Source organism: Podarcis muralis, chromosome 12 (genome assembly GCF_964188315.1).
Source record: "Podarcis muralis chromosome 12, rPodMur119.hap1.1, whole genome shotgun sequence".
Taxonomy (NCBI): domain Eukaryota; kingdom Metazoa; phylum Chordata; class Lepidosauria; order Squamata; family Lacertidae; genus Podarcis; species Podarcis muralis.
In genome coordinates, this window is record NC_135666.1 from 3,358,074 (window position 1) to 3,461,374 (window position 103,301).

The 103,301-nt window shown below is 49.3% G+C and overlaps 3 protein-coding genes and 1 long non-coding RNA gene across 7 annotated transcripts; 1 reads left to right on the forward strand and 3 right to left on the reverse strand.

Annotated features, from left to right (window-relative positions):
• Positions 1-1,122: 1,122 nt before the first annotated feature.
• On the reverse strand, positions 1,123-35,554 carry LOC114607688 (uncharacterized). Its single transcript, XM_077916269.1, has 12 exons — positions 35,403-35,554; positions 26,836-27,234; positions 24,021-24,147; positions 22,758-22,862; positions 20,782-20,895; positions 18,811-19,726; positions 14,426-14,561; positions 9,323-9,715; positions 6,544-6,670; positions 4,520-4,615; positions 2,886-2,999; positions 1,123-2,330 (listed from the first exon to the last, which is right to left on the reverse strand). The coding sequence occupies exons 1-12, from the start codon at positions 35,424-35,426 to the stop codon at positions 1,405-1,407; spliced, it is 3,477 nt and encodes a 1,158-aa protein (XP_077772395.1). The 5' UTR covers positions 35,427-35,554; the 3' UTR covers positions 1,123-1,404.
• An 11,855-nt stretch (positions 35,555-47,409) lies between these two features.
• Positions 47,410-62,268, reverse strand: LOC114607118 (uncharacterized). Its single transcript, XM_077936621.1, has 4 exons — positions 62,056-62,268; positions 55,394-55,514; positions 53,424-53,537; positions 47,410-49,754 (listed from the first exon to the last, which is right to left on the reverse strand). Exons 1-4 carry the CDS (start codon positions 62,077-62,079, stop codon positions 48,418-48,420), a joined length of 1,596 nt encoding a protein of 531 aa, XP_077792747.1. The 5' UTR covers positions 62,080-62,268; the 3' UTR covers positions 47,410-48,417.
• Positions 62,269-66,624: 4,356 nt separating this feature from the next.
• Positions 66,625-100,105, reverse strand: DHX30 (DExH-box helicase 30). Of its 4 annotated transcripts, XM_077936624.1 has the most exons (20): positions 90,903-91,095; positions 88,887-88,904; positions 88,235-88,365; positions 87,349-87,459; positions 84,873-85,231; positions 82,636-82,759; positions 81,225-81,374; positions 77,742-77,894; positions 74,370-75,191; positions 73,087-73,165; positions 72,799-72,903; positions 72,364-72,539; positions 72,040-72,246; positions 70,855-70,936; positions 70,364-70,557; positions 70,117-70,276; positions 68,874-69,031; positions 68,167-68,274; positions 67,916-68,051; positions 66,625-66,962 (listed from the first exon to the last, which is right to left on the reverse strand). In XM_077936624.1, the coding sequence occupies exons 1-20, from the start codon at positions 91,078-91,080 to the stop codon at positions 66,727-66,729; spliced, it is 3,687 nt and encodes a 1,228-aa protein (XP_077792750.1). In that variant the 5' UTR covers positions 91,081-91,095; the 3' UTR covers positions 66,625-66,726. The 4 variants fall into 4 exon arrangements, with proteins under 4 accessions (XP_077792750.1, XP_077792751.1, XP_077792748.1 ...); XM_077936625.1 differs by lacking the exon at positions 88,887-88,904; XM_077936622.1 differs by lacking the exons at positions 66,625-66,962; positions 90,903-91,095 and adding exons at positions 96,129-96,183; positions 99,964-100,105 and having other exon boundaries at positions 67,952-68,274.
• LOC144329281 (uncharacterized) lies at positions 91,109-96,658 on the forward strand. Its single transcript, XR_013394756.1, has 2 exons — positions 91,109-91,419; positions 95,752-96,658. It is a non-coding gene; the product is annotated as an uncharacterized LOC144329281 (long non-coding RNA).
• Positions 100,106-103,301: the final 3,196 nt, after the last annotated feature.

Genomic DNA, 103,301 nt, shown 5'->3' on the forward strand with positions numbered 1-103,301 from the left:
ACGAAGAGATGGACATGACTAAACGACTAAACAACAACAACCGTATTGGCCCGAATATAAGCCACACCTTTTTTCCAATTTCAGACCCTGAAAAGTTAAAGTGCAGTTTATATTCGCAACTTTTTACCATATGCTGCTGAAAACAGCTGGGGAGCTTATATTCGGGCCAATATGGTACTACCTAATTGGGTTTCTGAAGCCTTACTGCTAATAGTTTTGAAACTGGCTTATTGTTTTCATATTTCATAAACAGCTTTTTAAAGTAACTTCTCAGTAACATGGGCAGCTGCCTGATATAGTCATACCTTGGGTTGAAGTAGCTTCAGGATAAGTATTTTTGGGTTGCGCGCTGCGGCGATCAGGAAGTAACGGAGCATGTTACTTCCGGGTTTCGCCGCTCGCGCATGCACATATGGTCAAAATGACGTCACGCGTGTGCGCAGAAGCGGCGAATCGCAACCCGCGCACACGCGGACGCGGGTTGCGTTTGCTTCTGGATGTGAATGGGGCTCCAGAATGGATCCCATTCGCATCCAGAGGTACCACTGTACAGGGTCAGACTACTGGCCCACACTGACCAACAGCAACAATCCAAGGATTCAGATGGGGTCCTTTGTAAATAAACCTGGCGAATCCACCGCAGACTCAACCGGGGACCTTCCGCAACGAAAGCAGAAGCTCTACCGCTGAGCAACGACCTGTGTTACATTTTATTGTCTCAAGTTGCTAGCCATTATGAATTTAAAAATTAAATTAAAAGTGAGGCATTACCTCCACCCACCCACCCACCACAATGAAACAAACCTCCCTGGCAGATTCGTTAACTACGAACTGCTACAGAAGAGGGAGCAAGCTTGTCTTCTCCTGCTCTGGAGGGTAGGACTCGAACCCATGGCTTCCCGTTTTTGCTGCGAAACAACCGCAAAACTTTTGAGGGGATCCCAGATTTTGGGGTTCGTCATTAACGAAGCCCTCCCCAGCCCCCTTTGCAGCTGCAGAGTTGGGAGAAAGATCAAGGATTCAGAACCGAGTCCCACAAAACCTTTTTAGAAAAGGCACGGAGCTGAAGGCGCCAACCCTCTAAGGAATTGTTTGAAGCAAGACACCGAGACGGCCATCAAGTGGGTTTGGGAACGACACTTTAACATCAAGACTTAGCAAATGAAACAAGGAGGACCAGTTTCGTTTCTTCGGCCTCGGCCAACGTCGAGAAAGTCGGCAGAAATCTCAATTTCCCCCCCTTTCGAAGAAACAAAATTGGTAACAGAACCCTCTCCGAGCCGCAGGCTTCGTTTTCCGTCTCCAGCTCTGGCGACATCAACGGTTCAGTTCCCAACTGCTTCCCCAGCCTGCATCCCACTAAGTCCCAGCACTGGGCGCCCTGGCAGTGCCCAAAGCGGGCGTTTAAGGGGGGAACCGCTCCTGCCTGAGGCGAGGGGCACCGCCGGCCTCCGCCCGCGTCTTCGCCCTGCCCCACTGGCTCCGGAGAGGCCTCTGTCCCGAAGGGCCGTCCAGCCAGGGATCTCCGCCTTCGTGGAGCCGCTGGTGCCCGACGAGGTGTTGCTTGCGGGTGAAGCTCTTCTGGCAAAGCGGGCACTGGTACGGCCGCTCGCCGGTGTGCAGCCGCCCGTGAGTGGCGAGGTGCTCCTTGCGGATGAAGGTCTTGCCGCACTCGCCGCAGGCGTACGGCCGCTCGCCCGTGTGGATCATCTGGTGGCGCAGGAAATTGGAGTGGTGGTTGAAGCTGCGCCCGCACTCGCCGCAGATATAGGAGCCCGCCTTCGCCGCCAGGCCTGCCGCGTCCGCCGCGTGGCTCCGCTGGTGCAGACGGAGATTTATCTTCAGGCGGAAGCTTTTGTTGCACTCGGAGCACGTGTGGGGCCGCTCGCCCGAGTGCCACAGCCGGTGCTTGCTGAGGCTCGCCTGGTGAGGGAAGCAGCGCCCGCACTCGGGGCAGGGGTATGCCTCGCACCCCGGCCGCAGGCTCGAGGCGGGGCTCCCTTCGGGGGAGGCTCGAGGGTGCGTCCGCTGGTGCAGGGCGCGCTGCTCCTCGTACAGGAAGCTCTTCCCGCAGTCGGCACAGACGTACGGGGCCTCGCCGGGGAGGGCCCCCTCGGGCACGATGATTGTGGTGAAGTCCGCAAAGTCGTTCCCGCACGCGGCCGGCTCCTCCAGGCTGCCTCCGGAAGTCTGCCCGTCCACGCATGCCAGGCCCTCCTCGGGGATGTGGAAGACAGCCTGGTCCAAGGCCTCTGGCAATGCGCTGTACTGCGCCAGGTCAACAGGCTTCACCTCTGGCCTGGCAGGCACCTGGGCAAAGAGGGTGGCATCTGTAGGGAGAGGGAAACCAGGTCAGAGGCGGAACGAGTTTGGGAAAACAAATTTTCCAGCTGTTACTGGGATGGTGATGACGGGGTGTGGGGTGAATTCATTTCCCCCAACTTTGCAGCAACAAAAGAATGTAAGAACCTATGGCCTGCCTAGTCCAGCGTTCTGTTCTCGCAGTAGCCAACCAGATGCAAGCAGGATTCGAACACAAGACCCGTCTCGTCCTGCGGTTTCCAGCCACTTGGATTCAGACACAATGCCACCTCTGACTGTGGAGGCAGAGCAAAGTGATCCTGGCTAGTAGCCATCGATAGCATTCTATACAAGTTAATCAAAGTGGTTTCCAGCACTCCTTGGTCAATGTTTTTTGTCCAGGTCTTACATAGCTGCGGTCCATATTTTTAATTAGCATCTATTTGCTCCTGCCGCCTCTAGCCAGCTGATGCACTAAGCCTGCACAGGACGCTGATCAGCCACAGGGATATTTTGCCAAGAGGGGACAAGGTGGGTCTGGGTTCCCCTCTTCAGAGGCACACTGGCCCCCATTGGGAACTCACCTGGGCTTTCATCCGGGGGCGCCCCGCTTTCTCCCGAATCCCACTCGCCCACTACCGAAGGAACAATTTCCCGCTGGACAAGAGAGACAGTGTCATTTCTGGGTGCAGGGAATTCTGCATGCAAAGAGGGGGAAAGGGCATTAATTGATTTCCCCATCCCCATATGTCGCGTTTTGTTTTGTTTTGCTCAAAGCAACTTACAATATTTTAAACCAGCCTTCCTCGGCCCTCCAGATGTTTTGAGACTACAATTCCCATCATCCCTGACCACTGGTCCTGCTAGTTAGGGATCATGGGAGTTGTAGGCCAAAAACATCTGGAGGGCCGAGTTTGAGGAAGCCTGTATTAAACGAAAAACAAAAAGAGCCAACATTTTTTTAAAAAAAGAATATAAACTACAATTCTGCTTAAAAATAGATTCAACATCCCACACACAAAAAAAGACAATAGGGAATTGAAAGCCAATGACCTGATGAAAAAGGAATGTTTTTGCCTGGAGCCTAAAGATCTGTAATGATGGCGCTAGGCGACACTCCCTGGGAGAGCATTTCACAAATGGGGAGCTACCACTGAAAAGGCCCCGTTCTTGTTTTTCCACCCTCCAGACCTCTCATTGAGCGATCACAGGAAGGAGGGCCTCAGATGACAATGAACTTTATCCCAGGATAAATCTTCCTTGAAGCATGGGAAGTCCTATTAAAATTTGGCAGACTATTCAGATTATTTGATATGTATATGTATTATGTATAATGTATATGTATATGTATAATCTGGAATAGCCAAATGCAATTCTGGTTTTAAACACAGTATAAGGAGTCTCTATAGGAGTACATTGTATTTTAAAATGGGGTTTCAGAGTTTTTAGGGGTTTTTGAATGTCTTATGTAGATTTTTCAATTTCATTGTTCTGTATGGGACAATGACAATAAAGATATCGTATCGTAATGTGATTTGATTGCATTGTTAAAGTGAAAAATTTAATAAAAATGATTAAAAAAAACAACAACCCGAAAACAAAATCCAGTAGGAATACAAACATTCCAAGGAAGACACTATATTTTATCCAGAGCATAAAGGTAAAGGGACCCCTGGCCATTAGGTCCAGTCATGGCCGACTCTGGGGTTGCGGCGCTCATCTCGCTTTATTGGCCGAGGGAGCCGGCGTACAGCTTCCGGGTCATGTGGCCAGCATGACGAAGCCGCTTCTGGCGAACCGGAGCAGCGCACGGAAACGCCGTTTACCTTCCCGCCGGAGCAGTACCTATTTATCTACTTGCACTTTGACGTGCTTTCGAACTGCTAGGTTGGCAGGAGCAGGGACCGAGCAACAGGAGCTCACCCCATCGCGGGGATTCGAACCGCCGACCTTCTGATCAGCATGTCCTAGGCTCTGTGGTTTAACCCACAGCGCCACCCGCGTCCCTTAGAGCATATTGGTTTCTAATTCTTATTACCTCCAAAAGAAATTCTGCCACAGCCAGGGAAATATCATTTGTTTATCTTCAAGAAGACAGTTGAGATAGGAAGCTCCAGAACCTCCAGGTAAATTGACCAATAAGGGTTTAATCGATTGGTTCCATGATCTCCCCCTTCCCAGCTCACGGAGGGAAGAAATCCCAACTCTCTTAACCCACCTGGGCCGATGCTTCTAGGAGCCTCTTCGTCCTCAGCTGCCTGCTCCTGCCCCCCTTCGATCCGGGTTAGCAGGTCGGGCTTGGCAATGGCGTAATCTGAGGAGAAGAAGAAGAAGAGGAGGAGGAGTTTGGATTTGATATCCCGCCTTTCACTCCCCTTCAGGAGTCTCAAAGCGGCTAACATTCTCCTTTCCCTTCCTCTCCCACAACAAACACTCTGTGAGGTTAGTGGGGCTGAGAGACTTCAAAGAAGTGTGACTGGCCCAAGGTCACCCAGCAGCTGCAGGTGGAGGAGCGGAGACGCGAACCCGGTTCACCAGATTACGAGTCTACCGCTCTTAACCACTACACCACACTGGCTCTTCCTCTCATAAGGGGTGATATGATAGCCATGTTCAAATATATAAAAGGATGTCATATAGAGGAGGGAGAAAGGTTGTTTTCTGCTGCTCCAGAGAAGCGGACACGGAGCAGTGGATCCAAACTAAGAAAGAAGATTCCACCTAAACATTAGGAAGAACTTCCTGACAGTAAGAGCTGTTTGACAGTGGAATTTGCTGCCAAGGAGTGTGGTGGAGTCTCCTTCTTTGGAGGTCTTTAAGCAGAGGCTTGACAACCATATGTCAGGAGTGCTCTGATGGCGTTTCCTGCTTCGCAGGGGGTTGGACTCGATGGCCCTTGGGGTTTCTTCCAACTCTATGATTCTATGATTCATACCGGAGGAAGGGAAGAAAGGCAAGACCAAAGAATTACCATATTTTTCGCTCCATAAGACGCACCTGACTATAAGATGCACCTAGTTTTTAGAGGAAAGGGGGAAAGCCTTGTTTTTTGAGGATCAGCTCAAAGTTGTTGAGCTTACTTTGCAAGGGGGGGGGGGAATCCTGTTTTTATGGGGCTCAACTCACAGTTCTGCAGCTTCTTTAGGAAAGGAAAGGGAGCCGTTTCTACAGTTTCCAGACAGATAATCTAATCAGCCAGTCACATGTCGCTGGGGAAACAAACGGCCTCCGTCTGCAGAACATTCAACCATGGAGGCCTGGGCAAGGGAGCCAGCGACCAACCACACATTTGCTCCATAAGACACACAGACATTTCCCCTTACTTTTTAGGAGGAAAAAAGTGCATCTTATGGAGCGAAAAATACGGTACTTATCCCGTGACGGTCCTCAGAGAGAACGGGGCACCCTAAGGTTTCTAAGGGTTATGGATTCCTTCTCAAATCAAGTTTCTAGCCCTCATGTTTACCGACAAAACCTGGCAGGATCCGGAGAATTTGCAGTGACCCAAGCAAGGGCTAGTGTTGGCTACTAGCCGTAATGGCTCCGCTCTGCTGCCGCAGTCTGTGGGAAACCTACAAGCAGGATTCGAACACAAGAGCCCTCTCGCCTCCTGCGGTTCCCAGCAACTGATATTCCAAAGGATTTCTGCCTACGGCCGTGCAAGAAGAGCGTAGCCATCATGGATGGGAGCCATCGACAGCCTGCGCCTCCCCCGCGAATTTGTCAAATCCCAACTTTGGAAAAATATATATTAACAAAGCTGTATTCGACGGATGAAAGCACATGATGTTTGACATGGCTGAGAATAGTGGACCCAGGGACAAAGAATTATGAAGCGTTTAAATCGAGATGTGGAATATATGGAAACAATGAGGAGAAGCAGGACTAAGATGTGGAGATTTGCTTCAGAGATCCAGACCGTGGGGAGCTCCGAAAAATTAATAAATATAATTTGGACTATAATTTGGTCTTTTTTTATTTTAGTTTTTTATTTTAATTGAAGTATTATGGTTGGATATATTCATTGGAATTTTTTTTATTGGAAAATCAATAAAAATGATTTTTTTAAAAAGAGAATTTGTCAAATCCTCTTGTACAGCCCTCCCAAGTTGGTGGCCATTTCTGACTCCTGTGGCAGGGAGTTCCACAGTTTAACTAGGAGCTGCGTGAAGAAGGATTTCTTCTTTTTTTTTCTGCCCTGAATCTTACGACAACCGGCTTTGTTGCTTTTGGGTTCTTTACCCAGTGAGACCAGAGACTCGTAGTTCCCCTTCATGACGTTCTTGTAGAGCTCCCTCTGGTCTTCGTCCAGGTTCCCCCATTCTTCCTCCGAGAAGCAAACAGAGACCTCGTCGAAGGTCACCGGCACCTGGGAGGGCATGTAAAACGAACAAATGAATAAATAAATGGGGGCATCTTCATTATACACCTTTAGGCGCCAGGCAAATATGTTCTTCTTTAAACAGGCCTTTGGTTGATCTGAGGGACATCCTATGCCCTTTTAAAATGTGGGGTTTTTTTGTGAGGGGGGGGACTATTGGTTTGTTGTTTTTATTCTTATTATGCATTTTGTGGTTTTATATCTTGATTTTATTCTGTGAACCCCAGGTATAAGGCGGTATATAAATTTAAGAAATAAAACAACCAGCCACGGCCTGGTTGAAAGAGGAATGAAGGGGCAAGATAAGCCTCCCTGAGGAGAGCTGTCACCGTGGGTGAGTTGTGAGTGTTCAGCGAAGATAAGAGTCCGGGAATCCAGCCATATTTAAAGGTAAAGGTACCCCTGCCCGTACGGGCCAGTCTTGACAGACTCTAGGATTGTGCGCTCATCTCACTCAAGAGGCCGGGGGCCAGCGCTGTCCGGAGACACTTCCGGGTCACGTGGCCAGCGTGACAAAGCTGCTCTGGCGAGCCAGCGCAGCACACGGAAACGCCGTTTACCTTCCCACTGGTAAGCGGTCCCTATTTATCTACTTGCACCCGGGAGTGCTTTCGAACTGCTAGGTTGGCAGGCGCTGGGACCGAACAACAGGAGCGCACCCCGCCGCGGGGATTCGAACCGCCGACCTTTCGATCGGCAAGTCCTAGGCGCTGAGGTTTTACCCACAGCGCCACCTGCGTCCCTCCCCAGCCATATTTACAAAGGATTTATTGCCTCTTTGAAGCTGTTTACAGAGCAGTTCAAAAGTACAACTCAATCATGGTCGGATAGTTGTCCCGACTGTTTTGCTTTCGTTTTTTGGCCACCAGAGCCCCCTCCAAAGCCCAGCCCCCCTCCTTCCTCTCTGACGAGAGGTACTTGGCCCCGGAAGTTCCTCCTCCCTCTCAGATTCACTCCCCTCTGACCCCCCTTCTTCTCCTCTCTCGTCCGAAGACGAACAGCTGCTTATTAAAGGAACTTTCTCCCCTCCCCCCTTCTCTGGCTCCAGTTCCCTGACAAGAGCATTTTCCAAACGGGGAGCCACTGCAGAAAAGGCCCTGTTCTTGTGTTGCCACCCTCTGGACCTCTCAGGGAGAGGGCCTCTAATGACAATCACAGGGTCCAGTTTGGTTCAAATGGAGCAGGTTCATTCGAACCACACTGGCTCTCTCGTGCTAACCCAATAAGGCAGTTTACTTGGGGAACTCCCCGCAGCAGGAAACACTGAGGTCCAGCTCTGAGGGCCTCATGGCGGTTCCCTCACTGTGAGAAGCAAGGTTACATGGAGCCAGGCAGAGGGCCTTCTCGGTAGTGGTGTCCGCCCTTTGGAATGCCCTCCCATCAGATGTCAAAGAAATAAACAACTACCTGACTTTTAGAAGACATCTGAAGGCAGCCGTGTTTAGGGAAGTTTTTAATATTTGATGTTTTATTCTGCTTTTAATCTGTTGGGAGCTGCCCAGAGTGGTTGGGGAAACCCAGCAGAATGGGTGGGGTATAAATATTATTATTATTATTATTATCATCATCATCATCATCATCATCATCATCATCATCATCCCTGTGATAACCTGGCAATACCCACTGCAATCTTATTCCACCAGTGGACGCTCGGGTTGCGAATGTGATTGCAATTCGGCGCTTCTGCGCATGCGCGACCGCCGAAACCTGGAAGTAACCCGTTCCGGTACTTCCAGGTTTCACAGCGTCCGTAACCTGAAAAAACGCAACCTGAAGCGCCTGTAACCCGAGGTATGACTGTACAGTGGTACCTCTGGTTACATACTTAATTCATTCTGGAGGTCCATTCTTAACCTGAAACTGTTCTTAACCTAGAATCATAGAGTTGGAATAGACCCCAAGGGCCATCGAGTCCAACCCCCTGCCAAGCAGGAAACACCATCAGAGCACTCCTGACATATGGTTGTCAAGCCTCTGCTTAAAGACCTCCAAAGAAGGAGACTCCACCACACTCCTTGGCAGCAAATTCCACTGTCAAACAGCTCTTACTGTCAGGAAGTTCTTCCTAATGTTTAGGTGGAATCTTCTTTCTTGTAGTTTGGATCCATTGCTCCGTGTCCGCTTCTCTGGAGCAGCAGAAAACAACCTTTCTCCCTCCTCTATGTGACATCCTTTTATATATTTGAACATGGCTATCATATCCCCCCTTAACCTCCTCTTCTCCAGGCTAAACATGCCCAGCTCCCTTAGCCGTTCCTCATAAGGCATCGTTTCCAGGCCTTGGACCATTTTGGTTGCCCTCATCTGGACACGTTCCAGTTGGTCAGTGTCCTTCTTGAACTGAAGCACCACTTTAGTTAATGGGGCCTCCCGCTGCTGCAGCGATTTCTGTTCTCATCCTGAAGCAAAGTTCTTAACCCAAGGTACTATTTCTGGGTTAGTGGAGTCTGTAACCTGAAGTGTATGTAACCCGAGGTATGATCGTATTTGGATGGGAGCCACCCAGAGTGGCTGTGGAAACCCGGCCAGATGGGCGGGGTATAAATAAATAAACCATTATTATATCACCAGAAGCCTCTGGCTATACATAGCTCTTCCCCTGGATGAAGCTCTACCTCTGTGCAAATCCCCGCTGCTTACCTTGGGGGTTTCCCCCCTGGACCCTGGGGGCAGGCGGAGGATCCAGAAGTTTCGGTTCTTGAGCAGGTTCTCCATGTTCTCCAGCCTCCTCTGGAGCTGCCCGTATTCCTGGATGAGGATCCCCAGTGCGTCCAGGTGGTGGCTGAACTCCGCCATGGCTTTCTCCGTCCCGGAAAGCTTCTTCTCGGCCAGACCCGCCCTCCGCTCCAGCGCCAGCAGCCGCCCAGCGTGGACGTCCACCTTCCTCTCCACCGCTTGCATGGCGGCCACCACCGTCCAGAGGGAGATCTCAGTGGCCGGCCGGCCGGCGGCATCGCCGCAGCTCCGCTTGGGGAGGAAGCAAGGGTGCACCGGGGTGGGCTGAAGGGGTCCCCTGCCCCATTCCAAGCCCTGCTGGCAAAGACAGGAAGGGAAGATACTCAGAGGCAGCGGCAGGATCATAGCTGTCAACCGTCCCTTATTTGGCGGGAAACTCCCTTATCCCAGCGCCGTTTCCCCCTGCTGTCCCAGATTGATGATGTCCCTTAAATTTCCCGGGTTTCATGCTCGCCCGGCTCGGGAGGGAAGCAGCGGCTCGGGGTCCTCCGCCGCGAGAGAGAGCGTGCACACGAGCTGCAACGTCTCCGTCTCTCCCTTTTCCCCCTCAGGGGCGTGTCGTGAGAAGACGGGTGGCAGCAGGCGGGCAGGCAGCCCCTCTCTTGCAAAACTTCCGCCGCGCTGCCAGGGGAAGCCGGAGGCGGCAGCGGCTGAGGAGGTGGCCTGAGGGAGATGGAAGAGGAGGGGATGGGGAGGGACGCAGAAGGGCGGTGCTTCAGCGGCTGCGGTGGCGCCGCAACCACCTCATGCCGGGCTGGCAGGCGGCGTGGGCGAGAGTCTCTCTCCCTCCCTCCCTCTCTCTCAGGCGGGGAAGGGCCGATGGAACTCCTCGCTCCAAGACGACGGCAGCCCTGACGTGCTGCTTAGCATCCCCTCCAACCAGCGCAGCATCTTAATGTAGTGATTTCCCCTTCTGCATCCCTTTCATAACTCTAGTTTTATAAATCATGTGTCCATCCATAGTTCAAATTTTTACTACAAGTTTTCTGTCAATCCTACCAATGTATGTAACTCTTTACAATAGCTTTTCAACTAAATTATAAACTTTCCCCATTCTTTATTAAAGAGGTCCTCTTCCTGGTTTCTAATTCTGCCTGTAAGCTTTGCCATCTCGACGTCGTTCATCAGTTTTGTCTGCCCCTCTTCTTTGGTGGGAGTTGTAGACCCTTAGGATCATCTAGTCCAACCCCCTGCAAAACACAGTCAGTCGCAGCAAAAGCAGCATGGCTCCATCAGTGGCGGATTTCTGCATAAACTAAGCAAAAACCCCTTATTTTGGCTGCTGATCCCTTATTTTCGAGACTGCCGGTCCCTTATTTTCAAATCTGTAAGTTGACAGCTATGGGCAGAATCAAACGACAGTTACGTAATGGAGGAAAAAACTGAATAATATTATAATTTTAGAATACCTAACTGTGAAGATACGTAGAATGAAAGGTCAGAGAGAAAGAGGAGGATTGGTTTGAGAAGATACTGAATAATTTGAGTAGGTTTGAACAATCTGGGGCAATTAAAATGTTAAAAGTTATGAAGACTGGAAGAAAATTTAAGGAATATTTAGCCAAATATTATAATACAACCTAAGCTGAAATACTTGCAAGTACCAAACTGGCCTAGGATTAAAATATGTTGAATTGCATAATACTATGGCTTGAGAAACTATGAAAAGGAAGGAAGATAGTAATTTGAATAAGTTGATTTTATTAGAAAGTGGATATTGGAAAATTACTACAATGAGACTGAATGAAACTCAGGGAGGATTCGAGGAAGTCACTTAACCATGGAAATCAAATTGGATTTTTAATAGTAAGATGTTTTATATGTTTGTTATTCTTTTTTAATATGCTTTTTCTTTTGTGTGTGTTTGTCATAAGTTTGGAAAATTATTAAAAAATGGAAAAAATGTTAAAAGTTAAATAAACCTTGCGGAAGGAGGAGTGTTAAGGTTTATAGAAGTGTACATATGGTTAATTTGAATATGTTATTATTGAATATTATTGGCTATGTATTATGTATATTATTGAATATTGTATACTCAATGTATCAGCCGCCTGGGGGGGTTTCACTGTTTGTGTTTTGGTGGTTGGTAAAAAATGTTATATATACACACACACACACACACACACACACACACACACAAATGACAGTTACAAAAAGGGCACCAAGGGTGTCAGAACTTTCCTCTCTCTTTTAAATCTTTTTCTATTCCCTTTTCTCTATCTCTTCCTTCCCTTTTTCCTCTCTCTCTTTTGCCTTTAAATTAACGCTTTATTTCGGAAAAAAGAAAAGATGTTGGATAATAATCTTAGTATTTTTCTTTACAAACCCTAATAAAAAAAATATTTTTAAAAAAGAAGAGTTCAGGCTTTTAAGAATTCGAATATCTAAAGGGCTGTCACGTGGAAGAAGGAGCAAGCTGGTTTTCTTCTGCTTTGTGTGGGGGACCTAGAGCAGTGGAGCCAATTCAAAATCTTTAAGGTCCCACATGGAACTGTGGAACTCCCTGCCCATTGAAATCAGGCAACTGTTTGGTCTAGGCAGGCCTATCCACACATGTGCAATGTTGACAGTGCCTATAATCTACTTTTTAGCTTTTTGCTGATTTTCATTATCATTCGTTTGAATGTTTTAAATAGCAGTTTTTTAAACTGTTATTCACTGAAATGTCAATGTTTTATTGTTTCTTTGAGCAGTTACAATCAAGTGGTATATAAACCTTGCGAAATAAATACTGTAAATAAAAACCAGCTGTTAGTTTTTGTTGCTACACTTATGAACGAGAGCCCGTTTCTAATTGCAGGAGAGGAGACAAAATTTGTTCTGGTGGTTCCCTTTTGAAAAGCGCATTTTCTCTGGCAATATAACCCTACGGTCACAGCTACTCAGGAGCCACATCCAAAGAGTTCAATGGGGCTTACTCCCAGGTAAGTGTGTCTATAGGATACCAGATTAAGTGACCTCTAAATTATACTGTCTGAGGGATGTGGGTGGCACTGTGGGTTAAACCACAGAGTCTAGGACTTGCTGATCAGAAGGTCAGTGGTTCGAATCCCCGTGCAGGGTGAGCTCCCGTTGCTCGGTCCCTGCTCCTGCCAACCTAGCAGTTTAAAAGCACGTCAAAGTGCAAGTAGATAAATAGGTACCACTCCAGCGGGAAGGTAAATGGCGTTTCCGTGCGCTGCTCTGGTTCGCCAGAAGCGGCTTAGTCCTGCTGGCCACATGACCCGGAAGCTGTACGCCGGTTCCCTCGGCCAGTGAAGCGAGATGAGCGCCACAACCCCAGAGTCGGCCATGACTGGACCTAACGGTCAGGGGTCCCTTTACCTTAAATTATACTGTTGGTTGTGTATATAGCAAAACTCAGTGTTTGTACTGTGTATTTTGGATCCACGGACTGGAATAAAGCGTTCTCTGTGTGTGTGAAAGCCACTGTGGTTCGGTGGTTACAGTGCTGGAATATGACCTGTGAGACCAGGGTTCGAATCTCTCCTCAGCTATGACGCTGACCTTGGACAGACCGCCTCTTCTCCAAGCCTACCTCCCAGGATTGTTGTGAGGATAAACTATATTATTATTGTTGTTGTTGTTGTTGTTATTGTTGTTGTTGTTGTTGTTGTTGTTGTTGTTGTTGTTGTTATTATTATTATTATTTCCCCAGCCACTCTGGGCAGCTTCCAAACTGGGGAGGAGGAGAATTATGCATGCCACCATGGAAGAATTGCCTTGGAAGACGTAAATGTAGAATTTGCACAATTTGCAGCGCTTGAGTGTCTGCTCTTTCCGTGCCAAGGAGAAGGATGGAGAGAAAACGAGTGCCCCCCCAAAGGAGCCCCCACTCGCAGCCCCTGCCAGGAGCCGCCAGCAGCCACCCAAGTCACCAACCATCCGGCGCTTTGTGCATGCTCCGCAGAAAGCACAAAAACAACCCCCAGCTTCTGGGAGCCCCTACACCAGGCACCCCCAAACTCGGCCCTCCAGCTGTTTTGGGACTACAACTCCCATCATCCCTAGCTAACAGGACCAGCGGTCAGGGATGATGGGACTTGTAGTCCCAAATCAGCTGGAGGGCATAGCTGTCAACTTTTCCCTTTTCTTGCAGGGAATCCTATTCGGAATAAGGTAATTTGTTCGGGGAAGTTTTTAATATTTAATGCTGTATTGTTTTTAACACTTGATTGGGAGCCGTCCAGAGTGGCTGGGGAAACTCAGCCAGATGGGCGGGGTATAAATAAATTATATTATTATTATTATTATTATTATTATTATTATTAATTATTATTAATTATTATTAATTATTATTATTATTATTATTTCCCTTGAAAAAAGGGAAACGTTGACAGCTGTGCTGGAGGGCAGAGTTTGGGGACGCCTGCCCTACACCAAGGAAATGGAGAGAGGGGTGGTGGCAACGCAGGGAAGACCTCCTCTCCCGGATCGTCCCCCCCAAACGCGTGCGCCTCTGGGGTCGTGCAGAGCGCGCGCGCCCCTGCCCCTTGCAATCCAGGAATGGAGGGCGGGGCGCGGGATTTCCCCGCAAACCTTGAGCCCCGGAGCCTTTTTTTCCTCCCCCCCCCCCCAAAAAAAAATCCCGCAATCCGCTTATTTGCAAGGAAAATTAACCCCTTCCTCCCCGCCCTACCTGCGCAGAAGGATCCCATTCAGCGGCCATCGCAAGCGGGCAGGTGGGCTGGATCCGTCCGGAGAAGCCGCCGGAAAGAAGGAAGGAAGGAGGGAAGCCCCGGAATCAGAAGGCGGAGGAAGGCGGAGAGGGGTCCGCCGTCCGCCGGGGGTAGAAGGGAAGAGGAGGAGCCGCGCACCCGCAGCACAGACAGGCGGGATGAAGCCAGACGGCGCCCGGTCGCCTCCATCCATCCATCCATCCTCCTGCCGGAGGCAGCGCAGACGCAGTCCCCACCTGGGTCGGGAAGGGGATCAGCCAGCCCCAGTGGCCCCGGGAGGCGGAAGCACTCTGCACATGCTCGGGAGAGGTGCGCCCTGGCTTTCTACCCGGACACTGAGGTTCCCCTCGGGACTGCCGCAGCTCCGCAGGCAGGAGCCGAAGGCGCAGACCAGCTCCCCCGGGCACAGGACGGCTTGGGGGCAGCTCTGCTCTGTGCAGTCCCATGCCCCATTCACACAGACGCTGAAACACGGGTCAGGGGCAAGGAAATGTGAGTGAACCAGTGGAGGCGGTGAGTGTCTGGAGGCGGTTGAAGGATGGATGGCAGCTAACAGATTGAGGTTGAATCCTGACAAGACAGCAGTACTGGTTTTGGGGGACAGGGGGCGGGCAGGTGTGGGGGATTCCCTGGTCCTGAATGGGGTAACTGTGCCCCTGAAGGACCAGGTGCGCAGCCTGGGAGTCATTCTGGACTCACAGCTGTCCATGGAGGCGCAGGTCAATTCTGTGTCCAGGGCAGCTATTTATCAGCTCCATCTGGTACGCAGGATGAGACCCTTCCTGCCTGCAGACTGTCTCACCAGAGTGATGCATCCAACAAAACATTAAAATACAGTAATGCATCAAACATTAAAAGCTTCCCTGAACAGGCCTGCCTTCAGGTGTCTTCTAAAAGTCTGGTAGTTGTTGTTCTCTTTGACATCTGGTGGGAGGGTGTTCCACAGGGCGGGAGCCACCACCAAGAAGGCCCTCTGCCACCTTCCGAGGGAGTCTGCTCAACAGCTCTTACCTTATCTTCCTAATGTCTGGTCACAATCTCCTTCCTTGTCACTTGAATCTGTTGGTTTGGGTCCTTTCTCTGGAGCAGCAGGAAGCAAGCTTGCTCCATCTTCCATGGGACAGGCCTTCAGGTATTTGGCTATCATGTCACCCTCCGGACTTCCTTTCTCCAGGCTGGACATACCCAAACTTGCAGCTTTGCTCCATGTCCAGAGGCGGGAAGAAAACCCACAGAAATCCTACAAATGCTTACCTGCATCTTCTGCTCTCCTTCCCCAACAGGTTAGGACCACCCCAAAGCTGAGCACACCCTATTCTTTGAGACAGATTCTGGTCAAGCCTGGTAAATGGTTCCAGGTGGGTCAGATCCTGCCTCATCAGTTCAGATTTGAGGAGAACATGTGAAAACAGGGAAATGCCCCACTCCAAAGAGAAGCATTGCAGGGGAAACTTATTAAATGGAGAGCAGCTGGCAGCAAAGTTTGCACTTTATCCCCCAAAGGGGGGGGGGGACTATTTCTGCAAATACTGCCCTTAAAAGACAATCATGCCAGCCCACTGATTCCCAAAGTGAGTGGTACTGCTCCTGAGAGACTGGGATTATGTGGGGGGATGCTAAGAGACAGGGACGCACCTGAAGTGTAAATGACTAGCAGGCTTTGAAAAGCTGGTATCACTGGATCCAGTTCATCAATTTTGTTGACTTAATTAAACTATATAGTTGCAATTGAATGTGAAATCCTTACCATTCTGAATTTTGTTGTGTTATCTTCCTTAGTGGGTCGTGCAAACAGCTATTCGGAATAATGCTTTTTATAGGGTGCCAGGCACAGGGGGTGAGTTCATCCAACCAATCTGGTGCCCTCCAGATGTTTAGGACTACACCTCCCATCAGCCCCAGCCAGAAAGTCCTGGACATGTCATGCTCTTCCAAGATGCATTTTCTTACATTCTTATTCTTTTGCACTTTTGGGAGGCTGCTTGTCCCCCGCTGCTCACAAATGAAATCATCGCTCCCCTTGTAAGTCAAAGATGCTGCTTTAAGTGTTGTTAACATTTTTGCAGGGGTTTTTTTTTGGGGGGGGGGGGCTTTTTGGCAGGAACTAGGGCTGGGCGATAGGAATGTGGGTGGTGCTGTGGGTTAAACCACAAAGCCTAGGACTTGCCAATCAGAAGGTTGGCGGTTCGAATCCCCACAACGGGGTGAGCTCCCATTGCTCGGTCCCTCCTCCTTCCAACCTAGCAGTTCGAAAGCACGTCAAAGTGCAAGTAGATAAATAGGTACCACTCCGGCGGAAAGGTAAATGACGTTTCCGTGCGCTGCTCTGGTTCGCCAGAAGCGGCTTAGTCATGCTGGACACATGACCCGGAAGCTGTATGCCGGCTCCCTTGGCCAATAAAGTGAGATGAGCGCTGCAACCCCAGAGTCGGCCACGACTGGACCTAATGGTCAGGGGTCCCTTTACCTTTACCTTTAGGGCTGGGCGATATCTGGTTTTCAACATTGCGATATATCACCAGCTAAACATTATGAGATACTGATACATATTGCACAATGTCTGAAATAAGGATGGAGCTATGTAGAGGCCTTGGCTGGCTTCACGGTTTCCGCCACATTCCGATTTCTGCATAGCACACAAACACATCACGATTTGTGATATATTGCCAAGTCAAAAATTATGAAACCGATATCATGATACGGTCTTCAAACTGGTTTTAGACGATATAGGGAAAAGGTAAAGGACCCCTGGATGGTAAAGTCCAGCCAAAGGCGACTAGGGGGTTGTGGCGCTCATCACTCCCTCAGGCCAAGGGAGCCGGCGTTTGTCCACAGGCAGCTTTCCGGGTCATGTGGCCAGCATGACTAAACCACTTCTGGTGCAACAGGACACCATGACGGAAACCAGAGCTCACGGAAACGCCATTTACCTTCCCGCCGTAGCGGTACCTATTTATCTACTTGCACTGGTGTGCTTTTGAACTGCTAGGTGGGCAGGAGCAGGGACAGAGCAACAGGAGCTCACCCCGTCGCAGGGATTCGAACCGCCAACCTTCTGATCGGCAAGCCCAAGAGGCTCAGTGGTTTAGACCACAGCCCAAGCTGTTTGCATTTGCATTCTTTTGAATTTGCATCATTGTATTTTGACGTTATCTGTTTATTCTTGGGAGCCTTTTTGGTTGAAAGGCGGGATATAAATAAACGGGAAAATAAACTAACGTAGCCTTTCATGTATGATGGACTTCCACAGTGTTAGCGTGATGTTAAAGTGCACCCAAGTTACTTGGTACGAGACCAGCCTACTCTTATCTTGGCCTCCCGCCTCAGACCCTATTGGAGGCCTCCTACGCATGCCAGGACCTCAGAATTAATGCTGTCTCTGCATCCTTGCTGAGGGCACTTGGAACTGCCGACACTCTGAGAATAAAATTCACCTGCGCCTGACCTGCTTTGGCAAGGCTTCATTTCCCGCAGCTACCCAGAGACGAGAGGGGCTTCGGAAGAGAGACACACTGTATTGACATATTTTGCAAAAGAAGGTGTTACAAAAAACCCCAAGAAAACGCAGCCACAGACAAAACACCCGACGTCACACGGAGGAATAGCTGGCTTGTTACAGTCACCTCAGCTGACATTTAGCTTAACGACACTGAAATTCATATATATATATGTATGTATATATATAATTCAACCAATATTTACAAAGATGCCTTCTGTAAAAAATATAATAATAATAATAATAATAATAATAATAATAATAATAATAATAATAATAATATAACAGCAATATAACAGCAAGACAACAGGGGACGGCAGTTCTCCAGATACCTTTGGGGTGAGAGAGGGAGAACTGGGAGACAGTTATGGGACAGGCGGCAAGTCCTGCGGGAACTTCATACGGCAAAACAACAGTACATGAGCTCTTGGCGTTGGGTTATAACAACCAGAATCCTGGTCGAAGCTGCTCTTGGACTCGTACAAACAGCCTTGGAGTGTGACCGGATGCAGTTTGAGAAATTAAAACAAAGACAACCTCAAAAACCCACACACCTTTACTGACAACAATTAACTGGGAAAGGATGGTTTCGACTGGGCTCCACGAAGGTGCTTAACGGGGCAGGGTGCCCAATGGGGAGTAGGTTGGGGCGCAGGCAGGAAGCTCGCCCCTAGACTATTTGATGAAGTGTGGCCTGGCCTCCGGCGGGTCCACCTTCCCGGCTCCGGAAGCTCATCGTGTGGTGTGTGCGTGAGAGAGAGAGAGGGAGGAAGAACACAAACATCAGCCTCAAGGAGGGCTCACACAGTGACGAGACGGAAGAATGTCTTTGAGATTCTGGGTCCCTGTGGGCAAGGAGGGAGAAGCGGTGAATACTCAGCTGCCTCATCTTCACAGGAAAAACCGCAGAGAGCCAGTTCTCCACAAACGGCGGGAGCGCGGCAGGAAAGACTGCCTAAGTGCCGTTATCTGTGACCCACCCAGGCGGAAGCAGGGCTCCGAGTACGATGTCCCGGCCTTGCGCTCACCCCCAGCACAGCGCAGGAAAGGTAAGCGATGCTCTGATGGTCCATGAGAGGGAGCCCCTCCGCCACGTCCCGGCATGCCCTGGGACACTTGGGGGGCAAACCGGGAGGGAGGGGGGCAGCTGTTCTTCAGCATGCGGGGCACAGCCGACGCCGGCCAGAAGCAGAGGGCTTTGGGGACGGGGCCGTCGCTAGGGTTGCTCTTGCTTCAAGGCCACCAGGCCGGCCTGCGCCCCCAGCCCCAGGTGGTGTGCCGCAGGGTTGCGGGTGTGGATTTTCTGGTGGCAGTTCAGGGACTCCTTGTAGCGGAAGTTCTTCCCGCAGGTGGCGCACTGGTAGGGCGTCTCCCCGGTGTGGACGCGCCAATGCTTGAGGAGGTGGTCCCGGCGGATGAAGCTCTTCCCGCACTCGGTGCACTGGTAGGGCCTCTCGCCCGTGTGGATGCGCTGGTGCCGGACGGCCTTGGAGAGGTCCCGGAAGTCCTTGCCGCAGTAGGTGCACGTCAGCGGCCCGTCGCCCTTCCCTGTGTGCAGCTTCTGGTGGAGAAGAAGGCTCACCTCCAGTTTGAAGCTCTCCTTGCACTGGGTGCAGGTGTAGGGGCGCTCCACCATGTGGTTCCCGGGGCGCTTCCCGGCGCTGGGCTTGAGGGCGGGGCTCCTCTGGGGCTCGGGGCGTTTCGGGGGCTTGGGGCGCGCCGGCGTCGGGACCCTCTGGAGAGGTAAGGGGCTCAGCTTCAGCTTCAGGCCCCCTCCTCCTCCTCCTCCGGGGTCCATCGCCGGATAGCTCCCTCCTCCGTCGTGGGTCTTCTGGTGAGTGGTGAAGAGCTGCTTGTCCAGGAAGCCCTCCCCACACTCGCAGCAGATGTAGGGCCCAGTGTGGGCCTCGGCCTCCAGCGCAGAGGAGGGGTCCTCTTTCCTCAACTCAGTCACGCAGCGGGACGACCGCCTCAGGCTGCTCCCAGGGGTCTTCCTTGCAGGCGCCACTGAAATGGGGTGGCTCTCGCAGAGCAGTTCCTCGCCCGGGCCCTGGAAGACTTCCGTCCACTTCCGGGGGAACATGCCGGGGAGCTCCAAGCTTTCGGGGTCTTCTTCCAGGAGCTGCGGAGTACCTGGCCAAAGGAGGGAAAGAGGCAAGTTGGCGGCATATGAAATCAGACAGGGGTCCCCTTGGTTGAATCAACAAACATTAGGCAACATTAAAATCACAGATCACGCCCCAGTAGAAGTTGCCCTTAAAATGGGAGAAGGAACACAAACCACCCCTTCATGGTCCTTCAGTCCCATCCTAACCACAAATAAACAGATTAGAGTCTCACAAAAACTCTACAAAAATCTACTTCGAAGAAAATGATGCAGACAATCTAACCCCCCCCCCCCCCCCGTTATGGGACACAATGAGAGCATCCCTTAAAAAACAAACCTCAAAAATTAGCAAAATGAAATCAGACATTTTGATATTTCATCTCCCACTGGAAATGTTTCTGATTCATCAAGAGCTTTTAGAGGATTAATTTGATTTGGTTCTTGGACATTTCATCTGTCTGTATTTTTATCATTTTACAATTTAATGATGTTTCAAACTGCAAGGGGGGGTTGTTTTGTTTGTTATCATGTTATGCAGTTTTGTGATTTATAGCGTAAACCACCCTGTGATGTTCAGATGAAGGGGGATATAATAATAATAATAATAATAATAATAATAATAATAATAATAATAATGGATAGTGCAGCACGAAGGTGCCAACTGTCAAGGGCACTTCCAAAGGAATGCACTTTGTCAGAGGGTTAACTCTTTATTGTCAAAGAAACCCACTCCTATGAGAAATGGCCAGTTCTCCATCAATCACCCCTTGCCTTGCCAACAAAATAATAATAATAATAATAATAATAATAATAATAATAATAATAATAATAATTTATTTATACCCTGCCCATATGGCTGAGTTTCCCCAGCCACTCTGAGCGGCTCCCGACAGATTAAAAACAGCACAGACAGCTCCAAATATCTCAAGCACATAAGCCCAAGTCTCAAGGGCAGCCCCATTCCACCAGTCAAGGATTCTGGGCTCTGCACGGCCCTGTCCTCCCCTGGCAATGTTCTCCTTCCCCTCCCAGCCTTGTGCAGGAGGGAGAGGATCCCCCTACTTAGGCCGCTCCAACTCACTCATGGCGGGATCCCCTGGGATTTCGCTCTCCTCCAAGTCGCCCATGCTTTTGACCAGGGACATTTCCTCCGGCTCCATCCAGGAGCTGTCGTTGAGGGCGGAAATCGGAGAGCCTGTTTCGGAGAGGAGGGAAGAAGGTACATCAGCCATTCACCACCAGCGACACATTTAGGACAGGTCTGCAAAAGGCCACCCGAGCCGAGATGATGCAAGGACGAGCTACACTGTCCACCCCCTCCTCTAGCACTGATGTTCAGACTCCTCCTGTCTGCCTCCTTCATTGATTCTAGGGTTGTGTGCATTCAGCAGATCCATACAAGCACAGGACCATGTTGCTCTGAAGCTAGAATGCCATCATTTGAGAATTTCCACTTTCTTTGGGACAGGGGAGCATGAGGAGGAAAACACCCAGAGAGTTCCTAGTCCTAATGGCTGTAAACAGTGACTTGAAAGTGCGTGGCCAGCAGGACATTTGGTGTAAGCTGCTCTTTTGGTAAAGGGACCCCTGACCATTAGGTCCAGTCGTAACTGACTCTGGGGCTGTGGTGCTCATCTTGCTTTATTGGCCGAGGGAGCCGGTGTACAGCTTCCGGCTCATGTGGCCAGCATGACTAAGCCGCTTCTGGCAAACCAGAACAGTGCACGGAAACGCCGTTTACCTTCCCGCCGGAGTGGTACCTATTTATCTACTTGCACTTTGATGTGCTTTCGAACTGCTAGGCTGGCAGGAGCAGGGACTGAACAACAGGAGCTCACCCTGTTGCAGGGATTCGAACCGCCGACCTTCTGATTGGCAAGTCCTAGGCTCTGTGGTTTAACCCACAGCGCCACCCGCGTCCCTGCTCTTTTGGTAGTTTTAATATAATTTGGTATGTCTTCTGATTTGCAAGTAAACTGATACTTATTTCTTTACAGTTAGCTGATGAGAAGTAACGGGATATTCTTACGATAATTGGAACCAAAGGGTCTGTTGGTTGTGTGGGAGGGAGGGGTTTAGTTTTTGTTCAGTAAGTTAGTTCATTTGTTAGAGTGGTCCTGTGTTTGGTTGCTGAACGAGAAATATAACAGTGCAATGCAACTGTATAGACATACTTTATTCAACGGATGACTTCCTCTGCTTATGTATTTACTTTTTCTTGAAAACCAAATAAAAATTACTTCAAAAGAAAAGAAGAAAAGTGTGTCGCCAGTTTGTGGTGGAGTTATGAAAGCAGGAGCGTGCCGTGAGGGCAAAGTAACACCTGCTTTATCCGTGCAACTGAGCTGGGAGGCAGAATTCAACTTCAGAATTCAAGGAACGTAACTCTTACAACAAACTTGCCAATAAAGTTCTGTATAGTAAAAGCTCTGGTTTTCCCAGTAGTGACATGTGGAAGTGAGAGCTGGACCATAAAGAAGGCTGTTTGCCGAAGAATGGATGCTTTTGAATTCTGGTGCTGGAGGAGACTCTTGAGAGTCCCATGGACTACAAGAAGATCAAACCTCTCCATTCGGAAGGAAATCAGCCCTGAGTGCTCACTGGAAGGACAGATCCTGAAGCTGAGGCTCCAAGACTTCGGCCACCTCATGAGAAGAGATGACTCCCTGGAAAAGACCCTGATGTTGGGAAAGATGGAGGACACAAGGAGAAGGGGACGACAGAGGACGAGATGGTGGGACAGTGTTCTCGAAGCTACCAGCATGAGTTTGACTAAACTGCGGGAGGCAGTAGAAGACAGGAGTGCCTGGCGTGCTCTGGTCCAGGGGGTCACGAAGAGGCGGACACGACTAAACGACTAAACAACAACAACTCTCACAAAGCCAACACCATGTGGGAAGAGCAACGGTTCTGAAGTGTCCTTGTCAAGGTTTTCGGAGCTTTTTGCTGTTTGCCTCAAGCTGTAAATTGTCCCCTTCAGCATCAGGGGTAGACCTGAGCTGCTCTCCCTGCACAGCACAGAGGGGTGGGCTGGGGGTTGCCAACTCTGCGACTCACCCAGGGTGGTCTCCTTCAGGGCTTCTCTTTCCTCGACGTCCCCCCGACCAGCGACATCTGCTTGCTCGATCCGAGAGAGCAGCTCAGGTTTGGAGATGGCAGTGTCTGTGCGTGGCAGGGGAAAAAACTTATTAGCAGCATCAAGCCTCTCATTTGCTCCAGAGCCCTCCTTTTATTTAAATTTCCCTTGGGAATGGCGCAGGGGCAGGGCGGTGGTGCTCTGGGACTCCCATGAACATACTCAATGACTGGTATGTAAACCTAGAGGGAATCCTAAGGGTCATCTAGTCCAGTGTTTCCCAACCTTGTGCCTCCAGATGTTTTTGGCCTACAACTCCCATCATCCCTGACTAGCAAGACCAGTGGCAAGGGATGATGGGAATTGTAGGCCAAAAACAGCTGGAGGCACAAGGTTGGGAAACACTGAATTCTAGTCCACCCCACTATAATGCAGGAATCAAAGCTAAAGAATCCCCGACAGATGGCCATCCAACCTCAGTTTGGAAACCTGCAAGGATAGTCTGTTCCATCACAGAACAGCTCTTATCTTTGGAAAGTTCTTCCTAACGTTTGGCCAGAATCTCCTTTCTTAGTTTTTTTAATCCATTGGTTCAGGTCCTACCCCCCTGGAGCAGCAGAGAACAAGCTGCGTCTTCCATGTGAAAGTCCTTCAGATATTTGGAGATGGCTCTCATGTCACTTCTCAGTCTCCTCTTACCCAGGCTAAACATATCAACTCCCTCAATTGCTCTTCATAAGGCTTGGTTTCCAGGCCGCCCTCCTCTGCACATGTTCCACTGATCATCCTACCTGAAGGAATTTCCTGGCAGGACAGACTACCCAATGACCAGCTGAGCTCTGGGCATTCTCGTGCTGCGCAGAGCTTGGCTAACCTGCAGACCTGATAAGGAACTCCTTGCTGGGCCCATATAACCCCTCAGCAGATCACCTGTTTGCCTGCAGAAGGTCCAACGTCTGGCATCTCTGGGTAGGACTTGAGAACAACTCCTATCTGAAACCCTGGAGAGCTACTACGAGCCAGAAGAGGCAAAACTGAGCAAGATGAACCCATGGCCTGAATCAGCATCTAGCAGCTTCCCATGTCTGGTACAAGTGATCTGCACCTGCATCACTCTGAAGCCTGGTCAGATGTCGGCTGAGAATTGATGCTGTGTCCACTTAGCAAGGCCCTGGGCCATGGTGGATGAAGGCTCAGGTGTGCAGAGAGCTCTGTCTGGCCACGCCATGTGGACCCTTCCTTACCCATAGAGACCACAGCCTTGTAGTTGCATTTCATGATGTGCCGGTAGAGGTCCTTCTGCCCTTCATCCAAGCTGCGCCACTCTTGCTCGGAGAAACTGCAGGAGGCTTCGTCAAACAGCAAAGGGACCTGCAACCGCGTCAAAGAGAGGGAGAAGTCACTTCCTCTTAGGTAGAGCAGCTGCCTTGCCTGCAAAAACGTCCCGGGTTCAGTCCTTGCCTGAAACCATAGAGAGCCACTGCCTGTCAGTGCAGACAGTACTGAGCTAGATAAACCAACGGACTAACTTGGTATAAGGCAGTTTCCTGTCTTTCTAATCCTCTGCCAGGTCCCCTGATGGAAATCTCAGATCCTGGTCATATATTTCGCTTCCAACCATTTTTACACATTTTATGGGCAACTGAAATTACAGATAATAATAATAATAATAATAATAATAATAATAATAATAATAATAATTAATGCTATTTAACCCCACCCTCCACGGCCAGAGATGGGCTCAGGACGGCTAACACCAATAAAATAAAATCACAGTAAAAACATAATAGGGGGGAAAAACTCAATTTAAAATACAGGTTAAAATGCAATTTAAAATGCAGCCTCATTTTAAAATAGCTGATAAATCAAGACCATAAGGGGAGGGAAACAAAAGGGTCAGACAGTGTCCAGACCAAAGGTCAGGCAGAACAACTCTGTCTTGCAGGCCCTGTCTCTTGTGACAGAGTGTTTCACCACGTCGGGGTCAGTGCTGAAAAGGCCCTGGCCCTAGTTGAGACCAATCTAACCTCCTTGAGGCCCGGGACCTCCAAAGTGTTGTTATTTGTGGACCTTAAAGTCCTCCGCGGGGCATACCAGGAGAGGTGGTCCCGTAGGTGCATGGGTCCTAGGCCACATAGGGCTTTAAAGGTCAAAACCAGCACCTTAAACCTGACCCTGTACTCCACCGGGAGCCAGTGCAGCTGGTAAAGCACTGGATGAATGTCATCCCTTAAGGAGTCTCGTCGCGGCATTCTGCACCCGCTGGAGTTTCTGGGTCAGCTTCAAGGGCAGCCCTGCATAGAGCGAGTTAAAATAATCAAGACTGGAGGTAACCTTTTCCCAACCACGCCTGACTCCCTCCTTCCTTTGTCTTCTTCCAAGTCAGCTGGTGTCAATTCTACCGACTTTTTGATGCCAGTTGAAAACAGTTTTTTCTTCTTCTCAGAAGCTGTTAATTGATTATTTTGAGTTCAAACTTCTCGTGTTGCAGCTTTTACTGCCATTTTGCACCTGCAAGGAACTACGTTAACCCAGGAAGCAATACTGTAAGGAGGACCCCCATTTTAAAACAAAACAAAACCTTCAAACACCTGGCCCAGCACCCTGTTCTCACTTTGGCCAACTCTCTCTTCCTGTGGTTTCTAGCAACTGGTCTTCAGAAACACTGCTGCCTCAAATTGTGGCGCCTCCTCCTCTATAAATCTGTCTTCCAAAGCCATCCAAGTTGGGGCCATCACTGCCTCCTACGGGAAGGAGTCCCATATTTTAAATACGTGCTGTGTGAATGACTTTCTTTTATCTGAATCTTCCCACATTCAGCTTCTGTAGTGTGTTGGGAAATCTTAGCAAGTTAAAACCTTGGCTCATGCCAAGGAAGAGCATTGTGGGAGAGCTGGAGAATTCTGGGAATGTGTATCTGCTTCTTTAGTTGCAGACTTTCTGTCTCAAAGAATGTTTTCAAAGTTATCTTTTCCATCTGCAGGAAGGAGGTTCCTAGCTGATTTGTAGTCTTGACACCTGGCTATCTTAGATGCTGTTTCTGTGTGAACCGGGTCATCAAGCCAACTCACAACTCAAAGAATCTGGTCTGGCTCTGGGAATGCTTCTAATCTTCAAGGCCTTTTGATAAACAGGATTCAGCTGTCAGAGGCTCCTAACAAGTCTGAGTTATTGTTCTTCTATCTAACCACTGGTGAATTGCTAATTAATCTAAAGAACTGATTGGCTTTTGAGTTTTGAATCCAAGTGGGTTCAAAGGGGATAAAACCTTAGGAAACCCACCTGCAATTCGCAGCCCATCTTGCCAAACTGGCAGCCTGCCTCACCTAACCTACTTTGCCATGCGAGACCATTGTCATGCAGAGAGGGCTTGCCCTGATGCCGGGAGGGTGTTTTGAACTGTTCTGTTTCACACTTTCGTTCTCATTGTGAGTATGTTTTGTAGCAAGTGATATTAAATAATGTTTTTATTTATTTTTTTGGGGGGGATTTGTAAGAGACGTGCCAACTTTTATGTTTGAATAATCTTGTTTTTTAATAAATCCTGGAAAAAGGACTTTTCCCTGTTTTTGTCTTTTGTGCCTTTCTGCCGGGGAAGCTAACCCAGTACCTGACCACTTAGCCACCTGCCAGAGCCTGTTGGATTTCTGTCTGTGCCACAGTAAAGTGACAAGGGCGGGGCAGCCCGGTAACGCTGAAGAGTAATCTCCTTCCTTATGTTACTTTTCGGGGCTGTTCTGAGATAAGGAAGTGGCGGCAGCATACTACTGTTTCTGGTTTTTTGGGTGTGTTCTGAAAAAGCTTCTGCGCACCCCTCTCTCTCTCAGCCGGGTCTTGCCGGACTTGGAGGGCAGGTGGGGGAGTGGGCGCGAATGCTACAGCTTCCTTGAATGCCCAAGAGAGTTCCGGTGTTAGGAGAGAGGAAGAAAACCCCACCCCATCCTACAAATAGCAAGGACTGCTAGAATACTGCCTGCAAAGCAGTAATTTGTGGATATGAGAAATCCCCCCTCTCTTACATGGCTAGGCACAGGCCCTAACCCTGCCCAGCCTACTTACCTTGGGGATTTCCCCCCTGGATCCTGGGGGCAGGCGGAGGATCCAGAAGTTGCGGTTCTTGAGCAGGTTCTCCATGTTCTCCAGCCTCCTCTGGAGCTGCCCGTACTCTTGAATGAGGGTCCCCAGGGCAGCCCACTTGCTCTCCAGCTGGTTCCCGAATTCGACGGCGGTCTTTTCGCAGCCGTCCAGCTTCGTCTCAGCCATCCCCATCCTCCCCTCCAGGCTCATGAGCTGCGCTGCGTAAGAGTCCACTTTGCTCTCCACCGCTTGGATTTCAGCCACAACCGTCAGGGAGAGCTCAGCCGCTTCGGGGAGCACGTCCCCCATGGGCGTTTGCTCAGGGGCGCTGAGGGGCTGGGCAGCAGCCATGGGCTGGGGCTCCACCTCCCACTGAAGATCCTATTGGAGAGGGGAGACATGCAAACAACATTACGTTCCTGGGTGGTCTGGAACAGAGCAACGTTCTGCAGCCATTGTCTCTGGCCGTTCCTCTTGAGGAAGGCTCTCTAGGAACAGGTAAAGGGACCCCTGACCGTTGGGTCCCGTTGTGAACGCCTCTGGGGTTGCGGTGGTCATCTTGCTTTCTTGGCCGAGGGAGCCGGCGTACAGCTTCCAGATCATGTGGCCAGCATGACTGAGCCGCTTCTGGCGAACCAGAGCAGTGCACGGAAACGCTGTTTACCTTCCCGCCGGAGCGGTACCTATTTATCTACTTGCACTGGCCTGCTTTCGAACTGCTAGGTGGGCAGGAGCAGGGACCCAGCAACGGGAGCTCACCCCGTCGTGGGGATTCAAACCGGCGACCTTCCGATCGGCAAGCCCAAGAGGCTCTGTGGTTTAGACCACAGTGCCACCCGCGTCCCCTAGGAACAGTTAGCCAAAACTTAAAATGAAGGAGGAAGTAAGTTCTGTGTCAAAAAAAGGTCAGAAAGTGGACGTATTTGCATATTCTGCATACTTCCACTCCTGCTGGACAATAAGGAGGGACCTGCTGGCCACTGACCGCCCACTTGAGTTCAGGAAGGCTTTCCCTGCCCACCTTTGGAATCTAATTGCCTTCAGTTCATCATCTTCATTTTATCCCAAAAGCATGAGGATTGTGAACTTGGGAGAATGAATTCTGCACCAGATGCCAAATAGTCCAAATGCCAGCAGTCACTGAGCAACAAAACAACCAATGAACTGTGTACTGCAGGCGGAGATCAATGGAGAGGGATCCTTATGGGAAAGAAACCATGGCTGCTATTACGTGGTCCGAGCAGTACACTCTGAGTTATACGGAAACAAGGTGGCTTACAAGTTTCAGGGCTGCTGACCACTGCTCCATCTCTAATAAATTCTTCACTCATCAGTTATGCTGCATTTCTCTGCTTAAACACCAGCCCTTCTCTAACCATGTGATATTCCTAACCATACAATATTAATAGTATTTACTTCTCCTTATCCTTAGCATTCGTATGATGCCTGGTTCAGGTTTACATGTGTCTTTTCTACTATCAGCACTTGCTTTTTGTGGGACTGGGACAGCTCTGGGTTTACACCAGGGGTGGGGCACTGAATCTGGCCAGATCCTTCCTCCTCGGATGGGACAACTTGGACAGGTGAGCAGGACAGACCATTAGGGGAAATGGCTTTGTAGACCAAAGCTTTCCCATCCCCGACTTAAGCCAATGACCCTGCCACTACTGTATCTAGTTGATCATTCAAGCACAAGTCCTTTCTATCAGCCATCAACCGGAATGCTTCATTCATTAAGCTACCTATTGCAGCTCCAGGAGGAAACCTTTGAAGCTGCAGTGGGCCTGGAACAGCTCTGTGCACTGGAAAAGGCAGCATGAAAAGGACAAACAGCGCTGAGGTTCATCGTGGAGGAGAATACGAGACAGAACGTTCTGCATCCAGATGCAGTTCACCTCCTCAAGGAGTACAGAGAACATTTGCGGACATTTTGCTTCCAAGAGTACAAGGCAGAAGAAAGTTCAAAGGAAGGCAAAAGCAACAGAGATGAAGGGATGACTTCCATGTGCAAATTTTGCAAGACAAGGTGCCTCCCTTTAGAAAGACAACGGGCTTGCCGATCTGAAGGTTGGCAGTTCGAATCCCCGCGACAGGGTGAGCTCCCGTTGCTCGGTCCCTGCTCCTGCCAACCTAGCAGTTCGAAAGCAGGCCAGTGCAAGTATATAAATAGTTACCGCTCCGGCACAAAGGTAAACGGCATTTCCATGCGCTGCTCTGGTTCACCAGAAGCAGGCTAGTCATGCTGGCCACATGACCCGGAAAAACTGTCTGCGGACAAACGCCGGCTCCCTCGGCCAGTACAGTGAGATGAGCAACGCAACCCCAGAGTTGTCCGCGACTAGACTTAACTTTCAGGGGTCCCTTTACCTTTACCTTACAAGACTTTTATTGCAGCACCAATCATTTAGGACACATCAGTTCAGCTTGTCGTGTGATAGCTGAATTTGCACATAATAAGTTCATAAACCCTCTTCCAAAAGGGAGTGTAACAGACTGCTCAGGCGATCTGTGGAACTCTACTGCAGGATGAGAGGTTTGCCAAGAGTATAAATGCAACTGTAAGTACAGACACCTCTTTTTCCAAGAGCAGAACCCCAGCAGCTCCTTTGTATGAAGCTCTCATGGAAAGCTGGGACAGGCCTTCAATGGCATTGCTTTAGGGGGAATCCCATCTAATGAAGGTGACTCACCAAGCCACAAGCTGACTTCAATTTTGGGCCAAGCCTTTGATGTCTCCTCTTCTGCCCCTGCCCCTGCCCCCACGAATCCCCATGGTCCAATGAGGTATATTAAATTTACAAAGAAAGGGCACATAGGGAGGATCAATTCACAGATATGGAAGATTAATGACCCAGCCAGAATGAGTCATGCCTTACTTGTGTACAGACTAGACTTAGTGCCCTACAGGGTTTTTGGTTGGGGGGGGGGGGGCTAGCCTTTTCACTATCACTGGTCCACTGCCCATGCTGACTGGAGCTGGTGAGAATGGACAATTCAAAGCTTGAGAAAACCTTGGCTTGGGTACTGCAATGCAGTCCAGGGTGCAGCAGCTCAGGGGTTGAATGGAAGATGCCAACCACTTCACTGGTTCCCAGCTGGTTTCCAGGCCCAATTTAAAGCGCTGGTTTGGACCTTGAAAGTTCTTAACATGCCCAGGACATCTCAAGCACTGCCTGCTCCCACAGAAGCCTGCCACAGTGTCAGCTCCTCTTCTGAAAGTCTGAAGTACAGTGGGTGGGATCTCTGTGGTGGCACTAAAAATGTGGCACTCTATCCCTAAAGATGTTTGCCTCACTCCTTCCTTCTTGACCGCTAAAGGCGAGGCCAAGGTAGTCCTCAGAGGGCTTTGGGATGCTTTGCCAGTGCTGCATGATAAATGAAGGCTGCTTCCATTAAATCTATTGTTCGCTGTACTTCTTTTACTGATTGATTGATTGATTGATTGATTGACTGACTGACTGATTGATTGATCAATCTATAGCCCACCTTTCCCCCCCAAGAAGCTCAAGGTGGCATACACAGTTTTACCTACCCCCCCCCCTCTACCACAACAGCCCTGTGCGGTAGGTTAGGCTGAAGGGCAGGGACTGGCAGGGACTGGTCCCCAAGGTCACATCCAGTGAGCTTCATGGTCAAGTGGGGATTCGAACCCTGGTTTCTTCCCAGGTCCTAGTTCGACACTTAAACCACGACACAACACTGGCTCTCTTAAGTTTGGATGGTTTATCCATGATTTGTGGTGGGTTCTGTTGCCGTTGTTTATTGTGCAAGCTGCCTTGGAGACCTTAAATCAAAGGCAGGCAAAAAATGTTTTAATAAAACGAGCAAAATAAGTGATCTGTATCAAAATACTGAGGGGTGCCCTTTTGCTTAAGAGCAAAGGAAGGACTTTGTGGGACCACCTTGTCCCAGCAAGCGAGAAATGGCAAAGGAAAAAAGGAGGCCCCACCATTAACAGGAAGCGAGGAAGTCACTAGGGCAAGAGGATCCATTGCACAAGCAATTCCCAAAATGTCTTTGGAAAATGAGCAGCATTTTGTTCTTTTTTTAAAAGAAGGTTTATAAGAATTCTACAGGACAGTGATCTCTCTGGGTGGATTACAAAATTAAAAATACAATCCAAAAATACAGATTTCACAGCAAAGCATCAATCACCGCAAATATAAAAAGTATGTATTCAACCCAGCATAAAATAGTCAAACCATTTAAAACCAACAGATTCTAAAACAACAAAGACATAAAAATTATCCTAACTAGAAGCCAACTGGGTCCCTCCAGGCTTTTTTTGAAGGATATATCTCTGATCATGCATCCATCCATCTTCTGTGGAAGGAGACCCATGCACTAGGGAACACCACCGAGAAGGCCCAAGTTAGGGGCAGACAAGCAGGGCCTCCAAAGCTGATCTTGAGATACGGGCTGGTTCACGTGGGTGAAGATGGCTATGAATTTCTAGGATCAGAACACACACCTCTCCCCCCAAAAAAAAGATTACAGGGGAGGACTTGACAGGCTTTCTTCCATGATATTTTACAGTTTAGTCCATCTGAAAGATAGTATTCTCCTGTATGAACGTTCCCAGGCTTTGAGATCTTTGGGGGGAGGCCCTTTTCTCAGTACTGGAAAAGGGCCTTCTCAGTGGTGGCTCCCAGACTTCGGAACTCCCTTCCTAAAGAAGGAAGACTGGTTCCCTCCCTTCACCAACAGGTGAAGACTGTTTTATTCCGACCGGCTTCTGGGAACTGTTGTTGCTTTTTTAAACAAGGAAATGGCTTTTAATAGCACTGTTCTTTTTTATTATCTGTACTTTTATATATTGCTTTTCTATTACTTTTAAATTATAGTCATACCTTGGAAGTCAAACAGAATCCATTCCGGAAGTCTGTTCGACTTCCAAAACATTCAAAAACCAAAATGCAGCTTCCGATTGGCTAAAGGTACGGCAGATAATCAGAAGTCACGGAAGCCCCGTCGGATGTTCGGCTTCCAAAAACAGTTCACAAACCGGAACAGTCACTTCCAGGTTTGCAGCACTCAGGAGCCAAAACGTTCGAAAACTAAGCTGTCCAAAAACCAAGAGACGACTGTATTATCTTTTATGTTTTTTTCACTTTTTTAAAATTTCTGCGTTGTTCTGGTCTGGGGAAAAGGAAGGATATAAATAAATATAACAGCAACAACCCTTTAAACAATGCAGTCCAAATCTCTGCTGCCAAAAAACCCTGTAATTAAGGAACATGTAACCATTTCCAGAGACCTTGGACTGTGCGCAAGACTTGGGACTGAACCACCTGTGCAGACTTGCAGCACTATGCATCACGCCTTTATGCTAGGAGCAAAGGAACGCATCTTTTATTCCTCGATGACAGCATCACCACATCTTTAGGCTCTAGGGCATGGATTGAAGGCTCATGATGCAGCAACCTTGCAGATGCGAAACAGAGGCAGCTCTAAGCACTGCCTGAATGGGAGATTATCTGGGAGCACTCTGTTATGCCACAATGAACTTGTGGAAGAAATGTTAAGAATCAAAATATACCCCTTGTAACTCATTCATCTTCTTCCTTGGTTATTTCTTAACACGCTGCCATATATACTGTATTTTGCTTTGTACCAATACCTCTTTTTTGTACCGTTTCTTGTTGTTCTTAATTAAAAATATCTTTTTAAAAAAGAAGACGAAGCAAACATAATTCACCCCTGCACCTTGGTGAGAGCAACAGAAAGCATTTTTCCCCCTCCTGGGTCAATTCTACCCTCCAAAGCTCCATAACAAGGTCCTAGCTGAAAATTAACTAGCATCACAACTATCTGTCCTTAAAAACTGCCCCTCTCCCTCTTTCCATGGGGAGGTCAGGCAGGCAGGCTGCATAATAAACACAGCACCCCTTCCATGCTAAATTGGGCTCCGTGCTCCTGCCTCTCTTTGCCCTGAAAGCCTCTCTACAAAAGGTAGAAGTCAAAATTAGAAACAGAACTGTTAGAACCCAATACTAAAAATTTGTCAAGAATGTACAACTTGCTGTTGAAATGGAATACTCAAGATGAAATGGTGAAATCTAATATGATTAAATGGGCACAGGACATTGGGCATGACATTGAATTTGCAGACTGGGAGCAGTTATGGACCACTGGTGTTAAATTTACGGCATGTAATGCCTTAAAAGAAAACATTATGAAAATGATCTACAGGTGGTACATGACTCCTGCTAAGTTAGCAAAGATCTATCATTTGCCCAATAACAAGTGTTGGAAGTGCAGTGAAACGGAGGGAACCTTCTATCACCTTTGGTGGACCTGCCCGAAGATTAAGGCTTTCTGGGAAATGATCTATAATGAAATAAAAAAAGTTCTGAAGAGAACGTTTGTTAAAAAACCAGAGGCCTTTCTCTTGGGTATGGTGGGCCAAATGGTGCCAAAGAAGGATAGGACATTTTTTATGTACGCCACCACAGCAGCAAGAATTCTTCTAGCAAAGTATTGGAAGACGCAAGATTTACCCACGTTGGAAGAATGGCAGACGAAGGTGATCGACTATATGGGACTGGCAGAGATGACTGGCAGAATTCGAGACCGGGGGAAAGAGGCGGTGGATGAAGACTGGAACAAATTCAAAGTTTATCTTAAAAACTGTTGTAATTTAGAAAATTAGGGGCTCAGAGTTATAAGAGATAAAGAACTACAGTTGTATTAATAATTAACTGAAGTTAAATACATGAAATATATTTAAGTTATGATCAGAGGGTTGCTAAAAAATCTTGAAACAAGAATGCAGGAAAGGGGTGGTATGGGGAAGTCATGTTTTTGTTTGTTTATGTCTATGTTTTTGTTTTGTTTATTCTTTATTTATGGAAAACTAATAAAAATTTATTATAAAAAAAAAAAAAAAAGAAAGCCTCTCTACAAAAGGCAGCAAGAGCCCTATTTGCAGAGGCCAGAAACAATTTGAGGATGGGTTAACGCAGGGGAAGAGATGACAGCTACCTGATTTGCTTTCATTGATGGGAGGAATTAACTGCCTCAGCCCTAGGGATGCAAGACACTTCCTCCACGGAGGAGTCCCTATCAGATCTGGGGCACCTGTTTTCCTAGGAGGGAGAGGAAAAGCTAGCCCCCTTTGCTGCTGTCCCCATCAACACCCCCTTGCCCAAAATAAACTACACATCCGTTTTGGGGCCTAATCCTTAGCTTCAGGAGGTAGTTGTAACATATATTTGTTTTCCTCCCTCTCCACCACCATCATCTCCTGGCAGTGTTTGCTTCTCACCTCTCAGATCCACCCTCCACAAAATGAACCCCCATAAAAAGAACTCCCCCACATCCATTTTGGGGGCTGATCCACAGCTTCAGGAGGTAGTTTTGACATGTATTTGTTCCCCTCTCTCTCCAGCATCACCACCATCTCCTGACAGCCTTTACTTCTCCCCTCTCAGATCCTCCCTAAATGAACCTCCCTTTAAAAAAACCACTGCACCCCACAACTGTTTTGGAGCCTGATCTGCAGCTCTAGGGGGCGGTTTTGACATATGTGTGTGTGCATCTCTGTCCCGGAGCCTCACCCTCATTTCTGGGCAGCCTTTGCCTCTTCCCTCCCAGATCATCAAAAAGATCAACCCCTCGCCAAAAAGCACCCCCCCCAAAAAAAACACCCCTCCACCTCACACCCGTTCTGGGGGCCTAAGCTGCAGGTCCAGGAGTTGATTCTGACATGTGGATGTTTTCATCTCTCCCCCTGAGCATCACCATCCTCTCCTGGCAGCCTTTGCCCCTCCCCCCTCCCCAAAAAAGCACCCCCCCAAAAAAACCCCCACCCCTCTATCTCACACCCGTTTTGGGGGCCTAAACTGCAGGTCCAGGACGTGCTTCTGACATGTGGATGTGTTCCTCTTCTTCCTGAGCATCATCATCATCTCCTGGCAGCCTTTACCCCTTCCCCCCCTCCCCAAAACAGCACACCCCACCCCAAAAAACAACCCCTCCACCTCACACCCATTTTGGGGGCCTAAGCTGCAGGTCCAGGAGTTGATTCTGACATGTGTATGTTCTCATCTCTCTCCCTGAGCATCACCATCTCCTGGCAGCCTTTGCCCCTTCCCTCCCAGATCACCCCCAAAAAGATCAACCCCCCCAAAAAAAAATCCCCCACCCTTTTGGGGGCCTGACGTGCATCTCCAGGAGGCGGTTTTTGACATGTACGTGTGTACGTTATTTCAACCCAACATACGTGTCTTCCATCCCCCCCCTCCATCTTCAGCATCCTCAGCCCCTGATAGCACTTTGCCTCTCTCCCCCCCCCCGCTCCCCACACCACAAAAAGACACCCCCCCTGGACCCACAACTGCAGCAGCCACAAGAGCCCCCCCTCCAGCCAAGGGGGGGGGTCTCCAAAGGAAGGGGTCCCTCCTCAGGCCCCCCCTCACGGCATCCATTCCCCCCCCCCCTTCACCACCCATGACAACCTCCCTCAGCAGCAGACTCCATTTTGGGAGCCCCCCCCCCTCCGCCCAACCGTCACCTCTCCCCCCCCCCCTTCCAGGTCCCTCGCTCACCTGGGCGGGGCTCCACTCGGCCATGGCCCGGCGCTGTCGTCGCCGCTTCGGAGGGGCGAGGAGGGCCGGGAGAGCGAGAGGGAGGAGCGGGGCGGGCAAGACGGACGGCGGCGGCGCCGGGGAAGCTCCAGGAAGCGGAGCGAGCGCCGGGAGAGAGCGCCGCCCAGGGGCCGAGGAGGAGAAGGCAGGCGCCGCAGCGACACCTGCCGGCCGGAGGCCGTGGGCGACGCTGCGGGGAGGCAGGCGGGCGAAGAGCCGGGCGGGGCAGACTTGGTTGTTAATAATAATACATAATAATAATACATAATTTATTAATTTTATTGAGTACAAATTAGAAAAAAATACAAATACACAAAAAAAGGAAAATACATGTAACCAAGAGAAAATCAGAAAACATTTTACCTCTTCTCATATTTACAATTATTTACCCCTCTACAAAACAATATTCACAATAAAGAAAAGAAATGAAAGGTAAAATATAAAAGAAAAGAACAAGAAGAAGATGAAGAAAAGGAAGAAATAAGATCAAGAATGAGAATTTTAAAAGTAGATAAATATTCACTATACACAGCCATTTCCAATTTATGTTTATGTTCAATTATGTATTTTCATCATATACTTATCTATCTTAATTAAAATATTTTTAAAAGACTCTGATCAAGGTCATAATAATAATAATAATTTTTATTTATACCCCGCCCTCCCCAGCCAATACTGGGCTCTGGGCGGCTAACAACCAATAATAAAAACATGTTGATTAAAATACAATTTAAAATATAAGATTTTTGGTTACTTACATGAAACTTAATAAAAAGAAATTAAAAAAATAAAAAATAAAATACAAGATTAAAATACAACATTAAAACATTAGGATGCAGCCTCATCACAGGAGGAGAAAGGAAAAAGGAAAGAGGGGATCGAGTTGATTCCAAGCCAAAGGCCAGGTGGAACAATTCTGTCTTACAAGCCCTGCGGAAAGAAATCAGAGCGTTCCACCAGGCCGGAGCCATCACTGAAAAGGCCCTGGGCTTTGGTTGAGGCTAATCTGACTTCCTTAGGGCCCGGGACCTCTAGGGTGTTGCTATATATGGACCTTAAGGTCCTCCGTGGGGCATACCGGGAGAGGCGGTCCCGTAGGTACGAGGGTCCTAGGCCGTGAAGTTATTGTTACCACCATTAGAATAATATAGGATACTGGGCCGGATTCACATATAAGCTAAACAAGCTATAGCTTAGGGCCTCACTCTTTTGGAGGCCAGCCCAAAAAATTTAAAGGGGAAAAAACCTGGATGTGCATTTCCAAAATATAAGATAAAAAGCAAATAAAATAAAAGCAACAGTGTTTTGTGTTGTGTAGGCTCCTGTGATGTAAGTCATGGGCCCCGCCTGCTTGCCTGCTCCCTAAAATATCACCGGTTTGCTCATTTCTATATATAGGGTGCCTACATTCTGCATGGACTGGTTGCATGGCTTTAGATCAGGCTTCCTCAAACTTATAGTTCAGTACATTGACTATTGCTTTCATTTTATGGATCAGTGGTCTCATTGGATAGTAAATTTCATGTTAAATTGCTGTTTTAGGGATTGTTTTTAAAAGTCTGGAACGGATTAATCCATTTTGCATTACTTTCTATTGGAAAGCGCGCCTTGGTTTTGGAACACTTTGGTTTTGAAATGGACTTCCGGAACGGATTAAGTTTGAGAACCAAGGTACCACTGTATTTGCTTTGCTAATCGCCTTCCTTTTGTCCTCCATGATGGCTCTTCTCCCAAGAGATTTTCTGAGCAGGAAAAGTTGTTTGGTTTGTATTTTGACACTGTTAAATTCAGCATCTGGCAGCCCAGATTAATACTCCAAACACTGATTAAATTCTAACACTTACTAAATCCAGGAATTATGTGTGTCTTGCACACACAAACTCTGGCATTCTCTATCTCTCTCTCTTGCTCACACAGACACACACACACACTGATTGATACGATCTTGGTGGTTGAAACAATAAATAACAGTTAATAAATTAAGGGCTACCTATAGCTTTTTAGAGTAGGTGAGAGGGATGTTTTACTACATTTCCTTCCCCTGGTTTTTATTTTTATTATTAATTAAATTAATTAAATTTCTTTAATTTGAACCCACAACCTTGAGGCTAAGAGTCACATGGAGACTTTGAAAAGCTGGTATCACTGGATCAAGCTAAATGGTTTTAATCGGGTTTTGAATAAATGTGCAATTAATTGTCTGTGTTTTGAATTTCATCGTGCTGTTAGCTTCCTTAGCGTTCTAGATTAGCGTTATCTTCCTTAGCGTTCTTCCTTAGCGGGCTGTGCAAACCGCTATTACGAATGATGCTTTTTTTAATATAGCATAGGGGAAAACTGGGTGTGAGTTTATGGAACCAAGGGGGCAGTAGCTGGAAAAAGTTTGGGAACCACTGGTGTAAATAAGGACCTGACTTGATAGAAAGGAGCTTCCTGTGTCCCTATTTAAATTGGCTCATTATTCTCTATCATGAGGACTACAGTCTTAAGGGGGGGGGGCAGGTAAGTGCCACAACAAACCAGTTTTATATGCAAAATGCCCCAGTAGCAGCTTCAGATAGAGCTAGGAATGTTCCCGCAACCTGAAATCCCATAGAGCTGCTGTCATTCAGTGTTGACAATATACTGAGCTAGTGGTGATAACCTTGGTTCTGAAGTTCCTGACAGATTTCCTTTGTGCCCAGTCTCTGCCGCAGCAGCCCGTGAAAGAGGCAGGTGGGTCGTGGGGTGGCCTCCCCTACATTTAAAGCCCTGGTTTTGTGAAATGCAAATAGTCTTGCTTTTGCAGCCCTAGCAATTTGCCTGTGGGGAGGAGCGATTCCCATCCTAGTCCTCTTCCAGCACCCTCCTGCCCCAGTCTGTGGTGCTGCTGCGTCAGGAAAGGCTGTCTCGCTCTTGCTGGGGATATCGCTGTTGGTTTTTTCCAATGAACCATTGTTCTCTCTCTCCCTCTCTCTCTCTCTCTCTCTCCTCTAGCAGCTCCATTGCTGCCCATTGGAGGGATCCCTTGTCCAATCCAGGCCAAGAAGAAATCCTAAATAGAAAGGCGCAGCACCAATTGGCGAGATGAACATAGAGCAGGCAGACAGGATGGGGCTGGCGGTGGGGAGAATTGCTGGATGGGAGAAGCTGAGCAGCATCCCATGAGCAAACAGGCCTCTACCCTCTCCTGCCCTGTGACTTTTTGGTGGAGTGGGAGCAGCCTTGCACTCGCCTTCGTCTCCGGGAGATGCTCGGACTCTGGTCCTTCCAGCATCCTCCATCCTCAGCCTTTCTCTCCTCCCTGCATCCTCTCTTGGTACCAGCACTAGTTCTGAAGCCTCTGGGTGCTGCGAGGATACTCAGAGCAGCAGTGGTGGGGGCTCCATCTCGACTTGGCGAAGGATGGCTCAAAAAGACCAGGTTCCACTGGATACAGATTCAGGTAAGGATGGCTCTAAGGAAGTCTCAGAGAGCTGCATGCGGAGAGCTTGAGGGATTCATTTTAGATGTGGGGATTGGGGACTTTTAGTCCTGGAAGCTGTTTTCACAGCTGCAGCAAAAAGAGAAAAGGGAGAGAGTAGAGAGTACCTTTGGGCATGTGCAGAGTGATTTCCACACCTCCTTAGAAGCAACAACTCGGCGGACACATGCATGGGGTTGAGGAGAGTGTTTTGGGGTGGTTCCTCAGGAGGAGGAGGAGGAGAGGATTTTTTCAATGCACCTCACCACAAAAAACGTTCTGTGCAAATGAAAATTGCTTTTGCCCTGTCCCATTAGCCACGAATTGGGGTGGGGGAATCTGCAACTTTGCACGACAGCATTTATCTGCTAGCCCTGTCACTCAGCTATGCAGCATGCAACCTTGACTTAGTGTCCTGGTGGAAGAAGGGAACAGACGGGGAACACCAAATTCCACCAGAGTAAAGGTAAAGGGACCCCTGACCACTAGGTCCAGTCATGACCAACTCTGGGGCTGCGGCGCTCATCTCGCTTTATTGGCCGAGGGAGCCAGCGTACAGCTTCCGGGTCATGTGGCCAGCATGACTAAGCCGCTTCTGGCGAACCAGAGCAGCGCACGGAAACGCCGTTTACCTTCCCGCCGGAGCGGTACCTATTTATCTACTTGCACTTTGACGTGCTTTCGAACTGCTAGGTTGGCAGGAGCAGGGACCAAGCAACGGGAGCGCACCCTGTCACGGGGATTCGAACCGCCGACCTTCTGATCAGCAAATCCTAGGCTCTGTGGTTTAACCCACAGCGCCACCCACATCCCTTCTACCAGAGTAGGGCTGGCTTAAAGGTTCAAATGTGGGTCCAGCAAGGCATACTCTCTCATAGCTGCCAGGCTCCCGTCATGCAAACAGAGCCCCACTGGCATCTGCCCTGCACCTTCTAAAATATCCCCATGCCTACAAGCCAGGAAGTCTCTGTTTTGCCTCCACAGTTGGATACAGCAATGCTTCTGAATACCAGTTGCTGGAAACTGCAAAAGGGGAAAGTTGTCATTGTAATCGAATCCTGCTTGGGGGTTCCTCATACTGGGCATCTGGTTGGCCACTGTGAGAACAGGATTCTGGACTAGGTGGGCCATTGGCCTGATCCTGCAGACTCTCCTTGTATTCTTGTCCTTCTTCTCAAGAGGGAATTTTTCTTCACAGGGGAATTTAGTGTGACCACGAAGCTGTTCAGTGCTCACCTTGTTTTGCAGCATCCCAATGATGCCCTTTCCTATCCAAGTCCCACCCCACAATTTCCCCCATTTAAGCAGGATTTTGCCTATCTGCAGATACAGTGGAGGCTCGTGTTGCGAATGTGATCTGTGTGGGATGCATGTTCGCAATCCACAGCGTTCGCAACCCGCAGCAGCACATCTGCGCACGCGTGGGTTGTGATTCGACGCTTTTGCGCATGCGCAGAGCATGATTTAGCACTTCTGCGCATGCGTGACCGCCAAAACCCGGAAGTAACCCATTCCGGTACTTCCGGGTTTCGGCGGTCCGCAACCCGAAAAAACGCAACCTGAAGTGTCTGTAATCCAAGGTATGACTGTAATCTGAAAAGCAGAAATAATACGAGTCCTCTATCTGAAAGACTGCAGGATGTTGACCTGATCCAGTCACCGGGCTCTTCTTGGCAGTGCCCAGTCTGACCAAAGGACCCCCATGCTAGTTAGGCCTGATGAGAGTTGTAGTCCCAAACATCTGGAGGTCACCTGGTGAAGGGTGGTCTGTTAGATAGAAGAACATATAGAAGTCCATTACACTTCCTTTGGTCACTCAGTTAACCTTCTCTGCATTTTTTCTTTTCCAGGATTGGACCAGCATCCCAAAAGAGTGAAGGAGGAAGAGGAACCGGAGATGTATCGAAAGAGGCAGGAGGTCTTGCCTCCTGCCAACGCCTCACCTGGAAAAGGTGGAGAGAATGGACTCAGCCCTCCTGCACTCGGGCAAAACCACTTGGAACCAGGGCAGCCTGATTCCAGAGCAGGCAGTGAGGAAGGTCTGGTGATGGACCACAGAGTGGGATGTGGCCCCAGTGCGCCTGCCTTTGGGATCTGCAGAGCGCCGATGGGAGAGATGCCCCACTGGTGCTTGGAGTGTGGGAAGAACTTTGCCCAAAAGGCAGAGTTAGAAAAGCACGGTCTGAACCACACCGGGCAATGCTCATACATCTGCGGGGACTGTGGAAGGAGCTTGATGGAGCATGTTGCTCTCGCCACTGGTCAGGGAGCCTGCCTGGCAGGGAATGCCAGCAACCACACCAGCTGCAGGAAGAGGGTTTCACCTCTGTCGAGCGAGACTGTCGTGCAGAGGAAAGAGCGGAAGGAGCTCTCCCTGCAAGAGAAGGTCCGGGTGCTGGAGATGCTGGAAGGGCCCAAGGTCTCCCAGAGCGAACTGGCCAAGAGGTTTGGGGTCTCCCAGCCCCAGATCTGCCGCATCATCAAGAACAAAGAGCGCATCCTGGCCGAGTGGTGCAAGAACGGCAACCCAGGGCGCAAGCGCAAGGTAGAGGAGAAGACCATGGCTGGTGAGGTGGCCCTTCTACAGTGGTTTGAGCACAGGTGTGTGTCCAGCACCCCTGCCAATGGGATGCATTTGCAAGAGAAGGCTGGAGATCTCTCCAAGATGTTCAGGAGGAAGCCAGAGCTGGAGGCAGGCCTGGGTTGGTTGCGTGGTTTCAAAGCCAGGCAGAAAGCGGCGCATGGAAGACCTCCGGAGGAGAAAGAGAACAGTGAGGAACTGGAGGATGAGGGCTGGGAAAACAACGTCCTGCCCTACATCCTAAACAAATACGACCCCCGTGACATCTACGCCTGCGGGGAGGCTGGCATCCTGTTTCGAGCCACCCCAGAAGGCCTAGCTTGGGACAGCGGAGAGGGAGCCAAGGACCAGCTCACTGTCTTGCTCTGCACCAATCTGGATGCTTCAGACAAGAGGGACGCCTTGATCGTCGGCAAGGCACGAAGGCCATTTGGCTTCCAAGGGGTTGACAGGGAGGACCTGCTGCCTGTCACCTACAGAGCTGATAGCAAGGCATGGATGACAGCGACCATCTTCACTGAGTGGCTCCAGAAATTCAACGAGGACATGAAACGAACAGACAGGAGCGTGGTGCTGTTTTTGGTCCCATGCGCAGCGCATCCCAACACTGAGCTCTCTCATACCAAGATGGTTTTCATGCCTCCTGGCTCTTCCCGCATCCATCCTCTTGAGCATGGGCTGGTCCAGAACTTCAAATGCCATTACCGGAGGAGGATGCTTCTTCGCCTCCTTGCCGTGCTCGACAGCAGATCCCCCGTTCCTGCAAGCAAACTCTCAAAGCACCTGACTCTTTTGGACGCTGTTCATATGATAGTCCAAGCCTGGTTAGATGTCTGTCCACAGACCATCACAAGCTGTTTCCAAGCTGCGGGCTTTGGCTTGGCTCTCCGCATCCCAGCTCCTCCCATGGACGTGGTCCAAGCCCTGGGGTTCAAGGACCGGCAACAATTTGAACAGTTTGTGCTGGTCGATGAGGAGCTGGAGTGTTTTGGAGACCAGGAGGGTGCTGAAATGCTCCAAGGGGTTCAAGAACCAGCCTGTGCAGCTGCAGAGGAAGAGAGGGCAGAGAACTTGCCCTGCCCTTCCAAGGCAGAAGTCATGGAGAGTCTGGCCACACTGAGGCGCTATTTTGAGTGCCACTCGGTATCCTCAACCGTCTTCCAGACCTTCTACAAGCTGGAGGATGTGGTTCATGGAATGTCTCTGGCTAATATGCAAGTATTAAGGGCAAAAGAATTGAACAAAGAAGGACTCTGAGCCGCAACCTCAAATGTAGCTCTCTTTGAATCTCATGTGTGGCCCTCTGAATCCACACAGTCATTTGGGGCATTGACTAATTAAAAAATCATCATCACCTGTACAACAGCCTTTGCCAAGTTTGTGCCCTCCATGATGTTTTGGACTACAACTCCCATCAGCCCCTGCCAGCATGGCAGGAATGGGGGGAGGTTGCTGCAGTGTGATCAGGTGGGCTTGGGAAGTAATGCTGGGAATGGTTTTTGGAAATCCCTTCCCCTGAGATAGCATAAAAGTGAGAATCAGTGCATTGCTTGCACGGCTGTGAATTTCTTCCAAGATATCCAGGATGGGAAATGTCTGGGGCTCTGGAACAGGTTTTTCTCTGTCCCCCAATCCAATTTAATTAACCTTTAAAGGCTTTTTAATTGTGGTCACTCTTCTGAGCCAGTTCATTGACCTGGTTTTGGAAGATTTTTTCATTTAGTTCATTACCAACATTTTTATACTGCTGGATTGCGGTAAAATCTATAGACACTTTCCAAGAACTATTATTTTATTACCAATTAAAAAAATTTAAAATTAAGAGTAAAAGGAAATGAAAGCATGGCAACATCCAAGATGTTTTCCACACCATCGTGGCAAGAGCCATTAGTCCTCCTGGTGTTGTTGGGCTTCATGATCCCTGATCTTCCTCATCATGCCGGTTGGGACCAATGGGACCCTGGAGCCCCATATCTGGGGGGGCAGCAGGCTCCGCCTCCCTGTGCTAAACCTTGTGATGTAGGAATACAACCTGTCTTTTAAAAGGGCTGGAAGAGATGCTCACTGACCTTTTTGTCAACAGTTTGGAAATATATAATAAAACAGATACTGTGACTGGGCTTAGAGTCTGTGCATTATGTCATTAGAAAGAATCCAGCAGTTTTATGTCACCATGGACAGCTCCTGTCCTGTATATTCATCACATTATTCTGAATGGTTCAGCCCAAATTATTGCATCTGAGTAATGGTGGCACCTTTAAGAGACTTCCTCAATTAAACTCAGCTGAGAAAGCCAGGCTCCTGCCATCAGTTCATCCAGCAACTACTATTTCTTTTCAGAACCTTCTCTCCATCATTGGTGGTTTCAGAATTGTGTGTGTATCTCCTTTCCCTGATCTGTAGGTTATAATAAACTATTATTTTAAACAGAAATCCAGCTGAACCCTTTTGGCATATAAATATAGTAAATGAGTAAGAGTGCACGCAGTTTAGCCTGTGGATGAGTGCAGTTGCCAGGCAGGCTGGTCCTCAAGGCTCAAGATCTGAGTTCAATCAAGTGCTGCCTTTGTCACATAATTCCTCATGTGGTCTTTGAGCGTTCAGTCTTGTGTGTGGGAAAAAAGACCACTCTTCTCTGCCTTGGTCACACCCCACCTGGAGACCTGTGTCCAGTTCTGGGCACTACAGTTTATGGAGCATATTGACAAGCTGGAAGGTGTGCAACTAAGATGATGAAGGGTCTTGCAACCAGGCCTTATGAGGAACAGTTGAAGGAGTTGGGGATGTTTAGCCTGGAGAAGAGCAGACTGAGAGGTGTTATGTAAGCCACCTTAAAAATCTGAAGGGCTGTCACATGGAATGGCAACAACAACAACAACAACAACAAATTATTATTTATACCCTGCCCATCTGGCTGGGTCTCCCCAGCCACCCTGGGTGGCTTCCAACAAAGTATTAAAATACAGTAGTCTGTTAAACATTAAAAGCTTCCCTAAAGAGGGCTGCCTTCAGATGTCTTCTAAAAGTCTGGTAGTTGTTCTTCTCTTTGACATCTGGTGGGAAGGCGTTCCACAGGGTGGATGCCACTACCGAGAAGGCCCTCTGCCTGGTTCTCGGTAACTTGGCTTCTCGCAGTGAGGGAACCGCCAGAAGGCCCTCAGTACTGGACCTCAGTGTCCGGGCAGAACGGTGGGGGTGGAGATGCTCCTTCAGGTATACTGGACCAAGGCCGTTTAGGGCTTGAAAGGTCAGCACCAACACTTTGAATTGTGCTTGGAAACGTACTGAGAGCCAATGTAGATCTTTCTGAAGACCAGTTTTATATGGTCTTGGCGGCCGCTCCCAGTCACCAGTCTAGCTGCCACATTCTGGATTAGTTGTAGTTTCCGACATGGAAGATGGAGCAAGCTTGTTTTCTGCTGTTCCAGAAGGTAGGACCCAAACTGATGTATTAAAATGACAAGAAAGAAGATTCTATCTGTACGTTCAGAATAACTTTCTGACAGTGAGAGCCACTCGGCGGTGAAATGGACTACCTCAGAAGATGGCGGGACTCTCCTCCATTGGAAGTTTTTAAACAGAGTTTGGAGGGCCACCTGTCAGGGATTATCTAGCTGTGACACAGACACTGCAGGGGGTTGGACTAGATGACCCCCTGGGTCCTTTCCAACTCTACAATTCTACAATCTATGACCATCCATAATAAAATGGTTTGTGATAAAAAAGTGTGATACACACAACCATTCACAGTATAGAGTAAGCTTTATAATAAATAGGTAAGATGGATGATGGAGAAATTTGCCTAGCAGAACTTGGGCAGAATTAATTTGAATACTTTTGCAAGAAGAAAGTACTGTATGGCTAAGGAAGACCTTCTGTAACCCCAACTTTGTTTCATCGTTTCATTTACTGCTTTATTGGAATAGATGAAGAGACTTGTAATAACTAATAGTTCATACTTCAGTTCTCTTGACCACTGATGTGGATAATAAAGAAGAATCCCAAACTGTTCCTCTCCAGATGACTTCAGCTCGGCTGCTCCTGCTCTGACAATTGCTATTTCATTCACATAAGTGGGAAGGGGTGGTCACAGGAGGCAGAGATTGCAAGGTGTGGTCCTGCAGATATCCTCCCACTGATGGGATTTGTACTAAAAAACAGGTGGGAGGCTCCAGATTGGTCCGAAATAAGCAGTATTGTCAACCAGAACCAAACCAGCCTTTTAAGTGCACTTGAGAAAAGGAATTATCATCCTCCCCTTGCTACCATGTGTGTTCCGTGTACAACAAATTGAAATGGTGGTTCCCCATTAAAGTGGGGATTAATTCACCCTGGTAAATTAAGAAGGAAAAAGCACACAGAAATTAGTAATTCACAAAAATTGCCATCCTGTTTTATACATATCTACGCAAGTTCACTTGGGGGAAACAGATAATCACATTTTAATTTTTAAAAAAATCAACAACCCCAAAACAGGCTATAACCCCATAGAAACACAAAGTCTCCATAGAACTCAGTGGGATTTGCACAGGATTTCACTGCAAACCCTTTTGATTTGCAAAAAGGTCACCCCACAGCAAGTATTGTAGACAGCTTTGTGCAAACTTGGGTTTAATTTGTGTCCAGCAATCTTGCCAATTCCAATAATTCTTTGGATAACACAGACCACAGCCAGCTCAGATATTTGATCACAACTCCACAGCAAAGCAGCTGCAGGATGGGTTTTATATAATCGCAGATTAAAAATCCAGGAACGTCCCTCTTCGACAAGCATGCAAATGATCAACTCCCAAATGGAACTTTAAAAGCTAATCAACTACAGTGTCCTTTTTAAAAGGAGAGGGTTTTTTTTTAGCTATCAAACAACCTATTTAACTACTGTACTGGAATTTTAAGAACGTTAGGAGGGTGTACAATGTTGAAAACCAGATATTTCCCAACCCTAATCGCTGCCGAACCACTGCATTTCAAAGGACCTGTGTTCTCCTCCCATCAATTTTCAGTCCTGATCTGTGGCAATGTTTTGGTCTTAAAATGAAAAAGGAGAGCGAGGCTGTCCAGTGTCGACTGGCAATGCACCAGAGACATGTCTCCCTTTCATTGGTTGTCTCCTTCTTGCCCTTTTCTTTCATGCAGCCTCTTTGCCACTTCATTCTGTTTGCTACCTATTCACTTTTATAGCATTCCTGTGGTGGCTCTTAATCAATCAGTTCCTGTCCCCCTGCAAGGGAGCAGGGGTTTAGTTACCGGTTCTCTATTTTGCAGCCAGAGCAATTATTTGTTAATGCTTTCAATGTTATTTGTTTAAAATAGCGAAGTAAAACATACATTAATAAGCAACTGCTGCGCCTGAAAAGAGGAAAGCAGTAATTTAAGCCCATACTCACCCTACCTCTCAAAGCAGGGTTAGAGAATGGTGCTGAGAACACCAAGGTCGCAGGTTCGATCCCCAAATGGGACAGCTGCATATGCCTGCATTGCAGGGGGTTGGACTAGATGATCCTCAGGGTCCCTTCAACTCTAAAACTCTGTAATTCAGGCAGCCTTGTAAATAAGCCTACACAAGCTAGTAGCCTGATTACCACTTGGGTGAGTAGCTCAGTTGGATGTAAAGTCCTTCAACAACCTGCCACATTTCTGTGCTGTCCCTCATTCACCAGCCTGGCTGCACATTAAGTCGTAATCCCATGCAATCACCTAGAGGCAACTCTCACAGGGGAGGGATTAAATACAACACTGAATTGAGGACTTGCTTCCAAGGAAACATTATTTAGGCAGTTGCCCATGGGAGCTGGCATTGCCCAATTTCTCAAGGAGAATACACTGCTATGCTAAAGTGTTGGGCGGGTCACCTGCCTTAATTCCACATCCTGCTGATTCAGAAGTGTTAAAGGGCTCTGCCGTGGAAGCAACCTTTATCACTGGGGTGCCAACTTGAACACATAACCAATCACATGATGCAGCACCCACCCACCATTTGAATGCCAATATTCATCAACTTTGCGGGGGCCGGGGCCCTGCAAATATTGTATTGGGGGAGGCAAAGGGACCTTGGTCCCTAGGAGTTGGGTCCTCTGCTCCTCTGCCTGTCCCTTGCAGCTGGCAGTGAGTGGCATACTTTTTCTGAATGATGGGGAAGGGTCATAGCTCAGCGACAGTGTGTCTCAGGATCACTTTCTGACTGAGAATGCACCCTGCTTGAAACCCGGGTGCACCGCTGGCAGACAATATTGAGTCAGATGGTCTGACTCTGTATACGACAGCTTCCTTTACTCCTACAGAGCTCCCAACCTTATCTATAAAATCTATCCAATAAGCTTTTGGGAGATCCATCTTAAAGCACCATTTCGCCTAGTGACTGTAGCCACATCCTACGGGAGTGAATTCCTGTTCCTACTGCCAGCTTCATGGACAAATCCAACTCTGACAGGCTCAGCAGGAGAGTTATACTTCTCTCTCTCTCTCTCTCTCTCTCTCTCTCTCTCTCTCTGTCCTGGGCACTTTACCATGTAGGACAGCTACCCAGAAGCCTTTGCAACAAGGACTCAAGGAATGCTGCATACTGTCCCACTAGATCCGGAGCTACAAAGAGTTCAAAGTTATTGCAGTTCCCTTGAATCCACGGGATAAGGAATCGAAGCAATCCCTTTGCTGAGGACAACTGATATAGGCTTGCAAGTTACACAGAAATCTTCCATGGACTAGACACTCAAAATAAGGGGGTGAGGGTGGAAGATAAGAAATATAACTGCTTTTGTTGCAGGACCTATTTCAGCTCAAGCTAGAAACATACTTTGCCCCCTTGTTCTCCACCTCCCCCAACCTCATCGTATGGGCCAGAAGAAGATTTCTGTGTAGCTTCCACACGCTAGTTGCTCCAAAGAAAGCCTTTGCTCACAAAGGCACCCTTAAAATGCACCACCAGGTTTCCTTCCAACGCAAGCAGGTTTCCCTCATGTGTGGCTCCTCCGGTGCATGGTGAGGTATTTCGCCTGGGTGAACTTCCTGCCGCAATCGGAGCATGCAAAGGCCCTCTTCCCAGTTGCTGGGCCAGGCTGGGGCGCAGAGGGAGGCTTTTTGTTCGCGCCCGTCCCTCTGCTGACGGACTTAAACTCCGGCAGGGTCTTTGGGGGCTGAACGGGAAGAGGAGGGCCTTCCTCAAGGCTGGCTCCGCTCGGAAGGAGTCCATATTTTGCCAGCTTCTCCTCGTGCGTCCTCAGGTGGGTCTGCATGATCTCCTCGTCCCGGAAGCGCTTCTCGCACCTGGGGCACGGGTAGGGCTTCTCCTTCACCTCGCGGGCCCTCTTGAGGGCCAGCGCCTTGGCGTCACCCGCCTGCAGGAGGTGCTGCTCCCCGCGGTGGACCCTCTGGTGGCTCTTAAGGTGCTGCAGCTGGCTGCAGGTCTTGCCGCACAGCAGGCAGCAGTAGGGGCGCTCGCCGGTGTGCATCCGGTTGTGGATGGTGAGGGTGGCCTGGTTGCGGAAGGTCTTCCCGCACTCCGCGCAGGCGTAGGGCCGCTCCCCGGTGTGCACCCGGAGGTGGCTGATGAGCGGCTGCTTCTGCGAGTAGCGCTTCCCACACGTGGTGCACGAGAAGGGCTTCTCGCCCGTGTGGACGCGCTGGTGGCTCTCCACGTGGTGCTTCTGGCTGAAGCGCTTCCCGCACTGCTGGCAGGAGAAGGGCCGCTCCCCGACGTGCACTTTCATGTGGGCCACCAGGATCTGCTTGAGCCGGAAGCTGCGCCCGCACTCGGGGCAGGAGAAGGGCCGCTCGCTCGAGTGGGTCCCGTGGTGCTTGCGCAAGTCCTGCTTCTTGTTGAAGCTCTTTCCGCACTGGGCGCAGGTGTGGGGCTTCCTGGGGCCCAGGGTGGCCCCAAGTTGGCGCAGGAGCTGGAGCTTGGCCGTCAGGCACTTCCGCGCCTTGGGGCTGGCGTCGCCGGCCGCGGGGTCCTCCTTCTTGCGCAGGTGGGTCTTGATGTGCCGTTTCAGGTCCCCCCGCGAGGGGAAGCCCTTGGGGCACAGGTGGCACTTGAAGGGCCGCTCCCCGGTGTGCGTCCGGATGTGGATGACCATCGCCACGTTGCTCAGGAAGCTCTTGCCACACTCGGGGCACTCAGGGGGCTTCGTCTTCAGCGTCGACTTCGGGGGACCCTCGTCCTCGTCCTGTGCGCTCGCCGCCCGGGTCACCGGCTTCTCCGTTCTGGATAGGTGGACCACCTTCTTCCTCTTGCGCCGCCGGACAGGGACTGCCCCTCTGCCTTCGTCCTCGTCTTCCATCCTGATCCCATCTCCTGCAGGGAAGAAAGGGAAAGGGAGAGTCTCGCCATCACTGACTCAAGGAGAAACCCCACGTTCAGTCCCTGAGAAGATCTTCATTTGATCTTACGGGTCTTCGCTGCGGGATCACATTCACCCAGTGCTATACCAGCTGCACTGGGTCCCTGTGGAGTACAGGATCAGGTTTAAGATGCTGGTTTTAACCTTTAAAGCCCTATATGGCCTAACCCTGAGGTGGCTCTCACCGGTAGAGGCCAAGGCTAGAAAAAGACCCAATATGGAGGCCTACTGGCCAAAATATTGGGAAATAATTGAAAAAACTGGAGACAATTGGGGGCTGCAGAGCCAAGACAAGTTAAAAAATAAGGTGCGGGATTGGTTACACTATGCTCAAATCCAAGAGGTGTTTAAAATGGATAAGAAAGTTGGTTTCCAAGTGGAAAAATCGAAATTAGAGACAGAATTGTTAGAATCAAAAACTAAGACACTATCGAAAATGTATAACTTGCTGCTTAAGTGGAATACACAGGATGAGACAGTCAAATCTGCCATGATAAAATGGGCACAGGATACTGGACACAACATTATGTTTGAAGACTGGGAAAGGTTATGGAACACCGGTATGAAGTTTACGGCATGTAATGCCTTGAAAGAAAACATTATGAAAATGATATACCGGTGGTACATGACCCCAGTCAAGTTAGCCAAGATATATCACCTGTCTGACAACAAATGCTGGAAATGTAAGGAGGCAGAAGGGACATTCTTCCACCTTTGGTGGACCTGCCCAAAAGTGAAGGCCTACTGGGAAATGATTTACAATGAGCTAAAAAAGGTATTTAGGTATACCTTCCCTAAGAAACCAGAGGCCTTCCTACTGGGCATGGTGGACCAGAAGATGTTAAAGAAGGACAGAACTTTATTTATGTATGCTACCACAGCAGCAAGAATCCTCTACGCAAAGCATTGGAAGACTCAAGATCTACCCACGCTGGAGGAGTGGCAGACGCAGTTGATGGACTACATGGAACTGGCTGAAATGACTGGCAGAATCCGAGATCTGGGTGAGGAAACAATGGAAGAGGACTGGAAAAAATTTAAGGACTATTTGCAAAAACATTATAAGTTGTATGAATGTTAAGAAATATGCACGATTAGGGAATTTTTGCTTTAGCAACTTGATTAGGTAAACTGGAAATTAAGACAAGAAAAAAGAGGTGGTAATATGAATCAACTTTATTATGTTAAATTTTAAATGTACAAAGTTTGGGATATGAGATTGGGAATTGGGGAACATAATAACTGAAAGATACAGTAAGTTAAGAAACAAGGTAACAAATTGCTAAAACTTTTATTGCAAAGAACGCAGAGTCTGGAGGATGTGGGGAAGTCCATTTGGAACATTGAAAAAATTGTTGAAAGTAGGACCGAAATAACCTTTTTTCTATTATTTTATTTCTGTATTTGTTTCTTGTACTTTCTTATCTTCGCTTTGTGTCTATGAACTTAAGAAAAGAAACTAAATAAAAATATTATTAAAAAAATAAATAATAATAAAAATAAAGCCCTATACGGCCTAGGACCCTCGTACCTACGGGACCGTCTCTCCTGGTACGTCCAATGGAGGACCTTACGGTCTTCAAATAAAAACATCTTGGAGGTCCCGGGCCACAGGGAGGTTAGGCTGGCCTCAACCAGAGCCAGGGCTTTTTCGGCTATGGCCCCGATCTGGTGGAACGCTCTGTCACAAGAGACCAGGGCCCTGTGGGACTTGACATCTTTCCGCAGGGCCTGCAAGACAGAGCTGTTCCTCCTGGCCTTTGGCCAAGGCGCAGTCTGACCCCCTCCTTTGGTCATCCTCACAGAACTCTAGCCCAATGGTTGCCATTAATTTGATTGGAATTAATTTTAGAATGAAATTATTTTAGAATGTTTTATCATTTTACTGTTGTTAGCTGCTCTGAGCCCGGCTTCGGCTGGAGAGGGCGGGATATAAATAAATTATTATTATTATTATTATTATTATTATTATTATTATTATTACTACCGCATTATGAAAAAAGCTTTAATAAAATCATGTTTTAAAAAAAATGAACCGGCTACTGGAACAGAAAACACCTTGGTGGCTTTCCCCACTGGAAGCAATATCTCTGAAAAAAACTAAATATGAGAAGTAATTGGGCAACATATAGAGAGCTGCTAACCGAAGTAGAACATCAGGTGAAATTGAAAGATTTTGAAGAGATAAGAGATTTATTAACCGACTGGCTACAGTTTCACCATCTAAATGATATCTTTAAGATAGATAAAAAGAAAGGTTTCAGCTATGAGACCTCAAGATTTGAAAAAGGCTTGTCAGAAAATATAAAATTACTGTCGGAAATGTATAGATTACTTTTGGAATGGCATACAAAAGATGAACAGGTTAAATATGTACTGATACACTGGGCGAGGGGTTTGGGGCATAATATTCAGCTTTCAGACTGGGAAAGGTTATGGAAAATTGATTTGAAATTTTCGGCATGTTGTGGTGGCGCCCACCCTGCGGAGATAAGTGACTATTCAACCTTTAGAAGACATCTGAAGGCAGCCCTGTGTATGTTTTTATTTACGCTGGAAGCCTCCCAGATGGGCAGGGTACAAATAAGTATATTATTATCATTATCGCTAGGATGACTAGACTTGTGCCTCCTCTTCCAGGGAAGGCGCCATTCCGGCCTCCTTGCCTCTGGTCAGTTTAGCAGATTCCATTTTTCCTGTGAGGAAAAAAAGTTAAAATCCTCCCTCGGTACCACAGCCGTTGTGGTTTCTCTCTGGCCTTCAGGTTATCTGTGTCTCCCTCAGGGACTTAAGGGGAGAGGAATCTGGTGAGGGATCTAAGGGGATCCGGGATCCTTCCTGTGGAGAAGTTTCTCCTCAGAATAGGCAGGGATGTGGGCAAAATGGGAGACATAGGAGCGGTCCTCTAGCTGAGGCGTTTTCCCGCCTTTTTTCCTTCAGGGGAGCGTTTCCACGGCAACAGCCTCCAGAAGGCCGCAGCCAAATAAATGTGGAATGCCTAATTCCCTCAGGAGATTTTATTTCCCAATGGGAATTTGAAGTCACTTCATTTCATAAAAATTTATACACACTGGATCGTAAGGGGGGGGGAAGCCCCAAAGCTTTTTACGCAAAAAGAAGGGTGGTAGTTGGAGGCATTTGGACACGAGTTTCGCTTCGAAATAATCCGAAATAGACAGAATCGCCTCACGAGTCTGGGAGGAGTTTGGGAGGTCTGCCTCCAGGATGGATCGGGATGAGTCTACCGAGCGAAACTACGGGATAACTTCGAGGTAAAAACACTGATCTTTGTACTTATGGTTATGTTTGTATCCCAGGTTTCCCTCAGGGTGACAAACATGGCCGCCTCATGGCAAGGGCAGCCCTGCGAGGAGGTAGGCCAGGAGGAGAGACGGGGACCGGCTCCATTCCAGCGCTAGGGAGCTGGAGGAGGGGATTTGAACCCGGGTCCCAATCCTGGTTCACATCCTGAGATGCTGCCGGTCAGAGTCTGCGTTATGTGTGAGGCCAGCGCCATGTGGGCCTGACCACAATACCAGTAAGGACCAGTTACGGGGGGGGGGGACAAGGAAAGGCCTCTTTGCAAGGACCCCCAACCCCCCCAAAAAAACCCCCCAACTCACCCAGCCAGGGGCTCCGGGGTCTCTTCCATTTGGGGGTCTCAAGGGGCTCCTCCATGCAAGGCTCCTCTTCGCACTCGATTTTGCAGATGATCTCGGGTTTGGCGGACGGGTGCCCTGTCGCGGGAGAAGAGGACAGCATCTTTATTTCCCCTTCATTTCTTGCAAGGATATAGCATCCTTTTCTCCAGGTGGCACACCTGGCCCCCTTGCTCCCCGCAACAACAAGCCTGCAAAGTATGCCGGGCCGAGAGGTGGCGAATGGCCCAAGGCCACCCGGCGAGCGTTGCGGCCGAGTCGCGATTCGAACCTAGATCGCAGACCAACACTCTCTTTTTTTTAAAAAAAAATTATTTGCATTTCCTAAACAGTAACAGAGAGCATATTTAATCCCCCGCCCCTTCCCCGTCCCACTTGCAACTTCATACCAAATACAGAATATCTGCAGATACCATATGACTTCCCTTCCACACTTTTCCTGCTTCCTTTTGCTTTTCCGCTACTCTGCACAATCCACATCCTTTTCATCACCCAATTTGTCATCTATTAAATACTCTATTTCAACTCTGCTGGATTTACACAAGACCTGCTAAGCTATGTCTTACACATGAATAAGACTGTGGTGTCTTTATTCTTTTAGGAGGGATTCACGGGGTCTTACCAGGAAAATATTCGAACACAATGAGGACAAGCCAGATTGAATTGTGCATTGTCTTAAGAAACTCACAGGAGTTTGCAACTAGTTTTCGGCTGTGTAAAGGGGAATGCACTCTGCTAAGTGAAGAAACTTGCTAACGCAAGTTAGGAAGGATATTAACAAATAATATATCCTCTCCTGCCACCCTGAACATTCCCACAAATCATACTAGCAACCTAAGGTTATAAATAAGAGCATCCCTCTAGCATTCCTTTATAGGTACAGTGGTACCTCGGGTTACATATGCTTCAGGTTACGTACTCTTCAGGTTACACACTCCGCTAACCCAGAAATAGTGCTTCAGGTTAAGAACTTTGCTTCAGGATAAGAACAGAAATCGGGCTCCGGTGGTGCAGCGGCAGCAGGAGGCCCCATTAGCTAAAGTGGTGCTTCAGGTTAAGAACAGTTTCAGATTAAGAACAGACCTCCGGAACGAATTAAGTACTTAACCCGAGATACCACTGTATAAAAAAAACCAAAACCAGTATTTTAAGACTACATTATAAAATAATAAAAACACATGTAAACTTCTTTGAGGTGTTCTTGTATACCGTGCCAGGACTTCTACAGAAGGCTATCCAGCAGCTTCCTCCTGGATGGACGGTCAAGTGAAGGAACCAGCTGTATCCACAGCATCTGGGGACATGTTCAGGGGAAACCTTACTGTCCCCTGGACTAGGACCTGGGAGACAAGGGTTCAAATCCCCACTCAGCCAAGAAGTTCACAGGGTGACCTAGGACCAGTCACTGCCTCTCAGCCTAAGCTACCTCTCAGCATTGTTGTGGGAATTAAAGGAGGAGGGGGAGAATGACGTACGCCACCTTGAGCAACTTGGGAGGGAAAAAGCAGGATATAAATGCAATGAAATAAAATGGCAAATGGGGAGGGTTGCTGCTGTTGCAATCTGGTTGCATGCAGTTGCAATTCTGGTTGCATGCAAGCTTCCCACTCAGGCATCTGGCTCAGCCACCATGAGAATCTGATAGCAGACAAGATGTGCTCTCTTTGGCCTCATCTGGCAGCCATCTGATGCTCTTATGCAGGAACCAAGTTGGTGAAATGCTGGTCTAAAGTCAAACAAAAAGTTTCGGACTGGTGCTTGGGCTACAGTTTGAGGATTGCAAAATCTTACATCAGCCCCCACGTCAGTTCAACAAAGAGATCCTTTCTCCACTGCAAACCCTATCATCTCTACGCCATAATCATTTATCTGCTGCCTCCAGGCTCTCAGGAACATCAAAGGACACCCAAGCAGGGAATGAGAGAGATCCTTACCCAGCGAGGTGACCGCTTCATAGTTGTCCACCATCACGGCCCGGTAGAGGTCCTTCTGCCATTCTGCTAGCTCTGCCCACTCCGCCAAGGAGAAATAGACGGCCACGTCTTCAAACATCACCTGCGGCAACGAGAAAGGGAACCTGGGATGGAGTTCTGGGTAGTTCCCTCTGCTAGTGGGTGTGATGATGACAGGCCTCACAGGCCTCATCCTGCCTTGCAGGGGATTGGGCTGGATGACTCTTGGGGTCCCTTCCAAGTCTGCAATTCTATGATTCTAGCTCTTATGAATTGAGGGCTCTCTCTGTGTTTGCTGGGAAGGGCCAGTCAAGAGAGGAGCATGGAAGATGGATGGGCTGGAAAGAAGGAAAGGCATCCATAGACAAAACAGAGCCACAGAGTATGGCCGGAGGTGCACATTTTGACTGTGGGGGTTGGACGATATGAGCCTTGGGATCCCTTCCAACTCTACACATCTGTGAGCTGCACCTATTAGACAGCAGACCATCCTTTGAAGCCTTACACCTTCTTTCCCCAGAAAGCACTTGCAATTCAAACCTGTAACTGGTTATGAGATCAGAACCATGAACTCCACCCTAGAACAAAACATGCCTTGCAGTTAGTCTAAGCATCCAACTCCACAGGACACCAAATCCTTAAAAACCTGTTTCTCGGTTGTCAGGAAGTCCTGATGGTTTCCATTGTGTTTCATTTGCTTATTTATTTGTATACTGACCTTCATCTGAAGATGACAGGGCAGTTCACAACACTAAAATACAAAATAAGAACACAAAATGCATAATAAAAGCAAAAACAAACAAGGACTCCCCCTCCTAATTTGTTGTCAAATTAAATATCCAATTGCCTTTCCATTTATAAAAAACCCTTCCTTTCAAATAGCAGAACTAGAGGATGGAGACATTGGCAATGCTTCATGAGGTGCCACGGATGATATTGGAAGCAGAATCCCAGTCAAGTATTTCTATCCTCCTACAGCTCCAGCAAAGGGTCCACGAAACCCTCTTCCACGTTTCCGACACTGATCTGATCAAGAGTATACCCTCCAAATTTAAAGGCATTAGGTGCCACCAAGAGAGAAACTGCTTTACTTCAAGTCAGCAGAGGCGGAATATTATCTACCAAGGAAAGGATGGAGCTCTCTCCATAATCTCTCCTCCAATCTCATGAGCGCACAAAACCTTCTGTAATTAAAGTCCTCCATTTTCTCCAGCGGACATATTACGGTCGACTTTTAAAAGCGGAGTTTGGTGCTTCTTTAACCATTCAGGAAGGGCTTCCAGATTTATAGGCTCTCCCCGGGGGTACGCTGCTGCAATTGTTGAATATCCGGCAAACACTTCGACTGCAACCATTTATAAAAGGGGGGAGCTCTCCTACCCCCCCCCCCGCATATATGATCACATATTCTCAATAAGCTGTGCTTTTCGCCAGATGGCATAATTACCTAGTTCCCCATTCCAATTTAATTGCTCAGGGTGGCTTAGACGATTGTCAGGAGGTTGCAGGACTTTGTTTTAATCTATATCTGTCCCAGATTTTTATAGCTGGATGGAGGATGGGGTGTCATTGTCCCAGGCTGCCTTTATTATTAGTCCAAGGCATTATTAGAAAAGACATGACGGCAATGCAAAATTTCTCTGTTCAAGCTGCAGTCAATAACAACAACAACAACAACAACAACAACAACAACAACGACAACCACCTGCGTGCTATCCAGGTGTCAAAAGGCAGTATATAACTGTTTCCATATGCAAACTCATTCTATTTGCATGATCGATAACGGCAATGCACTAGGGTGCTCAGGTCTCCCAACCCGCCAGTATTGTTCTAGAAGCACCAGTTGCTGTCTGCTTCCATATAAAGGTAAAGGGACCTCTGACCATTAGGTCCAGTCGTGACCGACTCTGGGGTTGCGCGCTCATCTCTCTCTATAGGCCGAGGGAGCCGGCGTTTGTCCGCAGACAGCTTCCAGGTCATGTGGCCAGCATGACTAAGCCGCTTCTGGCGAACCAGAGCAGCACACGGAAACGCCGTTGACCTTCCCGCCGGAGCGGTACCTATTTATCTACTTGCACTCTGACGTGCTTTCGAACTGCTAGGTTGGCAGGAGCAGGGACTGAACAACGGGAGCTCACCCCGTTGCGGGGCTTCGAACCGCCAACCTTCTGATCGGCAAGTCCTAGGCTCTGTGGTTTAACCCACTGTTTCCATATGCAAACTCATTCTATTTGCATGATCAATAACAGCAATGCACTAGGGTGCTCAGATCTCCCAACCCACCAGTATTGTTCTAGAAGCACCAGTTGCTGTCTGCTCCCATACAGTCCTCACCTATTGAACATTGATCCAGTCTGGTGTAGTAGTTAAGAGAGTGTCAGACTAGGACCTGGGTTCAAATCCCCATTTAGCCATGAAGTTCACTGGGTGACCTCGGAAGCTTCAGGATAGAAAAGGAAGGAGGGCTTCTCCATGCACCTGGGGTCAGGTAGCAATGCCAGTTGTGGGAAACCACAGGAGGACAGACTGCTCTTGTGCTCAGCTCCTATTGGGGCTTCTGTTTGGGTGCTGCGAGAACAGGATGCTAGACTTGAGATGTGCGACTGGCCTCATCCAGCAGCAGAAGAGGAAGAGTTTGGATTTGATATCCCGCTTTATCACTACCCAAAGGAGTCTCAAAGCACCTAACATTCTCCTTTCCCTTCCTCCCCCACAACAAACACTCTGTGAGGTTAGTGGGGCTGAGAAACTTCAAAGAAGTGTGACTAGCCCAAGGTTCCCCCAGCAGCTGCAAGTGGAGGAGCGGAGACGCGAACCCGGTTCACCAGATTACGAGACTACGGCTCTTAACCACTACACCACACTGGCTCGCCCTGTGTTGAATTCTGGTGCTGGAGGAGACTCTTGAGAGTCCCATGGACTGCAAGAAGATCAAACCTCTCCAATCTGAAGGAAATCAGCCCTGAGTGCTCACTGGAAGGACAGATCCTGAAGCTGAGGCTCCAATCTTTTGGCCACCTCATGAGAAGAGAAGACTCCCTGGAAAAGACCCTGATGTTGGGAAAGATGGAGGGCACAAGGAGAAGGGGACGACAGAGGACAAGATGGTGGGACAGTGTTCTCGAAGCTACCAGCATGAGGGAGGCAGTGGAAGACAGGAGTGCCTGGAATGCTCTGGTCCAGGGGGTCACGAAGAGTCGGACACAACTAAACAACAACATGTTCTCATGTAAAAGAGACCCTCCCTGCCTGAGACCCCGGACAGCTGCTGCCAGTCAGGGAACACTGTGCTAGATGGTTCTATAGTCTGGTGAGATACAGCTTCCTGCGTTACCTAACAGCTTGACGCCTTCCTCCAATCAGCTGCTTCCATTTCAGGGGCAGAGGATCCACTCAAAACAACAAAAGCACTGGTGTTTGGGGAAGATGGGGAAGTGCACTTCTTTCCCACAGCTTGAGGGGCCAGTGCTCATCTAGAACGAAGTTGCACGGTCATCGGGGGCAGGTGCTGAATGGCATCTCTCTCATCAGGGACCCCACACTGAAACTCAACCCGTCTCAGGGCAGCGTGTGATCTGAACCGCAGGTTGTGGGTTTGCTTGGGCAAAGGCTTAGATGCGCTTTCTTACACTGGTCTGAGCAGCAGCTGTGGAGGATACAAAGGTGCCTCGAAGAAGAATAAGAAGGGCTTCCTGCTTCAGGATCACCCACTGAAGTTTGTGTGTTTGTTTTTATTTTATTTTTTAATGTATTTTTATTAAATATTTTCTTGATTCACAAAGGTATGTGCAATGTTTCTCTCTCTTATTTTTTCCCCCATGTAACTTTTTTTTTTTTTTTACAAATTGGTTTCATTTGTTGAGACATTAGGAAGAAAAGGGGGAAAGAGGTGATGGGGGGAAGATGAGTTGGGGTGGGGTCGGGTGGCGATGTTTCTATTTTACTTAATATATGTGGGGTTTTGTGTCAGCGTTGCTTATGCAGGTTCTCTGCTGTTCACCTGTGTTCCCTTTGGCAATTAGAGAGGTTGGGGTTGGCCTAGGTTGTGGTTATTCATTTGTGGTTGGCTGTGGTGATCTTTGTTTTCATGTGTGAGTGGGGTGGGTGGGTGTTTTGGATCAGGTTCGCCATATTGATTTGTATGGTGTGTTTGTTTTTATAAACATTTTTATTACATTTTTGAAAGAACAGTTAACAAGCGTAACAAAACATAACATGAAGGTCAAGAATGGTCCCAGTGAGTTCCAGGGGAGCATTTAGGTACATAGCATAGTAGACTAACATTTTCACTCTCGCAAGTCTCTCCAAAGATGTCATAGAATCATTGAATTGTAGAGTTCGAAGGTACCCCAGGGGTCATCTAGTCCAACCCTCTGCAAATCAGAAATCACAGCTAAAGAATCCACAACAGATGGTAACCTAACCTATGTTTCAAAACCTTCAATGAAGTCCGTTCCACTGTTGAACAGCTCTTGTTGTCAGAAAGTTATTCCTGATATATTAGTTGGACTCTCTTTTCTTGTAACTGAAAGGCATTGATTGGAGTCCTACCCTCCAGAGCAGGAGAAAACAAGCTTGTTCCCTCTGCCATGGGACAGTCCTTCAGATACTTGAAGATGCCTACCATCATGTCTCATAAGGCTTGGTTTCAATCATCTTTGAGATGCTTTATCATCTTAATAACATAGTGATATGATAAGAATGTTCTTATTTCTTATCTTACCTTCTATTCTCCAGTACCTCTAATGTGACCCACATTAACATTTTTGTTCAGGCCTAACTCTGTTCTCAGGGATGCGGGTGACGCTGTGGGTTAAACCTCAGAGCCTAGGACTTACTGATCAGAAGGTTGGCGGTTTGAATCCCTGTGACGGGGTGAGCTCCCGTTGCTCGGTCCCTGCTCCTGCCAACCTAGCAGTTCGAAGGCACACCAGTGCAAGTAGATAAATAGGTACCACTGTGGCAGGAAGGTAAACGGCGTTTCTGTGCGCTGCTCTGGTTCACCAGAAGCGGCTTAGTCATGCTCCCAACATGACCCAGAAGCTGTCTGTGGACAAACACCAGCTCCCTTGGCCAATAAAGCGAGATGAGCGCCGCAACCCCAGAGTTGGTCACGACTGGACCGAATGGTCAGGGGTCCCTTTACCCTTTACCTTTAACTCTGCTCTCACTTCTTCATTACCCCTGTTTCCTTACTGGCATTTAAAATGGCTACATTGCTCAAGCATAGGTAAACCCTCCGTCAAAGAAAACTCTCTTGGGAGCCAAAGGGAAGGAACATGGTGCTCTACCACCTGGTGTCAGGCTGCCATGGCAAGCCAGTCGTCCTCAGCTAGACTAACTCAACACCAGATCTGCTCTTGATATATGGATAATTATTATGTATGTATATCATCACTGTCCCCAACCATCCTGTAGCAGCGAGTTCCAAGGGGCAAATGTGCAAGATGCACGAAATCAGCTTGCCACTCCCCATTTTACACCATCCTGTCTGTTACATCTTTCTCCCCATCCCAGCACACAAATAAATAATATTTTGGCCAACTTTCTGCTTCTACCTTTAAACACGCCTGCTGAAAACTTTTTTATTCCTCCAGGCCCATGCAGGCAATTAAGAATACGTATTATCGTAATAGTTAACTGATGCCTGATTTTCACTATTATACCGTTTCTTTGCACGTACTACTGTGAACCACTTTGATTTTATTTTAATGAAATAGCAGCATACAAATATTTTAATAAATAAACAAACCTACTGCCCTCCAGATGCTCTGGACTACAACTCCCATCAGCCCCCAGCCAGCACAGGCGCTATCCCTCAGACCTTGTGGGGGGCAATGAACAAATTCCTATGCCCCACAAATAACCCAGAGGTGCATTTTAAATAAAAGGGCACATTCTATTCATGTAAAAAAACGCTGATTCCCGGACCGTCTGCGGCCTGGATTTAGAAGGCGATTGGGCCGGATCTGGCCCCCGGGCCTTAATTTGCCTATCCATGAGCTACACCATCATGTGGGCAGGGGCTGATGGGATTTGTAGTCCAAAACATCTGGCGAAGGAAAGCAGCAGGCTAATAATAGAAAGCTAGACCAACCCATTCCAGGAGCCAGACATGTCTTTGGGGGCGGGCTGGCCTGCCTCCATCCTATTCCAGCCCTGATTTAAACCGCAGCTGGTCCCCAAAAATACCCTCCTCGCTGCCCTCCTGAATAGTCTCACTGAAAATGCGGGGTCCCAAAGATCCCTCGCCTCCCTCTGGACCCACCTTCGCGGAGCAGGTGTGTGGACGGGGGGGAGGGGGAATAACCATTCCCAGTGCATCAAAAAGACGACTCCCCATTAAAAGCCTCTCTTTCTTGCTATTTAGATTCAGTGGGTTGTTATCTCGCTAAGCTTTAGGGTTGGGGGCGCAGAGGGACCCTTTCCTGCCTCCCAAGCCCACTGGGGAAGAGGGTGGGGTCACTCTGCACGTGCTCAGAGGCGCCCTTGCTGCAGCGCCGGGGCTCTGATCCCTTGGAAGCGGGTGGAGTTTGGGACTCTGCTCTCTCCCCGCAGAAAGGGGAGAGTAAAGGCGAGCGCCGCCCCCTCCCCGGGAAAGACATCTCCTGCTGCTGCAAGGCCTGGCATCTCTGCCCCCTTACCTGTGCATGAGCCCCCGAGGCCATGGCGGGGCGCAGGACAAAGGCAGAATGCAGATTGCAGCAGCAGGAGGCGCCCCGGACGCCTCCGCCGCTGCTGCTTCTTGCTAGGCGGATTAAAGGCGCCCCGGACGCCTGTCCAGACCAGAGCAGGCGATGCGGGATGCTGCAATCTCCAAGAGGAGGAGGAGGAGGAAGAGCAGCTCTCGGCCTTCCAGCCTCCCGGAGCATCCTGGGAAATGGAGTCCGGCCTGGGGAGCGGTCCCTGGGAAAAGGCAACGCTGAGAAAGCGTGGTCTCTTCTTTTCTGGAGGGGGTTTGTCAGAGGCTCTCAGCCCCTTTCCTCTCCCATTGCAGCAGCTGTGAAAGGACTCGGGACACAGGAGTCTAGGAAGATGCTTAACACTAAGTCTGGCTCCACCAAGCTCACTACTGCCTGCACCACTTTCAGATTTGAAAATAAGGGATCAACTGCCTCACCTGTCCTGGGGACAGTCTACGGGGATATCTAACAATACGGGATAGCAGTGGGAAACGGCGCTGGAATAAGGGAATTTCCCACAAAAAAAGGGAAGGTTGACAGCTATGGCCTGCACAGGCAGGCAGCAGCAGTGGCTCTCCAGGGTTTCAGGCAGGAAGCCTCTCCCAGATCTACCTGGGATTAAAACCTGGGACTTTCTGGGTGTCAAGCAAGCTGCGGCCCTGTGCCAGGAATCCAGGAAGCTGCCTTGTTTAATTTATAAATATATTGCATTTATATGCCACCTTTTCCTCCAGGGAGCTCAAGGCAGCATGTATATGGTTTCCCCTCCTCATTTAATCATCACAGCTACCCTGTGAGGTAGGTTAGGTTGAGAAGAAACGACTGGCAGTGAGCTTCAGGCCCGACTGCGCATTTGATCCCTGCTCTCCCAGGTCCTAGTCCGGCGCTCTAGCCACTGCACAACACTGCCTCATACCAAGTCAGACCACTGGCCCATCAATCTCAGTATTGACTACACTGGCTGGCAGCGGCTGTCCAGGATTTCAGGCAGAGGGGTCTCCTTGACCTAGGTGGAGATGCCATCGGGTCTTGAACCAGGGACCTTCTGCCATGCTCCCTAGGGTGCATGTTTTCTTGAAGGTACTCCTCCCAGTTTGCGGCTGCTGTGAATGGGCAGCGGGTTTATCTCAAGGTTTCCTCTGAGTTAGGGTATGTGTGTCACACCTTTTACAACAGCCTTCCAGATATTTGAGACTCTGACCCATCAGCCCCAGCTAGCATGGATTTGGGGTTCCATGGATTCAATTTGCTCCCCCATACTGAGTTAACTTCTGCACAAAAGCTCTGAGTTTGGGAGCAGGTGATGCACCACTCTGCTTCTCCTTCACAGCTCTAGCAGGTGTGGCACTGGATCGGTGCCTGGCCTCTGTAATTGACTGGATGAGGGCCAGTAAACGGAACCTCAAGCCGGATAAGGCTGAGACGCTCTTCCTGGGAAGGTGCTTAGCCAAGATGAGCGGAATACATCTTGTTCTGGATGATGGGCTTACTCTCCGCTGGAAGGAGGAGCAAGAGAGCAGGCTGGGGGTATTCTTGGGTCCAACATTGTCATTGCAGCACAAGTTGCACCACAGAACTCAAGAAGTGCCAGCTGGATCAGCCCAGTGGTCTGTCTAGTGCAGTATCCTATTCTTCCAGTGGCCAACCAGATGCCCATTATGGATAACCAGCAATCAGGATTTGAGCACAAGAACAACTTTGCCCTCCTCCTGCAGTTTCTAGCAACTGGTATTATGTATTGCCCAACTTTGGAAAGAAAAAATAATTCCACCTTTAAGAGTAGGCACAGAAGATATGCTAACTTGGTAACTAGTGCCATTTCCTGTATCAGGGATGTAGAAAAAAATAACCAACAAGGTGACAGATTTACAGAAAGATAGCCATTGTACCCCATGAATCAGATCTGGATGCCTCCCCCTCTGCCATTCCAATTTGGAATGGCTTTTATAAAAAGGTGTGTCTGGCACCCACTTTGAAGTCTTTTCGGTGCCAATTTATCACAAATCGGCACACAAGGCTGAATCGGCACAAGCAAAACAATCCTTTTGCTGCAGCAAACTTGCTGGCAATGATGGGTCCTTCTTGAAAGGGTCTAAGACAGGCATGGAGACCCCATGCGTGGCCTTGCAGATCTTTGCTGGATTCCAAACTCCCAGAAACTCTGGCTGCTGGCCAGGCTGGCTGGAGCTGGAGTCTGACAACATCTGGAGGGCAAAGAGGCTCCCTAGCTGAGCAGTAAAAAGGCAATCACCAAACACCATTCCATATAGCTCAGTTGGTTAGAGCATGGTGCTGATAACACCAAGGTTGCAGGTTCAGTCCCCGTCTGGGATGGCTGCATATTCCTGCATTGCAGAGGGTTGGACTAGATGATCCTCAGGGTCCCTTCCAACTTGTAAGATTCTGTGGTTTTTACTTTGCATTGAGCAATCAAGGTGAGGGTGGGGCAGAGACAGTCTGGGAGAAGACACTAGGCCCAGGGGGGAGATCTGTTTCTGAACTGGGCCAAGACCAGTTTTCCTGGCCCGCTGTGTTCACAAGTGGGCGTTGCAGCGGCTCAAAATTGTGTTCCTTGTCCAAGGGCAGCCAGAGGCAAAGTTGGCATCACGGACATGGAATCACAGAATTGTAGATTTGGAAGGGTCTCCAAGGGCCATCTAGTCCAACCCTCTGCAATGCAGGAACCACAGCTAAAGGGTCCAGAGCATGGGGACCGCGACACCACATAAAATCATGCCCCACACTTCCATCTTGGAAGACAGAATGGAAGCTGAAAGTTGGGGAAACTGAAAGCACTGTTGCTTAGTTGACAAGGGGTTTCTACCTAAAAGGAAAAGTGGGGGACGCACACATTCATTCACCCTGCCAGTCAACAAAAAGAGTCAAGGCAGTGGCTGTTTTTATCCCTCTTTTTATTTTCTTTAGATGAGGTTGTAAAAAGGTCCAGTACCATGTTTAACAGCCACCAAACTTCCCCAACATCCGTCACAGACCAGCTCAGAGCCATTTCTTCCCCGCTTTTGGGGTCTCCTCCTCCCCTCCCATAGAAAGGGGACCCAACACATCCACCTTTCCTCTCCTCTAAGAAAAAGCAACACATTCCCACTGGTCAAGAGGCAAGAGCGTGCGTCATGGAGATGTCAAGGTGGTCCAAGGTGGGGTGGAAGACAGGTACAGAGCCCAGGACACAATCTAGCTCAAACTTGCTGGAAGCTCCCTTTTCCAAACTGGGTGTGGCTGCTTCTGCTGTGCTCAAAGCTGGGCATCCCTCTCACAGCCTGGGACTTTGAAGACTATAGTACACTTGATGTGGTGGGGTACCAGCTTTAGCATGCTCCCTTCAGATAGAGAAATGTTCACCTGTCCCTGAACATTGTCAAGGAACCCAGGAGCAAGTGGAGCAACTGATCCATCAAGCTGGCAAGGAGCTGTAAAGTAAACTGAAACAGGGAGAAGCTGTCTCTAATGCTCCTTCAGGTCATCTCTGCAGGAGATACTGGGCAGGACTATCAACCCGATTGATCTTGAGAGCGCCCCTGGGCTAGCCTTCCTAGGCCACATTTGCCCTCTGCCTGGCATACATTAAAAACATAAGGGATGTAGACTGAGACATCGGGTGAGCCCCAGAGCTGCAAGCAGGGGAGACTCAGAACAGCAGATCAGAGAAGAACTGAGAGCTCATGCCATGTGACTGTGGTTGTTGCTGACCGCTGAAGAGGTCAGGAAAGGAGAAGAGCTCCTATTGAGACTGATTCCAGCCACCCCACAGCTGGAGAGACAACAGCTCCCCATTTTCAGTAGGCCAATGTTGCCAGAGCTTGAGGCTTCCCTTGGTGTACCACGGGCGGGTGGGCAGTGGCTTCGAGACCCTGCTATATGGTAGCCCAGGATCTCCTCCCAGGAACGAAGCAGCCCCTGACACCTAAGCAAAGCCACATTCCACCAGCAGCTCCAGGAAGTAGAGGACAAGAGGCAACAAGGCCGCCCCCCCTCCCCAGTCAGCCAGCAGAAAGTGGGGTTACCTCTGCACCGAAACCGGTTCACCTAGAGCAAAAGGGATTTTCCATTTCATTTCAAAAAGTGCATGAGAAAAGTTTCCCAAGTGCGACATGCCATCGCCCCATCCTGGAGTGACCGCTCATCCTCTGGCTGGCAAGGGGAACAGGACAGGGTGCTTGTGTCCCCCTGTTCCAAGTGCAACATCAACTCCTGCACACTTGAGGAGTGTCTATGTGAGCTCGCTTTCTCGCACCTTCAAAACCTGGAGACGCATGAAGATGCTTTGTTCCTCCATGCGAGAAATCCATCCTTCTATGTGGGACCGCCCCCACTACGGGGGCAGAACACACAAGACCAGGAAGAGTGAGGGACCGCCATCCGCCGCACTGTACTTCGGGGCCTCGGGACTTGCAGACTGGCATCCTCGCTGGCATGCAAGCAGCTGGTGCGCTTTCTCCCCAACAGCCGTGGGCTGCCAGAGGCTGCAGCGGACGAGCGGGCGCTAGGAATCCTCCAGGACGGAGAGAGATGTCACAAGGGATAAATAGAACTTTATTTAAATAAACATTTGTCAACTTCTTTTTACAAATTACAAGTCCCCGTGTCCAGATCCTTGGGCCGCCGGCGGGAAATCTAAGCTCCAAAGCTGCCGGGAGGCCCTTTGAGAAGGTCCACTAGGATGTCCAGGAGCTGGCTGTGCTGGTGGTGCAGGTCCCCGGGGATGGCGGCCATCTCGTAGCAAAGGCACACCTCCACCATCCTGGAGAGGGCCACGCGGAAGTCACGCAGGAGCCGGATAGTGTAGGAGTCGCCCTCCAGCACCAGGAGGTCGCTGTCAACGAGGGAGACGGTCGCTCGCCAGCCGTCATCTGGGGCAGGGAAGAAGAAGAGGAGCTTAGAGGGGAGTCGAAGGAAGACTCCTGGGCCAGCAGTGGCTGCAGGAGAGGGAGTGTGCTTGAACCATCAGTGCACCAGCTCTCCCATCTGCCTTGCACTACCCTCCTGCCTGGGAGTCCCAGGCAAGGAGAAGCTGCTGTTTAAGTACTTATCCTTGCACTCTCATCACAATTATCTTCATCATTTATTACTTGTACTCCACCCATCCGACTGGGTTGCCCCAGCCACTCTGGGTAGCTTCCAACAGATTATAAAAGAACACACACAATAGACCAGACATTAAAAGTTTCCTGATACAGGGCTGCCTTCAGATAAAATAAATAGCCAGGTGCGCAACCTCCACGTCCAGAGACCGCACCTTTGCAAGACTGGGGAGGAATAACAGGAATAAAGGCTGTTGTCTTAAGTTTGCCTGTGAACTTTTAAATAGCATCAGATTAGGAGAGAGAAGGTTGCCTTCAACGGGATGCCCGCCCTGTTCTACATATGGTAATGCTGGAAGGAATTGGATATCACCTTTACCTACCAAATGATTCGTGACCCCTAAACTGCCTCCCAAAATGGGGCGCCCTCTGTGTTTTGGAGTACAATTCCCAGCAGCCCCTGCCGCCATAATCACATGGTCTTTGAAGATCCTACCAGGACACTGGAGAAGAGCAAGTTCCCTGGGCAATCTTATACCGAGTCAGACCAATGACCCAGCTAGCTCAATATTGTCTACACAGGCTGGCAGCAACGGCTCGCCAGGGTTTCAGGCAGGAGACATTTCCATCTCTACCTGCAGATGTTGCCAGGGAATGAACCTGGGTCCTTCTGCATGCAAGACAGACACTCTCCTGCTGAGCTACAGCCCTTCGCTTAAACCAACTGCTGCCGATTCCTGAAGCAGCAGCAAAAGTGGAAACTGAAGGTTGTAAGAACTCACCCCGCACATGGATGTCTGTATCCGTCATGAGCAGCACGGCCAGGGGGTGCACCTGTGAGGAGTCGCGCACAAACACCCCGCCGTTGGACTTGACCGCCATGAAGTACGTCAGCCAGCGGCTGTAGAGCTTGGAGGTCTCCCTGCGGTAAAGAGAAAGGGCCGTCTCACACCTGGCCTGCCGCCACTGCCGTCCCTCCCCACCAGGTCATAAGCACCCGCCTTCCAGCCGGCCTGGGCGGCACCCGGCCCACTTGCCTGTTGATTGTTGACTTGTGCAGGAGGACGGTCCCAGCCTTGGTCCGGTATGTGTAGCTGTTGGGCTTGAACTTGCCCTGCCTGGTCACTTTGCCTTGCCTGACCTGGGAAGAGGAGTGGGCAAAAAAAAGAGGGATGGATTAGCAAGACAAGCCTGGCTAAGAGTCGATTGCTGGGTTGGCAAGAGGAATGATTTGACACTGCTGCTTATTACGTACTGCTCATTATGTTTTATGTACATAACAGTGTTCAAAGCCTTGAATGACTCAGGCCCCAAATACCCGAAAGACCACCTGCTTCCCTACGGATGCTCTTGGGTGCTGTTGGTAGTTCCAGTTCCTCTGTCTCAGTGGCTCGAAGGGGTGGCAGCCCCATAGCTCCCTCGCTCACAGAGATGTGTCTGGTACCTTCGTTACACAGCTTCCAGCGAATGCTTTCGACATTTTTAGGACCCATGCTATTTTTTTATGGTCGCAGGTTGTTTTAAATTGTGTATAATAAAGATGGCGATCATTTTGCGCAGGGGTTCTGTTCCCGGCCTCTGCATGCGTCAGCAGAGTGCGCATAACCCCCACCCTCTGTTCTGCCCCCAAACCCAGAGAAACATGAGAGAATCCATCAAAATTCTCACCCAAGGAAAGGGAACCTCTCCCCACTGCTCCTTCACCCGCAGAGAGTATGGAAGGGGAGGTGGGCCTCTTACCTGGATGAGATTGGGGTAAAGCCCAGCCATCAGGACGCCCTTCACCAGCTCCTCCTCCTCACTGTATTGGTTGCACACAGACGAGGGCAAGAGGCAGTCTGAGGGGGTTGGCACCAGGTAGGCCTCGTAGAGGTTCTCAGAGAACTGCTTCACCAGGCCTGCGGGGGACAGAGGCAAAGCTCAGCGTCAGGCTCCACATAACTGTGGAGGAGAGAGCTATCAATGGCTCCTAGCCAGGACGCCTCGGCTCTGCCTCCAGGGAGAGGCAGCAATGCCTCTGAATACCAGTTGCTGGAAACCACAGGAGGAAAGAGGGCTCTTGTGACTGAAACCTGCTTGCAAAGGTTTCGCAGAGGCGTCTGCTTGGCCACCGTGAGAAGAGGATGCTAGACTAGATGGGTCATTGGCCTGATCTAGCAGGCTCTTCTTATGTTCTTAAAGTGCCGGGTACAAATTCAGCCTGGGCTTCCCTCTTGGTCTTCTCTGTCCACGTTGGCAGAAGGGGATTCGGAAGAGAGCTGCAAACAAGATTCTTAACAGGGCAGTACAGTCATACCTCGGGTTACAGACACTTCAGATTACACGTTTTTGGGTTACGGACGCCTTGAAACCCGGAAGTACCAGAATGGGTTACTTCTGGGTTTCGGAGCTCGTGCATGCGCAAAAGTGCCAAATCGCGTTTTGCGCATGCGCACCAAATTGCGACCCACGCATGCACAGAAGTGGCACTGCAGGTTGTGAACGTGCCTCCCGCACAGATTACGTTCGCAAACTGAGCGTCTACTGTACTGGCAAAAAGAGAAATCTGGGGTCTGTGGCTTTCTTCCCTTCCACATACAGAGCCCTGTTAAATATTCTATTCTGGCTCCAGAACAACGACCCTGGTCTCCACCTTCAGAAGCAGGCAGAATTTCTCTAGGTTCAGGCTCCTTGATAACAACGGGGATCCATGCCAGGAGAACAAAGTCTGTGAGAAGCCAGGGCTGATGTTTAACCTAAGTAAAGCTTGGGTCTCTCCAGACACTGCTGGACTCCAACCCCCATCAGCCCCAGCAAGTGTTAGCCAATGGCTAGGAATGATGGGAGCTGTATTCAAGAAACTTCCAGCAGCCCCAACATCTCCGCTCTGAAAAGAGTGTGTGCCAGGCTGTTGAATTGACTAATACCGAGCTAGGCAGAGCGATGATTCTGACTTGGTACAAGGCAGCTTCCTGTATCCCTGGGCACCGCCTGTTCTGCTTACCATTGATGAATCGCAGGCTGGGTGCATACAGGAGGTAATCCTGCAGGTAGTTGTCGCGAGCTCGGCTATCCCTGCGCCGGAGGATGTCCTCCCAGCCGGCCACTGCCCGCACAAAAGCCAGGTGGTCGCTGCCGCTCTCTCGGCTCAGGATGGCCTTGGCCTAGGAAACATGGAACGACGGGGTGTTCATATACACCTTGGATCCTCCAACCTCCCCACCCAAGCACTGACAATGCTGACCCCTCACCTTGTCCACCTCGGTGCGGTTCTGCAAGCTGCTGCTGAAGGGGTCCCTCGTGAGGCAGGAGACGATGACCAGGAGCGGCTGGATGCAGCGGAAGATGGAAGCCAGCACGATGGCCTTAGCCAGACGGGGATCGGTGGAGATCTGAGCCAGGCGCTTGCCCAGAGTGGTCAAGGCCTCCCTGTGGTCCAGCACACCTGAAAGGGGGGCAGCAGAGGAGCGCTTGGAAGGGCTGGCTAGGAGAGGGGAGGGCGCTGCTTTCTGTGTTGGCTTGGCAACCTTGGTGGTCCCAAGGTGACGACAGCAGCAGCAGACCCAGCAGTACGTGGAAAGACTGCAGTCAAGCATGAACTATAGGTTCAATCCCTGGCATGATAGAGCTGGGAACATCTCCTGTCTGAAACTCTGGAGAGCCAATCAGCTTGGTCTATAAAAGCCGCTTCCTGTGTTCCTACCAGCAACCCACTTCCCGGCCAGCCTCCCCGGATACTCACCAATCTCTTGCAAAAGGATGACTGCTTCATCCACAGCTTTGATGTCAGGGCTGTCCAGGGCTTTGGAGAGGAATTCAACAGCCTGCAGCCAAAAGCAACACAGAGTATACAGTATGAAGACCAGCTGAGTGGAAAGGGGCACTGGACTGAATTGGACAAGGGAATGGGGCTCTTGACACCCTACAGGTCTGTTCCAGTTCTGAATGTTCCTCCAAGAACAGTAAGAAGGTTCAAGCAGTTAAGAGCTATGTTCAAAGCCTCTCTGGGTTCTCAATGCTTCGGCCTGCCCAGCATTCGCCAAGGTGATGTTGACGACTCCAAATCTCATACAGTAAATGCCTCTGTGATTCTTGGGCTGATGGGAGTTGCAATCCGAAAACAGCTGAAGGGCACTAGGTTGGCAAAAGCTGGGCTGCACAAACTGCTGGCTTGACTGCTCAGCAACGCCTTGTGGCTACAGCCTTAAAGCTCAGAACCAGAAAATCAACCCAGCCTTGGTTCTGTGCCCGCAGCTTACAAATCCTGTAGATGGCTAAAATTCTCAATAAGGGAAAAACATGGCCAGCCTGCAGTCAAAATCCCACACTACAATTGGGACCATCTAGGGCAGGGGGAGGGAGATGAGAAGAAAAGGAAAAGAGAGGGAGATTAGGACCCAGGAGACGTAAATATGCTAACTCTTCTTCTTGACCCTGGTTTGTTTTTTTAACCAAATGCAATGAGCTCTTTGTCAACCTGGATCCATCTATTCCAGCATCCTGTTCTCCCTGGCAAAACAGATGCCTGTTGTAAGTCTAGAAGCAGGACATGGGTGCAAGAGCCCTCTCCCTGCTTGTGGTTTCCAGCAACTGGAATTCAAAAGCATTGCTGCCTCCAGCTGTGGAGGCAGAGCAGAGACATCCTGCCTAGGAACCATCCACAGCCATCTCTCCTCCTCCAGGAATTTGCCTAATCCTGTTTTAAAGCTGCCCAAGACGATGGCAATCTCTGCTTCTTGTGGCAGCGAGTTCCACAGTCTGAGCATTAAGCAACTCCAACAGTGGAGAACCCTGCTCAGACAAAAGCTACGGGCCTTTTGGGACATGTTTTTCAGGCACCAGGTAAGCTTGGTTCTCTCTGCTCATTAGAACAAGCCCAAGAAAGGAGATCCTTGGAGGCTGTGTAGCCGGGAGGGCCTCTCCTTACCGTTTTCTCGGGCATGTGGATCTTGGCCTGGACCACCAGGTTCTCGAGGGGCGTGCGGAGGATCTCAGGCACTTGGAAGGTGGGCATCCTGTCCAGGCGGCTGCGCGGGAAGAGATGGTAGGCAAAGCCCGACTGGCAGCGCCCAGCACGCCCTCGCCTCTGGATGACGTTGGACTTGGACACCCAGACGGTCTCCAGGCACGAGACCTGGGGGGAGAGGCATGTCACCATCCCATACCCTGAGGCCCGCGCTCCCCACACCAGATCAAACTCGCTTCTGAGCTTGCCACAGCCTCACCCAAGACAACCGCGGGCCAGACAAACCTTGGTCTTGAGATCGTAGCGCTCCTCCTTGTGAGTCCCGCTGTCCACAACGTGCACGATGTCGTTGATGGTGATGGAGGTCTCGGCAATGTTGGTGGCCAGGACGATCTTGCGCACGCCAGGAGGGGGGCGTGGGAAGATGCTCTGCTGGTCCATCATTGGGATGTTGGAATGAACTGGCGAGGATGGGGAGAAACAAGACCTGTGAGCACCTGTCCCCCGTTCCCTCCAACAGGAGCATCACGGCAATCTAGGCCGGGGTCGTCTGCTCGATGTCCTGTAGATGTTGGACTACAACTCCCAGAAGCCATCATGGTTGGGTGGTAAAGGATGATGGGAGCTGTAGTTCGACCACATCCAGAGGGCACCATGGCAGCCACCACCTCCCACACACCCCACAGTGAGGCGAGAAAGAGAGCAATGCCCCCCTCTCACCTGGTAAGACAAGGTAACGGCTGTTATGAGGTCCAAGGCTCTCCAAGAGTCGCTGCTGAACTCCTTTGATCTCCTGCCAGCCGGGGAGGAAACAGAGGATCCCACCTACAACCAACAGAGACTGAAAGTCACACACGACCGTGAAGTTATCTGCAGTCCACCTGGTAGCTCAGGATGGCATGGAGGGAGGGAACTGTCGAACTGTCTCACTTGCAGCAAAAGCATGCCAGACCCTCTGATCCGCCAGGGCAGAGAGAGAGGGTGCGAGGCAGAACGGCCACCACTTACCTGGCTCTCCGTGGGCATCGATCTGCAGAATGAGGTCAGTGATCAGCTCAAGGTCAAGGACGCACTCCTCGTCTGATTGCTGAGGGATAAAAAGAGGCACAGTGAATATCTGCCAGGAGGTGCTGCAGAGGGACAGAGAGAGCGCAAAGCCAGGTGTGCCCAGGTGCAGGAGAACGCCAGGCACCCCTCAAAGCAAGCCGCAGCATGAAAACAACTGTCAGGGGAACACCTGGTGCTGCCTTATGCTGGTGCAGACCACTGAGGGCCATGGAACTCCCAACACCACCAGCCAGTGGAGACCGATGATGTCGTGGCCATTGGGAGTTGTAGTCCTAGACACCTGGTGGTGCCAGGTCACCAGTGAAGGCTGCTCCAGAAATAAAAGCACAGTGAGTGGGACTGTGGGATAGCCTCATATGGTATCAATGAACATGGCTCCGCTTGCAGGGGGAAACTGGGGAATGCAGTCCTGCATTTGAAGCAGGCCTCTGCATACAACCCAATGTGCGTTTTCAACCACACCTTGTTGAAACACCACCCAGCAGGGCTGGGTCCAGGTTTTGGGGGTGGGCAGGCGGGCTTGTGCAAAGCTTTATGTGTCTCCCTCCTTTCTCTGCTGCCCACTCGCTTAGGAAACTGTGTCATACCAAGTTGGACCATTAGTCCACTTAGCTCAGTATTGCCTACACTGACTGGAAGAAGCTCTCCAGAGTTTCAGGCAAGGCTGTCTCCAAATCCTGTTGGGCATTAAACCTGAGAGCGTTTGCCTGCAAAACAGATGCTCTAGCGTGGGGCTAAAGCCTTTTTGCATACTGGAAACAGGGAGCTCTGCCTGATGACAAGTCAAACAACTGGTTCATCCAGCGTGGAACTGCCTACACTGATTGGCAGCAGCTCTCCGGGTTTCAGGCAGGACTGGACATGCCATTGGGGACTGAAGCTGGGACCTTTTGCACGCAAAGCACATGTCACTGAGCTTTCCCAAACGGACCACAACCTCTCCCTGTTGGGGAACAAGGGGGTGAAGGAATGCTCCTCAGGCACCGACCCACAATTAACTTAACAAAACATCACAGCGGCGAAAAAAGGCAGAAGCAAGGGCGCTCAAAAGGGTGCAGCTGCACCCTTTGCCAACCTGGCACCCTCCAGCTATTCCACCAGTCCGGTGCAAAGGCCAGCGCCACAGAGGACCTCGTAACGATGCACGGAGCGAGCACGTGTGCACGAGCGACAGAGCACTGCCTGCCACGTTAGGAGGGGGAGCGCGCGCTTGCTTGGCTCACCTTGATCTCGTAGTGCCGGTGTCTGTGTCGCCCCAGCATGGCCATGATCTCCTCCAGGTAGTACTCCTTGACAGGATACATGAAGCCCGGCACCTTGACCACGGGGCAGTCCCCAAAGTACTGCGAGAAGCGCTGGTTGTCCCCCGTGGCGCTCATCAGCACTAGCCGGAGGCCGGGGTTCTGCTTCTGGACGCCCTTGAGCAGGATGAGCAGGAAGTCGGTGTTGACGTCGCGCTCGTGCACCTCGTCCACCACGATGTGGCTGACGCCCTCCAGGCGGGGGTTGCCCTGCAGCTTCCGCAGCAGGATGCCCACGGTGCAGAAGAGCAGCGCTCCACCCCGGGCCGGCGGCTTGCTCTCCAGCCGCACCTGGTAGCCCACGTTCTTCCGCATGCTGGAGCCCAGCTCCTGCGCCACGCGCTGCGCCACCGAAATGGCGCTGATTCGCCGGGGCTGCGTGATGACCATGTTGCACTGGGCGCCGCGCCCGTCCAGGATGTAGTGCTCCAGCATCAGCTGGGGGATGCGGGTGGTCTTCCCGCACCCCGTGTCCCCGGCAATCACCACCACCGGGTTCTGCTCTATGGCCGAGAGGATGGCTTCCCGGTGTGAGTCCACGGGCAGAGGCTGGGTCTCCTGCCAGGAGCTGCCCCTCCGCTTCCAGAGAGCCAGGAGGTTCTGGCTGTGGCGAACTTCCTCCGACTCCGACATGGGGATGTAACTCTTGCCTGTGATGGCGTCGCTGAGGGTGCCCGACTCCTTGCTCAAGTTCATCATGTCGTCGGCCAGGCGCGGCCTGGATTCCTGGGTGTCCACTGGGTACTGAGAGGGAGGAGAGAAAAAGCGGCCTTTTCTTCAGCGTTAGGCCTTTGGTGCCAAATGACAGCAGCATTGACAGCAACTGCTGAAGCATCATGGCTCTCGGCTATGGAGGAAGCCCTAGGCTTCCTAGGGAGAAACCGTGGCAGATTAAAAACAGGCAGGAATAATGGGGGGAGGAGAGGGCGAAAGCTCCTTGGGAGGGGGGCAGTTTGCCTTGCCCTCTGACTGCTGCAGAACCCGTGCGAGGGTGAAGTCTGCTTCCAAGTTCATGTCATTAAATATACCAAGACAAAAGCACACCAAGAACTCAGGCCAATGTAAGTTTCAATAGTGGGAGTGGTCCCTACTCGCAGATCAGCAGTCAATAGTAACAAAAAAATAATCCATTCAAAAGTATGTATTCTGATAAGGATTACAAACTCAAGTAGAGATTACAAACTCTAACAGAGATTACAAACTCATAAAAATTTGTATAACACAATAATTTGTTACAGAATTAAAGATAAGAGTTTATGAGTAGTCCATAGTTAGATTCGTCACGGAGTTTGTAATCTCTTTTTGAGTTTGTAATCTTTGGCAGAATACAGTGGTACCTCGGGTTAAGAACTTAATTCATTCCGGAGGTCCATTCTTAACCTGAAACTGTTCTTAACCTGAAGCACCACTTTAGCTAATGGGGCCTCCTGCTGCCGCCACCCGATTTCTGTTCTTATCCTGAAGCAAAGTTCTTAACCTGAAGCACTATTTCTGGGTTAGCGGAGTCTGTAACCTGAAGCATATGTAACCTGAAATGTATGTAACCCGAGGTACCACTGTACATACATCTGAATGGATTAGTTTTTGTTACTACTGACTACTGATTTGCGAGTAGGGACCACTCCCACTATTGAAATTTACATTGCCCCGAGTTCTTGGTGTGCTTTTGTCTTGCTTCCAAGTTCAGTCTACTCCATCGTTAACCAAAGCAAAACTACCTTCCCAACCAAAGAACTGAATTTCAGTGCTGGGATGGCTACGAAATTACTCAAGGGCCTCAGGCTGCCTGCTCTTAAAACTTGGTTCTTTGGAATATTAGTCATCTAGTTGGCACGGTTATCTCAAGGAGGATAAGATCTGTACAGCAAAGCAGATGCAGAAACCAATGAGGACGCTTAAGAGGCAACTCCGAGTGGGAAAAGATATCCTCCAGGCGGAGAATGCTGGAACAGCAGAAATCTGGAGTCCAGCTACAGTCACGGGAAAAAGAAACTGCACCCTCTTACAATTCTGTGGTTTTACATATGAAGGCATAATAACAATTATCTGTTCCTTAGCAGGTTTAAAATAGGTAAATACAGCCTCAGATGAACAACAACGCATGGTATATTGAACCGTGTCATTATTTATTTAACAGAAATAAAGCCAAAATGGAAAAGCCGTGTGTGAAAAACTAAGTACACCTTACGATTCCACCTTTTAAAAGTTATGGAGTAGGAGCCCCAACAATGGGACGCGGGTGGCGCTGTGGGTAAAACCTCAGCGCCTAGGACTTGCCGATCATCAGGTTGGCGGTTCGAATCCCTGCGGCGGGGTGTGCTCCCGTTGCTCGGTCCCAGCGCCTGCCAACCTAGAAGTTCGAAAGCACCCCCGGGTGCAAGTAGATAAATAGGGACCGCTTACTAAATAGGTACCACTCCAGTGGGAAGGTAAACGGCGTTTCCATGTGCTGCGCTGGCTCGCCAGATGCAGCTTGTCATGCTGGCCATGTGACCCGGAAGTGTCTTCGGACAGCGCTGGCCCCCGGCCTCTTAAGCGAGATGGGCGCGCAACCCCAGAGTCGGACACGACTGGCCCGTACGGGCAGGGTACCTTTACCTTTTAGGAGCCCCAACATATAATTGAAGAGAGCTCTGATAAGCGCGTCTTACCTCGGCTCCATCTTTAACATCTTTATCATGACACGGAGTAATATGTCATATGTTGTTGCTCATCTGAGGTTATAGTCACCTAATTTTAAGACCTACTAAGGAACAAATTATTGCTATTATGTCCTGATACGTAAAACCACAGAATTCAAAGAAGGTGCACTTTCTTTTCCCCATGACTGTAGATCCACAGAAATGTGAAACTAGCTTTCCTTGCACCTCCAGCCTCCACAACGCTCCGCACCTGTCTTGCCTGTTTTTAAACAGGCCCCTGGTCCATGAGCCCCACAGCCCTTCCTCAGCCCCAGGGAAACTGTTCTCCTGTCCCAAGTCCCAAACTGACCTTTTATCTCACTCCTCAAAATTGTGCTCTTAGTCAACATCTCCAATACGTTCACCCCAAGCAGCTAGATCGCTTTCAAACATTCCATGACATCACAGCCACTTGGCCAATGATGTGGGGAGAGGGGAGGAGGAGGAGAACATACAGGTAACAAGTAGCCAAGGCAAGAGTTCTTCAACTGTTTCTGCCAGTTGGTGACAGGAGTTCCACGTTCAGCGGCTCCCAGTGACATGTTCCCCACAACTGGTTCTAGTCTGGAACCCAAGCTCCAGCCCACTTTCTTTGAAATAAGGGAAGGCTTACATGGTTCAGGTAGTTCTCGATCTTGCGCAGCGTGGCCTCGGGGACCTTGATGTGGCAGGGCTTCCGCTGGTTCTCGCCCAGCTCCCGGAGGGATGTCATGTTGTACATGGCGTGGCTCAGGGGGTTGTTGTTCTTGTCCACAAGGCCGAGGCTCTGGAAGGGAGGAAGGAGGGTGCGTCAGCCTAGGAGGGTCTCCAAGTGGGGGAAAGAGACTCGCCTGGGCAGGGAGACAGGGGAAAAGGCCGCCTCGGGGACAGGAATCCTTGGTCTGGAAAGGAGACTGGCTGGCAGAGGTCATTTGTGGCCCAGAGCCTTCAGTGGGAAGTGCTAGGGAAGGAACATCATCATGGAAGGTGTTTCCAGCTAGTCCTCCCCCCCGTCCTGCACTTAAAAGGCTTTTAAGAAGCTGCTGCTGGACAGGGGTTGTGAGAATCATCATGGTAGGGGTGCTTCTACGACCAAGGCGGAACAGCTAAGCTCCCTTGTTATTTTGGCTACTGTCGGGAAGTGTAATGCAATCTTGCCATATTTATAGTACAGTGGTACCTTGGGTTAAGAACTTACTTCGTTCCGGAGGTCTGTTCTTAACCTGAAACTGTTCTTAACCTGAAGCACCACTTTAGCTAATGGGGCCTCCCATTGCTGCCACTGTGCAATTTCTGATCTCATCCTGAAGCAAAGTTCTTAGCCCGAGGTACTATTTCTAGGTTAGCGGAGTCTGTAACCTGAAGCATCTGTAACTCGAGGTACCACTGTACTTTTTTTTTTTTTTTATAATCTTTTTATTAGATTTCATTATCCATACACCAACAGTAACAAACATAAAATAAAAAGAAAAAGACCAGACAAAAAAGACAAAAGGCAATAAAAAAGAATAATAAAGTAAAAAAGAAAGGGGCACAAAAATATGCCAGAAAGAAGATAAAAAAGACAAAAATACAAAACCTAATTACTAATTATTACATACAACATCCACTTCCTTCCCTACTGGTTTCGAGTTGTATTATTAACGTTATGTATCACAGCTGGTGTTGATTTTTAGATTAACTTATACGTCGGAATTTTTATATTATGCCTGCTATAGTTGGTAAGTTTCTGAAATTGCTTTCCATATAGACCGAAAATTTTTTCCATTCCTCATTTAACTTTGCATTTTTTTGGTTTCTAATTCTTTGCGTCATCTTTGCCAATTCTAAGAAGCCGTATAATTTTAGTTGCCAATCTTTTACTGTTGGTAAATTTGCATTTTTCCAATTTTGGGCGATTAACATTCTTGCCGCTGCTGTTGAGTATTGAAATAGGGTTTTATCTGTTTCTCGGATTTCTTTTCCAACCATCCCTAGCAAGAAGGCCTCTGGCTTTTTGGGGAATGTGTATCTGAACAATTTTTTTTGTTCATCGTATATCTGATTCCAGAATTTTTTCGTTTCTTCACATGTCCACCACATATGTATAAAATTTCCTTCTTTTGTTTTACATCTCCAGCAGGCCTTATTGCCAGTCTTATACATCCTATTTAATTTTTCTGGTGTTAGGTACCACCTATATACCATTTTTTCTAGATTTTCTCTAATAGCGGCACTTGCCGTAAATTTTATTCCCTCACTCCACAATTTTGACCATTCATCAAATTCAATGTTATGCCCCAAATCTCTCGCCCATTTAACCATAACATCTTTAATTTCTTCGTCCTTTGTATCCCATTCCAATAATATGTTATACATTTTTGATAATAATTTAGATTTGGATTCAATTATTTCAGTCTGGAATTTGGATTTTTTTTCATTCATTCCTAATTTTTTATCTTCCGTCCATAATGCATTAATCTGATGGTATTGCAGCCAGCCCTTCAGCTTCTCTTTCAGTTCTTCATATGGTCTTAATTTCCAGCTTTCTTGGGATCTTACAAGTAGATCTTCATATGTCAGTCTTTGCTCATCCATGTTTGTTTTTTTGATTGATAGAATATCTGTTGGGGACAGCCACCAGGGCGTTTTCCACTCTAGCAATTTTTTGTTTCTTTCCCAGACTTCGTATAGGGGGCCTCTGATGATGTGGTTCTTAAATCCTCTATGCACCTTTTCTTTGTTTGACCAAAGGTAGGCGTGCCAGCCAAACCTGTTATCTGCACCTTCTAGATCTAGTAAATCTGTATTCTCCAGGGTTATCCAATCTTTAACCCAACATAGGCAAGCTGCTTCGTAATATAGTTTTAAATTGGGGACTGCCAACCCTCCTCTCTCCTTTTTGTCTGTAAGTAATTTGAATCTAATCCTGGGCCTTCTGCCCTGCCATATGAATCTCGAGAGGATTTTTTGCCAGTCTTTGAATAATTTAGGTCCTCTAATCACGGGGATGCTTTGAAATAAGAACAGCATCTTGGGTAGTATGTTCATTTTTATTGCTTCCATCCTGCCCAGCCAAGAGAGATTAACTCTGTTCCAGACGTCTAAATCTTTCTTAATTTTGTTCCATGTTGCCGTATAATTGTCTTCAATTAGATTTATATTTTTCGGTGTAATCCAAATTCCTAAGTATTTTGCTTTTTTGGCCGCTTTAATTCCATATTGGCTCTCTAATTTTACTTTCGCTTCATTATCCAGATTTTTTGTTAGCATTTTTGTTTTAAGTTTGTTCAATTTAAATCCTGATAGTTTGCCATACTCTTCTATTATTTCCAGTGCATTGGGGATGCTTCCTTGAGGTTCTCCTAAAGTTAATATCAGATCATCCGCATAGGCTTTTAATTTATATTCTTTTGAACCTATTTTAATCCCTTGTATCTCTGGCTTTGATCTTATCTTATTTGCCAGAATTTCTAAGGCCATTATAAATAAGAGCGGGGAGAGAGGGCATCCCTGTCTTGTTCCCTTTTCAATTTTAAATGTATTTGTAAGGCTGTTATTTATAACCAGTTTGGCGTATTGGTTTGAGTATATCGCCTGTATTCCTTTCAGGAATTCGCCCTCTATCCCTGCACTTTTTATAGATTTTAATAGAAACGGCCAGGAAACATTATCAAACGCCTTTTCCGCGTCTATAAGTATTAGGGCTGCAGATATATCATTGTTAACTTCCAAGTGTTCTATTATATTTATAACATGTCTCACATTATCTTTCAGAAATCTGTTTGGAAGAAAGCCCGCCTGGTCCCTGTGAATTAGCTTTATTAAACATTTTTTCAATCTGTTTGCCATGATGTCTGCGTATAATTTATAGTCGTTGTTTAACAGCGATATTGGCCTATAATTCTTAACATTCAATTTATCTGTATCTGGTTTGTACTGAAATGTTGTGTTGGGTTTTTTTTTGGTTATTTGCTATTTGGCACTGTCTTACCACGAAATTGTTTTTGCACCGTTTGATTTTGAAACGCTTTGATTCCAGTGTTCTTTGTTGTCAGTCACTTTGGGCAGGTTCTTTTTGTGGAAGAGCGGCGTGCAAATAAAATAACGGAGGAATGAGTGGAGCCCCAAGTCTCACCTTCAGCTTCTGGCAGGCCAGAGCAGCCGCTTTGTTCTCCGCCTCCACCTTGCGTCGCCCCTTGGCGGCGAAGGTCATGGGGCAGGGCCAGCGCAGGGTCAGCTTGCAGATCTTGGTCTTGGTGCCCACCGTCCGGAACTGCATGTACTCCTGTGCGAGGCAAAAGAGAGGGGGTCAGCGGGAGGAGCCTCCACTACCTCCCAATGTGTGCTGCCTCCTTTCCTCCAACTCACAGAGAAGCCGGGATCACTCAGCTGCTCCCAAAGGACACTGGAAGAGGCTAACCTTTCGTGGGTCAGTCATGGCTGTTAAGGCGGCACTGCAGCAACACCCCCCTACTAGCTGCCTAAAGGACTAGAAAGTGCCAGACTGAGCTCTGCTGCTGCTGCATATTCTTTCCGTATTGTGTCATTATCAATTAAGATTGTTAGCTTCTTCACACAAACATCTCAAAGGAGACTTACAAAATACAGCACGATCGCATCTTACGCACATTTAACTTTTACAGTTTCAACCGCATGCAACTGAAAGGAAGGCTGGTTTGAAATTGCACAAGTTAAATCCAAGCAAAACAGAGAGCTTAAAAGTTAATTGCACACTGGATCCGCTTAGGGGTACCTGGTGTGCAAAGTGCTTTAAAGCTCTCTCTCTTTTTTTGTGGGGGGCGGGGAGAGCCCAGATCAGGATGGGTACCAGCTCCGGGATGCTCATGTTGAGATTTCATGGCGGCATCTAAGTTCCCACAAGATCTCGCACAAACACCCCCAGGCTTCCAGGCTTTGTGTATACGTGGAACCCCTGGAAGCGAACCCCAATCACACTTACTGCACAGAACAATTTAAAAGCAAAGCACAATTGGAGGCAATAAAGAGCGAAACACCCAGGTAATGGCACCATCACGTAAGCACCCTGGTTCTGAAGGTGGGAGGTGACAATTGTGGAACATTTTGAAAATGACTTTTCCAGGTTTTGCCGACCTGGTTCCCTTTTGGACTCCGGCTCCCATCAGCCAGCCTGGCAGGAGCATGGCTGTGGTGGCTGCAGCTGATGAAAGCTGCGGTCCAAAACTGCTGGAGGGCACCAGGTTGGCGAAGGCTGAACTATTCAGTAGCGAGCCAAGACAGAGATAGGGGGAAGCTCGCTTGGAGAACTTCCCCTAGGGGCAGAAATTAGCTGGGAACTCTACAGATTCTGCTTTTTTCCTGCAGTTTACGTGGCTTGGCTCGCTGGCTAAAGTCACCTGGGGACCCGTTGCTCTGCAAGCTCCTTTGGATACTGTTTCTTTGTCCTTCACTTCTGGCAGCTCCCATTTGGGTGGTGGCACTTACTTGCCCCAGGCCCAATTCTCATACTGCTGGGGTTGTTTTAAGAAGAGCCTCTCCAAAGAGACCCGCCTCCTTCTCCAACTCACCTTGACTGTGGACGAAGAAGTGGCAATCTGGATCACCTGGGCCAGGAGGTTCTTGGGCAGAGGAAACTGGGTCAGAGCCCGGAGGGCTGTGTTGTCATCCGTCATCTCGAGAGAGAAGCCGTCCCTGCAGCAGGAGAGGGAAGAGAAGGCGGCTGCTAGATCCTCTCGTTCTAAAGGTTGCCATGTGGCCTCCATCAGCTGGCATCTGTCTTGCCTTCAGAGCTACACCTGCCCACCCACTGAAGAGCGGCCGGGAGATACAGGATTTATGCAACGGTGCATCAAATAGATTATTCCCCCGTTTTATTATGGACTGCAAAGTATGGCTTGGAGTATGCGTTCAGGACACTGATACAGGGGGGAAGTAGAATTTGAGGGGGGCTAGAAGCCACAAAAAACAGGGTGCCCTCTTCCTGACCATGGACAGCCACACTTGGACACCCCACTTCCAAGGCAGAAATGTGTCTTCCTGGCTTTCCGTGGCTACCAGGAAAAGACCTCCATTTCTTCCCCACTAGCCTCTGAAAAACGTAAAACAGGAGAGCTGACGTTCCTAACAGATGGAGACACGTTTGAGCAGGATTGGTGAACTAGGAGGTGCTTCTTGCTCCCAAAGGCAATGCTGTTCTGTGCTCTGGAAATTGTTTGCATCACACTGGCTCCAGAACCCCCGTGGCATTCCAGAACGTGGCCAGGATCACCCAGCTCCTCCCTCCCTCCCTCCACACACCACACCCGAGCAGGAAGGGGAAGGAGGAGGCTGCATTTGCAGGCAGGAGACGCACGGCTCAGACCAGCAGGTGAGGCACACGGGAAGGGGGTGGTAAACTCACTGCTCCTCATGTCACCTGAGGATTAGGCACACACATGTAAAACAAATACACGATGGACTGGTGGAACTACAGAGCTGCAACAGTTGTTGATTTGCTACCAGCTCAGGTTCAAAGTGCTACACTTAGCATATAAAGCCCTTAACAACTGTGGGACCAGTTCACCTCCTGAGATCTTCCTGCTGTGACTGGCAGGACTGGCACTACTACAGATGCCGTAAAATGCCCGTTCCACATCTGTAAGAACTCAATCTTTTAGTACAGCAGCACCTGCACTTTGGAACTCCCTGCCTATTGATACCAGGCAGGCGCCTTCACTGTACCTTTTTTGGCACCTGCTAAAAACTCCTGTTTAGGCAGGCCTACCCAGATATTCGGAAAAGTGATGTGAGCATTAACCTGTTTTTAATCTACTGCTATTTTAACTTTTCTGAAGTCCTAAATTATTGCTGTTAATTTTACTTCTTGGTAATTTTATTCTATCTTTCCTTTTGTAAACTACTTTGAGCCCCACCCCAAAAAAATCTGGCAGTGTATAAATACAGCTAAGAAAGAGCCTGGAGGACTCTCAAAAGATCCTGCCAAGGGCATCATCCAACACTGTCCCGAGGGCCATGCCAGCACACAAAGGCCTGATCCCATCCTGATGCCACGTGTGCATAATAATAATAATAATTTATTATTAATACCCCACCCATCTGGCTAGGTTTCCCCAGCCACTCTGGGCAGCTTCCAACAGAACACCAAAATACAATAACCTGTTAAACATTAAAAGCTTCCCTAAACAGGGCTGCCTTCAGATGTCTGGTAGTTGTTTTTCTCTTTGACATCTGGTGGGAGGGCGTTCCACAGGGCGGGTGCCACTACTGAGAAGCCCTCTGCCTGGTTCCCTGTAACTTGGCTTCTCGCAGCGAGGGAACCACCAGAAGGCCCTCAAAGCTGGACCTCAGTATCTGGGCAGAAAGATGGGGGTGGAGACGCTCCTTCAGGTATACTGGACTGAGGCTGTTTAGGGCTTTAAAGGTCAGCAACAATACTTTGAATTGTGCTTGGAAACGTACTGGGAGCCAGTATAGGTACTTGTGCTTGGAATTGTGCTTGGAAACATACTGGCAGCCACTCCCAGTCACCAGTCTAGCTACCGCATTCTGGATTAGTTATCGTTTCCGGGTCACCTTCAAAGGTAGCCCCATGTAGAGCATATTGCAGTAGTCCAAGCGAGAGATAACCAGAGCATGTACCACTCTGGTAAGACAGTCTGTGGACAGGCAGGGTCTCATCCTGCGTACCAGATGGAGCTGGTAGACAGCTGCCCTGGACACAGAATTGACCTGCGCCTCCATGGACAGCTGTGAGTCCAGAATGCATGAAAGGCCCATGGACTACAGGGCTCAGGGGTTCTCCTACCTCATGTCTCTGGGTGGGGTGCGGGCCCCCGGATGCGCCATGGACAAGTAATCGGAGACGTCGATGGTGTCTTCCTCCAGCTCCCCTTCCTCCAGCTCCCCCTCTTCCAGCTCCCCTTCTTCCAGCTCCTCCTTCCGGATGGGTTTGGGGAGCCTATTGTGCTCCAGGGACTGGATGGGCTCGCTAGGCTCCATCCTCCTCCAGCAGGTCGAGAGGTCAGCCAGAGATGGCCCGGACTTGGAGCGCCACCGGCTGCCCTCTGAGTACCACCGCTCATCGGGGCAGCCCAGCTGCTCAGCAAGGATGCGGTACTTTGCAGCATCAAAGAGCTCATTTCGGGGACCCAGCAGACCCCAGCCCTGTGCAGAGGAAAGGAAAGGCGGTCAAGGTGGATGGAAGGGGGGAAGAAAAGGGTGTTTTAAACCACTCAAAAGCTGCGTCAGAAAGAAGCCGGACTTCTTTGTTCAGCTAGCCCAGTACTGCCCCAGTGACCGGCAACTGCAGTCATCGCCACTTGCAAGCTAGTTCTTTCACCTGCCAATGTCAGGGAGAGCAACGAAGGACCGAATTGGGGGTCTATGGTTGTGTGGCCTAGATGCAATGTCTCAGATTTCAGCATGGACAAGGAGAAGGGCAGTAAGATGGCTGACTAGCAGAGCCTTCCGCAAACTGGGATGCTGAAGTTCTTTCAGGCTGCAATCACCTTCAGGTGCAGTCAGGGCGGCCATGTGATGCTTGGGCTAATGGGAGCTGCGGTCCAAAACACCTGGAAGGCACCAGGTTAAGGGAGGCTGGCCTGGACCCAGAGCACGGCAGAGGGGCATTTCAGGCTCTGGAGCAGGAAGGGAGGGTGGGCAAGAGAGGAGCGATGGAAAGCACAGTTTCAAAGGCACATTGTTTTATACAGATACATGGATTCAAGATGAGGGACGTGGGTGGAGCTGTGGGTTAAACCACAGAGCCTAGGACTTGCCGATCAGAAGGTCAGCGGTTCAAATCCCTGCAATGGGGTGAGCTCCCATTACTTTGTCCCAGCTCCTGCCAACAAAGCAGTTCTAAAGCACGTCAAAGTGCAAGTAGATAAATAGGTGCCACACCGGCGAGGAGGTAAACGGCGTTTCCGTGCGCTGCTCTGGTTCACCAGAAGTGGCTTAGTCATGCTGGCCACATGACCCGGAAACTGTACGCCGGCTCCCTCGGCCAATAAAGCGAGATGAGCGCCGCAACCCCAGAGTCGGCCACGACTGGAACTAATGGTCAGGGGTCCCTTTACCTTTTTATGGATTCAAGATGACATAGGTAAAAACAGCAATGTTCAGGAGCATTTGAGGAAATAAAACTTTTTATGCCAGTATCAATAACTTCATTTGAAAACCACTCCCCTTTTAAAAAAGGCACGTTTCTTGCTCACTGTGGTTTTAGCACCCCATTGCTGACATTTGCTTCTGATGCTGCAGCCTTCGCCACCCTGGTGCGTACGATATGTTTTGGACCACAACCCCCCATCGAGAAACCCGGAAGGCACCAGGTTAGTGAAGGCTGCCATAGTGCAACAATGCACATCTGTAAGCTGGCTGTTTGGTCGTAATAATACACATTCATTCATTCGTTTAATGCACATTTGTACATGCAGACCACCAGAAGTAGGATACTGTGCAGGCTTTGCAAACAGCACAGAAATTTGTAGGAGCAATGGCAGTCCATAGGACAGGGTGGGGAGAGGCAGAAGAGAAAGTCAGAGACACCTGGGATGAGAATTAACAACCTATATCCCTTTTAAATGTATTTGTGGGGACGGGGGTATTGTTTGGTTTGTTTTCGTTCTCGCTTTTATAACGTATACTGTATTTTTATGTCATGAACCACTCTGAGATTTGCAGATGAAGGATGTAATAATAATAATAATAATAATAATAATAATAATAATAATAATAGAGATTTGTGCCTTTGACACGCATGACCAGCATGGAAGTTTGACTTAGTTTTTGACAGCAACTGTCACTCACTGAATGTGATTTGAAGCATTGGTGGGGAAACAAGACTTCCCTTTTGCCTTCCTCTAATCTAACTTGGGAGTGGTATGTCAAACAGACCAGCACCTCTTCCACTTCTGGCTTGCTGAACCCCCAAAGTTTGGGACGGCTACCATTACAGGAACGCAAATCCAAAACTGGCTAGTGCAACTCGTCTCTCAAAAGCCCATTTAATCCTACAGCTCCGCCCACTGCCTAGCTCTGGTTATGGAAGGCCCAAAGCGGCAGAAAAAGCTCAGGGAACCTCCTGCAGCCAGAGGGCAAGTCTTCCTAGTGGTTTCTGGAATCATGCTAATTGTCTGTGTATATATAAGGATGTTGCTGTTAAATGAAAGCAAGAATTGGCCATGGTGAGGCCTGAGTGCGTGAGAGGATGCTCTTTGACAGGGAAAGGAAATGAAGGATGACCCCCTGACAACAACCCCACCCCCCACCCCGTTCACCTTGAAGAGCTGGCAAGCAGCGGCTGCAGCCTGCCGCTCAGCGTCGATCTTTTTGGTCCCGTAGCCTTCCACTTCCACGTTCTTTGGCCACTTGATGAGCAGCGTAACTTTCTGCAGGACAAAGAAGGGAAGAGGTCAGGCATACTGCTCAGGCATATATGCCGCTTCTGAGCATCCTGTGCCTTCTTAACAGAGCACAGCAGTCCACACAGCAAGCACCAGCTCTCCTCACATGCAGCTTCACCTTAAGAGACATTTTCACAGCACTGTAGAGTTGTGAAGGGCCATGGCACTCATCTGATTCAGCCTCCTGTTACCATGTGTGTACCTGGGCTTACCTGTGCACTCATGTATGTTCATATACACACTGCTGAGGGGTTTAGGATCCTTTGCTAGAGTTATGATGTGTGCTTGTTATGGAAGTGTGTTAACCAGTAATTTTATGCCCATAAGAAGCTCTCACACAACGGAAAGCTAGGAGCTAAATGGCACCTTAAACCGAGATTATGGGCGCAATAATGGAATGTCTAGGTGCGCTTTTTTAATAACATGAATACCAAGCTGAAAATGAATGAGCTAAAATATTATGTTCACATGGCCTAGTCTTTCCCCTGCCCACCTCCCTAATATTCTTAAGAAGGTCTCTTCTCAAGTCTTCAGAGAGTGGATTGAAGTGGGGAGGCAGAAAAAGGTCCTCCTTTCCTTCCACTCTGCAGTTTTAATCTGAAATCTTAGGCACAGTTCTGTGCCCAGAGCTCAGAAACTGCTCGCGCTAATGAAATTCCGTTGCAAAATGCGCCTAGAACAATGGGAGTTTCGAACACCGAGCAAGAACTTGCTTCCCTGCCACTTCCATCCATTGCTTTAGGTGCTGCAGACAGTTTACCTTTTTCCGTGGCCCATTGGTGTGGATATACACCAGCTTGTCTCTTGCATGGGAAATGCCAAGAGCTCTTCCGATGACGCTGTTGAGCAAATTTTTAGGCTGGGGAAATTCCTTCAGTAAATCTCTTGAATCTGAAAGAAAATTGTGGGATGGGAGAATTAACCTCCTGTCAAATTGAGAACACTTCACAAGACAAATGAATCATGCAATGCATCTGTCATCCATGTGAGGTCAGCAATGTCCAATGTTGCAGACGGCAGACTCAGCCTTGAGGTCCGTTTACCAGGGAAGAGGTGTCTTATCAAAACCCCCAGGGCTACCTGCTCTTGGGGGCTGATTTACACAAACCACTGGTGCCCAGTGAGCTTTTGATGTGTGGTGAAGGTGCATTGCATCAACTGGCCCTCTGCTTTGAGAACTCCACATGCTCAAACCACCTTGCACAAGCGTTTAGCTAGCTCAGATGTTTGAGCTGAAGACAGCAAAAACATCTTTAAAGTGTTCATACAATAAGAGCTCAATAGAAACCATATCTAGATAACAGAGATCAATCCTACACACACACACACACACACACACACACACACACACACACACAATGGCAGCAGCTAGACTTGCCAAAAAAGGAGAAGTGAAAGTGAAATTGACTCACCTCCTTGCATTGTCCTATCTAAGAGGAAAGCAAGAAGGAAAAGATCCAGAATAAAAAAAGGTTTGAGAAGGTGGAGCTTAAACAGATGGATATACCCCTATGGTACCTTCAGCGCCAACTCCATAAACTCCCAGAAAACAGAAGCTTACGAGTTTTCTTCTTTAAAATAAATAAATAAATATGGTACCATGACAAAGAGCAAAGACTTCCCACTAAGAATTCCGCAATGGGGCCATTCATTTCAGGTCATTTCCCAACTTGGAAGTTCTCAATAGAAAACCAATCATCGGACACAATTTAGGTTTAAATACAAGAACAACCTTCAAAATCCAGAGCTGGGACCAACAAAGGTGTGGGAAGCTTCTGAGTTCTCCAGAAGCCTTCATCAGGCACAGTGTTGTACAAAGCAGGTGGTGAGGGGAACAAGGATAAAAAGTACAAAAAATATATAGATTGACGGCATAGCCAAGAGGTCAGCTTGTAGATCAGGATGGGGAAATCACCTGGCGGTTGAACACGTCAGAAAAAGTGTCATGTATTGGGCTTTGAAGCCACAATTATTAGTTACTCCCCATCTCTGGGAACTCAAAAGTCTGGCTTGTAATCAGCCTACAATCACCAGCTTGGAACAGAGTTTACAGACTGGCCTCCATCTAATGTTAGTACAGTAGGTTTTTTTTTAAAAAAAGTTTCCACCTCCCCCTAATTCCTGCTTGCTCGACAAAAAGTTTTGGGGAACTCCAGAGCTCGCCACAATTCTGTGGAATTTTGGTTGATCATAATTAACGTTCTGCACCACTGTGGACTTTGGGGGTTCCCCTTATGGACCAACACAATCACAGAGATCATCACAACATGCCCAACATTTTTTATATTTGCAAATGCACTTTGTGCTTTGAACTGGTGGGCTGTAGTGGCACAGAATCTCATATTACCCAGGCCACTGACATCTTTTTCTTAAGAGAAAAAGTGGGCTAGTAACGACCTGCTAAACCAATATTTGCAAGGATTTTGCACTAAACCACAGCATCAATTTTACTCAAAGCAGCAGAGTGAATTAAGCAACAGCACAGATCCCATTGCTTCGACCGTGGCCTTCTACGAGGTTACTTGGCATTGAAAACCAATTCTGGAGTTCAGAGGCCCCAGTAAAAGACAATACTGGCTGAAAGTCTGCTCACCTTCCTGATCCTCCTCGCCCCCCTAAAGTCCAAGACTACTTCCTGCTTATGGGATGTTCTTTTGAGCCACAACCCTGTGTTCTGCCTCTAGAACAGAATGCGAGTGAAATCACCCTCTAGGGTGGGCCTAATACCTAGGGAAGCCCCTCACTTCCTTTAGGACAGGGGTCAGCAACCTTTTTCAGCCGTCACCACCGTCCCTCAGACCATGTGGTGGGCTGGACTATATTTTTTTTTGGGGGGGGGGGATTGAGGAAATTCCTATGCCCCACAAATAACCCAGTGACGCATTTTAAACAAAAGCACACATTCTACTCATGTAAAAGCACCAGGCAGGCCCCACAAATAACCCAGAGATGCGTTTTAAATAAAAGGGGCACATTCTACTCATGTAATTCCCGGACCACCCGCGGGCCGGATTGAGAAGGCGAATGGGCTGCATCCGGCCCCCGGACCTTAGTTTGCCTACCCATGCTTTAGGAAGCCGAAGCGAAGGCAGCTCCCCCCCCCCTCGGCCACCTTAAGGTTCATTTCTCGCTTGCCGGGGGAAGGGGGGGGGGGGAGGCGAGCACGTGCAGCGCGTGACCTTGACCGCGTCCAGCTCCGTTAGAAGCGCGGCGATGCGGGAGCGCGGGCGGGAGAGGCGCCCTCAAAAGGCCGGGGAGGAAGGCCAGCAGGAGCACCGGCGCGGGGTGTCTCATGCCCCTCGCCCATAGCCCCCCACCCCGCTTCCATGAGGCCGGCTATTGAGGGGAGGGTCTCCCTCCGCCCGCTGCCCTGTCCCACCGCCGCCACCCGGCCTAAGGCGAGCCAGCAACCGGCGGCGCCGGCTCACCTTGGCGGCCCATCGCGTCGCCGTCGTCGTCGTCCTCCGCCTGCTGCGCTTGCTCCGCGCCGGCCGCGCGCTCGCACAGGCCCCTCCGCAACGAGCGACGCAGCGTGGGCTGCGCTCGCCACAGCGGCCCGGCGGCGCCGTCGAGCAGCATCTGCAGGAGCCGGCTGGACGCCGCCATCTTGGAAGGAGGCACGCTCGCACGCCGGCTGCGACGCAGGAGCGGGGCGCACGCGCACAAAGCCCAGAGGGGCGCCCACGCCTTCCGCGGCGCGCCCCCTGGAGGGCGCCGGAGTGAAGCGCAGGGAGGCCACAAAGGCAGGCAGGCGGACTCAACCCAGCAGCAGGACCCCAGGACCCCTCGCCCGACCCTCTTCTCCGGAGCCAGGGGAAAGGTGCTTGCTGCCCCCTCGGATTTAGACAAAGAGCTGAGGAGTGGCTTTGGTGGGTCCAGCAAGCCTCACCTCTGCCTTCACCCCTCTCTCCTGGCTTATTGGTGGGTGTCCTCATCATAGTAAAGGTAAAGGGACCCCTGACCATTAGGTCCAGTCGTAGCCGACTCTGGGGTTGCGGTGCTCATCTCGCTTTATTGGCCAAGGGAGCCAGCGTACAGCTTCCAGGTCATGTGGCCAGCATAACTAAGCCGCTTCTGGCGAACCAGAGCAGCGCACGGAAACACCATTTACCTTCCCGCCGGAGTGGTACCTATTTATCTACTTGCACTTTGATGTGCTTTCGAACTGCTAGGTGGGCAGTAGCAGGGACCGAGCAACGGGAGCTCACCCCATTGCGGGGATTCGAACCGCCGACCTTCTGATCGGCAAGCCCTAGGCTCTGTGGTTTAACCCACAGAGCCAGCCGTGTCCCTGTCCTCATCATAATGGGCTGCAATACCTGCAGCCTAAAAGGTGAAGCCCCTTAATTTTCCAGGCCTGTAGGATCTTAAAACACCCGTTATGCTATTGAAATGACAACGTAAGTGTTGCTCCGAAGGGAACTGGAAGCCTCGTGGCTTTCTTTCGAAAACTGCACAGATCACAACCACTTTAGATAGCCAGGGCTTTCAAAAAGACAGAAGAAACAAAGGTTGTCAAGAGAGGCCAGCAGAGGTACAAGAATTCAGATGGCTGCCGCTCTGCTGGCATGGTTGGGTCCGCACTAACAGCCTGAATGTGGGTCAACAGTTCTGTGAACAAATGGCCTCTGCCAAAGTCTGCCTGTTTTCTTGATGTATTGTCTGTCCGCAGTGCTGCTGCCTTGTAAGCAAGGCAGCACGGAGCAAATGATGCTGGGGCTTGCAAAACAGCCCAGGAAAACTCAGAATGCTACAGCTTTGCTTCAAGAAGCAAGGTGGTACTGATCCAGTGGGAACTGTCCTTGGTCCAGAATGCTTCGTTGCTAGAGCAAAAGTTCATAGGATTGGCTCATAAGATAAAAAACTTGTTTAAAATAAAGAGCCAGTGCTTTGCAAAAAAAAATTATAAACATGGGTACACAAGCAGCTCTTCCAAGCAGGGAGACATGAAGAGACCGTGGCCCAGTTGAACTTACCTGCTGTGTGCCTATTAAACCCGTAATGAAGACAAACCCCACCCCCCCATAAGGAAGTTAGCTTGAACAATGTGTCTTATGACACACAGTAACTCCTATCATATCCAAAGGTAATTTTAAAACATGTAAGAATGGAGGCTTCCCAACCGTAACATGGCCTCAATGCTCTGTTCTGCTCTTTGTCAAGATAATGACTAAGTTCGTATAATAAGGCCAACATATGGAAATCAAGTCCCACCCCAGTGCAAGAAGCCTGCAGACAGAGTGAAGCAGATAATTGTGCCCACTGACACTGGGCAAGGATTGGAGGGCAGGGTCATAACCACTCTCTTGCCCTGGTGGGTGCAAGGCTATGCTGAAGTCCGTGCCACTGTACGTCACACAAGCTAAAGTAAGGTTATCACATCAAAGTGCACAGCACAAGACCACAAGGCTATGTGTAACACACATGAAGGGAGAACTAACACAAGATTTTTGTTGAAATACACAAGTGGGAGTCTGGAAAAGTAGCATGGGGGAGCAGTCACAAGGAATTCCACTGCTTTAGGGTAGTCACAAGTGTCGAGGGCCTGCTCGGCTTGTTATGCAGCCAGACACCTTTCTCCTTACTGCACAGGAATGGAAAGGAGGGGACACATCTAGGGGCTAGGAGGCGGGGGGTGTCAGTGACAATCAGACTTTGAAAAGCTGGTATCACTGGATCAAGTGCATCAATTCTGTTAAATTAATTAAATAGCTTTAATTGGATTTCAAATAAATGTGGTTGGGGGAGCAGGTTAACGCTGCCAGCAGGGGCGTCTTAACCACAGAGGCTAGTGGTGCCAAGTTCTGGAGGGTGCCAGGGAAGAGGCAGAGGCTGGACGTGGCGCCTCCTGGCATCAGCTCACCGCCCTTGCCCACCTCCACCATGCTGTGCCCAAGCAGTGCCGCGCCTGGAGCCTCCTGCTGCCATAGCGACCACGGCACAAAGCGGCCAGCAGAGCTGGGAGGTGCCGCATCCAGCCTCTGGCTCTTCCCTGCTGGAGGAGCCGCCAGTACTGCACACCTCCTCCAGCCCCACTGTCCTCCCACCCCGCTTCCATAAGGTCAACAACTCTGGGAAACGGGACGCCGAAGGGAGCTTTGCACCACAGTGCCAGATATACTTAAGACGGCCGTGGCTGCCAGGAATGTGAACGCTGGCCTTAGCCAACCAGGTTTGTACAAAACACCTGGTAGACAACTGCCATTGGCCCCGGTCAGCAAGGCCATACAATGACGGGGCTGATGGGAAATGTCTGGTAGGCACCAGGTTGGCAAATGCTGGCAGAAGTGCTGCTGCTGCATGAAAACCAATGCTTCCCTTGGGCAGCTACAAGGGGCGTTGTCCAGTTCCGCCACTGCTGGGTGGACTAGCTGTGCAGCTGAAACGACACCTGTAGGGGATGTTTGGTGGTTTCTGTGTTTCTGCTCTCATTACTGTTTTCAGGTGACATGGACAGTTTATACCTTAGTGCTCCTAGTAACAAATGAAAGAGGCACTTTTCTGCTTACCCCAGACACCATAAAAAGGTGCTTTGGTGGCAGCGTGTGGTGGCACACACACTAGCAAACAAAGCCCTTTCTCCCAGCCTAACAACTGAAGGAAAGGCTAATGGGCAGGTGTGAGAGAGCTTCCCAAAGCAGGTGGTTGCTAGAGGCAGGGGAAGAGTTGGTGGGTCTATCCCCGAGGGATTACGTAAGGAGGGCAACTGCGTCTGTGGAAGGAGACTGAGCAAAGAGTGAGGCTAAAGAAATATGGCATATGAGGGAGAGAAGTGGGAGGGAGCAGGCTGTGGACATGGAATGGATCAGCTGTCAGGGTTGGAAGGATGGACCAATAGGATTCCTCCCCTCTCCACAGTATTTCTAGAGAAAGGAACCAGGTATGTAAAACACAGCAGTGAAAAGAATAGCAGCTGCAACCCCATCTTTGACAGGAAGAGGAAAGAGCTAGAGCACAGTAACAGAGAGCTGAAGGAGAAAGGTGAGATGATGGACAACCATCTACACGAGTCTGGCTAGTGGTTTGTCACGGACAGCTATACAAAAGCTTGCAGCTCTGAGCACGCAACGTGTAGGAAAGATGCCAAAAATTAAACGGTCTCCTTATTTGAAGTCACAAAACTTTTTATTAAGCAACATAAAAGCATTTAACAGCATTTAATTTCTACATTTTGTCCTGCAGCCTGCCAGGTCAGGCTAAAGGCATAACTTGCCACTCTCGTCTCAAAGGAACCAGCCATGGTCGAGCCTTTCTGATGCAGACAGGAAGGTAATTTTGTTGTGTTCCTCTCCCATCACAGGACCACCATGGAGTCCATGACAAACCACTAGCCTTGTTCTGAGGACTCCTGCCCTGCTTGGGGTCTCTTTTTCAAGTTCTGCAGTTGATTCGGCCACTGCCAATGTCATCATCGTGCCAACTCACCTGACAAGTGAGCCAAGTGTGCGTTTAGGAAAAGAATCCTTGAATGCATTGCTCTTGGTGATGAAAATTTGCAGGGTCTTTATGCCAAAGGGCTGTAAAGGTGATATAGTACTTCACCGGGCGGACACAGTAATCATCTCTCTTTCAGCCAATCCCAGGAATTCTTTATTCCTGCATGAGCACCTCGTTTTAAAATCAACGGCCAGGAGCTCAGAAAGAACAACAAGGATGGCGGATGGCTGGAGCAACTAGCGTGGAAAACTAGTAATGAGCTAAATGGAGAGTTTGGTTAGGGAAAAGAGGAAAGAGACAACATGATAGAAGATGAGAACATGTTGTACAGATGTTGTCAACACCAAGGACAGCAGTCTTACTAAGGTGGTGCAAAGCAGCACAACTAAGAAAAAGGGATATATGAGGTTTAAAAAGGGGGAACGTTCCTATTTCAAATTGGATTGGGGGTTGGGGAACACCAAAGCATAATCTAATGTGGATAACCAATGTAAAGGCTAGATTGGACAGAAAACTGGATTTGCAGGGTATGTGAGTTCTATATAAGCCATGACAGTTGAATGCCACCCACATCATTGCAGAGAGGGAAAGGGCCACTATCAAAATAACTACTGGAGATCTGCAAAGATGTGAATCGTCGAATGTGTGTCATTATTAGCTTGAGGCCAATTACATGCTCATGAGCAGCTTCAGTAACAAATGTTTTGGTTGTGCCTGGTTGAAATGAGCCTTGATGTGACATCTGAAAAACACACCTGGGATTATGGACCAATTCATAGCCAAAGGCATGAGATGATTTTCAGCTCAACAATGACCCACAACTTCTTTATCGTTTTCTAGGTAGTACATCTGACTACGTCCTAGCCAATGCTGTAAGCCAAAGATGAGGAACCTAAAGCTCTTCAGATGTTGCTGGATTCAGACTCCCACCATCGCTGACCATTGGCCATGCTGGCTTCTGGAAGTTGTAGTTCAACAATAGCTGGAGGGCACCAGACTCCCCATCCCTGTCAGAAACTCGGCATGAGGACCTGAAGCCAGTGTGAATAGAAAGGGACTGGAAATTTCATTCACTGCCACAGGGGGAAGCTCAAGTCTCACAAAGGTCTGGTGTGACTGAGAAGAGAACCAGTTCTAGAGCTTTCCCCCCTAGTCATCAAAAATAGTGATTCCCTCATGCCATGACCCACCCTATGTCCGGCCAGCTACCTTCTTACCTCTTCTACATGAATTCAGGGAGAACATCGCTGGCAGAGCAAAATGGTCCAGTTCCTGGAAAAACAAGAGGGAGAAGAGATAGGAGAGATGAAATGTATCAAGGAGAGTCTAACCAATTTTAAGCAAAATAAAAAAATTCCTTCCAGTAGCACCTTAGAGACCAACTAAGTACAGTGGTACCTTGGGTTACATATGCTTCAGGTTACATACACTTCAGGTTACAGACTCTGCTAACCCAGAAATAATACCTCGGGTTAAGAACTTTGCTCCAGGATAAGAACAGAAATTGTACTCCGGCGGCACAGCAGCAGTGGGAGGCCCCATTAGCTAAAGTGGTGCTTCAGGTTAAGAACAGTTTCAGGACCTCAGGAACGAATTAAGCACTTAACCTGAGGTACCACTGTATCTGAAGAAGTGTGCATGCACACAAAAGCTCATACCAATAACAAACTTAGTTGGTATTTTGTTTCAACTGCGGCAGACCAACACGGCTACCTACCTGTAACTAAAATTTTAAGCAACCGTCCAACCAGAACTTGTATGTAAATATTGTGTTTCTGAGGGAGATAGGAAGCCAAATGCCTCATCATCACATGTGGTCTGGCTTATTGGCTGGGGTTTGTCAGCTTCCTTTCAACCAACTTCTGGGAGGAGGTTTTTCTATGAAACCAGCCTTTTCTAAATCGCAGGATCCCAAGGTCGCCATCATCTCAGCACATACATCTCAATTCCTAGTGGACTTCCCTCTCCTCATTACAGAGATCCTTTAAAGAGGGAGATGATGGGGATTGATGCTGGGATCTTTTTTGTCCAACTACTTAGCCATGCCCCATCCCAAGTGCAAAGCTCCACATTTAAAAAAAAAGTTTAACTTGGTGACACATTTCCCTTTTAGAACTTTAACTAGAAGCAGCAGTGCGTACTTGTGTTTGGTAACCCCATCCCCCATTTGTACCCATGAAAATCCCTCCCAAGTTCCTAGTTGTTGCTATAGAAAACATTGGGGGAGAGAGCAGTATCTCAGTGTAAGGAAAGTGTTAAACCCACCTCCCCACTTTGCTGTGGTTCTGACTCCACCCCAGCTGCTATTTACAGTTTGAAAAGCCAGGCAGCACAGTTTGGTCCTAACCAGTAGTGCTGATTATCAGGATGAAAGAAGATTCAGTATAACCAAAGGGATTGAAAAATCCTCGTGATATTCCCAAGAGACATTCTTAATTATTCAATGACTTTATGAGTTGCAGGGATTGCAACTGACCTGAAAAAAGCCAGGCTGCCCTGACTGCTCCTCTACTTTTAAATGCAGCTTTACTTTTAGGAAACAAGCAGATGAAGCCTTTTAAGACATACCAAGATTAAAAAACAGTGCCACCTGAAAACGGGGGGTTGCCAGCATGGTGCCCACCAGACGTTTGCTGGACTACAGCTCCCATCATCCCTCACCACTGGCCATGCTGTCTGGGGCTGATGAGAGTTGGAGTCCCTGTGTTAATATTTTCATCATCAACTCACTATTAAAGGCCCAGAGCAGAGGCTGATAAAGAAGCCAGCATCCCTACTGGCTGTTCTCCGTAACCAAGGACAGGCATGGCAACTTGGGACTTTGGTTGGGAGGATCAGAAGGATGTGGGCAAGTTTGGGCAACATTTCGTCCATTCAGTTTTTTCTCAGAGTGCCCAAGGAAGGCTGTCCACATGGAGGTCCACTGAGAGTTCCCACATAGAACAGTTAAATAAAAGATATGTTTTCCAGGATCATCACAGTCTCAGTGGAGGCAAAGGATGTACCAGTCCCAGTGACATTTAAGAGTTTTGGCAGGTGAGAGTCGCCATGCAGGCATAAAAACCCTGTACCCACTGAAATGCCCTCTTCTATGTCACCCTTTTGTCATTGCAAACCCCTCCAAGAGCCGATGCAGAGTCAAACCCACAAATTCCCAGGACATGCTAGGCACTTAAAAACAACTGTTGCTCAAGAGCCATGCAGTGAAGAACATTGTGCCAGCCGTCTCACAGTTTCCCCATCATAGCTACTCCAAGTTTAGTATGCGATTACTACTTTTTTTTAATACATAGAGAGCAAACACCCCCCAAAAGGCATAAAACAGAGACTAGTGCTAATAACTGTGGATTAGGGACTGATTGTGGTGTCCAAATTCAAATCCTTGCCAAACGTAGAGCATGGTGGAGATTTGGGCAAGTCCCTACACATCTCGGCCTAGCCTACTTCAAAGTTATTCTGAAGACACTTGTTTAGGCTGGGATGTTTGGCACACAATGCCAGAGTTAGGTTTTCTCCATTGATTCAATCAATCAAGAAGCGAGCTCTGCCAATGAATATTCTTAACAGCTATTAATCCCAGTCTGCCTCTCCCCGTCCATGTCCCATTCATTCCTAGTCCATTTGTTACAACAGAAGAAGTGTAGACTAGCTCATGCTGCCAACCTGAACTCGCCTACAACTGATGTTCCAAGAACAAGAATAACTGCTTCTCAGCTCCCTTTGCCAACCTGGTGCCCTCCAGATGTTCTGGACTACAACTCCCGTCAGCACCAGCCAGCCATCAAAACCAACTTGACCCTTGCAAGCTTTTATTCCAGCATTAAAATAAAGCTTATAAAGTTTGGAATCCCAGGAATCTAATTTCATCCCAATTCCATGCAACCTCACTCCCATTCTCTTCCCCCATAATGACGCCTACTTGTGATCTGATGCACTACCTCCTGTTACCTTTCTACCTGTTCCTCTTACACCCAGAGGAATTGTGACTACAAACAACACGGAGGCTCATGAGCATCCGGATGCACCTGGCTGGGTACTGCCTTAAGCAGAATTCTGCTCCAGAAGGCAGTACCCAGCATCCAGGAAATCTTACGCTCCCAACAACCCACTGAAATCCACGCAGATGCCAAACTAACTTTTGCCAAACTACCACCCTCCCTCCCTGCCACCAGAACCATGGCTTTCCCCCCTCCCTCTGATGCTGTTAAATCAGATCTGAAGACATCCCTTTGTCACCCTCAGCATCAGGACCACCAACCCTACTCTCACTCTTTCGGTTCTGCACAGCTTTCCAACATCACCTCGCCTCCATCACTAGCCAAGTCGCTGTCTCCAGACCCTGGGTCCAATTCTTAGGATTACCTCCATCGCCATGCCAGACTCGCCAACACCCCTTTGCCAGACACACCTACAGCGCTCCCATCCCTAGGGCCCCTCTCCCCAGACCAAGCCCCCCATACCTCCTCCGATCCATCCGGAGCCTGGCCACCTCTCCCAAGCGTGGCATCCCAGACCAAGAGGACCAGGAGGAGCAGGGCTAAGCGGCTGCCTCTCCGCCTGGCCTACCTCACGGGGTTGTTGTTGCGAGGAGGAAAACGGAGAAAGCGCCACCTTGCAAGCAAACGTCAAGTCGTCCCCGTGCAGGACCAAACACCTGTCACTGCCCCCCACCCCCCCAAAAAAACCCATCCTTCGCGCGGACTCTCTTTCTCTCACCCCCCCCCCCAAAGAAGCATCTCTTCTCCACGCCCACCCCGCCATGACCTCGGTCCCCCCCACGGCCTGCTCCCCCCCCCCACATCCAACCCCTCCCCCTAATTCGCCCCTTGCCCCCCCTCACAGCCCCCTCCCTCTCCTCTGCGCATCCCCCTCCCCCCATTTATCTCCCCCCCCCCGCCTCCAAGCGCCTCACGGCAGCTGCGTCCGCCTCTCCCTCCCTCCCTCCCTGACGAGCGGCGGCGGCGGCGTCGCCCGCTCCTTTCCTTCCCTCTTCGCCGCCGCCGCCGCCGCCTATTCTCCTTCTTCCTCCCTCCTCCCTCACGGGCCACCGACCTCCTTCGCGCCGCTGCTCTTCGCCGCTCTGGCCGAGGGGCGGGCGAGGAGGAGGAGGAGCGCGAGGCCGCGGCGGCTGCGCGGAACGGGCGGGCGGGCGAGCGGGAGCGGGCGAAGGCGGCGAGAGGCGGCGGGTGGGTGGGTCGCTGGTTTCCCTCACTGGCCGGCCGGCTCGCTCTTTTCCCTCTCAGGCGCCGGGACTACGGCTCCCGGCAGGCCCCGCGCGGCGCAAGGCGACGTGGCTTCCGGTCCCTGAGCGGAAGCGGAGGAGGAAGGAAGGAAGCGCAGCCGGGGCTTTCGGCGGGGAGGGGCGGGGCGAGAGGAGGGCGCTCGCGTCTCTCCAAGGCAACGGAGCACGCCAATGGGAGGCGGCGGGGGGCGGGGCTTGGAGGGGAAAGGCGGAAGGTGACGGGCAGGCCCGGAGAGAGAGAGAGAGGAGGAGGAGGAGGAGGCCGGTGCCGCCTCCGGGCCTCTGCCGGTGAGTGAGTGAGGCGCCCCTTCTCCCTCCCCCGGGACTCGCCTCCCCTCAGTCCCTCCGCCCTATCACCTCCCCCCCCCCCCGCCTACAACTGTCTGGGCTTCACCGGCCGGGTTGCCGCCTGCCTCTCTTTTCCTCTTTCTTTTCCCTGCTCCTTTATATATTTATTTATTTCGCTTTATATCCCCCTCCCCTTCCCCCAAGGGGCGCGAGGCGGCGTGCGTGGGTTTGCCCCCCTCCAACACCTCGGGTTTTTTTTTTTAAAGTAATTATAATAATAATAATAATTTATTATTTATACCCCGCCCATCTGGCTGGGCTTCCCCAGCCACTCTGGGAGGCTTCCAAAAAATATGGAAATACTGTAATACATCAAATATTAAAAGCTTCCCTAAACAGGGCTGTCTTCACATGTCTTCTAAAAGTCTGGTAGTAATAAAATAAAATAGAAGTTTGGTAGTAATAGCCCCCACAGCAACAACCACCCTGTGAGGTAGGCTGAGGCGGACAGAAGGTCGCACTTAAGGGCCGAGTGGGGTGTTAAAGGTGTTGAACCCTCGCCCATCTCGGGTCCCACCCTTTCTCCCTCAGCAGTCTGGAAGGCAGAAATTTAGCAGGTCGGTCGGCTCTAATCTGTTTTCATATTTTAACTTTTTTACGTTTCAAAATATAGCTGCAATTCCCCCACCCCACCCCTGTTTTTATTGTTTTAGGTTTGCATAAACCACTATGAGCTATTGTAATTTTTTTATACAATCAAGCGGCATATGAATTGTATCAAACAAAGAAACAAACTCCCCTTACTGGCATGAAGATAAGCAGTAACATTTAACGTTGGAACACTGTTACAGCCAGTTCAGGTGTATGTTGGAAGGTTCAGGAAATATAAAAGGAAGTACACAGTGCTTAGTCAAACTCGAACTCACTCGTGTTGAAATGTTTGCTGTGCATCCTTCTTTGAGCTCATGATTTCCCATGGCTTTAATTAAATTATGGTCCTTACAACTTTCTTTTTATATTTATTGGTCCTGAGAAAAAATATGGTTCTGTGCATTTCTTTCAAACCCTGGAATCCCTTTCCCCCCAGATTATACAGGGATGCACCTGAAGTTGGAGGAGCTTGTTTTGATGGCCTCATCCTGGATTGCAGTGCAGTGCCGCAATTCTTCCAGACCTTCAGAAATGGATGGGTCAGAAAGGGGAGTAACATGATGGTAAGAATCCTTAAGAATATTAAGCCTCTCACGGGAATGCCTTCTACGTCACATGCTACGGTTTATTTCTGTAGAGCTTTTTGGCCCAAAGTCCCCCAATGTGGTGAACAACATTGTACAGTGGTACCTTGGTTTATGAACTTAATCCGTTCCAGAAGTCCGTTCTTAAACCAAAGCGTTTTTAAACCAAGGCGTGCTTTCCCATAGCAGCGGGGGACTCAATTTACAAATGGAACACACACGCCAGGAAGCGGAACATGTTCTCCTTCCAAGGCAAAGTTCACAAACACCTACTTTTTTACAGCGTTTTGAATCCAAGTTGTTCAAAAACTAAGCTGTTCTTAAACCAAGGTATCACTGTAATACAAAGCAAAGTTAAAATAAAAATACAAGAAACATGGTGAATCAATACTATAAAGTGACACAAACACTAAATACCCATAAGCCACATCATGAACTGTACAGTGGTACCTCGGGTTAAGTACTTAATTCTGGAGGTCCATTAACCTGAAACTGTTCTTAACCTGAAGCACCACTTTAGCTAATGGGGCCTCCCGCTGCTGCCGTGCCACCGGAGCACGATTTCTGTTCTCATCCTGAAGCAAAGTTCTTAACCCGAGGTACTATTTCTGGGTTAGCGGAGTCGGTAACCTGAAGCGTATGTAACCTGAAGCATATGTAACCCGAGGTACCACTGTATTGAGCTGGACACAGCTTCCCAGCATTCCCCTTCTCACTTAGAAGCCACCTTAATTCGCATTTCCACCCTCACCCCGGCCAAGTTTTATTATGTCAACTATTATTATTATTATATTATTATTATTATTATTATTATTATTATTATTATTATTATTATTATTATTATGTCAACTATTATTAAGCCTATCCTCAATCAGTCGCCCACGGGACGTGCCCTCCCTCTCGTCACGTCCTGAAAGAGAGACCCAAAGGCAGGATACCCTTTTCTTTCACTCCCTCTGGAGCCACTCATCCATTATAAATCATATCAAAATAATGTACAGTGGTACCCCGCAAGACGAATGCCTCGCAAGACGGAAAACCCGCAAGACGAAAGGGTTTTCTGTTTTGGAGGCGCTTCGCAAGACGAATTTCTCTATGGGCTTGCATCGCAAGACGAAAGCCCATAGGGAAATGCTGGCGGTCGGGAGCAAAGACTTTCGCCCACAGCCGGCCTTCAGAAGAGGACCTCTTCTGAAGGCCGGCGGGGGGCAAAAGTCTTTGCTCCCCCCCGCCTGCCTTCCCCCCGCCTGCCCCGGGCGATCTTAAAATGCTGGCGGGCGGGAGCGAAGCGTTCGCTGCCGACCCCCAGCATTTTAAAATCTCCAAGGGACGCTGTTCCGAAGCGGGGAGGGGGGGCGGGATCACCTGCCCCAGCCGCCCCACTTCGGAACGCTGTTCCGAAGCGGGGAGGGGGGGCGGGAAGACCTGCCCCAGCCGCCCCACTTCGGAACGCTGTTCCGAAGCGGGGAGGGGGGGCGGGAAGACCTGCCCCAGCCACCCCACTTCGGAACGCTGTTCCGAAGCGGGGAGCGGGGACACCTGCCCCAGCCGCCCCACTTCGGAACGCTGTTCCGAAGCGGGGAGGGGGGGCGGGAAGACCTGCCCCAGCCGCCCCACTTCGGAAC

Bases quoted from the DNA above. Each gene is read 5' to 3' on its own strand.
- LOC114607688 (XM_077916269.1), bottom strand. From the start codon at position 35,426: ATGGCCGAGTGGAGCCCCGCCCAG. The intron at 6,671-9,322 runs GTAAGCAGCGGG...ATGCCCTCCCAG, and splicing joins CCAGGGGGGAAACCCCCAAG to GTGCCGGTGACCTTCGACGA. The intron at 4,616-6,543 runs GTAAAGAACCCA...TCTTCTCCTCAG, and splicing joins CGAGTCTCTGGTCTCACTGG to ATTACGCCATTGCCAAGCCC.
- LOC114607118 (XM_077936621.1), bottom strand. From the start codon at position 62,079: ATGGCCTCGGGGGCTCATGCACAG. The intron at 55,515-62,055 runs GTAAGGGGGCAG...TCGTTGCCGCAG, and splicing joins CCTCGGGGGCTCATGCACAG to GTGATGTTTGAAGACGTGGC. The intron at 53,538-55,393 runs GTAAGGATCTCT...CTCCCGCGACAG, and splicing joins TGAAGCGGTCACCTCGCTGG to GGCACCCGTCCGCCAAACCC.
- DHX30 (XM_077936624.1), bottom strand. From the start codon at position 91,080: ATGGCGGCGTCCAGCCGGCTCCTGCAGATGCTGCTCGACGGCGCCGCC. The intron at 72,247-72,363 runs GTTTGTCTGGCC...CTCTCCCCCCAG, and splicing joins GCTACGATCTCAAGACCAAG to GTCTCGTGCCTGGAGACCGT. The intron at 69,032-70,116 runs GTAAGCAGAACA...TGTCCCCCGCAG, and splicing joins CAGCCTGCGATTCATCAATG to GCCTGGTGAAGCAGTTCTCT.